Below are 144179 nucleotides of genomic sequence, written 5' to 3' on the forward strand. Positions count from 1 at the left end.
GATGTATTGGTTGCCATCAGGAATTCGTGGCAGAAATTCCAAGATGTCAAACGTGATGCGTTAAAAAAGAAACTCCTACTATTATAAAGTTGAGCTTCCTTCGGCTGCATTTCCCGCAGAGGCATCGCAAGATTGGCACCACTTTTACACATCAGACTTTGCTTTACTCCAGTAAAAGCGCTATCGAACTTTATGTAAAGTTTTCATTATTCTGAAGTTGCCTCTTGTCAAACTGCTGTGTAGTTCTTTAAGGACGTCCAGGATCTTGGAAATCTCAGCTACTGCCGGAAAGTCTTTCCATCATCCGCTTTGAACTCCCGATACAACGCATTCTTTTGAATATGGAGTGAGTGTCAGACAGCCCAGTACTGTTTCGTCGTGGGAGTATAAATCAAAATGTCCTGTCAGGTAGCTTTTCTCTTGAAAAATCCATTAAGTCAATTATGGATTTAATATCAATGTCTTCCAAGCGGTCTTTCCTGACCTCATTGTTGCTCCATGGGCAACTTGTGACTAGGAACGTAGGCTGATCTCCACAAGCAAGCAAACGAACTCCATGGGTCTGGGTCATGCGATGTTGAAGTTGCAACTTTACGTGGGGCCGGCTTAATGAGCTCGCATTTCGCTTCCACGCTGGAACAATATCGGTAATTTTCTGAACAGGGTCTTTTAGAAATGGCATCGGTCTTTCCGAGTGACTATCTTTTCCTATGACGGATAAATATGCCATATTCTTGTGGACTCTGTATCCATCTGTCTATTTGGCCTTCGGGATTCTTGGCATTTCCCAGGTCAACTATGCATGATCTGTGCCTAACAGGAATTTTCTACTGTAGAGGAAATGGTGAAGACGCTCTATGGCTCTAACTATGACATGCTCTAACTATTTTCCTGCTAACACAGTAATTCCTGTCTGATTTAGTTAGGCATTTGCTACAGTATATTACGATACATACTTGACCGTTTATTTCTTTAGACAAAAGACCATTGACACTGTTATTTTACCCGCTAACTTTTGTTTACTCTATGTCAGTTTGGGAAGGGATCTTGCGAGGATAGTCCTTGACATATTTCTTATAGTAGAAGCAAAGCCCCAGGAAATTTCTCAGCCTATAGGCATTTTAGGGGCTTCTCCAATCTGCACTTTTTCTAGGTTTTCACACATCTTTGGCAGAGATGGCATGCCCGAGGTAAGTCCTTTCCTATCTGAACAATTTACATTTGGTAGGACTTTAGATTCATTTTCTCTAATTTCTTAAACACCCTCCTAATGTTTTCCAAATGTTCCTTGAAACTTTTCCAAACAATTATGATGTCATACTAATATATGAAACAGTCTTCGTAGGAAAAAAACCTGTCAGCACGTTCTCTATAAGGTGTTCGAAAGTTGCCAGCACATTACGTAATCCAAATGGCATCCTCTTGAAGAGCCAAAGTTCTTGTCCGGTGGTAGTAACTACCGTCTTTCCTCGGTCATCGAGGTGTTCCTCTACCTACCAATATTCATTTTTTTTTTTAATTAAGAGTGGAAAACCACTTGCTTCCAGAAAGTATGTCCAGAATATCGACAATTGTAGGAAGAGGGTAACTGTCTTTCCTCGATAATGTCGCTTTCCTGCATGTCCTTTAGAATTTTTCCTACCTCTTCCTGTTTAGCAATCGGTAGGTGGATAATGCTTTATTGGTGGATGATACCCCGTATGAATTATATGCTGTGTCAGATTGATTCGACTTGCGTCGGAAAATGAGCGGGAAGAAACTTCCTTAAATTCTTGAATTGACATGTTCTGCAGAACTCCTCTTTCCATCACTTAGTTGTGCATTATGCAATAACTCCGATTAGTCTATTCGAAGACACATAGATTAGCGACTAGTCGTTCGTTTAACACAGGTCACTGGAGTATATTCTGCAACCACTTCGTCTCTTCTATTGACTTTTGCCTTTTCACTTACGTTGACAACTCTCACCGGGATAATGGTCCTCGACAGGACGACGAGTGCTAAGCCTCGTATACTTCTTTTTGGCTATTACAGTTCTTAGGATATTCCATTATGCCTTGCCGGAAATTTCTGTTTTCAACTATGGATCCAGGTAGTAAAACTTCTGCTCTTGCTGGTATTATGATATCGATCTGAGCTATTATTTAGTGAACGAATTTGACTTCTTTATCTCTAATTCCGAACAGGGCTTCGTCTTGAGAAGGAAAATGCAGTTCATTATTTTTAAATCCAAGGAAAAGTTGTATTCCCTTAGAAGGTCTAATATGAGTCTGGAAGAGCCTGCAATATCTGTCACCTATGTCGTGTAGTTGGTAGGCTACTCATTTTTGAGTTATGCGAGATACGTACGTACAGGCGTCACGAAAAAAAATCTCTTCTGAATTCATTTTACAATTTGTTTTGGAAAAAAGAGTCCTTTCAATCCGTACGAACAGATGTCACACAGAAACATCGTTTAAATGAACTGGAGAGCGGTCAAAATGACTATTTGATATTGATACCCAAAATTTTTCACCACTACAATAGTTCCTTTACTTCGCAAAAGGAAATAAAAAGAAAACCCTAAGAAGTAAAATTTTCTTCAACGAAAAAACGAAAAGAATGTAAATTATTTAAATTTGGAAAAACGAAGCACATATACTATTTGCTGAACCACTGTGCCAGTAACTTTTGAACCGCATGAGCAAAAAATAACAATAAATTGGTTTCCAATTAATTTTAAGATGCTCATTCCATTTCTGTAAGACGTATGTATTTTGCGATGTAAGCCTCAATACATTTTTTTCTATTCTTCATTATTTACGATACGTATATTCCAAAACTAGACTGATGTATACAATAGAATCATATAAATAGATGTCTTCAAAATTTGTTTTTAATACCAAGTCGCTCATTAAAACGAACGGCGATATAACTGAGTTACATTAAGAGATTTTGACAGTTATAATCTTGATTTATATTTTGATGGTTTGATGTTAATAGCAAATCTAGATTTAGAATTCGAGGAAAATGTAGGGTTTATATTTATTTTAACTAACATTTATTTTAAGTTTAAACTATCTTTCCTGTCAAGCCTTACTTTCCCCTGGAACTGCCAATGCCAGAATATGTAAATTTGAGTAGAACGCGCAAGCATTCAAATTAGCAGCGGAAGTAGTATGATTTAAATAGAAGGAAACAAGTTCGGTGTGTGAGTTATTCTTACTTAGCGAGCGCGGAGGTAGAAATCGAGAATTGAAGAACCCCGCGTTGCGGCCTATGTGCTTGGCGGGAAGTAGTTGCAATTGTTCCAGTGAGCTTCAAGTCTGCTGAATTAGCTGCGGTATTTGTAAAACGCGGTGAGTTAGTTATTTTAGAGAGCCTCGTAGTTAGAATATTGTCTTGACTTTCTTTTCAGGTTCTTATTTTTATTTGACTGCCTAGTGGGCACAGTCTGTAAGCGTCAAGAGGACGCCATTGTAATTTATTACGTTGAATAAAAAGGGACTTAAACCCTTTATAAGACTCTGTGGTTTATACAAGCTTTCACAGTCACCTCTTGGTTGCGTGCTAGTTAGAGGCGCGCAACGTTATATTGGCGCCCGAACACTTATCGAACTGAAATGGCCGAAAACTGGATGGAAGCCGCTGGACAACACCAAGAAATGACAACGCAGTTAGAAGGATTTGGATACCTGGTCCAGACTTTGAGAGCATCAATCAAGCCAAACGTCTATTTCGACGGAAAAAATTCGGTGTCCGTATTTTTAGAAGGTATAGAAAACCACTTTCAGCTCTATCCTGTGCCTGAAAGACAAAACGTTGCTATTGCCACATCAGCACTAAGAGGACAGGCCGCGCTATGGTGGAAAAATATAGGCAAATTTCTTCTAGGTGAATTTGGAAGCCCGACGTATACATTTGAAAATTTCAAAAAATCGTTAGTAAAGGCCTTCCCCATAGTGAAAGATCGCGCACGGCTGGAAGCCGAGCTATATAGTTTCTATCAACGGGATACAGCACAATTGACGGACTTTATTTTACGAAAAATCAAGCTAACGGATATGCTGTATGGCAAGAAACCCGATGCGGAGATTATTGAAATAATATTACCAAGATTGTTACCCGCTGTTCAAGACTACTTTGAAATTAGAAACCCAACCACATTGCAGGAACTTTTCGAATTGGCGGTGAAATTTCAAAATCGCAGAATAGCGGAAAGAGCGAGAGGGGAAACATATTTTCAAAGTACCAGAAGGAAGGAGGAAACCAGAAATGGAAATCGCTCGTATGGGGGAAAGAACTATCAAGCTAACGCATCGAAACTCGAAGGTCAAGGCCCAAAAAGAAAATTTGAAAATAAGCATCCGCGTACCCAGAAGACACAGATTGAAAGGAAAGCTTTAAACGACTAGAGGGGCCTGTGAAAGGGAGGGTCCAGACCCCGGAAGTTTTAAAAAAACCCTCAAAAAGACATTTAAATACAGTCATCGTAAAAAACTCACAGCTACCAATTATACAAGTCCTGGTTGGCGATGTACCAGTAGAAGCCCTCATCGATACAGGAGCAGAAGGAAATTTCATGAGTGAAAAGTTCTTCAAAAAGAATTTTTATAGGATACGACTCTTTAAAACCAGAAATACGGAAATTATAGCGGCGCAAGGAAAAACATGTCACTGCATCGGGAAAGTATCATTAAACTTACAGATAAAAGAGGAAAATCTCAAAGTATTAATTTTTGTGGTGAAAGACCTCCAACACTCTCTTATTTTAGGTATGGACTTTTTAAGGGCCGCGAGGGCCAAATTAAATTTTCAAGATAGTTCCGTGGTGCTGGAGATGGACCAGAGGGTGGTGAAACCTGTGGAGACACCTGAATTGGACCTTAGCCATTTGAATGACCAGGAAAGTAAAGCAATACAGCAAGTGGTGAGTAATTTTTCTCATTTGTTTTCAGAAAAACAGGGAAACTGTCAGATCGTGACTCACAAGATTCAATTAAATGCCGAAAAACCTTGTAGGACTAAACCGTATCGCTATGATAAACAAAAAGACTTAATCATCGAAGAACATATTCAGGAGATGTTAAAGAACAAAATAATAACGCCCATAAATAGTGAGTACGCGAGTCCAGTCGTACTATGTAGGAAAAAGAACGAGTTTCCTCCTTCGGATAAAAGGGCTTGGAGGTTTGCTATCGATTATAGAAAACTAAATAGCATAACTAAATTTTCAGTTTACCCTTTGCCGGTTATAGACGAGATCATTAGACAGATCAAATCGACGAGATATATGTCTACTTTGGACTTAACGTCTGGCTACTATCAAATAGCTATGAGACCCGAAGATATACACAAAACCGCGTTTATAACAAAATCGGGCACTTATGCATTTTTACGCATGCCTTTTGGGTTTGTGGGGCCCCATCAACATTCCAGAGAGCTATGGACATTGTTCTAAAGCCTGTCCTAGGAAAATCAACTTTAATTTATCTAGATGATATAATTATAACGAGTAGTACGTTGGAACAACACATTAATGACCTCGAACAAGTTTTTAAATTATTAAAAGAGGCCGGTCTTACAATTAACGCCTCAAAATGCAAGTTCGCAACTAAAGAACTTAAATATCTCGGTTATAAAATTTCGCAAAAGGGTATAGAAACGCAAGATTCAAAAATAAAAGCTATTAAGAATTTCCCACCGCCCAACACCGCCAAGAAACTTTCGTCTTTCCTTGGACTATGTTCTTACTATCGATCTTTCATAAAAGATTTCGCTAATATTGTTGAACCACTCTTAGTAATCAAAAGAAAAAAGAGTAAATTTACGTGGACAGCTGAAGCTAACACAGCTTTTGAAAGATTAAAAGAAGCGCTTATTAATGCCCCTGTTTTAAAATTCCCTGAGGGGGACGAAAACCTGGAAATTGCGGCAGATGCATCAGACTATGCGGTGGGTGCGGTTCTTATGCAAAATAACCATCCGCTGGCATTTTTTAGTAAAACATTGAATCAAACACAAAGGAATTATACAGCTACAGAAAGAGAAACATTAGCCGTATTAATGGCTGTACACAAATTTCGAGTTTATTTCGGCAAATCGCCAGTAACAGTCTTTTCGGATCATGCGGCTGTTGGTAGACTTTACTCGGGAAAAAACCTAACGCCCAGGTTAATAAGATGGGCTTTAAAACTCCAAGAATATAATATCACAATAAAATATAAACCGGGTAAGGAAAACAATGTAGCTGACGCACTTTCTCGTATAAAACTGGACGATGAAGGAAATGAACTTAAATGCGCTGTGTTGACTTCAAAAATTTTAGATTCTAGAGATACGGTTATTACTGAACTGAAAGCTGATCCTGAATTTGGAAATATCTATACTTATTTGAAAGACCCCGAAAGCTTTGAGCATACAGATATCGATGTGATAAGAAATAGAGCAAAAAACTATGAAATAATAGATAATTTATTATTCTATACGAAAACAACAAACGAAAATCTTGAGTATAAGCCAGTCATCCCAGCCTCGCTTCGATTAAGCATTTTGAAGGAGTTGCACGAGAAAAAAACAGCGGGCTACCTCGGGGTCAGAAAGACTATAAAAAGGGTACGCGAGGCGGTATATTTCCCGCAATTATACAAAATAGTAACGGCGTATGTCAGGTCCTGCAATCAATGTCAGTTAATAAATGATATTAATTACAGCCCGGCCGGGTACTTAAATAGCATTCGCGCTACATTTCCGAATGAAATTTTAGGCATAGATCTCCTTGGTCCCTTCCCCCAGAGCGAGTTAAATAAAAATCGTTTTCTTTTAGTAATAGTAGATCATTTTTCAAAATGGATAGAAATTGTTCCACTTAAACGCGCGTCAGCCAAAACAGTCGCAGATGCATTCTTACACAGATACATTTTAAAATACGGTGCACCGATAAAAGTCATTAGCGATAACGGAAAACAATTCATTAGTCAAATATTTGAAAACATATGCAATGGACTTGATATACGCCATATCAAAATGGTTCCGTATAGACCACAGGCTAACATAGCAGAAAGAGTTAATAAAAACATTGTAAAAATAATTCGCAGTTACGTTAGCACACATCACAAGCGCTGGGATGGCTACATAAATGAATTAGCTTATGCTTTAAGAACGGCACATCATGATACTACGGGAAAAACTCCAGCAGAATTATTTTTAGGCAGAAAGTTAATTACGCCTTTAGATAAATTATTCTTTGTGCAACAAAGAGAGCAGGAGTTTAAACAAAAGGACGTGCAAAAGCTAATTGATCAGGCGCTTAAAACCTCGGATACGGCAAGAAATAGACAGAAGTTATATTATGATAGAAAACGCCGTGAAGCAGATTTTAAAGTTGGGGAAAAAGTATTGAAACGGAAATTTTCTTTATCAAGTGCCCCAGACAATTTTATGGCAAAGCTAGCTCCAAAGTTTGAAGGCCCCTATGTAATTCAGGAAATCAAAGGAGTAGTCTTATATCTTAAAAACGAGAGAGGGGAAATCTGTAAAGCAAGTCCCGACCAGGTGAAAAAATACTATAATCCAAATGATTTTGAAATCCTTAAAAGTTTCTTGCAGGACTCAAGTCTAAACGAAATAGAAGGGCCAGAGACTGCAACAACTATTCCACCACCCAAGAAACGGAGAACTGAAGAGAGACCTAGCACTTCTACAACCCGGACGTCGGTATCAAAAAGAAAAAAGGATTTTCAAACTCCGGCGTTTAAGAAAAACAAAAATACAGATGAACCGGGTAAAGAAACCGTAGTAAAGACGAAAACACCACCTACAAAAGATGGCAGGAGAAATTACACATCAAGGAGAACGCGCACACGGCCACAGAGTCAGGTGCCAGCAAGGCCGCCGTTCCGGAAACTGAAACGCCAACAGGAGGCACAGAAGTACGAGGAACAGAAGAAATTCAAGAAGGACTCCAGACCGGAGGACGTCAAGACCAGCCGTCCCAGGCAGAAACGCAAAGGCCAACAACCAGACGATTACTCCGTCAAGAGGCCAGCATGTAGAGGACGCAAAAGAAAGAGCAACGGGGACGACACTCGGAGATCAATAAGGAGAAGATTGACATCCATGACACCTCTAACTTGGGATCAATTTTGCCAAAAACGGACGACGAAATTTCAAGCATCGAAAACTCAAAGATAAGTTAAAACCTTCTATAAATATTTTTCTCTTTTGTTCCGAAATGTTATGCATAAGTACGAAGTTCTATGTTTCGACGAAAGTTAATATGTCTCGGTTGAGACTTAGTTTTGTTTTACTTTATTTAGCTAAGGCAAAAGTATTATTTTCTTTAAGTGTAAAAGCTAAAAACAAGCATTTTCTGTTGGTCGAAAGACTAATTCTGTTATGTTAAAGCCAAAATTTGGCCGAAGATAAAAATAACTTCGTATTCTTGTACTAATAAGAATTTTAGTTTCAGTGCCGCCAGCTTGGCGAAGAATGAGTAAAGTAAAAATTTATTTTTTCTTATTCATTTTATGGTAAATTGTAAAAAGCATATGTATTAAACTTTTGTAAATGTATGTAAATACTTGCATGTTATGTAAAAGTAGAATTTAGTCTAGAAGCATAAAATTGTAGATGCTAAAAGTGAATGCTTAAAAGCAATGAAGTCAAAATTTAAGTATTAAACTGTAAAGTCATGCTTTAGAGCGAAAGCCTGCATGTTTAAAGATGAATGAGGGGGAAGTTAGAATGAAAATGTTTTGTACGGTTCTCCACCTACATTTGAATTTTTAAGAATATTAAAGTAGCTCATTGAGTTGTAGAATGTCGAGTAAGGTGTGTCTATTTGGTTGTTGAATTCTAACAAATCATGGTGGTTAGGGGAAGTGTTGTAAGACTAAAACACGAATATTCCCGTTTGACACCACACACGGTGGAGAGCCAGGGTAAAGTTAAATTAATGCTTGAAAAATTGAATGAATGTGAAGTAAGCAATAACTAAGAAAAACGAAACGTTAAAAACAAAAATTTATTGTGTCAAGAAAGTGTAAATTATAATGTATGTAGAAAGATACTGATACTTATTCCTTCCAGATGCTGGAAGAAAAGACCAAGATTGATTGATGAAGTCCAGGAAAAGTTGCTGTAAGAAGAAAGCTTTGTAAAGAGTAACAGAATTTTAATATATAATTGTTACATAAGATTTTTTTTGTGTAAACGAGGCTTTCGCCAGTTAGTTCAGAATTAGATAAACTTACAACAGGTCGTTTGTAGGACCTGCTTCCAAGTTTTCCAAATTCTGGCAGCGGCTAATGTAGGGTTTATATTTATTTTAACTAACATTTATTTTAAGTTTAAACTATCTTTCCTGTCAAGCCTTACTTTCCCCTGGAACTGCCAATGCCAGAATATGTAAATTTGAGTAGAACGCGCAAGCATTCAAATTAGCAGCGGAAGTAGTATGATTTAAATAGAAGGAAACAAGTTCGGTGTGTGAGTTATTCTTACTTAGCGAGCGCGGAGGTAGAAATCGAGAATTGAAGAACCCCGCGTTGCGGCCTATGTGCTTGACGGGAAGTAGTTGCATTTGTTCCAGTGAGCTTCAAGTCTGCTGAATTAGCTGCGGTATTTGTAAAACGCGGTGAGTTAGTTATTTTAGAGAGCCTCGTAGTTAGAATATTGTCTTTACTTTCTTTTCAGGTTCTTATTTTTATTTGACTGCCTAGTGGGCACAGTCTGTAAGCGTCAAGAGGACGCCATTGTAATTTATTACGTTGAATAAAAAGGGACTTAAACCCTTTATAAGACTCTGTGGTTTATACAAGCTTTCACAGTCACCTCTAGGTTGCGTGCTAGTTAGAGGCGCGCAACGTTATAAAGTTAATAACGTCTAAAATGATAAGAATGAAAGTTTTACAATCTTGATTTACACCGTATTCCGTTGTTTCTGATGTTTTGTTCAGAGTTTGATAATGTCTACGAAAGGACATTTTTTTCCCAATAATTCGATTTTGATGACTAAGGTGTCAATGATGTTAAAGACGATGAGACTAAAATAACGTTTAATTAGGCCTATGATAAACAATGAAGAAATAACATAAGCACCATTTGGCAAATTGCTTGTTTTTTGCGTAGAAACTCTAATTTTAATTGCAACAAGTTGTTGGTTTAACTTTTCTAGCTGTATATGGTGTGTTATGTTTTCTTTATTTTACTGTTTTTAATGAAGATGTTTAGGGATTTCATGTATTTTTGCCTTTTGTCTCTAATGACATTCAATGAAATGAGTTTAAATAAAAGGGCATCAAAAATGTATTTAATTTAATAGCAGAATGAGAAAGCCATGTTGTGTCCCCATGACACAGAATTTTTTTTTTTTTTTTTTTAGTCCAAAGGGGCTTTGTCTCTGAGGGACTATTGTTTTCGTTTTGCGATTTTGCTTTAAATCACTATAAATGTCGGTTTCACTTTTCAAACTGTTGCCACCAAATATTAGAGTCCTGTATTGTATTTGAAGAAGTTAAACAACGAAAAATCTGCATAAATGTGTGTATATTTCTCGCATTGTGATTAAACAACGGTACATGGAGCCATCGAATTTTGAATGACGTAATCCTCCTACGAATATGGGCATATGGAAGACCGAATTTGAAATTTGGAATTTGTTTTATTATCGATTTCATATTTTGAAACTTTAACGAATTTTTGATTAACAAACTCAACAATTTAAAAGCGAGCATTAGCAACAATCTACGGGGGAGGGGGGCTTTTTATTTCCAACGCGTCGAACTATGTATGGGATATTCTAAAGATAGGCTCAATTTAAAATTATTTTGCGACATTGCTATTGAACTGAATTTATGGTTTAAGTGCAGAGAACATGATATTTAATAAAGAAAGGTAACACACGAAACGTTAAAAAAATGCCGCTTTAGGCGTAATTTAAAATCTGAAAACTTTCAGATTTTTTTTTTTTTCCTCTTTGTACATACTTTTACTTTATTTTTCATTTGTTTTCCTCTCGTGTTAGGAAGATGTAGTACAAGCACACCCATTACGAGTTTGACTTAAAAAATGTAAAATTGTTGACATTTTACTGTTTTAAGAGACAAACAACTGCACCCTCTTGTAAATTGGATTGATTAAAAAAATTACCTTCATTTGGATATCTTTTTATGAGTACATAGTCATGTAACTTTCCACAAATTTCCAAATAGTTTAAGGGAAATCGGAAACCCTTATACCGATAAATGTTAAATTGGCCATTTTCGATGTATATTTTCTCAAACTCTGGTGTAGATACATAGTATGCACGTTTGAAATGTTTTGTATGTTTAAAGTACACCTATTTAATTGTACTGAAATGAGCTTTTGAAACAGTTTGAGTTTTAGAGTCATTTATAGAATTATTAGGCATAGTAAAATTTAGCACTTTTCTCACAAACAAATTTTTGAATTTTTTTTTTTTTTTTTTTTTCTCAATTTATCACAAAAAGCTTACTTTAGTAAATATCAGGAAACATATTGAATAAGCCATAAAAATTTAAATATCTGTGAGCATTAGTTCCTGAGAAAAGGTATATCGAAAATAAAAAAACACATTTGGAGAAAAACGCATTTTTATGTAAAAATCATCATTTATCAAAGCATTCGAAGGTAAATTAAAACTAGATATTTTACAGTTCTAATTTTCATAGAGATTAAAGTACGGTATTTTTAGAAAGCTAAAAGTGCGGAGAACTTGAAAATGCAAAAATCCCAAATCACCATTTTTTGAAGATTTTGGGCTTCCAGTACCCCTTAAGATTATTTATTTGCTTATATTAATTTTTATCGTTAAATGTTTCACCTTTTAATCACAAATTTGTAAGTTACGATTCAAAAAAAAATGTACATACATATAAAAATTTCCTTTCTTCGACTTCCTCTCGCTCAGGTATTTCCAAGAACTATGGTCTCGTTTCTCAAATAATGATGCCAAAAAACGTTCACATTTCATATCAGAGAAGCCGAAATTGGTAATGAGCATCCTGAGGTACGAAACCTCTATAAAAAGAAATCGAATAAAGAAAGATATTTTTATGGTAGAAGGAGTGGACGGCATCGGAAAAAAAAAATATTGAACCCAACATCTGGTGACTATACAGCAGCTAAAGGCGTTAAAACCCTTACATATGCCCATTCAAAAGCCCAAATAAGTCGACTCAGTAAAATAAATAAAGCGAAATTTCCGTCGTTACGACTCCATTTTGCAACGCTGTCTCTCTTATTCCCACCAGCGAGAAAGCGTTAAACTACAATCAGTCACAAATAACGGGGTGCAGAGAGCGCTGATGACCACCTACACTTAAAGAAGGGGGGGGGGCTATCAGTTTCCGGTAATTCACGGACAATCATTAGACTTCCAAGGGAAAAGATAGCCAGGTAACGTTCGTTTGTTTTTATTCCACGCTTGGTAGCAAAATCCCTAAACGCGTGGAAATATCCCTACCGTTGCAAAAGATGCCCGACGGTTTCAGAAACGTCAGAAGCAATCAATCTTCCGTAGCGCAACCGAGTTGCGGTTGAACGAAATGGATTGAAGAAGTAGAATTAAATTTGGGAATAATTGATCCTTCGGCCCAAGCGATGCTTCTGTGTATTGAAACGGCTTTTATCGCGACCTGATTCAGGTTGAAAATAACGGGTAGGCATGGAATCCCGGTCAGTTATAAAAATGTGTTATTATACAACAGAATGATGACATTTAGTCCGAGATACATTAAAAATGTAACTCGATGATGCACGTAACTTTTAATTATTTCATTTTTATTTCATATTTTGTAGTGCAGGATTTAGCATAAGCTTCACAAGCTATAGCCCCCACTTTCTTGGGGCCACCCACAAAAATTGTACCATATCTCATATGAAAAAAATTGACTTACATCTCTTATAAAGAGCCCCCCCCCATATCTCAAATAGCTTAGCATCTTGTCAAATCTAAATCCGGTCCTGTGTACGGGAATAGTACATGTAGTATAAATTCTTTGCGGTTATTTCTAATTTATCCGACCCCAAAAGAGACCGAGTGGCTAAGACCGCCGAACACTGGTAGTTCGATTTGGGTTTGATCTCATGCGAACGGGCCGACTGTGTAGTACATGGCTTTCTCCATGTGAGAAATGATCAAGAGGCAGTTTCTTATAAAGAGTGCACTACAAAGGCATCTCTTCACTTAGACAAAGCTATTTCGTGCTTTGCCATCATCGAATACCCGAATCCTAATTTATCCTTTCCTTTCTTAGCATGAGAACGAATTGCCTCTTTTCAAGAGCTCTGAATATGACAATAAATATCTATGAAAAACACCTGCTGGTCAATGATATCCTGTACTGCCGATCATGCGGCATACAATCTTGCCGTTCAGGCGAGACTCACTGTCTCGAAAGACTTCGTCACTTCTTCGAAAGGTGTCATTTCTTTGTCGATTGAGATTTGCCCGTTTCCATTCTTCAAGCCATTTATGTTTTCTAAACAATTAAACTGCAAAATAGTGAGGGTTTGCAATTATTAATCCAATACGTTTTGCCTCATTCTGGCCATTAATCCACTGAGAGATATCACTACACATATATAATTTAAATAATGAAAAGGTGCGTAGGAAAAATTATTAATTAAAATGATTGTCTTATCATTTATAACGTATTTTCTCCCTCCTTTCTTCGTAGCTTTGTGGTGTAACTGGAAGCACGCTTGGCACGTATTCAGAAATTCCGGAGTTCGAATCCCAGCGATAGCACTGCTGGTACCTCCATTTATCCTAACATTGAAGAATTCTAAATGACTCTATAAGTGGCATCCGAACTAAAGATAGTGGGCGATAATTCGTCACCACCAGGATGTTAATAATGGGTCCCCTAATCCCCCATGCGCTATTTAAAAGATGGAGTACGCAAGGTATTTTCTTCCTCTTTTCTGCATGCGATCGTGGTGTAACTGGAAGCAAGCTCGATGAGTATTCGGAAAGTCCTAAGTTCGAATCAGGGCAAGGGCATTGCACACTTTACAAGTTCATGTATCGATATATTCTAATGACTCTATACATTTTGCAAAATATATTTCATAAATGACAATTGTTTTAGCCCAAATTGCGTTTCCCCAGAAGGTCTATTAATTTCGTTACGGCATTTTATGTTGATTTATATAAATGTTGGTTCACTTTTTCAAAGTGTTGTCACCCAATATTAGAGCCCTGTATTATACTTAAAGAAATTAAATCATGAAGAATCTGCATAAATGTATGTATATTCTCGCATTGGGATGGAACAACGGTATCTAGAGGCATCCAATTTTGAATAACGTACGTTTCCACCTGAAGGTGGGCATCTGGAAACCCGAATTTGGAATTTTTTTTATTATCGATTTCCTATTTTGTAATACTTTAACGAATTTTTAATTAACAAAATCAACGATTGTAAAGCGAGCCACGGCAGCACTGTATTGCGGAAAAAAAAAAAAAAAAAAAAAAATTATCTCCAGCGCGCGAGACTGTGTATCGGAAATTCTATAAATAGGCTCATTTTAAAATATTTTACGATATTGCGAATTGAATTTTATGATTAAGTGCGAAGAACGTGATATTTAATAAATAAGGGTAACATACAAAACGTTAAAAGTTCCTTTGGACGTAATATAAAATCTGAAAGATTTCATATTTGTAGCTCAAAGGAGCTTTGTCCCTGGAGGACTATTGTTTTGGTTTTGCGATTTTTTGCGTTGAATCCTTATGAATGTCCGTTTCAATTTTCAAACTGTTGCCGCCGAATGTTAGAATCCTGCATTATATTTGAAGAAATTAAATAATGAAAAATCTGCATAAGTGTATTTGCATCATAATCTGCATATTTCTCGCATTCTGATAAAACAACGGTACCCAGAGCCATCGAATTTTGAATGACGTAATCCTCCTACGAATATGGGCATGTGGAAGACCGAATTTAAAATTTTGAATTTGTTTTATTATCGATTTTATATTTGTAAAACTTTAACGAATTTTTGAGTAACAAAACTCAACGATTTAAAAGCGAGCAATGGAGCTCTACTGAGGGAAAAAAAATGTTTTTTATCTCCAGCGCGTTAGACTGTTTATCGGAAATTCTAAGCTCGTTTTAAAATTTTTTGCGATATTGCTCTTGAACTGAATTTCATGGTTTAAGTGCAAAGAACATGATATTTAGTAAATAAAGGTAACAAACAAAACGTTAAAAAAACGCTTCTTTTTACGTAATTTAAAATCTGAAACCTTTCAGATTTGTTTTTTTTTTTTTTTTTTTTTTTTTTTTTTTTTTTTAAGGGGGGGTGGCTTTATTTAATTACAGCAAAGCATGCGAGGCTATCAGTCTAAAGAAGATGCTTTCGTTTACGATTTTTTAAGGAAAACTAGCTCGTATCCATGTTACACATGAGGAAAAACGCGAAAATGACAATGCTGTCAGCCGGCTCATCTGGAATCGAACTCAAGCTGAGCTACCAAGGTTTATCAATTTTATCTCTCTGCTGTTGATGAGAGGTTTTTATCGGTGACAGAAATACATAATTAAATATAAGGAATATTAATCAAAAAATAATTTCCGATTTCCTAATTTAAAATTTGTAAAAGTATAATTAATTTTTGTAATATTATTTACAAAATCTAAATAATCTTAAAAAAATTAATACAATTAAAAAAATCAAAAAGGAACATCAGACACAAGTAGGAATTTCAAGTTAATCAGTTTTTAAACACATCAAGTTTAAGTTTAAGAAAATGCAACAAAACTGGCGAACAAAACTGCCAAATCTTGGCGTTGTACTTGAAATGCGTCTCTCAGGCACACTAATAATGTACTGCACTGAAGATCACACGATTGTAATTCACTGCTAAATTTTATTTTTATGTGATTTAATGCTTCGTTGAATTTGGTATTTAGTCATTTTTTGACCGATAAATATAAAAGAAATACTATTCACCATGGCGAAAAATTTGATTTAAGAAGCGTTGTTCCAAGATAGCAGTGATGATGAATTTAGTGAGGATGAATATGAAAGTGATTCTGACGACAGTGACTTTATTCCATCAGTGAAGAAAGAGAACTATTGCAATATAGTGATTCTAGTGAAAGTGATGAAAACGTGTCAGGAAATTTAGATAGTGTTAGCAAAAACTGCTTTATCTCTTCAACCCAAAAGGCTAGAAGACAAACCGTTTATTTTTGTGAAACTTGCGATTGTTAACCAGGTTTACATCATGCTAATTGTTGTGGACTCTATAAATAGCTCTCGAACTAAAAGGTGGTGCAAGATTACGCTTGTCGTTGGCAACAGCCTTGAGAACCTTGCACGTCCCGGTGCGATTTTAGCTCGGTTCCGCCCCCAATTCTGATGGAGAGCACCTCCGTGGGGGACGTATCCGAGGGTCTTCCACCCCTATTCCCCTATCGCCAACCTTTCGAGAGAACTTTCGGCTCCCCGCATATTTTGAGTACCCCATACCGCATGGAAACTATACTTTTACAAACATCCCTGCCTTCTCCGGGATTCGAACCCTGGCTCTTCGTAAGGCAGTCAGCGACGCTAACCACTATACCGGTTCGCAGTGACTTAGCTAAGGGGGCAAGAGGTTTTATGATGCCCAGGGCGCCTCTCGCAGACGGGCGCCAAATGTTCTTCAAACAAGATTTTCATCATATCACTGGTTTATTTATTTATTTATTTATTTCAGGAGGGGGTGCGCCAAAAAGGTATTTTTCCCCGAGCGCCAGTTGTGCTTGCTACTCCAATGCCGGTTGGGCGGCCTGCTAAACGCTATCATAGACTGGAAAAAAATTTTTTGTAATAGGTTCACGCTATGATAATAATAAAATAACACAAAATATTTCTCGCCTTTTAAATTTTAATATGCAAATTTGTCTTTAAATAAATCACACATTACATAGCCAGAAAGAGCAACAAAAAGTCCGAGCTGCTGAAAGCTTTAGGCGAGAAAAAGTTCGAATATTAGGTGAAAACAATTTGAAAAGCGAACCGACATTTATAGTGAACAGACGCAAAATGCCAAAACGAAATTAATAGCCCTTCTGGGCAAATCACCCCTTTGGGCTAATTATATTAGAATTAAAACTTTGATTTTCCCAAATGAATAAATGACGCACTCATTGCATTAACAGTTTCCTCTAGTTTTTGTTTTAAAATTAAAGCATTGACCGAATGCATTTTATCTCAAAGTAGACAATTGTTCTTGTCATCAAACCTGTGATATGGTTACAAATACTTAGCGAAGCTATTTTGCAGTTGAGAGCTCAAGGCCATTACTATCCGTAAACTTCTCGCATTCCAGTCTCAGTTCGTGAGAGAAACTGTGTTCGGATGCGTAAATGTTTTTTACGATTTTGAATGGATCGATTTTACGGATCATTACTGCCTCGATAAACCATTTGTAAAAGAGAAAATTTATACTACTTGTATTTATTTTGTTTTTCTTCCCAATGCACTTTCCAGTAGGTATTTCCTGCCCTCTTCTAAACATGTACTTACCTTTCTTCTAGCAATCTTGGTTTCAGGTTTCTGCTATAATTGAAAGTATCAGGTAGCATGCAAGATTTTTTTTTCCTTCCCGTTTCCTAATGAAATGTTTTAAGTTTGGCGTATCGTTTCACGTTGTTCTTCCAGGTATATTTCATAAATAAGCTGCGAAAAGTAATCGAAAACAAGCATTAACGGCAGAATAAATCTCTTTAGAATTAAAGAACTCTACAGCGATCATTGTAGGCGGGCTGTTGATGTATAGGTTACCGGTCGAGATCCGGCATTGTATATAATGAATAAAGCTAAACACCGATTTATGAAACGATTCATATTTCGCACATTTCCGCGTCATTTCGACATTAATCCATGTCATATAACTCTCAATCTGGGCAAATCCAATGCAGGGCAGAAAGCAAAAACAGCTACTCACTATCCAGCGTCCTTTCGCGCTTATGATATGCAAAGGTTTTCGAACCACTGCGACATACGCAGCACTAACACTATCCGGCATTCCTCCCCTTTATCACAGAGCCACGCAGGAAGCAGCGACCACCAGGATACTACAACTCAGACAAGATGCCACCTTTAATGGACACACCTTCAGCCCCACCTCCTACGAACACCTAAGGCATCACAGCAGACAACATCCAGGTGACAAAGGAAAAGGAGTCATCATCAGCATCCCAAAAGCTCCCTCTTCAAATATCACAAGCGCTCATCCTGTCTATTATACGGACGGCTCTAAGCAGGACGCAGGAGTCGGCAGCGCTTTCCTTCTTACCCACCATAATGAAGTCATCACAAGCTGGAAGGGCCATCTCCAACCACATAATAGCATCTTCCAAGCTGAGGCACTCGCCATCCTGAAGGCCATAGCACACGCTGCACGCTTCAACTACCGCTCACCCATAATCTGCACTGACAGCCAGTCAACACTACATGCCATAAAAAAAATCACAGACATACATCACCCATCATCAAAGACATTCAAAGTCTACTGCAGCAGCATCGCTCCAACCCAGCAAGACTCATATTGCTGGCAATGAAGCCAACGAGGCAGCCACCAAGCATGAGGCCATAGAAGTGAACCTACCAGCTCCATCCTCCTACCTCAAGTCACAGCTCACACGAGCAACCATTACAGCCTGGCAACGCGACTGGGACAGCTGCGACACGGGGCGTCGCGCTCACATTTTTCTACCAAAAGTCTCAACTAGCCGACTCTGCTCCATACCGCCGCTTACCAGGTTTATAACAGGGCATGGGCCCTTTCCCACGTACCACCACAGACATCTGTATATGCGGACAAGAAGGCAACCCTAACCACTACCTGTTCGCATGCCCTCTTACCTCGGCCATGCACCTTCCAGAGCCTACCACCGATCTCGATGCCTTTCTCCGTTTCACGGTTAAAAACCGTGCAGTGGTGAATAAAATTTGCCAAATGGTTAACTACCTAGCCACACAGGGTCAAGACGTCTGTCACCCGACTTAAAACGTCCATCGCCGTTCTTCACAGAAGTCCTCAACCGCAGTATACTGAGTGCCTGAGCTAACTGAGCTACGCTAACTGTGCTACGCTAATTGTGCTATAATCTGTGCAACAAACGTGCATAACGGACCTAGCGCATCATATGTTAATTTTTTTTTAAGCATGATATATGCCATGCATGTTTATATCCCTGTTTATTACATATGTGCACTATGTATAGTAATTTAAGTGTTGGGGTATAGTGTTTTGTATCTTAAGCGCATGCGTTTTGTTCATCTGTGTATTTTGTTTTCAGCATTGCGTTATATGTGTTTATCACAGCATATTTATTTTATGTGTATGTCCAATGTGTATCGCACTATATGCATCTGTCACTGAATAAGTATTTGCCTCAATGGCAGCACTGAATGTACATTACTATTGCTTCTGTATTGCGCTCGTTATATACTCATGTCTCCGAATTATAACTTATGTGTCACGCATATCGTCTCCTGCATATCTGCATTTTGCTTCTTGTACCTTTTGTATATTTTGCGCATATGAGTACTGCACTACAGTATATGTGTATATGTAATTATTATTGTAAATTGCAAGATTGCAATAATTGCCAGACTGCAATTTGTCGCCAGATTGAAATGTGCGCCTGTGTACGAAATAACCAAACTTTGGAAATTGCCATTTGATTTATAATTATGCTATTGCAACAACACTGTGCGCGGAAAATGTTTATATTTGATTTTAATACGTAATGTGTACATTGTAATGTTTAATTATGTGTAATTATGTTTATTTGGGTGTTTTAATTATGTTGATGTAATGTTTAATTATGAGTATAATGAAATTTGCGTAATGTGTTTTAATGCGCAATGTATGTAACATGTTTATATCTCTGTTACTTATGCGCAATGGGTATAGTATTTTATGTGTCGGTATATAGTGTTTCGTATATTAAGCACACGCGTTTTGCGCATCTGTGTATTGCGATTTGTATCAATTTGTATCAATTGTGCATGAGTCTTGCTTTACATATGCTTATCACAGCATATTGTATTTTATGTATGTCTAATACGTATCGCATCGTATGTATACCCTGTACAAGTACTTGCCTCTATGGCGGCATTGCTCGTACACTACTATTGCTGCTGTACTGCGCGCGTAAATGCTAATGCATTAATTTATTACTTATGCGTCATGCATATCATTTCCTGAGGTTTTGTACCTTTTGTATCTGTTGTGCTTATGAGTATTGCATTACATTTGCTTATTATTGCACTTTATATCATTGTATATTGCATTACTTCTATTGCACATCGTATTACCTCTATGGCTTCACTGATTGTACACTATTATCGCTACTGCACTGTGCGCGTAATATGCTAATATCTCCGATTATTACATATGTGTCCTGCGTAAAGTGTTCTGTGTATTTGTGTATTGCGTTATGTAAATTATATGCATATGAATTCTGCACTATATGTGATTATTACTGTATTACTGTATATTATATTACCTCCGCTGCATATTGCATTGCATCCTGTGTCCTACGTACTGCAATGTCTGTGTGATGAAAAAGACGTAGCATTGTTGATGCATAGACGCAGATAGCTTAGAACGTAGATCCTTACTGAAGAGGAAGAATTTTGATTGAGTAGGATGCTAAAACGTTGAACCCGTAATAACTAAGAAACTTGGTAGCCGTGTAAGAATAAATATTCATTTTTATTTCAATTAACATTATCGCCTCAATCCACTTCGCACTCTAATCGTGCATATTTCCAGAATTTTTTTTATACTTTGCGAGCACAGCGAAATAGCGTCCGGGCAATACAGAGGTAGAAGTGAAGTGCGCAATTATCCAACATGGAGGCTCACCAAGAGAAGGTTTTGGTTTAGATTAGAAAAGTCTCAGTTCTCGAAATGTTGAGTTCAGGTTCCGAATTAGGTGCAAGCCATGCAAGATGGATTAGTGATGCAAGATGGAAAAGTTATTACTATTTTTTAAATAGAGAGGAGAAATTAAGGGGTTACGGCTAGTTTCAATTATAATTTTTATCCATATATTTTTTATCTTACATATTCTTTTCCCCGCATAGGTTCGAATCCTGTCGACGCATTGTAACATGATGATTTAGAAATGTTAATACCTCAAATAATTTGCATTTCACAAAGTTTTTGGATTATGGAATAGGAATATTTCTCTTTGGAATACACGAAAATATATCCTTCAACCCACAGCTCGTTTACACGCGACATTTTGAAAGAAAAATACATTTTCAAACAGTAGGAAATATTTCTCATTTTAAATAATAAGCTGCTGGCAGGAATTTTATTCCAAAAGATTTCCTCTCTTTAAAAAAAAAAAAAAAAAAAAAAAAAAAAAAACATTATAAAAATCTTAAAAATGTGTAAATATCCTGTGTAGTTACAATGTTATAAGAAACACTCGTGTTAATAATATTACAATCTAAGCCTTTGCGATCAAAATAAATATTACATTGCGAAAAAAAAGCTTTATTAAAATATTTATGAAATCCCTCCAAGTCTTCCTTTCCCTTCCTGCTCAACACCTAAGGGAAGAACAGACACCTAACTTTATATCGTCATTAAGAGAATCGCCATTTGCGCTGTGCCCGCTCTCTAATGCAACATTGTTCACCTTCTATTGTTGCTACGGCTTAGTGGTCTTTGTTTTGCTAGAGTGCCTGTTGATGCCGAGAGAGGGGGGACGGTCGAGTACCATTCATTTTAAGCTTTGTGATCAAGAGGTATTTACCGTGTAAGTGCAGTTTCACACCTCTGGAAAGCGAGGGAGGTCTGTTCTTTCGTGGGAATGCCAGAGAATACAGCCTGTGAGTCGAGAGAGTCACTTTTTTATTTTTTTATTTTTATTAGAGGGTCTCCTCTTGATTATACGTTACAGTTTCCTAACGATCGGCGGTTTGGTTTTAGAAGGGCAGAGAAAAAAAGAGTGTTAGAAAACTCTATTTGCTTTGCGCCTCCTCCCACTAAGCCTGTCTGTCTGCCATGAGTTTAGTCGCTCGCGGAGAGTTTATTTTATTTGGTAGAACTTGCTTCTGTTCTTTGTTGGAACACATCCGACAGGTAAACACTGGAAGCACAACTAGAGATGATGCTGGAAATTACTTTTGACTTGATTTGGAAATCAGGTGATCATTTCCAAATGTAGTTTTACCGTCACGTCATGGATTTTGACACGGCCATTTCGAAACAATGAGGCATAAAATCGTGTTTCTGTCGTTATTTCTAATGCCCATCAGTGCACTTTTTATCATTTTTTATACTTGGAATAATTGTCGGTTTACAAATACCTTATTGTTATATAAAATATTAAATATATTTCTGCGTCATTTAATACTCATTGGAATTTCAGTAACTAAGATGAACTGCATGTAGGGCTTGGGTGTTAATTAATTTATTTATTTTCTTTGCAAGGATTGAAAGAACTGAGGGGGCGAAGACTCCTTATTGCTATTAATTTAAGAAGTCTTCTAATTTCTATTAATTTAAAATTACTCATCAGTGTTATACTCCGGAAATGGTAACTTGAAAAATATTTTATAAAATAATCAAATGTTAGACATATATTTTAGTCTTAAAATGAAAATATTTGGATCCTTGCGCAGGTCGAACAAAATTAAAAAGCAGAGAGCGAAATTTTTAAGTTGTAATGCGTCCCATGTGCTTTTGTATTGTAACGGTCAGTATATCCATTCTGTTAACTAAAAAATCTCGTGTTCGATTCAAGGTAATGCCATCGGTTATTTTCAATGATTTCTTGTTTCCAAACTCCCCCTAGCCTACAATTTACATTTAGAGCGAACCCACCAGCGGCCGAGCGGTAAATTCCTGAACACCCGAAGTATTCATCTGGCTTCGATTCCTAGCGAACGGGCTGGCTGCATGGGCGCTGTCGTGGTTTACCCCATGTATAACGTGTATACGACCCAGTTACCCTTAGAAAGTTATTTATGAAGACATCCCTTCCCTTATGCAGATAGCCTTAGTGTGCTTTGCCATTATAAACTAAATTAGAGTTTAATAAACCTTAGAAGTTAATGAAATAACCTCTAACCTTTTAATAAACCTTTAAAAGATAAATTACTTACGATAATGTTTCAATAACCTAAATTTTTTTTTAAATTCGCTATGAATTAATTTCTAGGGCATAAACTAAAACTGGTAGATGATAATTCTTCATCAACTTGGAATGGTCATCTGCGAGTTACGGTTTCCAGACGGAAGGGGTTTAAGGAACGAAATTAACGAAATAAAAAGTATTTCTTTCGTATGTTGTTGTGTCAGTATATCCAGGTTGTTGTGTGGAAGATACCGTGTTCGTCAGCCGTAAACCACACTGTGAAGTTTTCGATATTTCTTGCTTCCAAACTGCCTTCAGGGGTGTAACAAATTAAATTAATTATGGCATGAGATGTAGCTATACGTTCTGTATTTCTCTAATGGTTTAAACCTTTAGAAGTAAACTAGTTACGATAATCCTTCAAAAAGCTTATTTTTTTAAAAATGTCCTATGAATTAATTATAATGTAATATATAATAGGAATTTAAGTAATCGCTGAAATAGAAATAATTTTCAACTTAAATAATAATAAAAAAGTTTGCGATGCTCGTGTTAAACTACCTTTAATAAAAATTGTTCTTAAAATTAAAATAATTCAATTTATAAAGCTCTAAGAGTTTGAGAATGCTATTTGAATTAATAACTTTTATTAAAACTTTAATTTCATTTTCCCGATTTCCTATCAACAATCGTCGTTCAACAGAAGGAGATTTGTAATTATAACGAAAGAAAGTGTACTTACGTATTTGAACTGTATGGGCCGCTGGTGATGCTAAAACAGGAAAATAGAGCCAGAATTCGTAAGAGGCGTGAGTAAGGATTCATTAAAATTTACTTCCTGTAGGGGAAAAAAAGAAAAATAAAAGAAAGGGAATTAGAGTAGTGTCGCAACATTAGAAAGAGGTTATTCTCCGAAGAAGATGCCCTGAATTTCCCATTAATGAAAAGTTCAGGATAATGTCTCATAAGTTATCAATTTACATACCTAATATAGTGTAGGGCCCCCGCGAGCATACAGAAGTGCCGCAACACGACGTGGCATGGACTCGACTAATGTCTGAAGGTGTGCTGGAGTTAATTCCCGCCATGAATCCTGCAGGACATTCCACAAATCCATAGGAGTGTGACGTGATGGAGATCTCTTCTGAACAGCACTTTGCAAGGCATCCCAAATATGATCAATAATGTTCATGTCTGGGCATCTAGGTGGGCAGTGGACGTGTCTAAATTCAGAAAAGCGTTCCTGGAGCCATTTGGTAGCAATTCTCGGCGTGTGGGGTGTCGCATCGTCCTGCTGGAAAAGTCCAAATCCTTCGGAATGCACAATGGGCATGAATAGGTGTAGCTGATCAGAGAGGATGCTTACATGTATGTCACCTGACTTATCGTGTGATTAGACGCATCAGGGATCCCATATCACGTCAAATGCACACGCCCCATACTATAACAGAGCCTCCACCAGCTGTAGCAGTTCCCTGTTGACATGTAAGTTCCATAGATTTATGAGGTTGTCTCGATATCCATACACGGCCATCCGCCCGATACAAATGGAAACGATACTGGTCATACCAGGCAACGTGTTTCCAGTCTTCACGAGGCGTAAAGCTTTGTGTGATGCAGTCAACAACGGTACATGGGGGGGGGCACCAGTTCCGAAAGCCCATATCAATGACAGTCCGTTGAATAGTTCGCACACTGGCAGTTGTTGAGGCCCCAGCATTGAAATCTCCAGTAATTTGAGGAAGGGTTACACGTCTGTCACGTTTAATGATTCTCTTCAGTTCTCTCGTGCGTCGATTATAACACTACATTCAAACTCATTTAAATCTTAATAACCTGCCATCGTAGCAGCAGTAACCGATCTAACAACTTTGTTGTCTCATATAGGCGCTGCCGACCACCGCGCTTTACTGTGATTGGTTCCACACTTCTGTATATATGCCATATATATATATATATATATGTGTGTGTGTGTGCGTGTGTGTGTGTGTGTGTGTGTGTGTGTGTAATGATAGCACAACATATTTGAATGCTCGATGAAACTAATTTTTAGAATGATGAATTTTCCTAAAAATGTAATAAAAGCACAAATTTGGGAGCACTGATTGAAGATATAGAACACTAAGATGTAGATGTGTAGAAATGCTGATTGCGAAGATATTTGATGCTTAGAGCGTCCATCCATTTTGAAGAAGCAGTCGAGCCGGATTAATTTCCTTTTTTTATTTAAATTCACATTTTGTGGCCACAATCACTTGGCACTTCAAACGTGCCTATTTCCAGAACAATTTGGACACTATTGTGATATAAGCGATCATTGCGGATCATAGATGATTGCAGCGAAGCCTCTTAACAGGATGAAAGCATAAGCCAGAAGAGAGAGAGTGTGTCGCAGTACTTGAGAGGAAGAGCGATAGAAAAGCCTTTTTAAGAGAAGAAAACATTAGAGTAGCAAAACATGAGATATATAATTCTGAAACATACAAAACAAAAGATTAGCTTTTGAACCAGTAAAAAATTATAAGTGGTGAAATTTTGAATTCGATGATAATTTTAAGCACTATATTGTTTCAAAAAAATCACACATATTTAAAGTCTTAATTTGAGTCCAATATGTAAAAAGTTCTTGTTTCGGATCATTCACATCACAATTTTGATACTTCAGGGAAGGATTTCCAAACATTTTTACACACTGTATCACAATAATAAAAATTTTATATACCCATTAATTATTACGAATTATCATAAATCTTAAAATTTTATACTAATTTTCACATTTGTAAGTAATACTTTTATCATTTGGAATAGCATTGTTGAAATTATGGTTTTTTTTATTTTACTACTTTTAATACAATTTTCAAGATAAAAAATATTTAAATCAAAATTGTAATTTAAACTAATGGTAAACTCTTTGATTCACCCTCTCTGTTTTAAAAATCGTAATAACTTCTCTGGATTGCGTCATTTCTAGATCATTCCATGGCCTCCGCAGCTCTGATGACGTAATAATTGGAAACCAAAACTGTCCTCTTCCCATGCTTACATATTGTATAACTACAAACTTTAGCTTCTAGGATGTAATTTTGCCGGCCTGCTTTCTATCTCAACAATATCAAAAATCTAAATTTTCTTGAAAAGGCACGACTAGGGTGCCAGGTGAACTGTGGCCACAAATATCAACTGGAAAATAAAAATGGTATTCAAACTGCCTCGATTACCAAGTTTTTTAGATATTACCAAGTCAACATATTAGCATACTACGCAATCAGAAGTCTTCTTTTTCAATATGGATCTAAGTACGCATCAACAGTGTTTCGGCTTTTCTTTGCGTTTATTATGTCACATATACAAAGAGACAGAGAGATTTGTCTTAATTAAAAAATATGAGAACATGCGTTGGGGTTACTGTCTAATAACAACATCAGATCAAGGTCGTGAGTTCGTGAGATTTGACACTTGCAGAGTCAATTCCTCTGTAGTTATTTCTTTAGAATTTGTATTTATTCGTTATGCCTCTAAAATCCACTGTCTGTTAATAAAGTCAATCTGCTTTAAGACAACTCTGGTCAAAAAGTATATGCTCCTACGATAGCTTGCAATTCGTTTAACAGTAACGTCCATGTTAAGGCTTTCTGAAGATCTAGATTCAAGGTTCTTTCAGGAACCTCGAACTTCCATGTCCCTTGTTTTTAGGAGAGAAAATGGATAATGAGAACTGAATTTGGATTAAGAGGCATCCCTAAAACATGAGAACTTTATTCGAGACTCCAGTTTTGCAGACGTCTGTACGTACGTATGTATCTCGCATAACTCAAATACGAATAGCCTCAGAACGTTTGAAATTTTATATATAGGGTTGCTATAACATGTAGTTGTATATCTTCCGTTTTGGTTGCAATCGGCCACACCAGAAGTATACATATATGTATATATATATATATATACCCACTCTGTTACTCGGCTCCGTGAGCTCAGTTTTTAATTCTTATATGTTGGTAAATTGCTTATTTTGTGCTTTAAAAATGATTGAATGATGTTATTCTTCCGGTTAACGTTTTTATACCTTTAGTTAATCTGCATGCAATAATTGTAGAATTATCAGCAATTCAAAAGTTGTTTAAATGCGGCTAAGCCTAATTTTTCTTACTATAGCAGCCATATTTGTTTACATTTGAGAAGAAAGTGAATTAAGTGTTGTTGCACCTTCAGTGTTTTTTGGACGAGTGAGACCAAAAGGAAACTTTCAGTTTTGTGCACCGAAAAATCTGCCTTCTTGCCCGCTGGCCGAATTGATTGTTTTGCGTAGAAACTCTAATTTCAGTTGTCACATTTTTTTAAATTGTTTTAACTGTATCTGGTGTTTATGTTTTTCTATATCTTTCAATTTTTAATGAAGATATTTTGATGTTTTATGTGCTTTTACGTTACCGCGAAGTGAGAATTGGATTAATCTCTAATGAAATTGGAAAAAATAAGTTTAAATGAAAAGCGGACAAAATTGAGTATAATAATTTAATATTCCGTAGAAAGAAGTCATGTGGTGAACACATCAGAATTTTTACATTAAGAAATGCTACCTAAGGATTTAAAGTTTAAAAAATAAACTGCAGTAAAGCTATCCCTCTCTATCATGCAAACATTTGCTTCGAAAATTACTTTTGTATATCAAAACGATCTAGAAAATATTCGAAAATTCTTCCATCGTGACTTCTTTAACTACTGTATATTTTCCATTTCTTACTATTTACGGAGTAATAATAGCTAATTTAAATCTGGTTGTGAACGACGAACAGCGAATCAGACGGAGAAAAAGATGAGAGAAAAAGGCTAAACCGGCATTCTACATTTGTGAAATGTATGCCACACAATGCGTAATATGCATACAATGATACACAAAGGGGAATAGCGATGCGCTGCACCGAAAAGTCGAACTTTTTACTATTTTCTCTTTTTATGTATAACCGCGCTGGCAGAAGAGATAGATTTATTGGTCGTAGCAGTCAGAACTTTATTTCAGATTGTCAAGGAAAGTATTTTTCCTTTTTCTTCTTGATTCTACTTTTCTATTTACTTATTTTCTTGTTTGGAATGAAGAAGTCACATAGCGGAGGTGTTTTTGAAGTTCTTTCTATTCTTTTACAACTTCGATTTCTCGGTACAATTGCATAAGATTTCTTTTTTTTCTTTTTTTTTTTTTCTTTTTTTTTTTTTTTTTCGATCAAAAATGTTGGATGTCATATAAATAGATGGTTCGTTTTAAGAAGTAATTTTCCAATAAATGCCGCTTTTGTGATGGCAACTGTTCAGAGAATTTTAGATAAAATGTGCAGATACTTTTTCTTTCTTGTAGTGTAAAGTACTTATAAAAAGTGTGATTTATATTTTGATTTCAGCAAGTCTTTCTTGTTTTTCAGATAAATCGGATGCTCAGACAATTTCAATTTAGTAAAATTCAGAAATTCAGATAAATTTAATATTTTTTTCCATATTCTTCGTGTAGATTATTTCTGTTTCCGATTCTGATGTGTTATTTTTCTTTTGTACTGTTATTATTTCAGGAGAAATTAGGGGTACTGATCCCAAAACAGATTTAAGGATTAAAGTATCGAAAACTTCTCAGAATCTTTTATTCAAGTCTCAAAAATCTTCAAACACAAATTATAAGGTATTTCTTCCTTCTTCTAGCATGGCTTCGTGGTGTAATGATTAGCACACTCGCTGCGTATTCGAGAGGTCAGGATCGAGTTACCGGCGAGGCTTTGTACATTTTTCATGCCTCCCGCTTCGAAATAACCTAATGTCTCTACAGAGTAAACTTGCGAAAAATCGTAGGAAATTACCAAAACAATTAGTCTAAAAGTCACTATTTTCTATTTGTTTCACCAATCAATTTCATTATTTTATTTATTTTCTTTATGTGGAGATTACCCCTATATAGATAAATGTATTTTATTATTTTCTGTAAGAAAGTAGGCACATCGAGACATTGATTTCCGTTTCATACTGATAGACAATTTACATGAATTAGACATCTTACTTATTCTTATTAAAGAACTTTTAAAACACAATGCAAATTTGCTGAAATTGTTTATAATATAAAATTTTATATTGTTTACGGTAAAGATGTGATAGAGGACAAAATCTTGTATAATTTATTTGAAAGACAGTTTGTTGTCATCTTCTTCAGCATAAATAATATTGTCAAGAAAGACTAATATTTCCATTGAAATCAATGCAACATTTTTTAATCGATGACTAACTTATTTTTATTGTAAATGTTAACAATTTTTCTTAACTTTATTTGTATTTTCTAATACACTGCTGGCCATTAAAATTGCAACACCAGGAAGAAATGATCTGACCAATGTCAAAATCACATGAAAGGAAGAAGACGTTGAGATGTGCAAATGATTAGTATTTCACCCCATTTAGGCGATGCAGGATTTAAACGACGTCTGGAGATCTGCATAAAAGAAAAGTTGTGTAGTAGATTTCTCATTCGGAAACGCTTTGTAAGGCCGGAATTTGCTCAGAATATCGTGTTATGTCTCGAATAATGAGAAGAAAGGCTTACCAGCAAGTGTTGCAATGCAATAGAGGCAGAATCGTTGCCTATCGAGACTGTCGATTATAGTTCCGTGATATCGCCCGATGCAGTGGTCAAAATCCAAACACTGTTATGCGATTATGGAATCAATGGGTTGATGAGGGTCATATTGAACGGCATGCAGGATCTCAGCGCCCTCCTATGACTAAAGCCAGAGAGGACAGACATATCGGAAATGATGATGAACCGAAATCTATGTCATGCCAACCACATTGAGTGTCGAAAAATAATGAGCTTATAATGATGATTTAAAAAAAGTATTTCAAAATGCGAAATTTCTGCTTTATTGTAGTTTTCGATCCTTTTATGAATTAAAACATGAAACTCTGCGGGTAAAAATAATACAAGCTTGTAACGATTTCAAAATGCGTTGAATAAAATGGCTTTTACCTTAGACATTTTATAACTCATTTTGGTTAAAATAGAATTTTTTCTTTTCTTCCTTAAACAACGTGCTGACGCACAGTTTTAGTATTTATTTAAAAACACTAAGAAAAAAATGCTTTTGAGTAGAACATCTATATATCATTCTAGAAATGAGAAGTCTTCATAGGGGCAGGGAATAAATACATTACCTTTAATAAAATTGCTTCAAGAATAATGTTACAAAAGGCTTTCAATCTTATGAAAGCGCACGCACTACTAGCTAGTAAATTTCATAAAATTAAGACTAAAACGGGAATGGTATTAAGAACAAAAAAATGCAGTTTAACAATTGCTTATATTTTTTAGAGAATAAAATGAATTAGCAATTTTCGACTGTTTTCTAGTTATATTCTGGTTCTTTCCCCCTCCTCCCCAAAGAAAATATATAATCTGAAAGCTTTCAAATTTTATTCAGATTCGGGTTGATGTGTCCGCCATAGGAAACAAAAGGTGGGAGAAGGAATTTTTCTTTTTTTAGCGGCGGTTTTCTATTACCAGATGCTCATTAAGCGAAGTCAGTACATTATCAGGCTAGGGATTAAGAGACACACTCGCCAAATCCTGGTGGTGAAGAATCATCGTCCACCACCTTTTTTAGTTCTCGCACCACTGTAGAAACATTAAGATGTTTTCAAGCAGGAGACGTAAAAAATATCCATTGCCTTCGCCGGATCTTGAACCCGGACTGTCGAATACCCTCCGAGTGTCCTAGCCATTACATCACGAAAGCATGCGGAAAGGAGGAAGAAAATACCCCTTTTAAAAGTGACTGGGGATTAAGGGACCCAGTCGCCACATCCTGGTGGGGAAGAATTATCATTCACCACCTTTTCATTTCGGGCGCCACTCTAGAGAACCATTATGAGCAATGCCCTCGTCCGGAATCGAACCTGGACCTCTCAAGTACGCGCCGAGTGTGTTAACCGTTACAACACAAAGCCATGCTGGAAGGAGGGAGAAAATACCTTATAACTGTAACCATAACCTCGAGAGCTCTATTGTTTTAAATCATCGCAATCTCGATCGCATACCTTCAAATAACAAACCTGAAGTTTCATTTCGACTGCTTGAGCGGATAGGCAGCTAGAGGCTCATAGAGCGGGGAAGTTTTGTTATGACTACTCTGTAGTGATCCTCTTAAACACAAATATTTTGGAGATTATTGGGATGATTACTTAAATTTACTTAAAATTAAGTTACAGTCGGAGTTGTTTCATATCTTTCCAAATTTGAGATCTCTAATTGCGTTGGATTTAGCGCTTGGGAATAGTATAAAAGACTTTAATTCTCTTGCTGCTATTGATACTAAAAATAATATTGAATTTAAAAAAAAAATCTGAAAGCTTTCATATTTTATATTAATCCCCAAAAGACTTTTTTTAACGTTTTGTGTGTTGCCTTTATTGATTAAATATCATGTTCTTCGCATTTCAAACGCACAAAGTTCAATTCGACAGCAATATCGCAAAATATTTAAAATGAGCATATCTTTAGAATTTCCGGTACACAGTCTGGCGCGCTGGAAATATTTTTTTTCGCACAATGTTGCCATTGCTGGCTTTGAAATCGTTGAGAATGTTAATAAAAAATTCGTTAAAGTTTTACAAAATATAAAATAGTAATAAAACAAAATTTGGGCTTCCATATGCCCATGTTCTGGGAGAAACGTACCTTATTCAAAACTGGATGGCTCTAGGGACCGTTGTTGCTTCACAATGCGAGAAACATACATACATTCATGCAGATTCTTCATTATTTAGTTTCTTTAAATATAGTACATGGCGATAATATTTGGTGGCAACAGTTTGAAAAGCGTATCTACGCAAAATGCCGTTTTGAAATGAATAGCCCTTCTGGGCTAATGCCCTTTGGGCTAATAAGAAGTTTTCGTTAGTGAGATAATTTAATAAAGATGTTCAGATCATTTTAGTATAATTTTGACATTCATTCAAATACCCGTTCTCACTTCTGGTAACCTTTGTGTGTTAGTCAATCAGCATCAGGATACGAACCTCACTAAATTTAGACTGACTTTCTAATGCTACCGCCGATCCTTTCCTGCGTGAATTTGAAATAAGTATTTCTTATTTCTATTTTCAGACTCTTTTCCTTCCCTTTGTTTTACGCTAAATTACGTATAATTTTATTAATTTTCGAATTAAATCTTTGTAGCTATAGCACTTAATTCATGCCGAATCTTCCTTCACTGCCTAAACACGAGATAATAGGATAGATGAATAATGTTGCTGTAATTGCATACTTACCATCCGTTACATTTATCTCGTAAGTAATCAAAAGAAGAGGAAGGTAAACAGATTCAAAGCGCTTATGTAAGTAATTTCGTTACATGTATTTTGGGATGTTTGTAAAGGAAAGGAGACTACATATTATCGAAGTAATTCAACTATTTTGGTGCATGGAAAAAAGCCAAATAATTAATAGCGTGAAATTAAAACTATTAAATTTGAATAAAATTACATTTCATATCGATGCTGTGGTAATTACATATTATTTCGTGCAATATATTTGAACGAAAATTGGTTCGAGATGCAGTAAATAAAAATAAATTCCATACTCTTTTGTAAAATATGTTGTAAGGTATATTTTAACTTTACAACACCTATTTTGCTTTAGTTTGTAGGGACATTAGGTTTTTTGGAAGCAGGAGAGATGAAAAGTCAGCAATACCCTTCTCAGGACTCTAACCACGGACCTCTGGAATACGCGTCGAGCGTGTTGACCACGAAGGCGTGCTAAGAAAGGAGAAATACCTTATATATACTCCCCCGTTTAAAGGGCGACTGGGGATTAGGGGACCCAATTTTGGGAAGGAGTAAATACCGCAGCAGTAGCTTTCTTTTTAATTAACACTCAAAAATTTAACCACATGATGGTAATTGAATTTAGCATGCATTTAATAATATTATGTTTTAAAATTAAACTTATTTTATTTGCTTTTCCATAAAATTCTAGATTTCTATTTTATTTAGATTTAATCCAAATAAAATAGGTGTTTTTTCCCTTGATTTATTTTTAAAATTTCTGTTTTTATAAATTTTTCGAAGCATTATGAACTAGAATGAATAAAATTTTTACCACCATCTTAAAATAAATATATTTACAGACGACATTCAAACAAAAACCTTTTTTATTCGAAATTTCCTAAGATATACTGAAATTTATATACTGGTGCGTTTTGAACGATGACGTTTTTGTTATAGTGAATAGTAATGTCAAATATGGTTTACGTACTTTGTTACAATCTTCAATGAACTGCAATAGTAATTTTTAACCTTAAATTTCCAAATAATTATTTTCTGAGAATTATTCATATTGAATTTCCTTATTAGAAATTAGAATTATACCTTATTTAGAAAGATTGGTTTGCTAAAATTTTGTTATAAATATGTAATTATTTAAAGCTTCTTCTATATATTAATTATCTACAAGCTAAATTTATGTATTAATTGTTATTAGTCCAAAGGGGCTTTGTCCCTGAAGGACTATTGTTTTCGTTTTGTGATTTTGCGTTGAATCACTATAAATGTCCGTTTCACTTTTCAAACCGTTGCCACCAAATGTTAGAGTCCTGCATTATATTTGAAGAAATTAAATAATGATAAATCTGCTTAAATGTAGGTATATTTCTTGCATTGTGATCAAACAACGGTACCTACAGCCATCGAATTTTGAATGACGTAATCCTCCTACGAATATATGCATGTGGAAGACACAATTTGAAATTTATAATTTGTTTTATGATCAATTTCATATTTTGTAAAACTTTAACGAATTTTTGAGTAACAAACTTAACGATTTCAAAGCGAGCAATGGCAGCACTCCACGGGGGAGGGAAACCTTTTTTATTTTCAGCACGCAGAACTGTGTATCGGAAATTCTAAAGGATACGCTCATTTTAAAATTAATTTGCGACATTGCTATTGAACTGAATTTATGGTTTAAGTGCAAAGAACATGATATTTAATACGTAAAGGTAGCACACAAAACGTTAAAAAAACGCCCCTTTGAACGTAATTTAAAACCTGAAGCCTTTCAGATTTTTTTTTTAGTTTGTTTATTTATTTATTTTTTTTTTTTTTTTAGTTTGTTTATTTTTTTTTTTTTTTTTTTTTGTTTTAATTCATCATTTTATTAGCCACACAAATTCAAGAAGAGCTTGAATCGTCTGTAATTCATTAATTCCTACGTGACTTAAAATAGATATCTTTTACACAGTAGCTCTGGTGGCCGAAGGTTTTAGTTATGCGAGATTAATATCGAATTATGTGTGTATTTTCATCTGATTTGTTTCAACTTAATTCCATTTTTCCACTTTTAAATAAATGCGTTCAATAGAAAAGAAAAATTTGCAGAAACAAAGATTCGTAGCAAATTTCATCGGGACTGGCTTCAAACACATTAGTTTCAAATTCACGCTACCGTCACACCGTAAAAATGCATGCAAGATAGATGCCTCACTCCGTTGCTGTAGTCTGTACGTTGTACACTATTCCATAAGAGAACTAAGCGGATGAAGCATATTGAACAAAATTTAAAAATCTGAGAGCTGAAAAGGTTACTTAATTTTGTAGTGTTTTTATTAGAATTAATTACATAAGAGCAATGGTAAAAACATTTTCAGTTATGGAAATACAGATTTGTTTTTTAAAACATCTCGAAGGAAATTTCTTCCGAGCTGTTTATTGCTTTAATAAGCAGATTTCTTGTCCTGGAAAAATTTATAAAAAATTCGTACCGCTTGAAGGAAAAGCTTGTTGCATGCTTCCCGAGCAACCAGTCCGGTAAATAAAGGCACAGCTAGACCTTGAATAATTAAATCTTTGCGGTAATTCGCAACAAAATGTTATCATAGCAAGTTTTCGATTGTATCATTTGGCATTTTTTCCCCTTGAGATCGTTTTAAATATAGAGTGTTCTATATTCTGAATTTCAGGTGATATATATAATATATTCAGGGTGATTAATTCTTAAACCAGAAAACTGATCATAACTTTCCAACATCAAACTATTTTAAGCAATAAACTCGAAACAGCATATGAACACTAGACTGCGATTTCTTAAATGTTCGTGATTCGCATATTTTTAAAGTTTTTAATTATTTCTAAACTTTGTGAAATTTCAATAGCAAACCCTTAGAGGTGTTAAAGCGCAAACTGATATTCTGAGATCAAAATTTAAAATTTTAAAAACCTGCAAAAGTAATAAAGAAACAAAATAATAATTCTTAATCTGAAAGCATCAGAATTTAACGTTCGCTTCATCTGTATTTCAAGATCAGTAAAGTTTAGTTTATATTTTAATCTGTTTTGAATAATTTATTGAAACGCAAATATTTGTATTGCTTTCGTTATCAACAGATTTTATATTTTTAAAAATATCAATGCAACTCTTAAAATTCAGAGAAGAAATAGCATTCTCTTCTGTAAAACGAAATACAAGATTGTAGTTGATAACAGTGTCATGAAAAGTTTAAATAAATAAATTTGAGGAGTATGGATGAAATTAGCTTTCAAATATATGTAAAATTAAGTGTGAGATGCTTCTAAATAAGAATCTAGTATTTTTGATGCTCTTACGATGCTCTCTCTTTTAGATGCTTATTTATTTAGCGTAGTGTTTGTTTAATATTCAACGAATATTGCATTTATTTATTCTTATTATATGTGTGATCTATAGGAAAGGTATTATTATTATTTGATAGATGACCTCTGCTGCATAGACTCAGATTTCATTGTTGAATCAAAGTGTGCAAGAAACGGTATACGTTTCTCATTATCAATTTATTCTTTAACTGGTTTTTAACTTTGTTTTACACAGCATTTGCTGCAGCTGATGTTTTGGTCTGATTTACAAGTGAATTAAGAATTTAAACAGCATGGCTGTAGCTGATGTTTTGGTCTGATTTATAAGTGAATTAAGAATTTAAACAGCATTGCTGTAGCTAATGTTTTGGTCTGATTTATAAGTGAATTAAGAATTTAAACAGCATTGCTATAGCTGATGTTTTGGTTTGATTTATAAGTGAATTAAGAAATTTACATTTTAAAATGTAGGCAGTTTAAATTAAATTATCTCTAAGTTTTCTTCACGAAATAAAAAAAAAAATTACCTTAATATTATCAGCTAAACTTAAAATTAGTAAGGAAAACTAATTTATTCACACAAGTTCACCGAACAGCAAAAGAAAGAAAAACAATTATTTCAGAATTTAAAGCTTATAAAAAATGACATCTAGCAATAAAATAATAAATTTCTATGCATTTTGGCATTTCTTTTACTGAAAATTTTCTTTGTGCGATCCATTTTATTTTCATTAGGATGTTAGTATAAACGTGAATCGCATCAAACTTTACGAACTAAAAAAAATTGCAATAGGGTTTACTTAATGTAAACGTAGTGCTAAGAAAACGAATCACAACCAAGACGCTGTATAGTAAACAAAACACAACAGTTTCATGAAAAAATTTATTTTGTAGCCGACATCTCAATTTTTCTATGTACAATAGCATGGTGAAACTACATCATGACGTTGTTTGTTATCGGCCGGTTTGACGACGAATATCTTACAAGTGAAGTCTTTTGTTTCACAACATAAATAAATACATTTTACAAAAGGTGGGATTCGTATTTTACATCAGCATAATATGGCATTTTTATACATTGGAATAAATTTATCGAATAATACATTAACATGACATGAGCATGATGTTTACAGAACTATTAAATAAGGGTATCCATTTGAGATTACCTGAAACATTTTAGTTTCAAACCAACTTTATTATCTCAGTCTTAGAAACATGCATTTAAATAAATCCTTAGTTCATTATTCATTAATTCTTGAAACTAATGAAAAACTTATTTGCTATAAATTTATATGTTTTATATGTTATAAGTTCCTTCGAATAACAGAAACATAGTCTTAGCAAAACCATTGAAGATACAAAACTCGGTCTTTTCAGGAATGTGTAGAGACATTAGGATGTTTTGGCGCAAGAGACGTGAAAAATGTGTGATGCTCCCTCCGGGACTAGACCTCTCAAATACGCGCCGAGTGTACTAACCGTTACACCACGAAGGCATGCCTAAAGGAGGGAGAAAGTACCCTTTTTAAAGGGTGACTGGTGATTAATGGAGCCCAATCACCAAATCCTGGTGGGAAAGAATCATCATCCACCACCCTTTTAGTTCGGGCGCCATTACAGAGGCATTAAATTTATTTTAAAGCAGCGAAGGTGAAAAATGAGCAATGCCCTCGCCGAATCTCGAACCTGGACCTCTCGAATACGCGCCAAGTGTGCTACCCTTACACCACGAAGGCATTCAGAAAGGATGGAGAAAATACCTCGACGTATTTCGGTGGTATGCGAAGTGGATTTTGTATGCGAAGTGGATTTATTAATAAAATCCACTTCGCATAACAGCGAAAACTTTAAATAAAATGTTTAGACTAGCTTCGTATTTTTATAAATAAATTCAGAAGAAATAATAGAAAAAAGATTGCAATTTGGAACTATCGGTTTTCGATTAATTGTTATTAAAGTTTACGTGCAGTGAACTCAGAATATTAAATTGAAAAAGGATTAAATCGGAAATTATTTATTTGTGTCTAGGCAACTCGTAAAATTTTATATTCACTTCCAGATGTTCTGTCTCATTTTTCATGATATACTGAAGTGTTATTTAAAAAACTGAGTTTTAATATTAATTAAACGCTTTGGTTCTAATTAAAAAATGAAATTTTAATTTTTGAAGAAGAAAAATGTAAAATGTTTTCAATGAGAAAAACTTACCATAAGAGAAAGATTTATCCCGAAATCCTTATGAATGCATATTAATAATATATTCATTGTGTGCGTAGTATTAAAAAGCATATTTAAATATGAGCTGCAATACTTTATTTGCCGAAAATGATAAATCAAATTTATAAATTCGTTTTAAATTCAATAGATTAATATTTTAGATTATTAGTCCGATTAACTATTTGATATTTTATATTACTAACCTGACGGACTGTAGAAACCATTTAATGTATTTGGCTACAGTTTATTTGTTTTAAATTCGCAATGCTACTACATAATCAGTGAATGCATGAATTAGACCAGAAGATATATATCGATATTTATTTGATTTGCATTATTGATTCATTTCAAACTCATTAATAAATATTTAGAACTCCGTAGGAAAGCTAAAACTAAACCTATTTGCAAAATATAGAGTATTTTTAATTTTTCTGAACATCTTATTTATTCATTTATTGAAACGATTTTAAATTAAGTGTAATTTTATGAAATTTAAAAGAAAAATTAACTGTAATAAGTCATAAAAGTGATTTTAATTCCTTGCTTAGTTATAGCATTTTTATGTTAACTATGAAGAGTTGACCTCTTTGTTGTTGTGACTTATCTCACTTGTGTGATAGTAACATCAGAATAAGCCAACGAAATTCATCGTGGCAAGGGGTGAAAGATTGTGCCTGTCGTTGGCAACAGCCTTGAGCGCCATTCAAATGACAGTACGACTCTGCTCAGTTCCACCCCCAATTTTGGTTGAGACCCCTCCAGGGACGGATCTGAGGTCTCCCACTCCTCTTCCCCTACCACTAACCTCTCGAGAGGACTTCGGCTGGCCGCAAATTTAGAGTGTCCCTATGCCGCGCAGACTCAAGCATCCATCTTCGGGGTTCGAACCCGGGTCTTTCAATACGGCATTTAGGATCACTATTCCGGTTGGGAAGCACCGCTAATTGTAAGAAAGAAATGGTATTAACGATGTTGTCTGTATTGTTTTACATGTAACTCGTTACTAAGAATACATAAAATTTGAGTCATTATTCGTAACCTTTTGTGTGTTAGATTTAAATACCCTGTTGTTATAAATTAAGCAATAGGAAGCTAAAGTACGAAATTTTATATATTAAAAAGTAAAAGCTTGTTTTACAGTCTCGAAACTTTTTGAATTGAAGAGAAAGATGTTTTATCTGTGATAAGTAAAATTAAGAGCACATTTTACTCAATATTCATTGTCTGCAAAGACTCAAAACTTTGCAGTATATTCAAGAAATCGGGACATATCTCTTTTCTAATTTAAATAATATTTGTCAAAATAATCATAAAATTTTTTAACCTTTTTGCAATAAAGAGAAAGCGATATAGAAATATTTATACTTGATTACTGTTAGTGTTTCTAGTTTTCATTTCAAAACATTATCCAACATACGTCAATTTTTCCTGCAAAAATATGTTTCCTTCCTTTAAGAAAGGGCGGTTGTCAAAAACTTTTCGCCTGGTTTATTTTTTCAAATAATAATTTATTACTATACTTTGCAATATCTTCAACGGTTTTCTAAAAGTTTAAATAAGTCTTTCGAAACAAAGTTTCTGAATGCCGAACCACATGCACAATTAATCACAAAATGAAATAAAAAGTATTGCTTGAAAGTATTACGTGCGAAAGAACGAGATGATATTTTCACATTATGAAGGGATGAGTATGCTGTAAAACATTCAAAGTTACATACAATCGAGTTTAAGGAACGTCGTATTTGGCAGTTTTTTAAGTCAAAAAATAAACCGAGATCCAGACTTATAACTTTCGGTATTGCAGCAGGTCTACGTGAGAATCGAGGAACCGGGTTTCTTTTTTCCTTCGTTACGTCCAGCAGCGCTTAAGTATTTTTTAAATATAGTATTTTACAAATCTTCTCAGGAACTAACTCTGGAATCAGAAATTTACAAGTTCGGGAATGGGGCTCACCAACCCAATCCCAGTAGGAATAACACCTTGGAAATGGGTTTCACCTATATGCTGCAGCTATCCTTGATCACGTGTTGTTGACCATCTTTCATCACATTAAATAAATTAGATATTGTTCCTAAGAAGTGGTCCAATTTCAGCAGGGTGGTTCCCTGCTGAAATAAGGAGGTAGTGATGAGTTGGTAGACGTAGACATGGGAGATGTCGGAGAAGTGGCACTAGCCCCTGCCATAGGAGGAACACTGGAGGACGAGAAGTTGACTGGAAGGCCGATGGAGGCGGCCGGAGCTGAAGGGTACATGCGGTAGGCCATTGGCTTCTGGAGAGCCACTGCAGCAGCCTGGCGATAATACATGTCCATGCCAGAAACGCTGCTGAAAGGTAAGTTAGCAGCGTAGTGATTCAGCCAGTAAGGGGTGGTTTGGAGCATTCGTTGCACTGCTGCGTAGTTGCCGGCTTCCGCCAAGAGTTCCAGTCCCACTGCCGTCTGGCGTTTCCATTTTGTTCTACGAAGGAAACAAAAACAGAATAAATTTCAGTAACATAAAAACGAGAAAGAAGCGATCCTGACAGAAGGATCAGTGCAAACATATAAAACAGCTCAACTATCACACAAGAACAATGATATATAATAAAAAAGAACAAACATGTAAAGTAAGAACCAGAACAAATGGACATGCGAACAAAAGTAAAATGTTAAAAACTGAAGCAACAAGGAAAGGAACATTAGAGATGTAGTCTTTACAAGTAGTTCATGAAAGCACTGGCATTCCAGTATAGTTTGCTTAACTCAACCACGTTTCTGAGACTCTTTACCTAGTTCTGGGCGCATAAGAAGATGCTCTGCATTGGTGATGCCCGAACTCCCAATTTGGCATATACTAGATGGAAAGATGCCAATTTTATTAAGATGATGCGTCATGCAATCGTGGTCTGGTGCTTGCTAGGCGTTCAAACCGATCCTCTTTCCAATAGAACAAGAGATATAAAAGAAATGAGACTTTTAGCAGAATTATCCCAGCGGCGTTTACTAATTACACTCAGGTAGAGTAAGTTTCGTTCGGTTTAGTTTAGTTGGATTATGGCTACGCACAAAAGGACTAACTGCCTAAAAGGAAGACTTCTTAACAGAAACTCTCTCGTATTCACGTTACACGTAAGAAAAGCCACAAAATCTCCCTCGCAGTTCGAGTCCTTTCTTTAAGGTCCGAACCCGGGTCGAACTACCAAATTTTAGCTACTGCTCGGCTGGCCATGAGTTAAATAGCGTAAGAGCAATGGTCAGTGGTCACCAATTACATAATTTCTTTTATATTTTTTTAAACTTTTGCTTTTAGGGCAATATTTCGTCAAAAGTAATTATTGAAGGGAGAGAAGATAAAACCAAAGTATATTCACCTAAAAGGAGAGAAACAAAAGCAAAGTAAAAAGGAACAAGAAAAATTCACAATATTTAATTTTTATACCATCGCAAATATGTTTATCGCATTTGCAATAGTATAAAATCAGCAGCTTCAGTCAATAGTATAATCAAACATCAGAAGCTTCAGTGAATAGTATAAATATTTGTGGTCGGTTTTCGATTATTGAAGCAATAAAATTTTCGTTATCAAGTAAGTGAAAGATATTTCTGTGGTTATTTTTATCGGCACCGATTAACAACTTGATCAGACTTTCCCCTCCCTCCTAGAAAAAGGACAACCATTTCAGCAAAGTTGATATAGGAAACTTGTAACTTTTTCGAGCTTGGAATCATAGATGAAGATGGCATTATAATTTATCTTTTAATTTGATGATGAGTTTTACAAATAAATGAAATAATTCCATAATAAAAATTAAATAATAATAGGCAATCTATATTTTTTTTCCTTTTTTTTCTTTATTCAGATTATTTTAAAGAAAGCAAGAGAAGTTGTTAAATAAAATTGTTCAGTAGTAGTTGACAAATCTCATTAATATCACTGAAGCTACTTTATAGATACTTATAGTCCATTTCTGGTTTATTAAACTTTATAAGAGAATTTTTTAATTTTTTCTTATTTTTTATTTTGAAGATTCCTTCTCGCTTATCAAAATTAGCAGGAAATTACAGTACGCAAAGTAGAATTACGTAGGAGAAAAATAAGAATATCAAGAATATCTGAGACATTAAAATCTTCTCTTTGTTGAATAAAACAGTACATTCTTTAATAAATAACTTATTTTAACGATAGTATTTTCGAGCTTCATTTAGTAATAGAGTTCAGATTCGCTACAATTCATTTTTACTGCTTATACAATAGTTTTAGTTTACTAAATTTCTTAATTAAATGCACATAATTCTCTACGAATATAATTTTAACCTTTGCTTATTGCTATACCTCCTTTTCCTCTTAAAGTCTTGACACATTTTTAATGCAATTATCCTGAGTACCGAGATCTAATTTAACATTTTGATGCACGCATAATTTTATTTATTCTTAATTATAACAAATAAGCAGTCGTGTATTGGAAAGGGATTCATATTTTACCTTCTGTTCTGGTACCACGTCTTCACTTGTGTGTCTGTGAGGTTGAGTTTGGCAGCGAGTTCCATCCGATCCTGAACACTCAAATATTTTTGTCTTTCAAAGCTCTTTTCTAAAGTTTGAAGCTGGTGATCGGTGAAAGCTGTTCTCGCTTTTCTCTGCTTTTTAACTTTCAGGTTGTACGGAGGGCTGTTAGAAGGATCTGGACTGTTCGAAGCATCTAACCCGGAATGGTCGTCTGCAAAAAAAAAAAAAAAAAAAAAAAGAGAATGTATCACTTAAGTGTAAGTTAAAAAACAAGATTTCAAAAAGTTAAAATTTTTAATGGCCGATGGAATAACTTTACTTGATTAAAACTGAAACTAAAGTGAATGGATATCTTCAATAACAGCACTTGATAGTACTTTTAAAATATGCGTCTGAGTACGAGTAGCAATATCATTTAAAACTCTCATTCTAAGCCATTTGGAATAAGGATCGAAACAATAATTGAAAAAGTATAAAAAGGAATTGAAAAGTTATTTCATATATGATGCTAAAAACCTTTTTATAAAATTAATTATACTAATGTTAGAAGCATTTTCAAGCAACTTATTTTCGCAAGAAGTTTCTCACGAGCTTATGTTGAATTAAGTTTATTTGTTTCGATTCTTTTATTTGTAGTAATAAAAATACAGGTTTACATGACCTTCAGAAACTTACAACGTAAAGTTCCAGTGGATTATCTTATAATTATCTCGCTCATTTATTTATTTTAATTACTTAATTAGTTTTTACTGCTCTTTACGTATTTATTTAACTTAAGTGTAATACTTATTACTGATACTTTTGAATTTACTGATTGTGAACACTGTACTGTGAATACATCATAAAAACCACGCTCCAAATAAAAAAAATATAAAAATAAAATAAAATAAATAAAATAAAATATCTGAAGGATTTCATATTTTATATTACGCCCAAACGTTTTATATGTTTGTCACCTTTATTTATTAAATATCATGATCATCTATCTCTCTATACAGTGTTGCAATTGCTCGCTTTGAAATCGTTGAGTATGTTAATCAAAAATTCTTTAATATTTGACAGAATAGGAAATAGATAATAAAACAGATTCCAAATCTGGGCTTCCAGATGCCCGTATTCGAATGAACGACTACGTTATTCAAAATTGGATATCTCTAGGTACCGTTGTTTTTTCACAGTGCGAGAAAAATACATATATTTATGCAGATTCTTCATTCTTTAATTTCTTTAAATATAATACAGGGCTCTAATATTGGTTGGCAACAACCTGAAAAGTGAAATGACTTTTATAGTGAACCGACGCAAAATGCCAAAATGAAATTAATAGCCCATTTGGGCAAATTGCCCCTTTGAATTAAAAAGATAAATGAAAATCGGAAAAGATAAAATCAACTTCATACAATGCGTGAATTGCCAAAGCGATGCTTATTCATTACTCGCTTAGCCTTAACGTCAAAAATAATCAGATATATCTTCATAACAGCGTTTCTAACATCAAAATGGAACTTTTTTACGATTGGGAAGACACTATGTACGTTAAGAAAGTAATATTGTTATTATTTTTAATCAAGTTTCTTGTTTATTAGTTAACACATGTTAATCTAAATGATTTGAAATGCTATCAGACTTTCATCTACTTAATGTTTGTTCTAATTATTTATCCTAATTGTGTATTATTTTTCTTCTACTAAGTATGTGTATTAAGGTATATTTTACTATTTGAAAATTCCTTATTTACTTAATCCTTTAATATTTTTCTTTAATTTTTCATTTGTAAAGTGAATGTGAACTAATGTTTCCGTAAATGTTCTCTAATGAGAACCTACCTTCTAAGGGATATAACCTTTAAATGTTCTATTATGAAAAGTAACTAAGTTTAACATTCATTTTTTTTTTTTTTCTAACAGCATGTAAACTAGGCACATAATGTTCTATTCGAACGAAATGTGCCTCAAACGATCTTTCTCACCCAATTTTTAGACGTTACCAGGAATTAAAATTTACTATCATAACAAATCTTATATGCTGTAACTCTTTTGGGGTTAGAAACAGAAAACAATATCTCTTTTTAAACATGAAGATTTTCCTCTAGATAAGTAACTAAATAAGCACTTAATTTTGGAAGGAAAATTATATCATTTCCCCGAAACTTAGTATCGCTTTCCCTTTGAAAATAATGAGAGAAACAAGAAAACTAATCATTTTTATCACTGTACAACATTAAAAGAAATGAACAAATGAAAAACACTGTAATTTAATATCAGGAAAAAGCAATGTTTCCCACGATTTTCAGAAGTAATATAATAACTTCTAAACAAGTTTCGAAGGATTATGAATCCTGTTAAACTAAAAAAAAATAGGTCGCTTTAAAGTATTAGGGTTAACTGAACAACCGGCTGGTGTGAAAAAGCAGTAACAAAGTGTTGGAAAATTTCCCACTTTTGCTATTACACGCTTTTTTTTACGTGGCCATTTTGAATAACTGCAGAAAAAACGTTTTATAATTCTAAAAGCATCTAGAAAAACATGACTCTAATTTGTCTCCTTACGGATAATATTCGTGCGAATTTTACCCCTTATTTGTAAACAAGGAAATATCAACGTGCAAGAGTTTATATTTGGAATAAAGAATCCTCGCCGTCCCCCCTCCCAAAAAAAGTATTCTGATAATATTTTGGAGGAATTAAAACATCTGCTATGAAATTTAGCATTTCCAATTTTGAATTCCTTTTATTATTCCTTCCTTAAATGAGTTTTAAATATTGCCAGACTTATTTGTCATATAGCATTTCTTTTTAACCCTTTGTTGCATACAAATAATCTAGAGAAGTTAAACGAAAATGTTTGTAGTTTTTCTACTTAAAATAACCTTGGTAATAATAAAAAAAATTAATTTTATTCAAATATTTTTTTAAATAATGGCTACAGTTTGTTCACTGTAGTGGACAGCATGCATATACGTACATGCATACAAATCTCTTCCCAACGATTTCCAGTCATTGCACTTGAAATCATTTCCTGCCTTGTTTGCAGTGATCATTACCATCTTCTAAATGGTAAATCTACAACTGAAATGTACTTACAGATCCCCTCAAATACCTTCATTTCGTCGATTGTGATTGAATTCATTTTGCTACGATTTTGTAACCTGTACCTATTGGATTCAAATGTCAAATGTTCTAGAAATTCCTTGCCGAACATAAACATTTCCAGTGGTGTTTTGATTTGATAAGCAGTCCATTTGGGTTTCAATTCACTCTATCTACTTTTTCTATTTTTCTAGATCTTTATCTACCCACTCCAAAATTTTCTCAAACTGGCATTTAAAATAAAATGTCTAATATGACTAATTACGAATAAAACATGGCAGTATAAGAAAATGTAAGCAATATTATATAATGTTCACTATGAGAAATGGTACTAACTTGGAAACAGAAGTAGCAACCATTTTCCAAATAGCAATGCTTTATTTAGTGATGCTATATAGCCATCTATGATCGAGAGTTGAAAGTTCTAATAATATAGAATGAATAAACACAGGAATGGAATCTGTTAAGGCATTTACAGAAGAATAAACAAATTTAAACTTTTGTCTACTAGAGTGGACGTGATGCAACAAAGTGTTAATTTCCTGTGGTAATGTGGAAAAAGTGTAAATTAAGCATTATATGATGTGTAGATTGATGAGAGTGTGTTTACTAATAACTAATTAATGTAAAGCTTAATTTGTTAACAAATTATTAGTCTTTTTTAATTTAAAGTACGCTTGTATTGTCGGATCACCAGAATATGCGTCATCAAAGACCAAATTAACATGAGGACATATCAACGTAAAATTTTATTGTCCTTTGAATTGACCTTTACGACTGAGGAAAGAGATCGGCACTGCATTTAGTAAAAAGTCCAGAACTTTCGAAACTGTTAAAATAACTTATAATTATAATAAAATAATAATAAAAGTAAATCATAACATGTACAATAATTATACATGTACATGTACAATAAATACTTTAATAAATAAATTTTTATGCTTATAACTTCAGTAAAGTAATCGTTATATATATATAGAGAGAGAGAGAGAAAGAGAGAGAGAGAGAAACACGAAGGAAAGCTTCAAATTAATGAATTTTATATAGAAATTTATTCAGTAAGACTAAAACGTAAAATCCTGTGCTATTGCTGCAAAGATAATGTTTAATAAAGTAATAGAGAATAAAAAGGTTATTTTCTTCTGTGAAATTTAGAAAGCAAATGAGCACTAGTATAGTCATAAATAATTGGCAATTTAAGAATCAACTGTGTATTTAGAATTTACAAATACCAATTAATTATTCCAAATACTATAATACACGTTTGCTTTCTAAATTGCCAATTATTTGCCACAACAGTAGTGTACATTTGCTTTCTAAATTGTCAATTATTTGCTTCCACAGTAGTGCATATTTGCTTTCTGAATAGCCAATTATTTTTTATCAGAATAGAGCCCATTTGCTATCTAAATTTCACAGGAGATAATTTCCTTTATATTCTCTATTAATTTATGTATGTAATATATATATAGATATAGATAGATAGATAGATAGATATAGATCGTACTTTATAAAGTTTAAACTGCATATGAAAAAAAACTATTTTCATTAGAACAATTCTTAAATTTTTTGCTTTGTTTTTCATGATTTGTGAAAATTTGATGTCTACTAGCAGCAATAAGTCTTCCCCCCCCCCATAATCGATAAAGAATTTTAAATAGAACTATGGCCTCTTGTAACTTTGATTTCTTTCATTGTGACCTCCACAGCAATAAGTCTTCCCCCCCCCATAATCGATAAAGAATTTTAAATAGAACTATGGCCTCTTGTAACTTTGATTTCTTTCATTGTGACCTCCACAGCGTTTGCTCAATGGTGCAGACAAATAGATACGAAACAGCTTCGGTTTGGGTGGGCCCGAAAGTCTTTTCTTCTTTTCTCAATTTCTCTCTGCCTGTCTCTGCTTTTGAATTGTACCTTCGGGTTCTTCTCTGTCCGCCTACTATCGCATATGTAATCCTCATCTCGCTAAAGTGCAAATAATAATAACACGTACTGAAAAAATAAAACGGGAATAAATCACGAAAACGAGAAGAAAAAAAGTAAGGTGAAACGAAAAGAAAGACAGGGGGATAGGAAATGTTATTCCTAACCGTAATCGTCGTAGAGGCTGTCATATGGCAGAGGGAGTTTAGTGGAAATAATTGGAGTTAGCGGTGAGAAAAACGATTTTCAGTCACTGCTAATAACGGTAGTGACTTGATTTGCTTATTTTTTTTTTTCATTCTTTCTAATGCAGTCACACTCGAAATCCACTGTAAGAGTGTAAATGCTGTTCTGCTTCTATTCCCAAACTTTTCCAGGAGAGGAAAAAAAAAAAAAAAAAAAAAAAGACAGAATCACCTTTTATTTAAGAAAAACGTTCTCTAGAAATAGAGAGAGGAGGCAGAGAAGAAATCCTCGGTGAAGGGATATTGTCTGGGAATACGAAAATATATGGTCTGCAAATGAAGGAAATTTGGTAAAAGTAATCGAAGGCTAAAAAGCCCCCCCCACCACCACCACCACATTCGCCTTCTGCGCCTTCCCTACTGCAGTGGCATTGTGTAAAATTACCGCTATCTTTTATCGCTAAGCATAAAACGTTATAAGTGTGCGACGGAGTGTAGCATCACGGTTGAAAACTATTCCAGTTCGATTTATTTATGCTCTTTTTTCATACGCTAATGTGGATGATTCGATTTGGTAACGTTTTCCTTCTCTCATTCTTCTATTAAATGATTGGTCTACGAACTTACCTTTCAAATGCCCCACAAATTATTTAGCTTAGAGCAGAGATTCTCAACCGGTGGTACGCAAAGAAACAAAGTAAGTGAAAAAGCATTTTTAACGATTAAATTCAAAAATCTCGTAAAGAAAAAGAACAATTGATAGAAATTTTCGAATAGAGGACTACGTTATTCAAAATTAGATGTCTTCAGGTACCGTTGTTTTTTCAAAGTGCTAGAAACATACGTACATTCATGCAGGATCTTCATTATTTAATTTCTTAAAATATAATGCAGGGCGATAATATTGGATGGCAACAGTTTGAAAAGTGAACCGACGCAAAATGCCAAAATGAAATTTATAACCCTTCTGGGCAAATTGCCCCTCTGGGCTGATAATCTGTAAATGCATGTTGGAAACTTTATTTATTAGAAATCAAGAAGTATTATTCTTGTAAAATGCAATTTCCTTTCTAAACATTAAGAGCATGGAACTAAATGTATAAGGTATTTTCTCCCTCCTTTCCGCATGCCTTTGTGGTATAACAGGAAGCAAGATCGACGCGTATTCGTTAGCTCGAAGTTTGAATTCCGGCGAGGGCGCTGGGCATTTCTTAAGTTTACCGACCAGAATGTAAATTGTGAATGAGAGTGTGTTTTGAGGTTTTGGGATTGTAAGACGGAGCATGTTTCTGCTTCTCGAGGCCACGTTACTTTAGTTCTATCATCGCCGACGAGTTTGAAATTATTCGGTTGCGCTTGTTGCTGACGATTTATAAATTGTTACTCCGGTTAGAGTTCTTGAGCCGACTCTTAAACTTAAACATAATTATGTAGGCTTTGACAATTAAACTCGTTTCGACTTTTAATTCGTCTGTTAGTTTCATCAACATAAATGGTGGCTGTTTTTGGTTGTTGTTGTTGTCGTCTTGCCATATTACTCATATTACGTGGAACAAATGGTTCCCAGAGCCTACTCCGAAGAGAGGTTGGATTTCTATTTTTCACCCCCCCCCCAATTTTGAGGGAGAGCTACCCGAGACGGAATCCGGGGACTGATTTTGTTAAGCACAAAAAGTGCACTCATGTTCAAGTTCTGTTTTAATAAAAGAGTTCTTTTAAATTTTTTCAAGTCTCTGCAGTTACTCGACACACAGCCATAATTCGCTGCACGTTTTTTAAGAGTTTGGAAATAAATTACGCTTCCAAAGAAAGTCAAATCCCGTAAATGTTAAAAAACATAGGGATTTAAGTTACCTTTTTAAATAATTGCAAAAACTGGTATTCTTTACAAATGAAATTTCATTGTATTTTGTTTATTATAATTAGGTTTTCTCAGAAACAGAAAACTTTTCAGATTACCTTTAGAATTTCATAGCAGATTTTGAGAGGGTATTTCAAGCCAAGCGCTGAAAACTTGCAAATACCATATTTCTCAAAAAGGTTTCTTAGACTCATCGCGGGAAAAACTTCCTCCACCCTCAAAGCTCAGTACCGAACTGAACGGGAAGGTGTACCAGGGGACAATAGAATTGGCTGAGAGAGGGAGGGTGATAAGTAGGCTGTTGATGAAGAACGAGCAAACAAAACGAGATTCGCCCGTGCATCAGCAATATAATAAGCTCCATCGCTAATATTACAGTAGGGAAAAAATATTAAAAGTGGGGAAAAAAGAAAGGGAAGGAGAAGTCCCCGTAATTGAACACTGTCAGTTTGAGATGCACCGACTAGGTGTGTAATTTCCGCCGGCGCCAAGGTAGAGTCTTCGGTAGCCCGGTTGTCACGACCAGCCCTATAATCAGCCGCTTACGCCACCTCAATCTATGGACCCACTGCCCATTGGCCATTGTCTTCTTCACTAAACCCTCACTTCACTTCTTTTCTATTCAACATTTCCTTTTTTATGGGTAATTTTTCTCTTTCTTTTACAAATTTCATGTGGTATGTAGCAGAAAAACTGGTATAAATCCCCTTAATTTTAATGCGCAGATACGAGCTGTTCTGTAATATTTACTTCAGATGGAATGGTTTTAAGAAAATGTAACGTTTTCAAAGTATGGGTGTAATTAGCTTTACAACTCGGCAAATAAAATTACATCGCTTTTGCATAAATGCCGTAAATTTGCCTAAACTATTTTAATTTTTATTTTAACAAGAAATGAAAATATTTTGATAAAATAATACCAGTTTGGTAACTATAAAACTTATATAATAATCTCGAAATATTAATTAAGGAATCTAACTCGCGATAGTCATTCTGTTTTAATCACCATTCAATGACACATTTATAAAATAATGTGTGTAAAGTCTTACATCTATACAAAAAGATATATAATTTAAGAATTGCATTTTGTTATAAACCTGCAGTGTCTATGATTAACTGTGCTTGGAAAGGACAGGGTTTTAAAAATTAAAAATTGAAGATTTAATTGAAATCTGATTAAAAATTTAAGGCTGAGTGCGAAATGCAGCTTAACATTATTTCAGAATATAGAAAACAATTAATTAAAGTAAAGTAAAAGTAAGAATGGCTTCTTTGAGCAGGAATACAAAGGAATCTGTTTTTCATTTGCAATGAATGTGAAAAAAATTAGGAAATTTCAGTGCAGAGAACTCTTTTTCTTTTAAGTAAAACATGAGACAAGTTACCAGCTTTCAGCGATTTGATTCGTTTAGCCATTTTATGAAAGGAGAAAAAATAGATCAGCAATTGTTTTAGAACAATTAAACAGTAACAACATTGCAAGTTAAATAGATAATATTAGTTAATTTTATTAAAATATATGCCTATTAAAGTCTGATACCCGTCCTTCTTATGGGGATATTTGTGTCAAGCATGATCTCTTATTCGTTTAAAATTACTTCGATCCTTTGAAGTTAATTAAAGTTAATTTCAGCTTCTGAAATAAAGTGAATATGAAATGATAAAAAGGGGGTGGGAGATAAAAGTTATTATATTGGTATTTTAATTCAATAACTTCGGATAAAATAGCACTTTGTCATCCATCAAAATCAGAAAAAAATTCGGCTTCGTTTATTAATATATTATAAATTTAACTTGCGAAATAACCCTATGATTTTTAATAACAGAGTATGTTTCATTTCCGAAATGCTAAAGAAAATTTCGAAAGCTCGTGCTTTTGTCGCCAGAACGGTGTTTTATAACCGCGATACCTCGTTTCAAAACTTGTCGAACACTTTTTACAGTTTCAACTTCGGCAACTCTGTTGCATTTATATACGAAATTAGAAACAATTCGGTTTTGTTTATTGATGAATTCTAAATTTAACTTGCGAATTAAGTTTTGTAAAAGAATACGTTTCATTTCCGATATGCCAAAGAAAATTTTGAAAAATTCGTGGTTTTATCACCAGAACAATGTTTTATAACTGCGATATCTCGTTTCAAAAGTGTGAACATTTTTACTGTTTTAACTTCTATGTCTCTGTTACATTTATGAGAATAACTTATCAGTTTCTCAGAAAAAAATAGTTGAATGCTGACTTCTTTACACTTATATATATATATATATAATTTGGCCACAGTTCTCTTGCAAAATAGTGTTTATGTTTAATTTCGAATACAGAATTATGTCGCAATACCGGACATTCAGCTGCAAAAACAAATTACTTGAAACTGAGTTGTGATATTACAGCATTAAAAATGAGAGAAAGCTTTCGGAGACCATCACAATCCATATAAAGTCTCGCATACACAATCAAGCTTTGTTTTTGCGCCTTGATGCAGCAATTCCTATTAAGGATTCCATTGCAAAAGTAATCATCTTCCGCTGGAAAAGCTGTGGGGACTTGCGCCACGCCGGCTGTTCGGGACACATGAGCTGGTATCACGAGATCTCTCTAAATGCAATCGCATGCCTCACTTACCGAAATTCGACAGAGGGAGGAAGGAAGTCAGAATTCAAGACCAATATAGGAGATAAACGCAGCACGCAAGCGTTTAAGATAGAGTTGAAAATCACGGACAGTCAAGGCGCGGGCAGACTTGGTCATTCCCACGGTGCCACGCTTCCGGTGCAACTCTGGAGGAGGAGAACGGGGAGGAGGGGGATTCGAGACCGTCGGACGGACTATCGGTCGGTAAACTCAAGTCGAACCCATTATCATGATCAGGTAAAGAGCGGTTAGGGACGTCCTTCTGGTACGAGGGGTCCGGTCTTGCTTTGGTGACCACCAAGACCACTCAAGGATGAAAACAGTCCTTGGAGCGTGGGAAGACTGCGGGGAGGTTCTTCGGATTTGCATCGGAAATTAAAGGCTGCACCGACATTTTGTCCGCTTTTTATGTCTGTCTGTCCCCCCCCCCGTATTCAGATGTGACGGGCTTCAGGTAGAAGTTCACGATTCCCTAAGTGCAAATTACAGTTAGAACGAATGGTAGGTGTCGACTGAGAATCAGCGAAATTGCGCACCGTGACTTCACCCCTGCTACTTAGGAGGTTAATAGGCCACCTACTCAGTAAAAGTCAAGCTATTCTAACGTAAGTTACTGTTAAGAAACGTAAGTTACTGTTAAGAAACGTAAGTTACTGTTAAGGCTCAATAACCATTTCTAGGTCATGCAAATTTTGCTTCTGTTAAGCCGTATTAGCTTTCACGTATCTATATGTAACAGATTGAAGAAAGAATTTATTTAAAACAATGTAAAACTTCTAAATCTACCGAAAATGTTGTTAGCTCAAGATAAAGAAGGACTCAGATGATACCGAGAGAACGTGTTTATACATGTATATACATACATATGTATATTTTTAATGTACATAAATTATTTAGCTGAATTCAGAAAAACATTTACAATTCGGGCTTCTAAGTGTCCATGTTTCGGGAGGAGGCCGAAGTATATTAAAAATAGACAGCTTAGGTAATGTCGTTTTTCTACAATGCGAGGAACATAATACGAGCATACAGATTCCACATTGTTTATTTATTTTTAGAAATAAGACATGGCGATAACATTTAGCGGCAACAGTTTGAAAAGTGATTCGGATAGAAAAGTGACGCGGATGAAAAGTGAGTTTCGAAATTAATAGAACACCTGCTGCTAAAAAAGAATGAAAGCCGTACATGGGGTGGTTTACATAAAAACTGAAAAGTATTATCTTACATTCACAAACATCTACGAAGAATTCAAATATCATTCCTTCATATATCAAAGCTGGGGTTAGAATTTTTCTGGGGTTAGGATTCATTCACGCAATTCAACTATCACCTTTTACACTGATTTCAGAGAAGAAGTTCTTACTTTATTAAAATAAAATATTATAAAGAATTTATTAGACACATTTTATTAAAAACATTTCACCCAGGCGCAGCTCGAAAGTGAAGTTAAATAATTATATTAATTAAAAATTTGGTAATCAAATTAACAACAAATGTCATTTAAGTAACCTATAGTATTAAAAATAAAACTCCTTAGTTTTAAAGAATTCCTTTTAACATATTCATTATAAAAAAGCACTGCTTTTTCTTTTAGTAGTCTACATTTGTTTACAAGCTAAAGAAAAATTTTATGAAAAAAAGTTATAAGCTAAAATTTTAAAAGCTAAGCCTTATTTTTACAAGCTAAAGCTTAGTTAATTTAGTACCTTGGTTAATTTTGAGTGCACAGAAGTAAAATGAGATTCTGCTGGGGAAGAGGTATTGACACTCAATGGTTGCACACCTCTTGAAAATGAATAGAAAAAAAAATAAAATAAGAAAGTGATAATACAGCTTTTCCGCATGCATTTTTATTTCCACTTCATGTGTTCTTTTATTAAAAGTTTGTTTTGCCATTTTGAATTTTCTAATTTTAATTTTAACAAAAGCAATTTTTTTTTATAATTTTAAGAATTGCAGTATCATTATTTCATATATTTTTTTCTAAATTCTTTTGCTTGCTTATTTAGAATTATTTTTACTTTAAGTTAACCTTAAAATTTAATCTTACGCTGAATTCCGTCTTTGCAGCAGTTTGTGCAGGATGAAATTTAAAGTTCGTTTTACATTATTAAAATTATATATAGTAATAATAATATATATATATATATATATATATATTATATATGTAAGAAAAATAACAATATGTAAAAGATAAATTATACTTTAAATTAGCGACATAAATTAATCTCCCTTCTCTATTCTAAAAATAGTAATCTCTCTTTACACTGCGCCATTTCGAGACTAATCTACGTCATGTCACTTTTACATAATTCTGATAATGTAAATGGAACCGAAACTCAAACAGCCAATAATAAATTTACAGCGGTATTAATTATCCAATCAAAATGCTTTGAAAACCAAAAATAACTCAGTCTAAATTAAGATTTCACCCTGAATATAAAGCACTCGCTTGCTGCACTTCAGCCTAGCTGGACCACTGTGTGCTGCTTCCTTGTTACTTTAAAGTTATCAAAAATGCAAACATTTTGAAATAGGCACAAATAATGAGCCAAGTTGTTTGTGGCCGCAATAAGTTTACTGTAATAAAAAAGACGTTACAATATTGCTGGTGTATCCGTAATGAAGAGCATGAATTTGATGGTGTGGAATGCTGAAATGCCAATTCGCAGTAAATAGGAAACTGGCAGTCGAGGCACATTAAATCTTCATTTTATTTTAGTAAACATGTTGCGATCACAAACAACTTGACACATTATTTGTGCTTATTTCAAAATGTTTGCATTTTTGATAACTTTGCAGTAAGGAGGAAGCAGCAGTCCAGCTACGCCGAAGTGCAAGCAAGTACGTTATGTTCAGGGCGAAACCTTAAATACTGAGTTAGTTTTGATTCTCAGTGCCTTTTGATTGAATAATTAATACCGCTGTAAAATTATTATTAAATGTTTGAGTTTTAGTTCCATTTACATCATCACAATTACGCAAAAGTCTCGAAATGACGAAGTGACAAGAGAGATTACTATTTTTAGCATAGAAAAGGGAAATTAATTTACGCTGCTAACTTAAATTATAATTTTTATCTTTTACGTATTCTTTATTTTTCTTACTTTCCTGTTTCTCTATATTCGCTGTCTTTGTATGAACGATATACGTTGCAATAAGAAAAAATATCCCCCAAAATAAGCACTTCGACTACATCGATGCATTATATTATGCATTGCATTATTATGGCATCAGTCATATGCATTATATAATTATGCCATTGATCATCGATTGATGAAGCGCTGCAAGTTAATAATATTTAGCTCGGAAAATCTTAACATTCGATTCTAATTGCGCGTTAGCAATTGAAGCCAGCAAAAAGGGTACAAGAATTAATTTAAGTTTTGGTTAATAGTACTCGTATTAAAAATATGCATCTTAAATGTACGACTACGTATGTGCATAACAAATGTCTAAAACTTGCACAATTATAAATAAACAAAATGAAGAAATTATAGCTAAATTTTAACAAAGCAAATATTCTTTAAACGGCGCCCAGACGGTTAGTAGTTAGGTGAGCCTGACTGCGAAACCGTAAAGACCGTGTTCGAATCACCGAGAAGGCATGGATGTAAAATTGTTTGTCCCTTCATAGAAGATAACGCTGACCGCCTATTAGGTGCCTCCACAATAAAACGGCTGCACGCGTTCCAATGGAACATTTATTCTCCTTCTATATTCATGTATGAACGCTCGCCATTCTTAGCATAAGCTGCTATTATTTGTCTCTCGGTGTAAAAGTAAAGATTTAGAGTCTTCACTGTTATCTAGAAGATCTAATGGGAAAGATGTTTGCCGCGATGTCACAAGGTTTAGAGTTCAAGTCGAGACGGAGACAGAAATTTTATGCTTTTGTTTTTCTTTTTTTCAACCAGTCATCTTAAACATATGGCGTGCACTCCAGTTCATAATTGCTAATTGCAAATGATAATTTAGAACAAAACATATTATTTAGATTACATGTCCTACGAATATGATTAATAGCCCAGTCATCAAAGCATCTCGAATTTAATTCATTTAAGACAGGAAGCATTCACAACAACGTGCGTTGTGGGCACCTTTACTTGCCAAGTGCCCTAACAGAGCATTTAATCGAAAGAACAAAACGAGCGTTATCGCGTGGTGTTGGCTAGAGGAAGTGCCTTTTTACAATCTATTCTCATTGTTCTAACTCAATGACCACTGCAGAGATATCGCGGTTAATTGCCAGGGGAGTGCAATGGGTCATTTGTTATGCCTTTTGTTGAGCATGGACAGGAACTTCGGCAATAAGTTCGGAAGTGAAGTGACATGCAAGACGAGACGCTAATCAAATGACATTTTGTAACTCATTATCCGGTTTAATATTTCCTCCGGTTAAGATTATGACACTTAAACGATGACAACGTGCGCTGATAGCCGAACAAAGCTCTTATGTGTTTACTTATTAAGTTTAAAAATAATGGTTAAAAGCATAGTAACGAGATCGAAAAGAGATAAGAAAAGGGCAGGCAAGCAAATAAAAACAACAGCAAACTGTGAAGTGTTATTTATATTGTGAATCTTCAATATTAATCCCTTTTGATTGTCCCGCCATAGTGATAATGTGGATAATTCCACCCCCATTTCTGCTTCTAGTCATCAATTTTAAATACACAATGCCTTACTTTACAGCAGGGGTTCTCAAACATTTCTAATTTTGTACAACATAAATATGAAACAAAAATATATGTACCACCATAAAAGCATTTTGTCATTAAAAATCAATGCATTCTAAATGGAGTGTATGTAATCAAAGAATAAAATCCCTTTAAATTTATATTATTTAATTATATTCGTAAATGAAACTTTTACATTACAATAAAATACAAATAAGTATACTACGAGTATATATAATATATATATATATATATATATATATAACAATTGTGGTAAATAGTGAGTGATAATACATATGTTAAGCAAATAATATAGTTGTACAAAGCAGAGAAGACGCCTGAGTCACAGGGCCAGCACTGACAAGATGCGCTTAAAAATATGCATACGTTCTGTCTTTTTGACATTTTAGCTATTATAAGGTTTCAAAAAATGGTGAATGTTGTGAATGTTTTTTACCACCAATTATTTGAGAGGACTTTCTGAGATAACTGACTTCTGGTATTAATAGTGTACACGAATCATACCGAGAAAAGACTGTCCTGGAAAAGTTCAACAACTGATGCTTCCAAAAGTCTAAATGCATGAACAAATGTCCTTTCTAAGGCAGAAGGTGTAATAAGCAAGTCTTTGGAGCTCCCGTCCATCAGCATTGCGTAGAAAAATGAAATTGTTGGAACATTAAAATAAAAAAATATATTTTAGTAATTTATGGAGAAGAATAAGCATTAGATATGACAAATATCCAGTCCGAGTCTTTGGATATGTATAAGAACGTCTCTGATTTTGGCCCTAAGGTGTCTGTTTTTTATTGCGTATTTCTTAAATGGTATTAGATTGTTGTTAGGCTTAATCAGATGTTTACCATCTGTTAGATTACAGTCAAAAATGTAATGATCAGGGTCAACCCTTTCGCCACGTGTGCAGAGATCCGTGGGGCACATGCCTATGTCATGGAAGTAGTCATTTCGACATTAGAGCCGTAAAAGTCCAAAAACTTGAAAATATATGTGTTTCTGAATAATAAGGATTAAAACAAAACGTTAAAAGAGTTGCAATTTTATATTCATTTTGAACATCATTTAATTTTTTCCTGTAAAAATTGTACCATTAAAAATATTGGATAATTTTTCATTAAGACTTTTTTTATACTTTTTAGATATCTGAATCATAAAGTGTAAAGCCATTACGTTATTTCGAAACAGGAGATGTGAAAAATGAGCAATGCCCTCGACAGGACTCGAACCTCGGCCCTCTCGAGTACGCGCCGAGCATGCTGGCCATTACACCACGAAGGCATAGTGAGAAGGCGGGAGAAATACCTTATAAAAGTTAAAAATATCATTTCTTAGGCACGCTTTAAAAACATTGAAAGGTTATGCATAAAAATAAAGGATTAGATATATCAAAATGAATTCTGCTTAATTTTCAAGCTACTTTTTTTACATTTATTACAAGATATTTCATTTGACATCACAAAAATTAAAATTATGTTACACTTTAAAAATTAGGTAACGTTCGATCTTAGAGTGATATTGGATTTCCAGGAAAGATCTGAGCATTTGTAGGGTGTCCGACACATTTTCATTTTTTCAACCATTCTTTCGAAGAACGCTTAATGCAAGAAATAAAAGCGAGCAGAAATTTGCATTTTCAGTTTTCGAGTCAGACTTTGAAACTTAATTGGACTAATATACATGAATTATTCAACGTAGCAACGCTTAACTCGTGTAAGTTTGGCAAGTTCATAAATATTTTTCATTCATATGAGTATAACTCTCATTTGATATATTCGATTTCCTTCGTTAATTTGCAATTATTAACAAACAGTAGTTACTAAGAAATCGATTTTTAAGATTTAAGTCTAAAAATAGCACAAGTTTACACAGGTAGCCTTCACGAACATTGCTATAATCAATGAATCCAATGTTGTTTGAATTGCGAAGTCTTATTTTTGCAGGTGTTGCATTCAATTTCGCTTTAATCGCTGGAAAAATTAAACGATACGTTCTCCTTATCAATTCCCGAAACCATCTTTCCAGAGTTAACATTATTTTCAATTCAGTTAGTTCCGCCATCCCCACGCAAGCAGAAACAGAAATAGTCGACAAACCCCATATTTACTTGTAGTTGATATCTCCGAAGTCAAAAATCAAAGCGCACGCTTATGAAAACTTCGCCACGTGGCCCCTATTGTGTTTGAAACAAGAGGGGCGAAACCCCCCACTAAATACACGCTACAGTTCTCGCACGAGGACACCCCCTCGAGAAAGGGCACATGCTTCCCTTATTAAATCCGTGTAGAATGCCACGTGCGACAGTTGTTATAGCAACACGCGAGCCTGTGTCCCACTGTCCGGTACGTGTCATAAACGCCGTGTTTCTGCTTCTACTCGGCGTTGGCCAATGGTCGATACCCACTTTGACCCGTTCGTTCTGTTATTACCATCATTATCGAGAGTGTACTCGTTGTTGCTGTTGGTGTTCTGATTCACCGATTGATTCGAGTGAATTATTCAGTAAATATTGCCATTTCCGACTTTCATTAGGACTCGTATAAACACACATTCGGAGTGTTTATTTGGAAAATTCGGCCGGGTGTGACGAGAGAATGTAAAAGGTGGTCGCTGCTAATTGGGTGTTGTGTGACATACCCGGACTTTGAGAACTGACAGACAAAGGGCGAGCAGGATGTCTGAGGCAGGGATTGTCACAAAGTGAAACACTGGAACAATTATATGAATTGGAATATAAGTGAATGCAGTGAAAAGGTAGAAATCAAAGCTCTCTTTTTCAAAGCGCTTTGCACAAAACCGTTGCAACATCAGATATCCCTTAGCTGTCTGTTTCAACTTTTAACATCTGTCTGTGCAATCAATAGTCAGAAGTGTCATTCGGAAAAACGTTAATTATTCCTTTTTAGACACTCATTTCGGATTACGTAAGAGACTGCATTCGCTTGTACATGTGTTTATTATTGATCTGTTATTCTCGTTCAAATAATGTTCTCTTCCTTTTTAATCTTGTTCTAATTAGAAAGGTCGAAATTAAATGAAAATTGCTTTTCACTGACAATTTCTTGCAAAATTTTTCGTCGTTAACTTTCCTAAATTGCTTTTAAACAGCAAATTACAATGAAAGCAATTCTGAAGTTGAGACAACAGCAAAACCTTATTTTAATTCATTTGAAACTTCTTACCAAAGAATTCAATAATAATAATAATAATAATAATATGTAGTCCCTTAGATAATGTAAAATCTGAAAGCTTTCAGATTAAGCCCAAAGGGACTTTTATTTTTAACGTTTTGTGTGTTACCTTTATTTATTAAATATCATGTTCTTAGCACGGCAATATCGCAAAATAATTTAAAAGGCATGTCTTTAGAATTTCCGATACACAGTCTCGCGAGCTAGAGATAATTTTTTTTTTTTTTTTCTTCTTCTTCCGTATAGTGCTGCCATTGCTCACTTTGAAATCGTTGAGTTTCTTACTCAAAAATTCTTTAATGTTTGACAAAGCATGAAATAGATAATAAAACAAATTCCAAATGTCCATATTTCGGGTGGAGACGTACGTTATTCAAAATTGGATGGCTCTAGGTACTGTCGTTTTATCACAATGCGAGAGACATACATACATTTATACAAATTCTTCATTATTTAATTCCTTTAAATATAATGCAAGGCAATAATATTTGGTGGCAATAATTTTAAAAGTGAAACTCCACAAAATGCCAAAGCGAAATTAATAGCCCTTCAGGGCTAATTATTGTATCCTATAAATAATCATTATCAGTTTCAGACTTTTTTTTTTTTTTTTTTTTTTTTTTTTTGTGATATTGTCAACGTATTTTCTTTTGGACACGGAGGAATTTTCTGATTGTGCGGCAGAAATTCACTCGGAATATGTTACGTGATACTTTACTGACATCCCATATTTTCATTGTTGGTGGTAACTTAACAACTTTCAGCGAGCTCTTTCAATAAAAGGCCAGGTTTATACTGATGCGGTTCCTCAATGAGATTTGATTGAATTTTTTTTTTTTCCCTGAACAGAAATTTATTTCACAGCTGAATACGTTTTGCGTATTATAACATCGAGTTTGCTTATTTTTATTACAAAATGTAAAAAGGTGATTAAAGAAATATTTCAGATGTCTGATTTTTGGATTCAATGTTACTTTACCAGGCTTTCGCGGTTTAGAAAATTTTCTATTAAAAGTTCGGTTACTCCAATTTTACTGAATATGCTGAAGAATGTTACTACGGCATCTGATTTATCGGTGGTCGAAGGTTTAAAATGCAGAAAACCTACAAGCGCGAGACAGCATTAGCTGATTGTCTAAGATCATTAGAGCAAACATAAGAAATCGTCTTTTTTCGATAAATCGTTACACACCACTACTAAGAAGAACGCTTACTGTAATTATCCGTTGTCTTCAAAGCAGCATCAAGCGATTAAAGCTGTGGTAAATTATATCAGGGATTAGCTGCTATTATAACGTAATGCTCTTAGCCTCGTTAGATTGCTATCGCTGATCGAGAGTCTTCTCACTGGCTCGTTTATTTTACCTAGTATACATATCAGAAGATTATCATCTAATAATCGTAATTTAAGAAACTGTTAAGAGACGTAAATCCCTTTTAATAACAACACGCGATGATCTGACGTTGACTATAAGTTGGTAAGTGTAGCTAAAATAAAAGATGTCGTCGAATACAATTCTTGACTATTATTTTTTTCTCTTGTATATTACTTCATTATCGCTTACACAATGCACATTCACTTCAACCGCAACTGTTGCTAGTTATACTACAACTACTGTTGTATTCCTGCTCCTATTAATAGCGATTTCACAGCGCTATTCATAATACTTATTACCAACTGAACCAAATTGAAATAAGAAAGCTTTTTATTAAAAAAAAATATAGAAAATCTGATGTGGAAGCCACATGACTTCCTTGTACAAAATATTGTATATATAATTATGTACATATTTTGCTGCATTTCATTTAAACTCATTTCCTCGAATTTCATTAGACATATTTCTCATTTATTGAATTCAGTTCTCACTTCGCGGCAAGGCAAAAATACATAAAACTTCAAAATACCGTTACTAAAAATTGAAAAATGTAGAAAAATCTAAAACACCAAATACAGTTAAAACGATTTGAGTTTCTACGCAAAAGCAAGAAATCAGCCAGGGGGCAAGAAGGCGGATTTTTTGGTGCACAAAACTGAAAGTTTACTTTTCGTTCCACTCGACAAAAAAGACACTGAAGGTCCAGAAATTGACTTAATTTACTATTCTGCAAAGTTTAAATGTAAACAAATATGGCTGCTGTGGTAAAAAAAAGAAAAAAGTTTAGCCGCACGTAACATTTATCTGTATCTAAAACTACGATAGGAAATACCATCTTCAAGAAAGGACAAAAATGTCAAAGTTTGGCTTCATGAGGAAAAGTCCGAAAAGGTCTCGTTTTCTATTTCTGATACTGAAGGGGTTGATTTGCATTAAGCTTTTCCCAGTATCTTTCATCTGTTACTTAGAAACCAGCTAATTTCCTTTTAGAAAGTCTTTCAGAAAGTATCTCTTCTCGTAGGCAAATATTAGAAAGTCCTCTACGAAGGCATCCCTCCCCTTTAGGCAGATAGCCCTAGTGTGCTTTGCCATAATTAAATACACCACACCACCTCGTAGGCAGATAACTCTCCTTTCAAAATTGATATCAAACCTAATTTATAATTATGCTTTTAATTTTAGTTAAATAGAAGTAAAGAAACAAAACAAATGCGTTTAAAAATTCAATATGTAACTCTATTATAGTGAGATTTACCGGGGAGAGGGGGGGAAGGAACACGAAAGACTAGGTTAAGACCTTCCAGAAACCCTAAAATTTAATCAAATGCCATGTGCGCTAATCGTTTGGTCATGTTTTTCCAGTTTTACAAAATGGCAGCATCGGAGAAGATGCATTTCTTCCTTTTAAAAACCCTAATTTTTGGTAGTTTTTTCCAAATGGGAATTATTAACCGATATGAAAAAACAAGCAGCATTTTAATATTTCCCAAGGCATTTTTTTATGATTTAAACATTTTAATATTTCCAAAGTAGTTATTATTATTTGTTATTTTGTAAGGTATTTTATGGCATTTCATTTCCATCAGTATATTATTAGCAGTTTTTTCTTATTGTAAATGGTAAATTAATTACAATTGTAAATGGAAATTTCCACTGAAACTACGTTAGAAAAGATATTACCAGCTTCAGCATCTTGGTGATACAAACGATAAATATCAGACAACTTGTACATTCATAACTTCACGTTTATTCATTTTTAATATTCGTAAGTGTTTCAAGGGGGGGGGTTAAATCTTAATATAACTGTGCAAAAGTAAGTTTCACTTTATTTGAAATAATACTAGCTTGTTCAGAACATATACTGTTATTACAGAATAACATACATTTTACGTTAGTAAAGCTTAGCTTTGAACCATATAGAAACAAACAATCTACAAAATAATATTTTAGAATTATGGAATGTTAAACACAAGATACCTGCGCATACCTAAGATAGAACATAATTTTGAATATTAATAATGATCATGAGTAATAAGCTATATTTGAAGTAACTTTGAATTAACAGTATTATTATTAGAATGAATAGTTAGATCTATTATATATTCTAACTAGCCTTCGTCTATCACTCCTATTATCTTCATGCCTTATGTTTCTTTCTCTTGCCCTTGCTATTGCCCTTGCTGCTGTTCTAAAAGTCCTATCCCTCTCTTGCCTCGTTTCTTCGAATGTTTCATTTGCCCAGGATGATTCTCCCCGTTCTCTATCCTTTGATCGTCTTGCACAAAAGCATTTCTTTTTTTCTTGGTGGCTGAGGCATACTTTCAAGAATGTTCTAGAAAAAGAATTCTTTCAAGAATCTTCTAGGAAAATATTCTGAAAACGTAAATATAAATTGATGCAATTTGATCATTTTTCTCTCGACAAACGTCCAGTATTTAAGAGAAGCATTAAATTTAAAAACTGCACAGAATTATCGCCCTCATTTTTCGGAGTGGCAACAGTGATGATGTCAGCAGCATTGGCTGCGTGCCATTGTGGCTGATATAATGAGAGAGAATTATCGATTTGATGCAATTTCATCAAAAACCATAAAATTTTAAAAAAAAATCTTTGGAATTTTGAAAGAATCACTTCAAGGTGCACTGACTCTTGTCTAAATGCACCTATGTACCAAATTTCGTAGCCCTGGGCTTATTAGCTTATGCGCAGCACGAACGAAAGACACACACACACAGAGACAGGCAGAGTCTTCCTTTGATTATATATAGAGATAGCATATTAATAATAATTATATATTCTAACTGATTATATGTTCTAATAATATATTGATTTTAATAATATACGCTATTAATGTATTGAATATTATTAGAATAATCTCGAATGAATAGTATTAGAATATTTGCAGTAGATTTGAATACCTTTTCCACTAAGAACTGTTGCGTAAAAGGAAGGAACTGTTAAGAAAAATAAAAACTCGAAATAAAGTGTTCTTGAGGACCTTTAAGCATAACCTTATAATTTTCTCTATATTCAGGAAATCTTGTTTCATTTGGCAGAAACAGAAATTTTCTTTTGATACTTTCTTAGCTATTTCTTCTTTTCGCTTGCTTTCTAGAGTCTATAAAAACAGCGAAGCGAAGAAAAGAAATAAAAATAGAGCTGCATCTTCATTATTTGATTCAGTGGTGGATGTAACACTAAGGTTTAAATTGCAAACCTTCTCCAATTCACCGCCTTTCAAATCGAAGCCAATGATTAAAAAGTTTTTCTCCAGACACTTTTTCAACTTAGAATGTATGGGAGCCGAATTTAGTAGCAGAAGGCTTATTTAAATACATATTATATTTATGCCATAAGGTTGTTTATCCCTTTCTAATAAATTTCAATTTCTAATGCAAGATATGTGGTACTTTCGGTAACGTATATTGATTCCTACGTAAGATTTCCAATAATAGTCCCGTTGAATATTCTTATTGCGACACATATCAGGCCATTGTTGTCAATTGCATCTGCATAGTATTCAACAGCTTGAGTTACGGTCCTCTTTTCTGTGTCTAATAACATAAATAAAATTGCATAACTCCTCATAAATTATTAAATTATCTATCATTCCATTACTAACTTGGCTGCGTTCTCAAAGGGATTTTTTCAGATACAAATTTCTAAACAAAATTCATCATTCTTAGCATTATGTTTTAGAAGTTGAAACTAAAAAGATCGCATTAAAAAATTAAATCTTTTTCAATAACTAACCTTTTTCGTCAAAGTTTTAGTAAATTGCTTTGCGTGATATCATTAACTATAATTATCTGTATTTGAACTACACAGGCAGTTTTATTCCTATATTTTCAATTTATTTTCTATATTTTTAACTTTATAACTAGTAACTTTCAACTCTACCAAAACTTATTTTAGCACTTTCACAGAAATAAGTGTGAAATGTGTACTTTATTTTTACTGATGTAAAATATAACGTTGTATAGGGAGAGATTTGATTTTTGGATTCTGGAAATGTGAAAAATCGACTGTTCCTTCATGGAATTCGATCCACGGATCTTCCAGTTACTAGCTGCATGCGATAACCCCTCGCCGGAGAGGCTACAGGTAAGGATTCGATCGTTCTTTATCAGTTTTTCAAGAAAATTATGTTATTTACGATATTTTCAATCGATAAATTAAAGCGGTGTGTGAACTTATTCATTCTTATGCTACGTGTTTCACGGTGCAGCCATTTTTCTTTCCTTAAAATTAGAGAATGTCTTCAGTATTTTAATACGAAACCTCTTTGTACAGAGAGATTATAAGCAAATGATTAGAAGGAAAGATCGTGCTGCAGCAAGGAAGTTTGATATTGGTAAAAGTTCCATACGTCAATGGTAGAAAATTATATCACAATAATTAATATGCCAAATAATGAATATAATTTGCCGAAAAGGTTAATGAAATGGCCTAGCCTAATAGAAAGTGTTGCCAATTGATTCCTAGAAAATCACCAAAATCGCTAGTAATAATAATTAGGTACACGTAGAAATCAATTTTTTTATGCTCATCTTTTCCTTATTTTAAAACCTATAATTTTTATAATAATAAAATAAACTTGAAATGAGTTTTCTTAATATAAATTTTCAATCACATTTAATTTAGTATTGCGAAGTGTTTTATTGTATTATGATTTTTGGTCTCTCATTTATCAGGTAACAAGCAGCTCTTTTGATTTCGTGTATTACGTACAACTCGCGGTAATTTAAACTATCTTTATGTTTTGCTAGCATAGTAATTTTACTAACAATAACTTCACCTGTCATTTCACATTTAAGCATTAAACCAGGCTAAAGCATTATATAAACGCACTCTTGATAGTATTTCACTCTTGATAGTGATTCATTATTTCCAGATTCATTTATTATGTGAAGCTGAATTTATTCTCTAAACATGAAAAAAAAATTAAATAGATATATTTCGGTAGGAAATGCAACTCACCAATCCCGCAGATAATTGAAATAAGATTGTCAAAGACAAGTATACTTACACCCGCAAAACACCACCCATTGAAAGAGAGTTTTGTATTCACACTTATATAAATATAGGTCATAAGCATGACTGATCATGCTTGGAATTTGATAACTTTCACTGTTTTTCCAACAACATTTTCCCACGTTTTTTTATTTCCATTCATTCATTCATTCTTCAGTATTACGAGCACTTGCCAAAAATAAAAAAAACATAAAAAAAGAGGATAATTTACTTATTTTAAATCTGTTCCCCTTGTGTCAAGGGTAAGTAACTGTAACAGCATTTGTGCTCTATTTAGTGTTTGTTGTGTACCTGTGATGACGATGTTTGGACGGCAAACAGTTGTCAACAAACCAAATTTCTCAACGTTTTCTACATTAATGAGCCTTGCTGCTGCAAAATTGGCTACAACTAACGGTACTTTAACCAGCTTAAGTTCCCACTTATTCGTTAGTCGAGTGTACGAAATCTTTTTGAATGTTGGGAACTTAACAATACCATTGAAATAAATTGGCCGCACGGGTATTTATCGTAGCTATTCTTATCCATAATATGAACACAAGTCAAGTTTTTCTAGTATTTTTCCCTTATTTCTCCACAAGTAGATGGAGTATCATTTTGTCACAGCTCGTGAAATCGACTCAGATGTCTGATTTGAGATTGGAATTTGAGATTTGCATTATTTACTTGTCGATATTTGATTATTTGTAGCAGATACGTTTGTCAGCGGTCGTCTTGGATAAGCCGTACATAAAAACTATGGGAAATAGCTGATTATTCATAGAAAATTAGGTTTTTTAATTACTGAAAAACTATTTCTTTCTACGCCCGTTCTCCATAAAACGTAAATTGCAGCGTTTTGTAAGCATAATTAATGCTTACAAAACGCTGCAATTTACGTTGCAATGCTATCCAGATGTGAATATTAAAAAAAAAAAATTAAATCTTACGGCAAAGATTCTGCCTTTTTAACAGTGAGCTGAGTATAGTTAATGATTTAAATATCCAGTTCTATAGATAAAACCATAAATATAAAGCGATGCTGCGTATGAATCAGTTTGTAAGGTATATTTTAATTTTATAACAGTTATTTTAATTTCGAAAACCTTTCCTATCAATTCTTGTTTCCTTTTACAACTCCCTGCCAGAATGAGTTTTTAGAATCGCGTTGAATGCGAACGAGTTAGAAGAAGTATTTAAGAAAGGTTCAACTTACTTCGATAGAGTCCTCAGTGGCGCGTGTTTGCCTTCTGGCTAAGTCATTCTTGAAGTTGTTACGCACGCTCGGCCGTATATTACGTGCCTTTTGATATTCGTCGGTTAGTTTAATTTAAGGGCCAAACAACGTTAGATAATTGTGTTTAGCTTCGGCTAAGTCTCGTTGATTTAATTATAGTTTAGTTTCTTATTTTCTTGTTCTGAGTTAAAGCCCGAGTAGAGGCTTTCCTGTAAGCCCGAAAAGGGGGCCGACTGTTCTTATTTGAGTGAATAAAAGGGTGATCTAACCCCTCTCGAGTCTATGTGTTACTAGTTCTGAACTCAGCGATAAGTCGCTGCATAGTTTACTATGTTCCTCGATGTTCATCTTAGACAAGGACTTCATTAAATTTAGAATGGTTATAGAATTTTGAAGAAGTTCTTGTATTTAAATATTTCCAAATTTATATTATGGTCATTTGAAATCATTGAATCTATCCAAAATTGATATGAATGAATATAAGTTACAAATATCATTAAATCCAACTCATATGTAGTCAAGCCATATGACAAACTATTCTAACCCATGTGCTGGACATGCATTTTTATTTGGGGAATGGAAAATTTTTGGATGAAACAATCTTTCTCAGCTATTTTAACTAAGATTTAATACTATTTTAACTAAGATTATCTGTGACTGAAAATAAATTTCTAGCTGTAATACAGTAATTTTATTCTTTCAAGACTGTAATATGGTTGCAGGTGCTCGTGTCTCAGAATAATTTTCTTTAGAATCAGAAATAATTTCGGAATAATCCTTTTTTTTTTTTTTTTTTCTTTTTTTTTCTTTTTTCCTTAACAGGAGTTGTTCTGAGCTTACAAGAGTGATGTCAAAATATACTTAATCGTAGATAGCCCAAAATATATTTCTAATAACAAATATTCTATTTGCTCTTGTGCTCTGATGACTATTATTAAAAGAAACTGTTTAGAATCTTTGGCAGTCATGTTTTCTTACGTGAAGTTTGTACGGTCACAAGTGGCTTTTAGTGGGTGAGTACCTAGTCAAGAGATAATGTTTCGTAAAGTATTAAATGGAATTTTTAATTTTTCAAACAAAATTGGGGCCAAAAAGACTTACAATTTACATTGCTACATCAGTATCAGTTATTGATTACACTTTTCATTCTTTTGCAGGTTCGTTTGAAGGTTTAGCAAAAAAAAAAAAAAAAAAAGTATAAAGGTTATTTATAAACTATTTTGCATTTAATATTGATCATACAGCCATTGAATTTTGGTTACCTTAATTCTTCAGCCTCGTATTCAAGTACGACAATTATAAGCAATACTTAGAATTTTCCTTAGACGAAAAATAGGCCTGTTCTATAAGGAAATACATTAAAAGTATATATATTTCCTCATTAGATAAATACAATAGATCTTATGTGCCGCCCAACAGTGATCGTGGTTAGTGACTCTGACTGACATACCAAAGGGCTCGGATTCGAATCCCGGAGAAGATACAGATGTTTGTAACTGTACAGTATCTGTGCGGCATAAGGGCACATTAAATATGCGCTCGAAAGGTTGTTGGTAGGATAAAAGGGGTGGGAGACACTTTTTCCCTACCAACAACAACCTACATCGGATCCGCACCCCCAGGTACTGCTCACCATCAAAATTGGGGGGGGGGGCAGAACTTAAACAAAATCGAAGTGCCAGCTGTATGGTGCTTTTAAGTCTGTTGTCAACGACAGGCACAATCTTGCAACGGTGAATTTCGTCGGCTAGTTCTGATATCGGACAGGCGAGATTAGTCACAAAAACAACAACAACAGAGCGAATGTAAATGCACCAAATATCGTAATGCAGATTTCAAAAATTTATTATTACATTTCCCTTTAAAAGGTATATCCTAATTTTATAACAGTTATTTTAAGTTTATACGACTTTCCTATCTCTTCTAGCTTCAGCTTACAATTTCTTTCCAGAAAGAGTTTTTAGAATCGCGTTTAATGCAAAGGAGAAGGAGTAGTATTTAAGTCGAAGTTCCACTGACTTCGAGAGAGAGTTAAGATTCCCGAATAACGCGCGTTTGCCTTTTGGGTACGTCTCTCTAAGCTGTTGCTACGCTCGGCCATATTACGTGCCAACTAGCTTAGAAATTGTGTTTTTTAGCTTAGTAAGTAGCTTAGAAATTTACATTCGCTCTGTGTTAGCTTCGGCTAAATCTCTTTAGTTAGTCATTAGTTAAGTTCTTATTTCTTACATTTTTGAGTCTGAGTCCAAATGGAGGCTTTGTTGTAAGTCACGAGAAAGGGGCCATCTGTGAATCTTTATTTTGAGCAATAAAGGGTAATTAACCCTTCTTGAGTTTACACTTCTGTTTTGGGGCTGAGTATTCACTAGGTTCCTCAACACTTAGTTTAGTAGAATAAAAGGGAGGATCCCTGCAACTTTCAGCTTATAGAAATTCGATCGAGGTGTATATATGGTTCGCACATTCTCCTAAATAAAAAATCTAAATAAAATGTATAGTAGAATCGCGTCAAAAAGAGCGATAAATTGCCAAGTATGGCATCCATTTTATTGTTCGTGCAGCTTAACTGTAATTAAGAACTAAACGCCGTAGTTGAATAGTCGGGAGCAAGGGGCGTACCGCTCCCTACGCCCAAAAAGCTACCGCAAACCCCTACGTGGTGCTGAATGATTTCCTCGGGAACCGCTAGTCATCTGTTATTCCGTGTTTTCTTCCCCCTTTCTTCTTCGGGGAAAACCCCCGAGGGTGCTGAGAAACCGTACAATGACCGGACGTAGGAATCATGAATGAAAAGGAATTGTTACGGTTTCAAATGAGTTTTTTCATTTCGTTTATTCCGTTTTCTTTTTTCCCAGAACTATTAAAAATGAAATGAAACAAACGAACACAGATGTTCCTTATCCTCCCATCTTAAAAAGTTAATATTCCGATGTAATCTAAATCTAAATTACAAAGAACAATTTTTTTTTAAAATTATGACCATTTAATATGTCACCAAAAACCAGATTTGTAACAATGAAAGAACAAAAAATTTATTCGCGAAAATATTGTATTTTTTCGCGAAAAAGTAACGAAAGCGTTGCATTTGTTGTAAATCAAACTACTTAGTACAGTAATTTAAATGTTAATGAGACCGTTACTAAGGAATTTACAAATGCTTTTTATTTTATGCTAGTCGTTTTCGTAAAGAATATTTTCAGGCATTAGATAGGAAAGGTCACAAAATCGTCTAGTTATGGCTACCTAGAAGATGAATTAAATGTTAAGTTTGGGATTATGAATCTCTTATTAATATAATTGAAGCTTGCGCCACATAAAATTCGATTCAACACTAAAATTACAAAATATTTATAGAATAATACAAATAAAACAATTACAAAATAATTTAGAATTTCCGATAGACTGTCTTATGCGCTGGAAATAAAATTATTTTATTCCCTTCAATGTTGATACTGCTCCTTTGAAATCGTTGAGTTTGTTAGTCAGAAATTCATAATTTTTCTAAAATATGAAATAGATAATGAAACAAATTCGAAATTTAAAATTCGAGCTTCCAGGTGCCTATGTTCGGGTAGAGGATTACGTAATTGAAAATTTGATGGCTGTAGGTACCGTCGCGTTTTGACAACGCGAGAAACATACATATATACATTCATGCAGATTCTTCGTTATTTAGTTCCTTTAAATATAATACAGGGCGATAATATTGGGCGGCAACAATTTAAAAAATGATTCGCTTTTTGTAGTGAAACGCTACAAAATGCCTTTTTGAGACTAATAACCTTTTCGGGCTACCGTCCTTTTGGATTAAAATTTCGAAATTCAAATTCATGAGGCTTCCAGGTGGACATGTTCCGGTGGGTGGACTATGTTATTCAAAATTGGATACCTCTGGGTACCGTTGTTTTTTTACAATGCCAGAAATGTGCATACATTCATCCATATTCTACATTATTTCCTTAAATATAATACAAGGCGATAATATTTAGTGACAACAGTTTGAAAAGTGATACGCCGTTTATAGTGATTCAACGCAAAATGCCATTTCGAAACTAATACCCCATTCTGGACTAACGTTCCCTTTGGGACTAAAATAACAATTTATTGCAGTGGAAAGGATCGTAAACAGGTGGTAAAGAAGTTTACACCGAAATCGTAAACAGCAACGTGGCAAAGTTTGGAATCAAATGTTGCTAAATTAAAGCAATTTGTATGATCAAGTTTATACGCTTCAAGTAGTGATTGCCCAGGGATGTTTTTTTAATACCAACTGTTCAAAGTGAAACGAAGCAACGAGCAAAATATAATACCACAGCGATAAGAATTCCATCACCCTGTCATAGAATACAAAAATTTGAGCGTCCATAAACAAGGCGAGAATGCAGAAAATTGCTCCCATTGTGGTTTCGTACGTACCCAAGGAACTAAGTTCTTACGCATTCACTGCTGTTGTATAATGTGCCGCTTGATCAGTCATACGCGTAACAGCCGAAAATGTGGTTTGCATTGTGTTTTCGCTGAAGTGCAGAATTGTCGCTGAAATATAATAATGTGGTTAGACTTTTTCAAACGAACCGAAGTATTTTTGAACTGCAAGGATTCAGAAGTGGACTGTAGTTTGAATGCTTTATATATTCGTTATTTGGAACGGAATAAATTAGTTTATTATTCACCAAATGTCACTAAAACAATGATGCAATAAAATTGCTTTATAAATGCCAAATGACCCGTATAAATTTATTTTGAAAATATTTATGCGGTGGGAGGTTATTTACCTGTGTGTGCAAAGACAAACACTAATACGTTTGGGTGATTATTTTTCTTTTACTGAAATTTATAACGTAATCAATTTTTTATTTAGTTTATTCAGAGTTTTATAGTTTTATTCAGAGATTACTGGACGACAGGAGTTCTCTACCTTTCCCTGTAACAGTGGATAAGGTTTTGTAATTGAGTTATCATCTACTAATGCATTAAATAAGGGCCAAATTAAATCTTCAGTACCCCGTTTTAAATCACTAAACTTCTCCTGAAATACTTCGCATCCTCGCTCTAAGACTCGCCTTGTTGCAGTTTATAGACTCTTCATTCAGCATGACTGGCTAGACACCTCTTTAAAACTAGCGTCTTTCCGAATTTCCTTTGCATCATTATGAATGAACACCCTATTTTTTACTGCAAAGCCCTCGGTGGAGCGGTACAGAGAGGCATGAAGTCGAATGAGACACTGACCTTTCTTTTTCGTATAGCATTATTTGTTTGTGCTTATTTGTTACTCATTTTCTGAAGTTCTGTGACGTTCGAGAAAAGAAAAAAAGTCTGGAAGTTTTCAGATTTTATATTATGCCCAAAGAGGCTTTTTTTTAACGTTATTTTGTGTTACCTTTATTTATTATACATCATGTTCTTCCCAACCATAAAATTCAATTTAACAGCAATATCGCATAATAATTTAAAAAGATCATATCTTTAGAATTTCCGATACACAGTATCGCGCGCTGGAGATAAAAATATTTTTCTTTTTCTTTCTTTTTCCGTTCAGTGTTGCCATTGCTCGCTTTGAAATCGTTGAGTTTTATAATTAAAAAGTCATAAATGCTTTACAAAATATGAAATAGATCATAAAACAGACTCCAAATTTGATCTTCCAGATGCCCACATTCGGCGAAAAATTACATTATTCAAAACTGGATGACTTGGATGGGTGCCATTGTTTTATAATGCAAGAAACAAGCATACATTTATGCAGGTTCTTCATTATTTAATTTCTTTAAATATAATACAGGGCGATAATATTGGGTGACAGCAATTTGAAAAGTGATTCGGACTTTTAAAAGTTTTCGACGCAAAATGCCAAAACTAAATGAATAGCCCTTCTGGGCTAACGCTCTTTGGGCTAATAAAGTAATGAAAAATACATTATACAGGAAACTCACGCCTAATAGTAATTTTTGTGATTATTCTGAATTTCTAACGCACGGATTCTAAATTCGAAATTTGCTGCGAAAAATAATTCTGCTTACCAATGCATAAAATATTAAAGATATGTTGAAAGAAAAAAAAAATCTTTGCATTTTCCTCTCTGTTTTCAATTAGAAATATCAGCAAGTCTGCTAAGAAAAGGAAAGAAAAAATGTTAATCCATTGCCAAGTGAACAGGAATTTTCTTGCATCTGGCTATCATAACCGATTTCGGAATAATGATGGTAGCTCTCGAGGCTTTGCCGTAATCACGTAAGCCAAACCAACCGAATAATGATGGATACCGCTGGAAAGCCATTTTTGATTTGATTTACTTCCCTCAAATAATTTCAAAACATGTTAGAATTAATTTTATTCGGTCTTTTTCTGGTTCAACGTAACTACTTCGCTACACCTAATTGATCTGCAGCTGTATAAAAATCCGTTAAACTATTTTACTTAAATCGGAAAAGAGATTTCAATATCATTATTATTAAGGATTTAAAACTATAAAACCTATTATTACTCAGGATAGTCCGTGACTCAGGATTTAAAACTATGAATCCCACACTTTTATAATATTTTGCAACGAGAACCCAACCAGCATTTTATTACTTAAAATGTTACTAACTTAATTATGAACCATGATTTCCAAAAGTAACCTTTCAAATTTGGGTGGAATGTAGCGAAAACAGTAAATTGTTAATCTAACTTTCAAAAGTGATAAAGGGTAAGCGTATTTTTTTCCCTTTCAATGATGTATTAATTAAAAAATTTAAAAATCTTGTTGCTGTAATGGGAGAGAAGCTATATTATTTTATGTAAACTCTATTTGTACCTATAAAATGAAATCGTTGCCAGGAATCTTACATTTTACGTGAATAGTTAATGACTCATGTTTATTTTAAGACTAATATTTATGCCATTTTGATCAGCAAGAAGGAGAGTCAGTTTGGCTGCCATACCTCTAGAACCTATATTTGAATCCCGTCGAAGGCATGGAGGATTGTAAACGAATAAAATCTCGTTTGGCATGAGAAAACTGAAAAAATGTCGAGTTCCCCAACAGGTTGGTGATAGGGATACGAGGTTCATGGGTTACGTTTCCTAGGGTTGTTTTCTTGATCAAAAATGAGATGGAACTTGTCAAAAATTCGTTTTGGTATTTATAAATGACCAACGGTTTGGCCAACGACATCCTCCTGGCTTAGATGAACTCATGAGCCTGATCTGAGTCATATCTCAAGATTAATAGGATAAATAACAACCGTAACTTATATTTATTACTTTTCGGTGTAAGATTGGCTTTCCGAATACCGAGTGACTTTAGGCCATTTATTCCTAAAAATATTTTCATATTCGAAAAAATTACCAAAGATTTATTTATACAAATATACAAATACCAGACATTTGGGCACTAAGCCATTAGTCTTGATCTTGCTTCCTGATACTTAAGAACAATAGAATTAAAAGATAACAGCGCAGTGCATTCGTCAATAGGTTCCTTATCCATGGACTGTCCACCGTTTCAAAGAGTCCTTAAATCGAATTTTTTAAAAGATAGGCATTCAAACAATCGTGCCCAGTCAAAAGAAGAAAAAACGCCACGGTTATATAACCAAAGATAGCAAAAACAACTAAGTTTTTAGAATGCTGGTGTAATGAGAGCTTAGCTGCTTTGCAAAGGCTTCCATTTAAAAAATGATAATAATAATAATTACAATTAATGCATTATATACAAACTCGATTTCATGAAAGACTTATCAGATAAAACTGGAATCATGTTTGTATACTTCTATTAACAAACATGCGTTTCAATTTGGGTGGGGGGCCCCAAAAAGAGTGTTAGAATCATGATTACATTTATAGCGAAAAGAATTTTCAATAGAGTCTGATTCTTGCCTAAGGAATGCCGTACTTTTGAATTACAAACACAATGTTTCAAAGCAAAATGACTTGTTGATTCGCTAGGGAAAAGCACTCGAAGGCTACGTGCCTGAAGGAAGAGATACCTTGAGGGAGGAATTTATGAAGAAACAGATATATAATTACATTATATGGGAAGAGAATCAAGAGAATGCCTATGTCATGAAAAGTTCTCTCATCAGCCGTGATTCCAATACAGTGCGCAATAATCAGTGCTCCGTAGCTTTACATCCTCTCTTAGCGATCATCTTTGAACCAAACAATGCTGGTATTTTATAACAGATTGAAAAAAAAAAAAGGATTAAGTGCAGAATCGTCCACTTATTTGATTGGCGTTTGTTTTGCGCTTTTTACAAGAGTAAAAAGTGCTCAATGTCATTTTTGTGCAGTTCTAGGATTTTTTTTTTTTAAGTGAAAATAGGTCGATATGTACATGGATACCGAGTATGAGTAATTCTTAAAAACGCTCCAAGCAGTGGTGGATTCTGCACTTCCCCCCCAAAAAAAAATGTATCTTATGGGATACACTTACGTGCATTTCGTACAATATATAGGTGTTAATTTTTTTAAAGTTCCAAGTGTTATTTATTTAGTGTAAATAATAAATGCTTTGATATTTTGGAGCATAACTTTTCGAGATTAAGCAAGAAAATTGTCTTTTAAAGATTACTAAATAGAAGCTTTTTTAGCGAAAGTTATTTTGTGCGTTTTAAAGAGGCGTGTGTGTGTGATTATAGCAAAGCCTTGAGGGCTATTTGCCTAAGGGGAGGGATGCTTTCGTGGAGGACTTTCTAAGGGAAATTGGCTCGTATACACGTTACACATTGGGAAAACCACGAAAACGCCCATGCAGCCAGCCCGTTCGCGGGATTCGAACCTCGGACCGAACTACCCGTGTTCAGCGACTTTACCGCTCGGCCGCTGGTATGCCTATAAAGAGGCAGTTGAATATGTATTTACTCGATGAAAAATATCCGAATATTACGAAAATGTCATATTAACCTTGAATTTTTCGCAATCAGATATTACTTCTAAATGATATTACTTCAATTATATAACTTCATTAATCATATTATTATATTACTACTTACATCATACCTATTACTTACTTACATCATATATACTTATATTATTTACATCATATTACTTATATTACTTACATAATATTAATATATTACTACTTAATTACTTATTTACTCCAATTATATTACTTCTATATGATATTACTTGAATGATATTACTTCTAAATGATATTACTTCTAATGATATTACTATAATGAAAACTACTTACATTTGCTAAATGTAAGTAGTTTTCATTTTCATATATTTTTGGCTATTCTCTTTGGTATGTAGAAATTTATTTCCACATTGTCGTGCATTTACAAGAATGTTTAATTTCTGATATCCTTAAAAGAATTAAATTCAGTTAATTTGAATAAATATGAAAACTTAATTTTAAAAATGCATAGAGGGAATTTAAATGACCATTAAAAGATCATAAAATAAAAAGAAAATATTTGTCATGGATTTTTTTCATTTATTTTCAATCGATACGCACATTACTTTCCTTTTTCACTTCCCTGTGCGAAGTACAAGAAGTATTATCATTGCGAAAATTTTCGGTTATCATATTTCAACGAAAATACCTAATTTAACAATTCCCGAATTCATTATGAGTTTTTTTTTTTTTTTTTTTTTTTTTGCTTGCTGTCGGTACGTTAAAGGACTCTTTTTTCCAAAACTTATTGTAAGATTAATTTAAACTGGAGTTTTTTGAGACATCTATACGTACGTACGTATGTATCTAGCATGTCTCAAAAACGGTTAACCGTAGGACGTTGAAATTTTGCGTATGGGATTGCTGTGACACCTAGTTGTGCACTTACCTCTTCTATTGTAATCGACAGCACCCAAATTGTATACATGTTACTGTCTTCCGTAATACTTATATTTGTGAATGTTTTATATTTGTTATGAAAAAATAAAATTATGACAAGTTTGACTGTGCACGATAAAAATTTACCGGGATATTGAATTTCAGTTTGCAATTTTCGATTCATTTTCGACTTGCCGCGAGGAATCTGTTAATCAAGTTAGAATAATTGCGTGAAATACGTTTAAATGAAGTGTAGCAAAAAATGTATATAAATTTATAATCCCTTTAAGGAAGTCATGTGGTATCCGCATCAGATTTTTTTTAACAAAAGATATACGACCCAATATGTAAATCAGGTACAATTTATTGGATTTTAAAGTGGAAAATACGATTTGACTTGAGCTTGTAGAGTCATTAGGCCATTTTGAAGCAGGTGAAGTGAAAAATGAGCAGTGCCCTCGCAGGGATTCGAACCTGGACCTCTCGAATACGCGCCGAGTGTGTTAACCGTTACACCACGAAGGTATGCAGAAAAGTGGGAGAAAATGATACGCCCTTTTAAAAGGCAAATGGGGGTTAGGGGACTCAATCGCCAAACCTGTTAGTGAAAAATCATCATCTACCGCCTTTTAGTTCGGGCGCCATTGTAGAGCATTAGGTTATTTTGGATGTTAGAAACGTAAAAAGTTAGCACTGCCCTCGCAGGGGCTCGAACCTGGACCTCTCGATTACGCGCCGAGTGTGCTAACCGTTACACCACGAAGGCATGCAGAAAGGAGGGAAAAGTACCTTGTAAGCTATTAGAAACATGGTTAGACGACTCTATGTTTTCAAGAACATTATATTTTTCAAAGGAAAATATAGGAGCAAGAGGAATTTTATAACTTTTGCTATTTAAAATTGTTTTATGTATTTTTATTTCTGATACATTTACTTATTTTTTTTTAATTAAAAAAATTTTTTTTATTTATTTAAAAACTTTCAGATTGACATCCTGTACAAACAAGTACAAAAATTCTGGCAATTCGCTCAACACGATATCTACTCTTTTATCTACTTGCAAATTAAAATTGCTAATGAGACACGTAAAAAAAAAAAAAAAAAAAAAAGACGGAACAGAACACAAATATTTTAAAAAGACGCTCATACAAATTGGGAATAAAAAGAAGAGGGCATTCATTTACCGGCAGGAAAATTAAAAATAAATAAAAAAGATAAACCCCCAGAACATACCACATAACTGTGTCACTTACTTTATGGATCGCAAGATCGGATTTCCCACATTGACTGATACGTTTTCTTTTCCCCCTCCTTCGAGTATCGCTCCCCCTTATGGAAGCAGCCAATCGCGTCCACGAGAGATAAAATTCAATCGCTGCAGTTAACAACAACAACACGAGATGAATTTAATACCTGTTCTTAATGACGTATAACAGGTGCACGTGCCTTTCTTTTGCCAGCTTCATCAGCGCAGTCAGAGCGTTAATAAAAGACCCTGGCGTTTGAAACAAAAAAAGATAGAGAAGAGAGGGTAAGGTATAGTATTCCATCCTCCGCTTGTGTCATGTTACGTCTGCCTGTAAAAGTAAAGTGTACAATCAATATACTTTAGATCATGGAAACTGAACATCTAAATGTCCTTCTGGCGATGTTTGGTAACCTGAGCCGTTGTATTGTCAAGTTGTTACCGAAGAACGACGTCTCTCTTTCAGTTAGCACATTTTTTAGCAATATGAAGCAGGGACACAGCTTCAATGGCTGTGCTAATATACCTGTCACGAAATTAAGCGGGATAAAAAATGAAATGGATTCGGCAGTGTCGAAAATGGTATAAGTCATTCTCTCAGGTTTTGCGTTGATACATTAATTTATCTTAAAATACTAATTTATCTTTTTATAACTACATTCTTTACGGATGTAAAAAGCGATATTTGAGTAATATTTTGAGGGTGCTTTCGGCTGTGTTCGGAAACCTGATAAAATTCGCGAAAATTATTCTCGCCGCTGTGTGGAATGCTCACAAACTGGCTGATGAGATGCCATTTAGAATAAATAGGAATAATATACAAATGTTTTGCTTCGCAAATTAATTCGTAACATTATTATTATTAGCCCAGAAAGGCTACTAATTTCGTTATGTCGTTTTGTGGCGTTTCACTATGAACGGCATTTCACTTTTCAAATTGTTGCTACCCAATATTATCGCCCTGTGTTATATTTAAAGATATTAAATAGTGAAGAATGTGCATGAACGTATGTTTCTCGCATTGTGATAAAACAAAGGTACCTAGAGATATCCTATTTTTAATAACGTAGTCCTCCATTCGAATGTGGACATCTGGAAACCCAGATTTGGAGTTTGTTTTATTATCTATTTCATATTTTGTCAAACGTTAAAGAATTTTTTGATTAAAAAATTCAACGATCTCAAAGCGAGCGATGACCACGCTGTACGGGGGGGGGGAATTATCTCTAGCGCACGAGACTGTGTATCAGAAATTCTAAAGCTATGCTCTTTTAAATATTTTCCCATTTTGCTTTGGTAGTTCGGTCCGAGGTTCGAATCCCGCGAACGGGCTGGCTGCATGGGCGTTTTCGTGGTTTTCCTTATGTGTAACGTGTATACGAGCCAGTTTCCCTTAGAAAGTCCTCCACGATAGGCATCCCTCCCCTTAGGCAGATAGCCCTAGTGTGCTTTGCCATAATTAAATACACCACACATCACCCATTTTGCTTTTAATTGAATTTTTTGGTTTAAGCGCAAAGAACACGATATCTAATAAGTAAAGTATAAAACGTTAAAAAACACAAAACGTTAAATTACGCTTTAGGTGTAATATAAAATCTGAGATATTTCAGGATTTTTCTTTAATCGCCTTTTATTATCGTGAGTACTAAAAATAAATTAAAAATAGGATTATTTTGATGGCACAAAATCTAGGATTTCCGGCTGAAATCTTTTCAAGTCTTATGGCCGATATCCTGGGAAAATAGCACATTACAAAGACACTTTAAATATTAAAAAAAAAAAAAAAAAAAAAAAAAAAAAAATCTGAAAGCTTTCAGATTTTACATTATGTTTAGAGCGTGTTTTTTTTTTTTTTTTTATGTTTTTTGTGTTACCTTTATTTATTAAATATCGTGCTCTTTGCACTTAAACCATAAAATTTAATTCAACAGCGATTTTAAAATGAGCCTATCTTTAGAATTTCCTATCCTCAGTCTCGCGCGCTAGAGATAAAAGTTTTTTTTTTTTTTTTTTTTTTTTTTTCCCTCCGTAGAGTGTTGCCATTCCTCGCTTTAAAATCGTCGAGTTTCTTAATCAAAAATTCATTAAAGTATTACAAAATATGAAATCAATAATAAAGCAAATTCCAAATTAGGGCTTCCAGATGCCTATATTCGGTGGACGATTACGTTATTCAAAATTGGATGGCTTTAGATACCATTGTTTTATCACAATGCGAGAAACAATGCTGATATGTAGTCTTTTACAAATTAAGAAACTAAAACTAATTCCGGAAGCTGGAAATTTATTCCAGCTTTATTGATTCTAAATACGTATGGAATTTTATTGTCAGTTTTGCTTGGATTGATAGATTTTACGATTTCTTTCTGTTACAGAAGTTTAGATATGTCACAGTATCTCTTTCATTTATTTAATTATTCGTTGTGTAAATCCTAAGCTTGCTTTATTTTAGAGTAACCGCTAATGTTAATATACTGTGTTAATTTTATCTTGTAGTCAAAGTGAATAATGTCAATCTAGAATTGCGTGCTCGAAGCAGGCTATTTTCAATCTAAGATGAAACGGAAGCTGGCTGAGCTTGACTGATCATTTCTCTGTCCTTCCAACTTTGTGACGCCACCAATAACAATAAATTCGATGCCAGCAAGGCGTATAAAAAGTCGTAATCTACCGACAAAATGTTCCGAAGCGGCATTCTAGGACACTGAGCATAAAAAATAGAAGTAAAAAAAGAGAAAATTTTCATAACAATAATTCGGATGAATCGTTTACACGGCATAGCCACCGCCATGCTTCGGCAACGGTGCATAGCTCTAGCTTTACTTCTTTAGTTAACTTATTTTTATTAGCGACTGCCTCACAGTCTCTCCGTTGTGTCCAAGCCTTGAAGACGGTACTCGCTTTCTTCGGAAATCGAAAAAGGAAATGAACGCAAGGTCGGGTCCCCACCGCTCTTTTCACATTTTTTAAGCATAACGCATCTGCAATACATAACTCTTAAGAACATGCAATATGGGTGTCTACAAAGCCCTTACTAGTACTTTTGTTGGAAGGGAAGATGCCATCGAAGTTTTCAAATCAATATCCGATATCGATAATATAATTAACCATTTTTCTTCACGCAAACGTATAATGAATAAAAAAAGTTAAGAAGTAAAAAAAAAATAAATAAATAAATAAATAAAAATAAAAATAAAAATCTGAAGGTTGGAACCAATCTAAAAATCTGGAAACAATATTAGGTGATATGAAAGAAATAACTTGAAATAAATACAAATGAAAAGAAATCTGAAAGTTTTCAGTTATGCCCTTTGTGTGTTACCTATATTTATTAAACATCATGTTTTTCGCGCTTAAACCATAAAATTCATCAGAAATATCGCAAAATGATTTAAAAAGAGCATATCTTTAGAATTTCAAATTCACATTCTCGCGCGCTGGGGTTAAAAATGACTTTTTTTGCCTTTCAGTGTTGCCATTGCTTGCTTGAATTTCTTAATCAAAAACTCATAAATGCTTTATGAAATATGAAGTAGAGAAGAAAACAAATTCCAAATTTGGGCTTCCAGTTGTTTTATCACAATGCAAGAAACATACATACATTTATGCAGATTCTTCATTATTTAATGTCTTTAATTATACTGCAGGGATCTAATACTTGGTGGCAACAATTTGAAAAGTTATTCAGACTTTTAAAGTTTTTGACGCAAAATGTCAAAACGATATTAATAGCCCTTTTGATAAAGGAAATTTTTTTTTAATTGAATATAGGAAATATTAAATTTTTACACAGTTTCTGATTTTAATATCTTTTATTCGAGGAACCCTATGAAATTTTTTTACACAAAGATTGTGGGTCATGCTTGGTAAGAAATGGAACGCGTTAATACGGAATAAATTACCAGTTTTTACCGAGCCTCCGAATACTTTTATTATTCGGAAATTTTATTCAATAGGTCTTTAATTTTGCATAAGTGCTAGATCAAAATACCAGAATTTTAATGTAATTTCTGTATTGTTAATGTATATGCTTTCATAAAAATCTGAAGTACGTTCTGCTTTTAAACGGAGCAACGTAAACGCCCATGCAGCCAGCCTGTTCGCCGGGATGCGAATCCCCGAACCGAACTACCAGTGTTCGGTGACTTTACCGCTCGACCGATAATGAGCCTGAAATTCTGTGGAATGACACGTTAAGATCATTATTTAAATACTTTGTGGAGTTTTTCATGATTTGCCTTCATACACTTTTAAATTTTATTATTAGCCTTATATTTATTTATAGTTAAGAAATAAAAGTGGATCGAAAATCGAAGCTCTTCAACAGTTTTCTATTCAATATAAGACAGATTTCTTGTTTCTTTGTTCTGCCTATTTTAAGTAAAACTGTAAGAATATATATATATATATATATATATATATATTTAAATGATATAAGATATTACCCATATCGAGCTTGAGGAAAGTGTACAAACTGAGGTAATAAAATAATCCCGATGGCATCTGGCCTGACACTTTGGGGAGGAAATCCACCGACACTAATGTATCTGAGAGAGAAAAATCACCTTTTGAATCTGAAAAACGAGGGCGTGGAAAAATATCGGTCGCTACCCAAACATGCAATGGCTACGTTACTGAATGCGCAGTTCTTGTCTTGACCTCTTACGTAATGCACTATTATTGATACTTGTTGCGTAAAGTAACACACCCAGGCTGAATTGTATGCGTTTATAGAAACGAGTAGTACCCGCAAGGAAAATTAATGGAACTCTAGAAGGGTTACATGATCATGTTTTAATAAGGACTGTGAGAATAGAAGCAAAAAAATGCTGTTATACCAACAGGGAGTTATGAAGTTTGGTGGCATGGGTAATAAAAACTGTTGCAAAGATTTGCAAAGGATTTAATATATATATTTCCTTCCACTTGCTCAGATCCTGGAATTAATGTAATTTGAATGAAACCTTTATGATAGTTAAAACTGCAAGAAATAGCAGGTACAAAAGAAAATACAGTCCACAGAACTCTAAGTATATCTTCTAAAAGCAGGAACACGAATTGAAAAAGCTGAAATTTAATGTGTTGAAATAAATATGAAAATTTCTGAATCCGCGTACGGGTAGGCGTATTGCATCTTTCCGATCTGCCCCGCGGACCTTCTTTTCTTGTTAGCGTTCAAAAGGGTGGTAAATAAAAGCCTATTTCGCTCGGACGGAATAGTGGTAAAGGGAGCCTATTATGGTACCGAAGGGCCCGGACTCGAATCCCGGTGCAGCATGGCGGCACTCGAAATATGCATCGAGCAGAAAGTCCTCTCGTATGGATTGGTGGAAGGGGAGTGGGGTGGGAGTCCCCGAATCACCTCTCCCCCCCGGAGTGTTCTTCAAAATTGCGGACAGAAAATACAGGTCGAATCTCTCTTCGGAGTAGGCTTTGGTAACCATTGTTCCATGTAATATGATCAAGACAACAACAATAAAAGCTTGTGGTATCAGTTCCTTTCTTCTTAGGAGCGACCGAGTGGTTAAGGTAGCTGAATGCAGAGAATTAGTCCCAGGCTCGATTCCAAGCTGGATTTCCCCATCTGTAACTTGAATATGAACCAGCTTCTCTCGGAAGTCCTTCACCAAGACATTTTTTTCCCTTAGGCTGATAGCTCTCGTTTGCTTTGCCATTTTCAAATATAACTAGTCTACCTCTTGGGACAGGATAATACATGTCTTGCATACACGAAAGAGTGATATACACCTAGGAGTACGTGAGTTCTCTTCGTCGTTTGAATGCAGTTTTCGCTACTAGGAGGGTAATTCCGTATTATAATTACCTGAGAATATGTCTTAATTACTGCCAATAATGTTTTACATTATTATTAGTAAAATAATGTGCTTTCATGTTCAGCTATGTTAAGCTTACTTTCGGTCTTAGCTAATATCCTTCAGGTCAGATTTCTGAAGTAGTGCCCCCCCCCCGCCCCAATGGAAGAAAACTAGAGGTTTCCTCTTATTATTACTTTCATAGACCAAATAAACAATTTTAGTTTTCTTTACGAAAATTAGAAAATAAAGGAGAAAGCGAATATGGGGATAAGTCAATTTTCGTTTTTTAATTATTATTCAGATCCTTTTGTGCCGAAAGAAAAAAATATATTGACATACACCTAAAATCATTATTGCAAAACTCTCATAGTACTTTTCTCTATTTCTTTTACAAAATTTAATCAAAAACAAGCAGCTCAATCATTCAAAACCTTTTCGATACTTTACTTACGGATGATGATAGGAGTTAAAATCATTCATTAAAAATATATGCCATTACGAATCAAGTACAATAAAAATAAGCAGATCATAAACAACTCGGGGATAATTTTTTCAAATGGGTATCATAGAGTAACCATAGAGTACCCATTAACAGATAATGCAATTTCTTTAAGAGGGTGTCGAAATTGGCAATGGGAAATATTTCAGCTACCGTAATACGCTTTCTCACAAACACAGCTACTTATTATTTACTTTAAAACCGACGGAGATCCAACATGGAACCTAATTCCGAAACAACCCGAAACATTATTCTTTTCCCTAAGCGAGTGATCTAAAGGGAACAATGGCAGCCCAAGGCTCAATATCGTTACCTTTAATGGCGTATTATTATCAGCTGTCATTTGAACATATCACGTTTTTGCTGTTCGTTTTTATAATGTTTCTACTTTTTCTTCCCTCTTCTGGCCCTGCCTCTCGACTGAACTGGTATATAGTGGCCTGTCTTTACCAGGTGTGAAATTGACAACCGGACCGATTGTCGGTACCGAATTTGCGATGATGGTTGCTTGATTTGTGACAGCCTGCTATTTGATGGGTGGGAAGTGATATTCAGATGGTAGTTTTTAATGGTTCGGTTTAGTCTGGATGTCGGACTACCGTTGACCAAACCCATCATTTTTTATGGATATCGCATTCCTGGTGTAACAGGACTAATAACCATTTAACTTTTTTTTCATCTCTAAAAATACGATTCGTTCAATTTGCAATTCAATTCCGTTGCAATTAGGATGCGATTATTGAACCAAACGGGTCGCTGTTATTTTTTCCAAGCTTCATTACGTAATGAAACTAGTTTTGGGTTGTAGTTGATAATGAAATAATTATCTTAAACAGGTTTATTAATGCATGACTTCCTCGACAACATTTTCTACCAGAGTTTTCATTGATATGGTATAACAGAGCGAAGAATAAAATTTCTCTTCTCCCTTCCAAAGTGAATTAATTCAGTTTGCTGTTCATTGTTGATCTATCGTTTCGTATTTCCCATTTAATAAATATTTAATTTATATTTCATATTACACTCTTCGGTGTTGAGTTTTTGATCGCTTACAGTATGAGGTATTTCTCCCGCCTAGCGTGCCTTCGTGGTGGAGTGGTGTGCACACTAGGCGTGCATTCCAGAGGTCCACAGTTTGATTCCCGGCGAAGGCGTTGCTCATTTTTCATTTTGCCTGCTTCCAAAAATACCTAATGTCTCTACAACAGTAACATCCGAGAATGTTGCTATTTCCAAATAAAGAGTAAATTAAGAGTTTGTTGCGTCGCTTAAACAGACATAAATTTTCTAATTTCCTGTTTTTTTTTAATTAATTAAGAATTATTTTCTTTCAATGAAAATTAATTTTCCCTTTAATGAAAATGTAACATTAAAAAAATTATATTACGCCTAAAGGGACGTTTTGTGCATTACCATTATTTAATAAATGTCCTGTTCTCACTTAAACCATAAAATTCCATTCCACAGCAATATCCCAAATAATTTAAAAAGGGCATGTCTTTAGAATTTCCAATAGAGTCTCGCGCGCTGGAGATAAAAATGTTTTTTCCTCGCGCACGGTGTTCCCATCGCTCGCTTTGAAATCGTTGAGTTTGTTAATGAAACATTCATTAAAGTTTTACAAAATATGAAATAGATAATAAAACAAATTCCAAATTTGGGCTTCCGGATGCCCATATTCGGTGGAAGATTACGTTATTCGAAACTGGATGGCTCTAGGTACCGTTTATTACAATGCATGAAACATACATACATTTATGCAGATTCTTCGTTATTTAATTTCTTTAAATATATTACAGGGCGATGATATTGGGTGGCAACAGTTTGAAAAGTGATTCAGACTTTTAAAATTTTCCACGCAAAATGCCAAAACGAAATTAATAACTTTTCTGGGCTAACGACCTTTGGGCTAATAATAGTAGCCAGAATGGATGAATTAGCTTTTAATGGTTAACGATCAGAAGAACGAACAATGTATAAAGAAAAATGTATACAGTCTGGTGGGATTTTTTCACTAGTCTTTCGATGTTACAATTAAACTAGAATTTGTTTGCTTTATTTTGTTTCTTTCGGCCTGCTTTATTTTTCAGTAAAGTATAGTAACATGCACCCTTCTTTTTGTTTTATTATTGGAAATAAGTGCGAAGTTAAAACTAAACTACGCTACCTGGAATTAAACGTCTTCTTAATTTTTGATTATTAATTCTGTTTGATGCCACATGTATTCAGAAGCTAAAGAATTAACATTCCATTATTTTATCCTGAACTTGAAATATACTTTGCTTCATCTCTTAGATAATGTAACTTAGGTGCCACTTTCACGAAAATAATTACAGCTGTGGAAAAATACATTTCATTAATTAATCTAAAAAGCAAGCACACGGAGAAGCTAATTATTAATACACACATACTATACGCATCCACTCCACTCGATGTAAATGACTCCTGGCCCACTCGCAATTTTCTCTAAAGATTGCTTGAGGCATGAAAACTTTTCAGTTAGGTAAACAAGGTTTCAGTAAAAGCTTAATGCATATTTAATTCCTTTCAAACGAACTAAAAATTAAGTGGAATTGTTTAAAATGCCTTTTTAATGCGCGTTCATTTTTCTTTCTTAATTCATTTACAGAGTGAAGGATTTATGGATGAATGTTTTGTAGCTGAATATACAAGTCGCTAAGAATGAATTTTTTCTATGATACAAGTATCTTATAAGACACAAATTAATTTTAATTAACCTTCGAATCGAAGAAATCGAATTATGAACGATTTTTAACAAATGCAGTGAACACCAATAGAAGAATTCCTTTTAAGAGTAGAAGAGTAGCAAAAATTAAAGAAAACCTAATTAATGTACATTATAAATTGACTTCTAGTGTGGACATTTGTGAAATCCCGAAATTTATGCATAACCTGTATTTCTTGACAAATTTTAAATGTGGTACTCAAAATTATTTAAATTTATAATATTGGAACTTTAAATGGAGTAAGTACATTCATTATGCACATCTACCCTACTCGAAGTAAATGACTGAGTGTATAAAGCATAGTATTTAACCCGATATAGGCAGGCCTTTAAAATAAATTTAAATATGCTCTTTATATTTCTACAGACGGGTGTCTACAATATGCCTTCATTAATTAAGGTAAAATAACACGCCGAACAAATATTAATTTAGAACTCAAGCAACAAAAAATCAGCGTTGTATTTGCAAATTTTCGCAGGACTTGTTTCGATGATTTTACCGAACCATTCCTCAGCTGCCAAAGTGCGAATGGACTTCCTGCCTCAGCTGCAAATGTCATTTGCACTTTGGCAGCTGAGGAATGGTTCGGTAAAACCATCGAAACTAGTCCTGTGAAAATTTTCAAATATAATGCTGATTTTTGTTGTTTGACTTCTAAATTAATGCCTTCATTATTTCAGCCGTAGTCTCTCTATTTTTTTTTTTTTTTTTTTTTTTTTTACTATCTAAGGTCGGCTTGTCAAGCAGGTAAGTCACTCTCTAGTATCGAAAAAATAAAAATTGAAGAATTTTTGGCCTAAACCAGGTTGAAAGTTCAAAATTTTAATCATCATTAAATAACGTCAGTCAATTTCTAACATTGTAACTGCAGGACATAACGTTCCATATAAAATATTAATAGTTATTGGCTGATTTTAATGATCACAGTCCCGTGCTTTCTAGTTCTTGAGGGTAATCAAGTCTTGATGAAGATTTAAAATGAGAATTCCGGTAATTTTACAAAAAGGAAGCCAGCATTCTCTTTCAGCAAATACAAGTAAATAACTTTTTGCTGAAGCGTGTGATATGGAGCTACCAAATTAATTAATTTTACGTAATAAATTGACCTTCATTTAATAGCCTACAAAATGAAAATCTAAATACATGTAGAAGAGCACTGCTTGAAAATGACAAGGCAAAATGCAAAAGAAAGCAATATGGCAAAGTAAAGAACTCATTCAAAAAGCTGTTTCAAAGCATTCAAAAGTTTGCTGATATTTCAAAAAGGCTCTCGTTCGATTGTCACATCAAGAGGGAGAGCAACTAATTTTATCAAAATATTCAAGAACAATCTGTTTTCAAATGCTCAAAAATAATAAATAAATAAATGAAAATAAAAGTTGGCTATTATTTACCTTGCAATGAGGAATTTTAAGAAAATATTCATACAGGAAACCAGTTCAGCGAACGAATTCCTAATGAAACTACTAGTATACATACGTCTTATCCCTTCATCCATTTATATTCTCAAAAGAAAAAATCTACATATCATCGACTGACGACAAAAATGAAGAAGCTCAAAATTTTGGTTGTCTGCTGAGAGTTTTAAAACTAAAGTTAATAAACTAAAAAAGAAAAAGAGAAGAAAATCTGAAAGCTTTCAGATCTTACATTATGTCCGAAGGGGCGTTTTTTTAACGTTTTTATGTTACCTTTATTGATTATCATGTTATGAACATGATTTATCATGTTTTTCGCACTTAAACCACAAAATTCAATTCAACAGCAATATCGCAAAATAATTTTAAAATGAGCATATCTTTAGAATTTCGATGCACACTCTCGTACGCTGGAGATCATTCTTTTTTTTTTTTTTTTTTTAGTCCAAAGGGATTTCAGTCCCGAAGGACTATTGCTTTCGTTTTGGCATTTTGCGTCGGACTCATAAACGTCGGTTCACTTTTCAAACTGTTGCCACAAAATGTTAGAGTCCTGCATTATATTTGAAGAAATTAAATAATGAAAAATCTGCATAAATGATTGTCTATTTCTCGCATTGTGATAAAACAATGGTACATAGAGCCATCGAATTTTGAATGACGAAATCCTACTGCGAATATGGGCATCTGAAATCCCAAATTTGGAATTTGTTTTATTATAGATTTTATATTTTGTAAAACTTTAACGAATTTTTGATTTACAAACTCAGTGCTTTAAAAGCGAGAAATGGCAACGTTATATAGAAAAAAAATACTTTTATCTCCAGCTCGCGAGACTGTGTATATCGGAAATTCTAAAGATATGCTTAATTTAACACTATTTTGCGATATTGCTCTTGAACTGAATTTTATGGTTTAAGTGCAAAGAACATGATATTTAATAAATAAAGGTAACACTCAAAACGTTAAAAAAACGCCCCTTTGGACGTAATTTAAAAACTGAAAAATTTCAGATTTTTTTTTTTTTTTTTTTTTTTTCCGTATAGTGTTGCCATGGCTCGCTTTGAAATCGTTGAGTTTGTTAATCAAAAATTCGTTAGTGTGTTGCAAAATATTAAATGGGTAATAAAACAAATTCCAAATTTGGGATTCCAGATGCCCATATTCAGGTGGAGACGTGCGTTATTCAAAATTGGATGGCTCTAGGTACTGTTGTTTTATCCCAATGCTAGAAACATACATTCTTTATTTAATTTCTTTAAATATAATACATGGCGGTAATATTTGGTGGCAATAATTTGAAAAGTGAAACGCCCTTTATAGTGAATCAACGCAAAATGCCAAAATGAAATTAATATCTCTTCTCAGCTTGGGCTAAAAAAAAAAAAAAAAAAAGAAAAGAAAAGAAAAAGAAGAAGAAGAAGAAGAAAAGGAAAAAAAAAAATCCTTAGTACAGACCATATGAAAAACCTTAATGATCAAAGATGAAGCGTAAAATCATCGACCGAAATGTAAAAATGTAAATGAAGAAAATAATAGAGTTTAGGCTTAATTATGAGAGGGGAAAAGTAAAAACAAAATAAGGAAACTTAATTCATATTTTACATCATTCCTTGACATTGAAGCAAAAGGCGGAAATTATTTTGAAATCAATCAATCATTTTTATTATTATTTGAATCTGTAGCACTCGAAGGACAAAAATTTTAGAATTTTTTTGACAAGGAAAGTCCTGTTCTATTAGTTCTGATAATTCAAATTATCGGCTATAAATTGTGATGATCCGTATTTAAACTTGCCAATCATCATTTGCAACACGGAACTACTTCGGACCTTCATGGAAAATTTGTTTGCGCCTTATTTGGTTTAAATATTTGCAAACTATAAAAGAAATGTAATTTCAAAATGAATTTCCTTGTGTTTTCGTCTGAAAGGAACGTTATACTCTTCTTATTTTGAAAATTCCTTTATAAATACAATTATTTTACATGATATTAAGTGTCCACGTATTTCACATATCTCTTTTTCTGTATATTCTCATAATATTAATTATTATGTACTGTTAAACTCACTTTTAAATGAAAATATTGTCACAATGACGTCATAATAAGAAGTAATGAATAGTGTAATAACATACATAAAACGCTTATCTTGATAAGAAATAACATTTGTATAAACATTTATACTGACATTAGTATTGATATTTTATACTAAAAGTAAGTTTCGAAATCAAGTGAATGAGATCAAGCACTAGTAGAAAAAAACATTAATATGATAATGATGTGTTCATACTAGAACTTGTTAAATTGCTAAAACTTATATTTATTGAATTAATTAAATTCTAAAATTTTCTTGGTTGCATATTTATTGATGAATATCTTAATAGTTAATTATCCAAAGATATTTAAATGGAATAAACCTACGCATAAACACTTACAAAATCTTTAGGAATTACAATTAGCGAAATTCAACCACTCTCTGAACTTTGATTTGAAATGTAGGGCAATAAATACTCTTTTTCTGTTAAAATTAACACTACCTTTTTTTCTTCAAGAAAATACCTTCTATCAGTTTATCTGAAATGACTCGAAATTAAAGTCGAACTTTTTATTTATTAATGCTCATTATGCATGTACTTCTTCAGAGCTGAACGAGCATTTCTCTCCCCCCCCCTTTGCAAAATACATATACAAAAATACTCGAAAACTACATATATAAATTTCAATTCAGATTATGTTCTAATGTCTTTTACAAATTAAAGAAGAAAAAGTGTACAAAATGTTGATAAATACCCAAACTTGAATAAAAATAGTTTTTCATGTTCATAAACCCTTAATAGGTAAATAAAAGACTTGGCTGTATTAGCCCATGAAACTACAAAATTCCTCCTATTCACGCCTGGTTGAAAACTCTTGGTCTAGATCAGGGTTTCTTAAACTTTTTTCAGTCGCGACCCCTTTTTATCACTGAGATTTTTTTCGCGACCCCCAACCATAATATTTACGAACATTTTGTGGGACCCCATAAGCATCGCGCAAATCCAACACACGCGCGTGTGAAACTGTCAGTTTTTTCACTTATACTGTTATATATTATTGCAGTTTTAGGTCATTAACTTTCATTCCTAATTTTAAGACATAGAACAATATGAAAATTTTAAATAAGTAACAGAGGAAATGACAGCGTCACTTGCAAAGAAAGTAAAATGAACATTTTTATTATAAAAAGAAAGGGTTGAAATGCTTTCCGTTTTTCTTTGTCTGTATTGTCTTATCTATTTTCAGATACATTGTTAGTAATACCATACCCACTTCTCAAGATTATTCAAATACATTGTGTAAAAATATTTGGTAATTGTAAAATTATTATAATAAGAAATAGCAAAACTGCTAAATTTTTTGGCGACCCTTGCTGCAGTTCCCGCGACCCACAGTTCAAGAAACGCTGGTCTAGATCATAAAGCCCTTTCCTAGGGCTTCACAATTTCTAGCGCTCCAATATCAGCCTATAATTTCGCATAATCTCCTTTTACCTTTATAAAAACAAAGAAAGTATATCTTAGGGGTCCTTAGAAAAACTTTGTGACTAAGACCCTGGATGTCTTAATCGGGCTTGTATTTGCGTTTTAAATTCGTTTGCACAAGAAATTGTAATGCTTTTATCATTGAATAATAATTACTATTGTTCAATTTGTTCAACAAATTATTAATTAGAAGTATTACAATAATTGCTACTAATTAATAAGTTATTAAACATATGACTATAAATTATTATTTTTGTAAACATAATTAAAACTTATTAGATTATTTTCAGTTTCCTGTGCTAATGCTTTCAATACAAAATCTGTTTACTTATTTAAAAAAAAATAAAGTCTACATTCGATTAGAATACTTTCTATTTTATGAATTAAACTGTTGTTGAAAAAGATATTAATGTATTTTTGCGGGGGGGGGGAATTCCGTTTACAATTTTACGTTTTCCCTTCACATTTAATTCTAAATTTAGAAGCCTCTTTAATTCGTTAAACTCGCCTTTTCTTAACATGGTTATGAAAATATCTATTTGGAATTCAATAGTTGTAAGAAAAATCCGTGAGTTCATCAGTATATTTTGTTTTATTCTAATTAATTTACTTATAACACATTTTCAATGAATACTTAGAAATCTCTGTAATCTCATTCGTATAATAACTGAAGAAGACATTGCCACTTCTTCGAAAGATAAGTATGTTTGAACTCATTTAATTGACATTCGCTTTTATTTCATTGACTCATGCATTGAAAAGTCAACCTACTTAATCGATATTTTTTGCAGTTATAAAAACATCATTTTAATTGCTTTGAATTCATGAATTAAATCGTTTTTATCCAAAAACAAGTAGCAGAACTGGCCTGATTAGTTGAGACATTTGAATAGACCGGAAGAGGGGAGGGCGGTTGGTAATACCTATTAAATTGTTTCCAAAGTATAGCACGTAAATAAAATATAAATATAAAAATCTGGAGCTCGAAGTCACCTGATATTGTAATTACATACTACCTTCCCTTCCGATTTGAAATGTAATTAGCCTTTTTAATGAAGCGGTTCCATTAAACTTAATTAAGTAATCACCCCAATGTAAGTGAAATGCAATTATACAAATATAATGAATTTATGATTGTTTAATTTAACATAACAAAGTACAATTTGATTAAAATCTGTAGTAGCAAAAGATGCCATTTGCCATTTTTATAGTACATTACATAGTTATATGGAGGAAAACGTTATATGATGTGTTCTTAAAACAGCTGCATTGTAATAAAATGAAATAAATTACAAAATCACAAAAGCGTTTTAAGAATATTATTAGGATAAGCTAAAAGAATAAATTAAAAATTCCTTTCTTTTTGCAAATAAAAAAATGTGAATGAAAAATTGTATTTCATTGTTTTTTTACAGCCTTAAAAAAAGACAAATTGTCAGTTACTGTATTACAAATAAACAGCTTTTATTTTCGAATAGCTGCAGATCAAGCTTTGTATTGAAAATCATTATAGTTTCTTGCTGTGTACAACTTTTAATTTTTATTATTTGAAAGCGCAGTATGAAATTTTCAAAATTTTCCCAACAGTTTTTAGAGATGTTTCGTTTACATTTATTGATCGATGAAAATTTTATTCTTTGCTTATGTTTTTAATGAACGATGAGAGAGAAATACCTTAAAATATTAAAATATTTTTGAAAAATACTTAATTTAACTATTTTAAACTTAAATTTATACTTAATTTAAATTTATACCTGAACTATTTTTTTTTAAGTATTTTTATAAACTTTTTACTTAAAAAGGATTATATTATCTATAATGTTAAAATGCATAAAAGTTAAAGATTTTCAAATTTTTTCAAATAACAGCTATCAGCTATTAGATTTAAACATTTTAGATTTCTACCCTTGAGTTAATTTAAAAAAAAAAAAAAAAAAAAAAAAAAAAAAAAAAAAAAAACTTTACTTTTCAAACATTTCTGAGGTGAAAATATATGTTTATTATTCTGAATATTAAGTTCTTATTCTTTCAAAACTTGACACAGAAAATATCGTGATTATTTAATCGGAATTTGATACTGCAAGATGTTCAGAATTAAATAATATTGCCCTTGCTATACTGGCATCACATATTTCTGTCATTTTTAGTACACCAAGCACGTACACATAATTTTATCATTATTAGGGCAAGTGCAGCATGATATATTTCTCAAAACAATACGAAATGCAATTACTTTTACTCTTAGTAACAATTACATAGTAGAGCAATTACATTTTCTTAGTAAAGCAGAACAAAAAAATTTTTTCTCACAGCGTCAACATGTTCTAATGATTAGCAAATAAAGCAAATAAATGCAAATAAAGCAAGAAAAAGTGGCATCGGTGTTAGACATGAAACTGCATCATTCTAAACATTACATTTAAAATAAACTTAAGTTCTCAACAAGCATTCACTAAATTTTCGGTAGCCAACTGTTTTTGGCTGTGGGTCAAAATCAACTAAAATGTGTGTGTTAAGGAGATGTTTCGCTTCAGTCGTATTTTCATTTCATAAACAGTTCTTTCTTGGTTCGTCTTGCAAGAAACACACCAAAGTGTTTTTCGGATTTTTGAAAAGAACTGAAACGCAACATTTTACTTGCCCCTCCGCCAAACATTGGCCTGAAGTTTTGCAACAAAGTTTATTCCGTCAGCGTGGCCATTTAGCCGATGTAATAGCTGCCTCAGTGGATAGCCGTCGGTAGAAAAGAAAGAAGTTCTTTCTTGGTGAATAATAGGATACATTTTATTGAGAAAATAGTTACAATACGCTTTAAACTTTAAACATAAAAATTAAAATCGTAAGCCTAATTATTATAAAAATAAGCATAACTGAATTCCCTTCGGTATGAATGGCTTTGCTTGTAGTCGAACTCGTGCCATCAGTTTAGTCAAATCTGGCTTATACGTAAGTTAGTCATTTTAAGACCAATACAAGCATCTGAAATTTCGATAGTTAAGCTGCTCTTGTTCTTTTTTAAAATAAATTTCATACGTGAAAATATTTTCTCGCATTTATAAGTTGAATCGAATACAGACAAAACAGTACACTATTTTTTTTTTTTTTTTTTTTTTTTTTTAATTGTGAGTTACGGATCGGTATTGCCAAACTTATCGATTTCTTCTTCAAATAATGTTAAAATTTTGGGTATTTTTTTAATGTATTCTTTAGGTATTCATTTCATACTTATGTCTTATATTTAATTTTTATATATTATATTTTATTTTCGGAACTCATGTGGGTTACTTGAAATGTCGAGGCCTGTATTAGAAACTAATTCCAAAAAATCAACTAATACATATTTCATAATGTAATAAGATTGATTTTAGTACAGAAATCGATGAATTTCTGTTTGTTACAGAATTTCTTCATATTAGATTATTACGTTATATTACACATTAGATTTATGGATCACGTATTTCATTCAGGTTTAATATTTCTCTCTCCTTATATCATAACAACTACTTTTTCTTAGTAAATACCATCTCTGCAGACATCGAATACTGAAAAGTTCAAGCGAATTTATTTATAATTCTTAATCTTCAGTTAACTAAACATAACATGCAAGAAATATTGTGAAACTAAATTATAGTTTTTCAGTTTTTCTTTAAATGTATATTGGATAAAAATCTCACAGTGCGTTATTAAATATTCTCTCATTTAAAATGACTGCTTTATACAAATATATTCTAAGCATAATTATAATGCAAAATGTTGAGCATTATCTACGTTCATAAAGAAGAGCACATGAACCAGTGTAACGAATGTTTCAGTAGATTAACAATTCACTCACAACTTAATTTAATCTCATAAAAATATTACATCTTTGCTAGGAAGAAGAATAAATGGCCTCCACAGTAAAATTTACTACATGGCTCGTCAAACGAGATATTAATGTGAAACAAATATTACTATTACTGAAACATTAAAAAAATTATAACCCGGAGATGAACTGCGATTTGATTCTAGAATTTAAGATAATACAGAAAATAATAAATCACTATCTGAAATAATAGTGTAGGCTTAGTAATCATTCCTTCTAAAATATTTGGAAAAATGAACTCACCGTTTCCGACGTCTCTGGACCCTTCTTCATCAGAAGATGCACCACCGTCTTCCGCTTCGTCCTCTAGAGGAGGTGAGAAGTGGCTTACCCCATTCGGCCTGCGAATGTCCAAGGGCCTGAAGAAGGGAGGGGGTTGCAAAGGATGGTGAGGGTGGTGTAGAACGCTAAGAGGGTGCGGAGGTGCTCCACTCATCGGAGGACTCGACCCCACAGGTGGACTGAATCCTCTTTGACCGGACTTCTGGTCGGCCGACCCGCTCAAAATATCTCGAATGAGGAAAGATGACGGGGCCGACGAGTTGGGAGACGGGACCCCGGGTCTGGGCCGCATGGTAGCCGGCATTTGAGAGAGAGTTTTGCCGCTGGTTTTATCCTCGGCCGAGGGGTCCTCGCTGCTCGCGTGACGGTCCGGCGGCATCAGTTTCTGCGGCAGATCGACAGTCATGGCCTGCTGGCCGTAGTAGAAAGGTGATCCCGTAATGATCGGAAAAGAATCGAATGGCAAAAACTCGCGAATGAGTCCCGCCGACTTGCTGCGAACCAAAACAAACGGATTTTGAGAGAGCTCCTCTCACTCTGTGCCTGCTCGTCGAAGAGTTCCGACCGGTTCTGCGACGGGCCTCCGGACCCACGACCACTCGCTACCGCCTTCAGCTACCGTCGGTCGGGAACGCCCATCCAATCGGAAAGCTAGTTTCGTGACGTCAGAAGACGATGAGCGGAATGGGCCAATTAAGGACGTGAGCGAACTCTCGGTACGGCCCATTGAAGGCGTTGAACGATATCTTGGAGGTCGTCGGCTAATTTCTATTTGTTTATTTGCATTATTTACTCTTATATTTTATTGTTATTGATATCACCCGGACTCGGCGCCGGATGACGAAAGAGATGGCCCTCTGGGGTAAATAGAATTTATTACCCACGTTTCTTATGTTCGAAATTTATTTGATTGGAATCTGTAAATGTGTTTGAGCTTTCATCGATTGCTTCCTTCCTCTTCATCAGAGTAAAAAAAAAAAAAAAAAAAAAAAAAAGTGTTCCCCTCCCCCTCCTATTTTGAAGAATGAATGCATTATCTGCGTTCTTCTCTTCTTACTCTCCCTGTCTAACTTTCTTTCGAAATCCTCCCCCCCCCCCCGTTTTTTTTTTAACTTTTCAAAATTTGTTATAATTTACATTTTGTGGATTAAATTGATATTCATCAAAGCCAAACTAGCACTGAATGAATTAGATTTATAAATGGAGCTTTGTATACTTTTAGGACTTTCAACTGATAGGTAAATTATTATAAACACTAATATTGTTATTATTGTTATATATTTTGTTATTGTTATTATCGCTCTTAGGGAGAATTGTCGGAACCGCCTATACCGACAATGTTAAATTGGCCATTTTCGATGTACCTTTTCTCGAAATCTGCTCTAGATACACGTTTGAAATTTTTTCTGTAGTTAAAGTACACCTGTCTGATTATACTGAAATGCTTTCGAAGCATTTTCAGTTTTGGAGTAATTAATAGAATATTGTATTAGGCATAGTAAAATTTAGCACTTTTCTTCCCTTTCAAAAAAAAAAAAAAAATTGTGAATTTTTTTTTCTTAGTTTATCACATAATTAAAGTAAATATTAGGTAAATATTAGGAAATATAACAAACAAGCCATAAAAAATTTAAATACCTGTTCCTGAGAGTATAAAAAATGAAATTTGGAGAAAAATGCATTTTTATGTCAAAATCCTCATATATGAAAGCATTTGATGTCTAATTAAAACTAGAATTTTACAGTTCTAATTTTCAGAGAGATTAAAGTATGGTATTTTTAGAAAGCTAAAAGTGTAGATAATTTGAAAATACAAAAGTCCCAAATCAGCATTTTTCGAAGAATTGTGGCTTCGAACACCCACTAATGTCCTAAAAAAAATTTTAATTTTCTTAAAATAGGCAAAACTAAGTTTCTGAAATCATACGTTTCACGAATGCTTGCAACTATTTTATAATTAATTAATGTTATCAATCCAGCGCAAGTGTTCTATAACAATATTCTATTTTTGCAAAATAAAATGAAGTAAATTTTGGCGAAATTATATTTTTTTTAGTCCAAAGGGGCAATTTGCCCTGAAGGACTATTAATTTTGTTTTGGCATTTTGCGTTTAAAATTATAATCACTTTTCCAATTGTACCCACGAAATATTATAGCCCTGTATAATGAAGAATTTGCATGAATGTATGTATGTTTCTCGCATTGTGATAAAACAACGGTACCTAGAGCCGTCAAAATCTGAATAACGTTATCTTCCGTGAAAGCCCTAATTTGGAATTTTAAATTTGCTTTATTATCTATTTCATATTTTGTAACCTTTTAACGAATTTTTGATTAACAAACTCCACGATTTCAAAGCGAGCACTCGCAACACTCGGAAATTCTAAATATAATCCTCATTTTAAAATTATTTTGCGATATTGCTGTTGAATTGAATTTTATGGTTTAAGTAAGTAGAACATGATATTTGATAAACAAATGTAACACAAAAAAGTTAAAAAAACGCCCCTTTGGACGTCATTTAAAATCTGAGAGCCTTCAGACTTTTTTTACTTAATTTTACTTTTAACTGAAAGGTGTGCCCGCATTTCTAGAAATATATAAGAGATTTATCTTCTGCAGAAGCAAATTTTTTCTCCTATTAAACGTTTCCTTAGGTTCTGTTTATTTCTGTTGAGTTCGAAGCTCATGCAATATATTGAACTTTAATTGAAGTCTGAAGAGTTAGTTAATAATATATTTTAGGGTAAATATTTAGCAACAGGTTGCTTACCTGTGAAAATTTTTTAAAAAGGACAGTAATCAAACTACGCCAAATTCAATTTTCAAGACAGTGCTCATAAATTATTACGGTATAATTAAACTTAAACTATAAAATGAAAATTTTATAGTTTTAGATTTTCAATGCCTTTGAATTTTCAAGCTTGTACTGAATTAAATAAGTGGTTATGACAAAAATTATAGATGATCCTTACAGGTAATTTCCCTCTAAATAAATAATATATATAATGAGGAGCTATTAATCGATGAACTTTCACAGTGGATTTGCATGTGCTCCATCTGAGTTATTTTTATCGTAATTATCAATTCTGCTAGGTACGGAAAGTAGTTAAAAGTAAAATGAATTTTAAAATGAAGCAAAATTAAGCAAGGAAGGGAATAAAGAATATCCGATGTGAAGTATTGTATTTCACTTCCCGCTTTAGTTTTAATCTCATTTGAAATATATTTCAGTGTAATCTTTGGAATATTTCTGTAAAAACGTAATGTGTGAAAAATTGCATTAAATTAGCTAATCATTTGAAATTGTGTAAATTAGTGAGTGTTTTGTAACATATACTTTGCTTAACAGGGTAACAGATATCTTTTTCTGACGTTAGCTGTTGAAAATAATTACTTTAGATTAATAAAAAAAAAATAAATATATTCTTCGGAGATGGTATATAATTTTTTTTCTAGTAAATTACTATAGACTACTATATTAAAAAATGTAGATACTATAATATATTAAAAAATAAATAATACACTACTATATTAAATAGAATAAATACTATAAAATATAGTAACATAGTAATAAAATATATTAAAAAATATGTTTCGTGGAGATGGTATAAAAAATTTCTAATAAATTATTCGTTTATATATATAATATATATAAACCAATATATATATATATATATATATGCATATGATGTGCGTGTGTGTATAAATGTTTTGACTCTACTAATTTGAATAAGTAACTATACAATGAAAAGCAATCTTTCTGTCACATCAGTTTTAGAAGTAGAATATTAAATACCATTTGCTACCGGTTTCTTTTACCATGTTTAGCATGTAAATGCTAATTATAAAGTCACAGACTGACATGTGAAGATCTCCGCTCGTATTAGTACAGTATTTTACTCTTGATTATATCTTGTCATGAAGAGGACCTATATAGAAAAATTATATAGCTTTCGGTTAGATACTCGAAAATAAATTCGGATTTAATTTCTATGTTACCTGCAAATTTTGATCCGGCATTCTATACAATGCCTAGGCATTGTGTAGAATGCCGGATTTCATTGCATAGGATTTCATTGCAGAATGCCAAATTTTTTTGCATAGGCACAATGCCTAAACATTGTATAGAATGCCTGAAACTAGCAAGCAGTGTGTGAAACGTTTCATATCTAGGTATTCTATAGAATGCCAAATGACAAAACTGCAAAGTGTGAAATACATTTCCGATTCGTTTCGAAGAACCTAAACTACTTACCAGAAGTTAATAAATGACGTATGATGTAAAAAACGCGAAAATGATTACTGTGAAGGAACCACGGGACTTGGCTGCCGAATCGCTAGTATGTGATGTTTGTGGAAAACAAAAGTACATTTATATATGCTGTTAAAGAAAGCGTCAGTACTATACAGTATTACGTCACGGACGCGAGTTATTTCCTGTACTTCATGAAACCTCATTTGAGTACTGCGGGGCCCACCAACGGCCTAGCGTAAAGTCGCTGAACGCTGGTAGTTCGGTCTGAGGTTCGAATCCCGCGTACGTGTTGGCTGTATGGGCGTTTTCGTGGTTTTCCCCATGTGTAACGTGTATACGAGCCAACCAGTTTCCCTTAGAAAGTCTTCCACGAAGGCATCCCTCAGGCAGATAGCCCTCGAGGCTTTGCCGTAACTAAAACAAATCATACCAAACCAAAACCATTTGAGTACTGCACACGGACGATGTGACAGAATGTTGAAAGAACTGTCACCCAAATACAAAAATGTTACACGTAATGATATTGAACTGTACAACGTGAGTTCTGTCAGGGAAAAAAAAAAAGTGATCATTATTATGAAAATTATGATTGTTTCTGAATTTAATTTCAGGTAAATCTTACCGATTCCTGATCTTGGTCAGATAGAAAATATAAATTTATTATGTTGTATCAAGATCATCTCACTATCTTTTTCTTTTACATATTTCGAATAAAAGTTTTTTAATGGCAGTCTGATTAATTTTTCAAAATAACATTTGTATTTTTGAGGAATGAACGTCTTTTAAACAATAATCTTATCATAACCTTTCTTTTATAATTTGCTTAAAGAGCATTTGTCTATAGAATGCCTAGGTATTATATACAATGCCTAGGGAAAGTATGTAATAATTCTCTTATTTCATAATTTTACCTGAAAACGTCTGGCATTACATACAATGCTCAGGCATTCTATAGAATACCCGCGTTTCATATTTTGCCCTTAACATCTATGTTACAAGCAAAAGCCTTTCTTTCCATTTTAATCCAATAATATCAATATCAGTAATCCAGTCTGATGCCATAACGACATTCGTATGCTCTTCTTCGATATTTTGCGACATTTATGCGTTTGTTCTTCAAGCTAATTCAAGTCTTCTCGAGGTGGTTCTTTAATTTGTATTTTTCTGTCGAGAAAAAGATAAATTAAGGCGTTCTTGTATACATTCATGAATTTCAACGAAAGAAGACGCAACTCTTCGTGCTCCACAGAAAGGACATCAGCTACTTTTCCCGACTGTCGTAGGAGTCGACTTTAGACAGTAGAGTGAAAAGGGGTGGTCGAATGCCTACAAATTGTCACTGCCTGCTATTATAGTTAATGCGGGGAATGAGTACCTGGGGAATCACGAGGTGGTCTCTAATAGCTGAAATTAGGCACATCCATCAAACGGCGCAAGAAGACTTTGGTACGTAGCTTTGTGTTTGCATGAGAATATCCGTCACACTTCAGCAGTGGGGTCTTAGAAGTGGATAATAGAAAGTAATGTCCCAAGGGTAAAATATATCTGACAAATTAGATGATTCGGGAACAATACTCTTTAAAATCTTAAAGAAAAGCTATTGAAAAAGGAAAATTCTCTAATCTTAAAGTGTCATGATCTCGTGCTAAACTTCGTTTTGCTTTTAGAAGTAATAATAGATAACTTCCTTTTCCCATGAAAACTGAGTTACTGTAAGATTTATTCAGCTTTAGTTAGGTCCATTTTAATGCTTTTTAAATTACTTGTTCTTTCTCGTTATCGTCGTTGCAAGTTTTAATCCTACTCTGATCTAATTTTCAGACTTTCGCAGATGAAGCTAATCGTTAGATATTATAAGTTTCGGAGTAATTTGCGCCTTTATTTGACTTGTACTTTAATTATTAATACCTTTTTTGTATTATCGTTAATTTTTAGTATCTTAGTGTTATCGTTAAATGACTGCTGTTCAGTATCTTCAAATACATTTCCCACGAGACTGGTTTGTATCAATTACGAAGCTATTGGGTTCATTTCTGACGAACATCATACAAGAATTTTGACAAATCTCATCAAAACGTGTCATAAAAGGCTGAAGTTTTTCCTTCGATGGGCTTCGCAACAGACCTATTGCATGGTAATAAAGTTTTGTAAGAGTTTTCTTGTTCTTAATATTTATTGGAAGAGTAAAATTAAAGTTAAGGAAATATCAGTTTATGTATGATAATTTTATGTCACCGTATAATCTCACTCTTATATCTTACCCTTACTCTTTTGCTAATGTAAAAGATTATTACATTCCATGATATTACCTTACATTTCAATGGTGATGTTTACGAGCCATCGTGCAATAAAGAAAGTAGACATTTTCTTTTACTTAATCTTTTCTATCCAGAATCAAAAGAAAAAGAACAAAAAGAATCTGAACGCTTTCAAGTTTTGTATTATGCCCAAAGGGGCTTTTTCTTTGTGTGTTACCTTTATTTATTAAATATCATGTTCTTTGCACTTAAACCATAAAATTCAGTTGAATATCAATGTCGCAAAATAATTTTGAAATGAGCATATCTTTAGAATTTCCGATACAGAGTCTCGACGTTGGAGATAAAAAGTCCCCTCGTAGTGTTGCCATGGCTCGCTTTTAAATCGTTGAGTTTGTTAATCAAAAATTCGTTAAAGTTTTACAAAATATGAAATAGATAATAAAACAAATTCCAAATTTGGCTTCCTAATGCCCATATTCGGGTGGGGACATACGTTATTCAGAAATGGACGGCTCATGCTACCATTGTTTTAGCACAATGCGAGAAACATACATGTATTTATGCAGGTTCTTCATTATTTAATTTCTTTAACTATAATACAGGGCGATAATAATGGGTGGCAACAATTTCAAAAGTGATTCAGGCGTTTAAAGTTTTCAACGCCAAATGCCAAAACGAAATTAATAGCCCTTTGGGTTTATAATGGTTAACATAGGATAAAAGCGCAAAAGGTAGTGGTTTTGAAATTCTATAACAGTGATAAATACGTATTAAAAATTATATGAAACAAAGATCCAGATAAATATTAAAGAATTATCTTATGCTATCTGGAAGCCAAAAAGCTTAACGAAGGGTCAAATGTGTAAGAACAGAAATTAAACAGTAACATACAAAAACGAAAAACAGTTAGAGGTATACCATACCCATGTTAATTTGCCATTTATCATGTTTCTGGATTTTTACTTTTTGCTTCTGCACTGTTTTGTAGAACAAAATACGCATAAAATATTTTATTAAATATAATTTCTAACAAAAAGTTTTGTTATGGAAATTATTGTATAAAATAAAATTCAGAAAAGTAGCAAATACAGCATGAATATATATCCCTCCGCGCTAGAACGACGACGCATGCTCAGTTTCATTTTCTGCTGCATAGTGTTGCTTTCCGGTTAAACATTTTGACACGCTGATGGTGAATTCAAATTCTACAATAACGTGCATTTCATTTAATCGGTGGTATTTTAATTATTTTGCTGTTATACTACCAGGACCGCAGCCTGTCCTGAAATTGGGACAATGACCATTTGTCAAGAGAGAGTTTTTTCAAAATGGATCCGAACTCCAATGTCACCTTGAACATATTTCAAATGTTGTCATTCTCTCGAATTCTTAAACTGCTCTTTTAGCGATTTCTTCTTTGGAATCAGTAGTGTCTGTTGATGTTTCAAAATTTCAGCAGTTGCTGAAGAAGGGCAAAGAATTTGCCATGTTCTGTATACCATCACACTGTGGCCTTCATGGAAATAATAAAGCGAATTTGTTGGCAAAGAAAGCGGCCAGTATTCTCTAAATAAGTGACAACCACATCCCTTTTTAAGTAGTGGTTAAAGAGTAAAAAAAAAAAAAAAATTCTATGGAGAAGCTTTTTGGAAAGACGTTACCGAAAGGAATAGTTTGATATCCTTTTTGGTCCAGAAAGAAATCTGTTGCTATCTTTCATCATCTTACGCCGCATATTTCGTTAGTGCACATCAGTACAGCCACCAAGGGAGTGGCTTCTAGAATGGATCAACGGACTTCCAGTGATATTTCTGGCATTTTACATGACATTTGCCGTGCTTTAAGCGAGGTTGTTGAAAATGGTTTGCCACACAATTTCCTGTACAAAATAATTAATGCATTTCGGATTTCTTGTGAAAATTTTCAGTGTGAAGTTAGCTCAAATATAAGCATAATTATACATGTACATAATAAAAGTCTTAGCAATTTTTATTACAGTCTGTATGAAAAATAGGTTCTATAATAATAGACAATGCAAAGTTTTATTCAAAACGAATTTTCCTAATTTGCATTCCTTCATACTTAAAGTGTTAAATTTCACATAACTGTTCACTTTTAAATGAATAGAAATACGCAAGAAATATTATTCAAACAGAATGGATGTATTTTATTCAAAAAAAAAATTAACATTTCTTTTAATTTTAAACTTAAATTGACTAGTTTTAATTAATTTTTTTTTTAATTTTGCGTTTTAATGCACTGAAATGTAAGACTAATTATGAATTCATCTCGTTTTATATTTTTATCCCAGAAGGAATTCCGTTTTGGCATTTTGTCGAATTTTACTTTTCAAGTTGTTGCGATCAAATCTTATAGCCCTGTATTATATTTAAAGAAATTAAATAACGAAGAATATGTATGAATGTATGTAGGTTTCTCGCATTTTGATAAAACAACGGTACCTAGAGCCATCTGGAAGCCCAAATTTAGAATTTGTTTTATTACCTATTTCATATTTTCTAAAACTTTAACAATGTTTGATTAACAAACTCAACGATATTAAAGCGAGCAATGACAACACTCTACGGAAAAAAAAAAAAAAAATCTCCAATGTGCGAGACTGTGTATCGGAAAATCTAAAGATAGGCTCATTTTAAAATTATTTTGGGATATTGATGTTGAACGTTATGGCTTAAGTGCGCAAAACATGGTATTTAATAAATAAAGGTAACACAGAAAACGTTAGAAAACGCCTCTTTTGAACGTTGTGAAAAAAATCTGGTTAGGTTCTTTTGACTATTTAAATTAGGTGTTTTTGATGCTGGAGACTTGGAAAAATGAGCAATGCTCTCGCCGGAACTCGAACCACGGACCTCTAGAATACGGATCGAGCGTGCTGACCACTACACCACGATGCTAAGAAGGCGGGAGGTATGCCTTATAAGCTTCCAGATTATTATTGGTTTTTTTTTTTTTTTTTTTAAATTTTCTTCCTTTACTTCGGGGGGAAAAAAATAAAACTTGCAATTTCACAAAATGAACAATCAGAATGGAGTCGTCATCATGTTGAAAAAAAGTCAAGTAAGTGTCTTATTACTTTAAAAAGTCTTATTACTTTAGTATTAGTCTTATGACAAGTCTTATTACTTTAAAATTTATAATAAGAAGGCTGAAGTTCCATATGATTTTAGATCCTAGACGTTTATGAACAGAGAATTAGAGCTTCACAGTTTAGGAGGATTTTAGGAGCGTGATTCTATCAGGCTCTCGTTGGAATGATGATCCAAACTCTATAGTGCTTGTTGAAGGAAGAGTTTTAACAAATAAAATTAAATAATAAGATTTAGTTTGTATCTTGATAGAAATCGGAATAATTAATAGAAGATTAGAATTAATTAGAATCAGCTAATAGTAAATTATTCTAAACTAACGCAACTGATAATTATTTCTTTAATTAATTAGTAACAGAACGTTTTTGTTTGCAAGTGTGCGATATGTGTAGCTGAAACACGATGCATACATTTAAAATTAGACAGAAGAACAACTGTACACATATATGTTGTTCAAGAAGAAAATCCAGGAAACTGACCCAGGCAGGCATTCCAATCATCGAGAATGGAAGACTTAGGTGCAATTCGTCACTTGATTCAGGCTCCTGGGCAATAGCCGCATCCTGTATAGAACATCGTAGCGCTCGCATAATTTTTGGTGGCACAACATGAAATTGTTCATGACTAAGAATGAAATTCTCAGGAGATGCGTGAAAAAGTCTTCGTATATGAAAGTTACTCCGGTAACAATGTCGGTGAAATAATGGCATATCTGCTTCTGTTAAGCAGTTATTGGCATAGATGGAAAAAGCGTGCATGCTGCTAAGCATCGGAAGACCAAAATGGTCACCCTCCTATGTAATGACCGCTCCCAACGCTGCTTAACTTCGGTGATCCGAGAATAGATCTGAAGACTGTCAAAGTTTGCTTCTTGGGTGGGTTCTGGATCTGTTTCCTTAACGTGCACTAAATGTGGACATTGCATAAACCAGCCATTTAACGGCACAAAAACTTTATTAACAGACGAACAAAATAAGAACAAACGATTAACACAAAAATAGAACCACGGCTATCATTACGCTGGTATACAGCGGGGTACTTTCATTACTTCGCTACTAAGAGTCTCTTCTCTTCTCTTCTCTAGTACGAGTCGTAAGTCACATCAGCCCAAGAGAGAGGCGTCGCAGGCCGTTCGGCTAAACTGCGCATGCGTGGTCATTACGTCATGACAAAGACAAACTACCATCGTTTCACGTCTTAGTCGTTCAACTACTGGTCAGCCTAAGGAAGAGAGACCCGAGTCCCGTCTGCATACATCATTTCTACAAGATTAATACTAATATGTGGTTGTAATTTACTAACTTTTTTATGGATGAATTTAGGTTTTTAGGTTTAATTTGCAGATTCTAAAGATATGCTGATTTTAAAATTAATTTGTCATATTGCTGTTGAATTGAATTTAATGGTTTAAGTCCGAAGAACATGATATATATATATATATATATATATATATATATATTTTTATTAAAGGAGAGATCTTTACATACTTTTCGTATTCCAAGATTAGAAGTTTCTAAGCTTTAATTTAAATTTATAACATATAAAGACATTAGTATTTTTTTGGAAGCAGACAAGATGATTGAAAAATGAGCAACGCTTTCGCCAGGAATCGAACCACGCACCTCTGCAATATGTGCCAGCGTGCAGACCATCACACCACGAACGCATGGTAAGAAGGCAGGAGAAATACCTTATAACTTCCCCTTTTAAAGGGCGACTGGGTTTTAGGAGACCCAATCGCCAAATCCTGGGTGTGGAGAATCATCATACACCGCCCTTTTAGTTAGGGCTCCACTGTAGAGACATTAGTTATTTTTTGGAAGCAGGAGTCATGAAAAATGAGCAACGCCCTTGCCGGGAATCAAACAGGGACCTCTAGAATACGCGCCCAGCGTGCAGACCACCACACCACAAGGCCACGCTAAGAAGGCGGGAGAAATTATCTTATAAACACATGTTGCTGTTGTTGTTACTTGTGCCCACTCTTCTGATAGTACCATCAGCCCAAGCCCACGAAATTCCTCGTGGCAAGGAGCGCAAGATTACGGCTGTTGTTGGCAACATACGTGAGCACCTTACAGGTGACAGAGCGATTTAGCTCATTTCCGCCCACTTTATTTTGATGGAGAGCACTCCGAGGGGACGGGTCCGAGGGTCTTCCACCCCTCTCTCATCCCGCTAAAGCACACGAGAGGCTCGCCGCATATTTAGATTGCCGCCATGCCGCACCGACACTATACATTAACAAACATACATGCCTTCTCCGGGATTCGAACCCGGGTCCTTCGGCACGGAAGTCAGCGACGCTAACCACTATATCGGTTGGGCGGCAAAATTGTAACAAATAATTATACTGAACTATAATCTGAAATATTTGAATAACAAATCTTTATTTTTTAGAGATGCCTCTGCCTTTGCCAATGAGTTAAAATCTCTGGGCTTTCCGCATCGGGTGATATATTGAATTACTTTCACCACTACATGATGAATGTTTTCTTAACGTTTTAATATTGCCCTTCTGAGATATCATATACGCGTAGAGGGAGAGTATATTTACCAGTGCTATATTTTCGCCTTCGAAACCAAATGTATTACCAATTCGCCTCCTGTAATATATGATCCAATTTCTCCATCGGAAAGGCATCGGCTTTTAGAGTTTCCTTTACATCAATGTATATATTTATATATATTATTTTGCCTTTTATGCAATGGAGCGCCGAAAGAGTTCGGATGCTTCCCTTTCAAAGAAATAAAAAAAAGGCGTTTGGGGTAGGAGAAGGGGGAGGTGTTGACGGGGATGAATGGTGCGACAGATCATTGAATCAAACAGAGATTGCGATGACTTATTTAGAAACTCTTTTTCGTCAGCCACTTTAGATGTCATATAAATGTAGAACCAGACATATATATAAGCTGCTTTCTTAGCAACTTTCTTTGATGCTCACTTATTTATTCGATATTACTTTCCCTAGTTTTTACGTGGTGTCAGATTTATTTTTATTTATTTTGCTTCTCTCTCTCTTCCTTTATTTGCTGGCTGTTATAAGTTTTTATTTATTTATCTCCGGGATGAGGGTTGGCGCTTACATTTCTCTGTCGTCGCTTCTGATATACTTGGTGCAGTGACCCGCATGATTGGGACTACTGATGGCGAAATTTAAAGAAATACTTTTAAACACCATAAATACCCCCAGAAGAATGAAGAGCTTGCTAATGATTCCTCGAACTTTTATCACTTCGTGCGCGTCGTTTTATAAAATATGATAATCCCGCTTTAATTCTGAAATTACGGAGGGCGTTTCAGAAACAAACACACAGAGTTAAAAAATCTGATGTGTACACCACATGACTTCCTTGAAGGGAATATTAAATTATACGCACTTTTTGGTGCATTTCATTTAAACTAATTTCCTCGAATTTCATTAGATTTCTCATTCAATTAATTCTATTCTCAGTTCGCAACAAGCCTAAAACACTTAAAACCTCAAAATACCTTCACTGAAAAGTGAAAAATGTAGAAAAAATAAATAAATTAATAAATAAAATAAAATAAAACATCAAATACAATTACATACCATCAAAAAAATTTACAATTAAAATTATTGTTCTCAAAAATAAGCAATTCGGCGAGCAGGTAACAAGGCAAATTTTTTGGTGCACAAAAATGAAAGTTTCCTTTTGGTCCCACCCGGCAAAAAGACGTTGAAGGTGGAGAAACTGAATTCACTATTCTGCTGAATTTTTAATGTAAACAAACATGGCTGCTATGGTAAACAAAAATTAGGCTTAGCCGCACTTAAACAACTTTAAATTGTTGATAATTCTATAACAATTGCATGCACATTGACTAAAGGCATAAAAACCTTAACCGGAAGATAAGAACAATATATTTCAATCATTTTTAAAGCAAAAAATGCGCAATTTACTAACATATAAGAAAAAGAAAAACTCACTCGAGACGAGTTATAGATTGGGTACATTCATACATACAATGCAGGCTTGTATACGTTTGGTGTAGTGGATTGCAACCAAAAAGGGCATGCACAACTACATGTTATAGCAATCCTATATACAAAATTTTAACATTCTGAGGCTACTCATTCTTGAGTTATGCGAGACACATGCATACATACGTACATACGTACAAGACGCCACGGGAAAATATCTTCTAAATCCATTTTAAAGCAGTTTATAATTCGTTTTAGAAAAAAGAGTCCTTTATTCTGTCCTTACGTGCAGATGTCACGCAAAAACATCGTTAAATTGCATTCGACAGCGATCAAAAAGAATATTTTCTTTGAAATATAAAACTGGAATTTTTCATGATTACAATACTTCCTTTACTTCGTACTAGGAAGTAAAAATGTACGGAGAAAACACCATTATTTTCTTTCCAAGCATTTCCTTCTACGAATCTCCAGTCATATATTTTGATTTAAATTTTATCGAAACATTATAACGGATTTGATTTAAATTTCACAACGAAGAATAAGTTTATTAGACACTTTCACCCTCCTTTCCGCATGCCTTCGTGGTGTAACTGGAAGCACGTTTGACGCGTATTCGTTAAGTTCGGAGCTCGAATCCCGGTGAGAGTGTAAAGTATCATTTAAGTTTCTAACTGGTTGTTTTATGTTAAAATCCCTTCCTATCATTCTCTTTTTCTATTTCCCTGCCGGAATGTACATTTCCTACTCGCGCGATTTTCAAATGAAGTAGAAAGTAGAGAGTATTACAGGAAGGTTTTAGAAGGTGAAATGAGAGTGTGTTCTGCCTGCTTGAAGGCCACGTTGCTAAATTCGATTCTCCAGCAATTGGTATTCTGCGGCTTTGAGTTGATCTTGTCATTAGGCTTGTTTACGCCAACTTAGGTCAGAGCCGGCGTTCACGTTATTGGAATCGTGAAGCCGTTAAGCTATACTTAATTTCATATGTTTTAGTTCATCCATTATCTTTAATTTAAGCCACAATTATTCGCTTCTGTAAACATGAGTTGGTGCCGGCAATTAAACCTTATTTGAATTAATAAAAAAGTCCTTTACAACAATTTCCCTGTCTCTGACCGTTCCCTCACAAGACGCAGTGAAAATTCACAGATTGTCTTTTAGAGTTTGGATCTAATTTTAGACGTAAGAAGACACAAACCCTACAAGAGCATTACGGATTTCTTCAGTTTTCTAACATCGAAAAATTCTAAATCACTCTACAAGTGGGGGCCCGAACTAAAATCTGGTGGATGATAATTCGTCACCCCTAGGATTTGGCAATTGCGTCCCCTCAGCGTAATGGCAAACCGCACATCGAGTTGACCAATGTTAAATGAATTTCGCCTACTGCGCATGCTCAGAAGAGAATTTGGCGAAATGACGACTTTAGCGCAATTTTAAAAGAAGATAAATACAGTATGTGGTTGATATTGTGTTTATGTGCGCGTGAACAGTTCGGGGTTTTAAAACGTGTTAGGTTGTAACATGTAGGTATCAATTGTAAACTACGCAAATTTTCGTTTAAGCGGAATTCCAAAGCAGGAAACATTACAAGATATATTAGCTGAATGTTTGTTGATTATATTTCTGAGGAATAAAAGCAATATAGTATTTACCATACGCTGCATTCTTGTATAATTTAACAAATGAAGGGTTTAAATTATTGAATTAAAGTCAGAGACATTATTATAAATAACTGATATTAAATGTAACGTTTATGAATAAAATGAAATGCAATAAGCACGCAACAAAGTACTGCAATTGTAAACAGTCGATAAGACCTACATGACTAACAGACTTGTGCAGGGTTGCTTATGCGTAGTCGAAAGGATTTTCTCTCTCGCCATCGCTAACCGCTGAGCGCGAGCAGTAAGCGAAATTCGTTAACATTGATCAACTGAATGTGCAGTTTACCATTACGTGTCCTCTCATTCCCAGTTGCAATTGAAAAGGAGGCGTATTTAAGGTTTTTTTTCTCCTTCCTTTCCGCATTCCTTCGTGGTATAATTAGAATCGACGATTATTCGGGAGGTCCGAAGCTGAAATCCCGGCGAGGACAGTGCGAATGTCTTTAGTTCCCTGACATCGATATAACCTAATGACAAGTTTTTGCTAAATGTTTGTTAGCAATTTTTGATAACGGCATTATTTAAAAAGAGATTTAGTAAGAAGAAATCGGTAGAAGGTTAAGCAGAAATAGGTTTGTATAATGGAATTTAATGCTGAGCCAAACTTGCGAAATGATAGAGATACTGGCAAAACATGATGCAACAACAGTATGCGTGATATGCGTAACAATATTAAATCTGACAGGCGAGTAATTCTATCTATGCCAGCACGCAGGAACTAACACGTAGCGTACAAGCGAAGTTAGAAATACGCTGTCTCTTTTAAAATCAAATACCCGCAGTTTTAATACTGGCTACCTCATTTGTATTCTGGTGGGGGATACGGTAAGGAGAAGTTAAAGTACAAATCCGAATAATAATATTAACTTGTTAATTTAAAAATAATAACCTTACAATATCAATATCTTAAACTCCATGAATACAGTATATTGCAATACAAATCAATTTCTATTTCCGATCAAAAACACGCGAGCAAATGAATAAAGATACTTTTAAATAAAAGCTCTTAATAGCGACAGAAGCAAGATGGAAAGCTCGGTGTGTCAGTAGCAAAACACGGCTCTTTTTTTAAATTGCGGGGTATCTGCAGTTGGGTGTTTCCTCCAACCTCGGTAAGAATGGTCACGAGGAACTGTCCGAGGTCAGAGAAAGGTTATCCTCTACCCCCGTAAGTGTTTATCCTCTCTCTTTCTTTCACACTTTGGCCCAAAAGGTGGAGCGCGGCGCCTGCGATGACTTCGGAAACCGCTTATTTCGCAAAGTGCCCTTAACCACCGTAATCAGCGGTAGTATAAATGCAGTGCGTTGTGACAGCGGAGAAAATATTAGTGTCTATCTTTGGGTAAGGTTGAAAGGGGAAAGTTCAAAAAAGTGATTTTTCTTTTCCTAAATCAGGTTGCGAACGTAACGATGAAGTTGGACTCCTTGCCCCTTCCCCCCTTTCCTCAGCCTAAAAAGAGCGGAATTTCTTATATTCAAATCTTCATTTGCATAAAAAAAAAAAAAAAAAAAAAAAAAAAAAGAAGGTAAGTGATATAAAGTAGATAAAAATAAAAATTGGAGGTTCCCTTCTTTCTTCTCATAACTGACCCATTAATGATTCAAACTTGTGAAAGACGTATACAGCTAGAATTAGGAGCTTGCTTGTACAAATAGGCTATGTCTTTAAGGTCGCAGTTTGGAGGTTTATCTTAATCCTTATTTAATGTCGTACAATCTTACTTGTTTTGGTAACATACACTAAGTAAAGACCCGATGTAGATCTAAGCGACTTATACCTAAGCAAAAAGGGCGTAAAAGATCCATTTTATTAAGCTTCCGAAGTTTGCTGGCTGCCTTATGAGTCCATACAGATCTCTGAAACAGTTGAATAACGATATTGCTCGATATTTTCGCAAAAGAAACATTTTTGAATAGGTTAGTGATGACGTGTAGTACAACTCTCAAATTACCATAACAAATGAAACAAAATTTTCTCGATAAGAAATTATTTATTTTATATTTAAAGAAATTAAATAATAAAGAATCTGTATAAATTTATGTATCTTTCTCGCATTGGGCTAAAAAAACGGTACCTATATGTTTCTCGCATTGTAAAGCAACGATATATAGAGCCATCCAATTTTAATTAACGTAATCCTCCACCGACTATGGGCATCTGGAAGCCCTAATTTGGATTTGGAAATTATTTTATTATCGATTTCATATTTTGTAACACTTTAACGAATTTTTGATCAACAAACTCAACGATTTCAAAACCAGCCATGGCAACACTGTACGAAAAAAAAAAAAAAAAAAAATGTTTTATTTCCAGCACGCGAGATTGTGTATCGGAATTTCTAAAGATATGCTCATTGTAAAATTATTTTGCAATATTGCTGTAGAATTGAATTTTATGGTTTATGTGTGAAGAACACGATACTTAAAAAAATAAAGGTAACACACAAAACGTTAAAAAAACGCCCCTTTGAGAGTAATGTAAAATCTGAAAACTTTCAGATTTTTTATTCTTTTGAATTTTATTTAATTTTTATTATTCGTTGTTTATTATCTTACTTACTTTTTTCTGATGGCCTTCTACAGGATTTCGGCGCTTCTAGTTTTAGAAATTATTCCCTGTCTAAAATAATTTTACTGACAAACTCAGATTTCCCTGAGACTGTCTAACTCTGACAAAAAGAAAAAAATGGTGGGGAGATGACAGAAAGACTTTTTTTTTGACACAAAAAAGGGAAAGAGTTTGTTCTTTGAAAAAAAAAAAAAAAAAAAAATCCTATCGTTTGTAAGGTACCTTTTTCTATAATTTAATGAAAGATGGAATTGGAAAAACTCATCTATGGGTAAAGCGTTCTACATCCTTTTAACAAACTATGTCAATTTCATAAAATCTAACGGATTAGAATAAAAATAATTGATTTTTGAAACTTCAAATCATTAAAAGTTTATATTAATGACTTGAGAAAACACTGCGTACTTAAACAGTAATATTAAGCAGAACCGCTAGCGCGACAAAACGACCCTATAAATGAGACACGAATGAGAATTAAAAAAAAAATTCTTTGTTTCTAAATATAGCATAAAATAAGAAAAATATAAAATTACCTGATATGTAGGCTTTTAAGATCTCGCAGTTACATCTCTTATTGCAGCGTGATACATTTGCTTGAAAATTCCTTTATCTGAAAATAAATGCACTGAAATTAAAACGAATGCTATTTGTCTTTCTAAGGCAACAAGAAGTTACACATTTTTTTAATGATAACCTATAATTTTTTAAATGACAGCCTAGATTTTTTAAAACCACCATTATGTTTGCATTCATAGTAAAAATACCTCTGCAAAAATGTATGCTTTTCGATTTCAGCGCATTTCCAGCAATATTAAGCTTAAATTATCATACATCAACCCGAAAGTTGATTGACATAATTCAACCGTGGCAAAAGCAAATTAAGTGTAGAATCGAAACTTGGAGATAATATATGTGCATGCTTAGACCAGGATTTGATTATTTTTTCTTCAATAATAAGCAGAGGATCGCCACCTTCAATCAAACATAATTCGTGCAATAATTAATGGATTAAAGCGATCCAGGCACTAAGAATGGATGCAATCGCTGATCAGTTACTTCAAATATACGTTTCATATATTTACAGCGTAACTGTAGTCTGAGATAAAAAAATCTGATATGGACACCACATAGAAAGACAGATTTTTCGGTGCACAAAAGGATTCGTCCCACGCTACAAAAAGACGCCGAAGCTAGTGCAGAAACTGAGTTTATCCACTATACTACTAAGTTTCAAATGTAAACAAATGGCGGCGTCGTTAGGCTTAGTGGAACTTAAACAAATTTTAAATAGTTGATAATTCTACAACTATTGCATGCAGATTAACTAAAGGCACAAAAACCTTAACGGAAACATAAGAACAGTACAATTCAATCACTTTGGAAGCAAAAAATGCAGAATTTACCAACATATAAGAATAAGAGAACTTAACTCATCGAGCCGGGTAACACAGTAGTTACATATATACATGTCATAATAAAAGCAAAGGAAAAGACGGAACACTGTAGATGCACTCGCACTTTAGATTAGACCCATATTGAAGAAGATTTTGATTGCGTAGTATGCTAGTAATGCTAACTTGGTAATATCTAAAGAACTTGGCAGTCGAGGCAGGTTTAATTCCATTTTTATTTGCAACTGATATTTGTGGCCACAATCACTTGGCACTCTAGTCGTGCCTTTCCACAGAAGATTTACATGTTTGATATTGTTGAGATAGGAAACAAGCCAGCGAAATTACATCTTAACACAGTAGAGAGCAAAGCCGAAGTGCGTAGTTATGCAGGATGGAAACACGCGAAGAGAAAAGTTTTGGTTTGTAATTGGGTGATTGGTCAAGAGGCATCTGCATTAAGTAAGATCGCATGATTCATTTGAATGACGCAGTTTAGACTTACAGCGCTATTTTTAGGACAGATAGATGATGTTCCCAAATGAAATAGAAAATAAAAGAGGTTATAGTGAATTACATTTAGAAGTTTTTGCTTTCATATTTTTTATCTTGCATATATATATATATGTATATATATATATGTCTAAATATCCGAAGTAACGTCACATTAGTGACCTTATCCTCTTTTTCTAATTGGGTAGCAAGTTATATAAATTTTACACATACTGAGCAGTCAGAACCAGAATCTCAGTTTCTGATACAAATGGTGAGTCTGAGCACGAATGTATTCGAAAGAAGATTTGTTAGTAGATAGGCAGCTTTTTATTTGTCGGTATATATTGCATATTACAAAATCTATCCGCCAATAATTTTCTCTTGAAAATGATTTATTCTCCACGATAGTAAAGAAAAGAAATGAAAAAGCTTCAAATAATATATATATAATATAATGATAATAGTTATAGGTTTAATAAAAAATAACAATAGCTTAATAGTTCCACTTTTGGACTAAACAGCTCAGCAATATTTGTGTTTCGTTCCTTGCACTAATTATCGCATTCCTAACAGCGGGTTCTTGTAGGGTAAGTAAGCTGTTGGCACATCCGTCTAGCAAGTGGAAGATCCGTGGTTCAAATGCGGGTGAAATCACAACTGATTTTTCCTGTTCCGAAAATCCTGATAATCTTCTCTATATGTAATGTAAACTCAAAAAACTGAATTATTTAGCTTGCTCCTTTATTTTTCCATATACCATATTTCCTGCTCTAATAAATTACAAATATGTTGGTAGTATATCAAAATTGCAGAAGAAACTGTCTAGCTGTATTTATAAATTCTAGTCCACATGCATATATTTTTATTTAATGGTACATGAAGAACTAGTTTCCTACCGATGGGTAAAACTCTAAAAGTTGCGAAATCTCTAATCGTATCTGTCGTAAGAGTCCGATGTACTATGAGACTTAAAAAGTGTTTAGGAGGATCGGGAACATCTTTAGATGGTTTAAATCGGCATAACTTTGGTTCGTTTTAATCCGTAGTAAAACGTTCCGATTTTCAACCATTTATTACAGTTCTTTATGGTCCTTTCACCACTTTTTTTTACCCTTTTGTTATAATGACTTCTTTAAAAGTGTCTCACGAGAACAAAAACCTTCAAATGTATGCATATGTATTGCATGTATGCTAAATAATTCTAGAAATGGCGTCGAATAAAAGTCCCAGAAAGTATTTTTCAAACCATAAGACAAGTTTTGAATATTTTATGTTCGTTGGTTACAAGTAAAGAGGGAAAACTTCGAGTGAATTTTTGATTGAAGCATTTTTATCTCTCCCAAGATCTGTGCCTGCTTTCTTGCAGAATCTAGAAATGAAGTATTTATGAAAATGATGGTTTGGAAACTCTTCCGAAGGAAATTTCTATTCAAAAACTGAAACGCGAAAGTTTGTTTTATTCTTGCATGAGGCATATTGACTTCCTTTATCTCTATTTACGCATACGCTATCTTATAATATAAGCGGTGTCTCAGATCTCGATAGTACCATATGTGCGAAAACTTTTCGGAAACCTGATGGAAAATTATCGAAACAGATTATTACAGCCCATTCGTTAAAATAACCGCCTTTCTTTTATATATCTTATTTTTATATGGATTATGTGAGTAGCAGTTTCCTGTTCCTTTAATATTTTGATGATGCCAAAGAAGCTTCTAGCCCAAAAGGGCTATTAATTTCAAAACTGCATTTTGCATCCATTCACTTTTCAAACTGTTGCCACCAAATATTATCGCTGCGTATTATATTTAAAGAAACTAAATAATGAAACATTTTCATGAATGCATGAATGTTTCTCGCATTGTTAAGAAACAATTGCATCTACAGCTATCCAATTTTGAATAACGTAGTCCGTCGAACGAACATGGGCACTTGGAAGCCCGAATTTCGAATTTGTTTTATTAATCCATTTCATATTTTTTAAAACTTTAACGAATTTTTGATCAAGAAACTCAACGATTTCAGAACCAGCCATGGCAACACTGTACGGACAAAAACATTTTTATCTCCGACGCGCGAGACTGTGTATCGGAAATTCTAAAGATGTGCCGATTTGCTGCTTTTAAATATTTTGTGATATAGCTGTTGAATTGAATTTTATGTGTTTAAGTGCGAAGAATATGATATTTAATCAATAAAGGTAACACAAATAACGTTAAAAAAACGCCATTATGGGCGTAATATAAAATCTGTAAGCTTTCAGATTTTTTTTTTTTATTTTGATTGCATTTTTTTTTTTTTTTTAATTTTAAAAGAATAAAATGTTAAATATTAAGCAGGGAATTGAAAGAAGTGAAAAACAAATTGCAAGAAGCTGATCATATTTCCTTTTCCCTTTTATTCAACAAAACTTAATTATCCAGCTATAGATAATTGATTAGATTTTAAATCGCTTCTTGTTTTACAATAATTGATGTTTTTTTTTACCCATGGGTAGGTGTCACAGGAAACATAACATTTCAACTCACTTCTCTTTTCTCATATTAATCTTTCCCGAGATGAAATGCGAGAGTACAGAAAAGCTTTCAACACATAATGTTACATAATAATAAAAAGCGAACAAAAATAATGTCACCTTGTTAGAGAATACATAGCACAACTGCATCGAAAAACATTCCACTTATTTCCTCTTCCTCTAACAATAACACAAGCATTTCGTGATGCGCTTATTTCTGAGTGGAGAGTCTTCACAGCCCGTAACTTCCGCTCACGCAATTCTGGTAATTTTCCGAGCATTTCGATCGTCTCTGAACGTGGGGAGGGTTTGTAAAAGTTGGCGGGGAAGAGAAAACTAAATTCCTATTAATTGCAATTACGTAGTCGTAAACGAAAATTGTCAACTTTGTTGCGAGCATTTCTCGCAAACCCAGTCTCAAAATTAAATGTCGTCGCGCTAAAAGTTTATTAGTTCCACTCCGGTTCCTGCACGTGACAAAACTGTTTAAGAGACCCCTCAAGCGATCCGTGAGAAAAGTTTAATTTAGATTAAAAGTCGCTTTCCATTTAGCGCTTTCAAAAAACGCATGACCAGATTTCTCGCATTCTCGTGCGGCTGCTGGGCGTGTCCACACATCGAGGTTTAAAATTCAACTTCGCTTTTTGTTGTTCTTTCGACGTAATCTCTTAGCATCAGAGATTTTTAGAACCACTTGGATTGGCAGGAATGTTTCACGAGTGTGCCATTTGAATAAATGAAGAACAATCAGATCTGCAAATGCCTATTGTTCACATAATTGAACCTAAATATGTGGTTAGCAGGCTAGATATACTATTTCCACACGAATAATTCACGCTTATTGCAGAAATGAATAGTTTTGTAAGCCTATTGCCGAGTTAGGAATGAGACTCACCAGCGGCCGAGCAGTAAAGTCGCCGGTCCGAGGTTCGAATCCTGCAAATGGGCTGGCTGCATGTGCGTTTTCGCGGTTTTCCTCATGTGTAACGTGTCTACGAGCCAGTTTCCCTTAGAAAGTCCTCCACTAAAGTATCCCCTCTCCTTAGGCAGAGAGCTCTCGAGGTTTTGCCATAACCGCACGAAACAACCTAGTTAGGAATGAGGAAACACGAACGAAAGTAAAAGGAAGACTTCGGCTGCTGAGTAGGTGGAATTCTTATCACCAGCAAACCCAAGTATCCCAAGTTAAAATTTAGAAAAATAAAGATTTTGCTGTATATTTGAACAAATGTTAATTTAAGAATGTGAGATTAAGAGTGGGAATAATAATGTGGCAATAAGAGTTGTCTTTTGGGACTCTGAGTTCTTTGGACTAAGAGTCGTCTTAACACGTCAGACTTTCCGTTTAGACCGCATTAGTCATCTGTGGCTGATAGAAGACTTTCCTTTTAGGCCGCGTCGACCGCCGTTGGCTGAGCGTGTAACATGATATATAACTATAAAATATAGCTGTTTTATGGAATTACAGAAAATTTATTTAAAATTTGCTTAATTTTGATTCATTGCAGTACTAATGGATTTCATTGAAACACGGTAAATATAAAAACGGTTCTCCATTACAGCTATTACAAAATGTGTCAAGTCTCTTAGTCTTTTTCTGACCATTACTCCTGGCTCTACAATACAAGCGCTTTTAAGCGACGCGCGGGCCTGAACGGGATTGCCTAAAAAATACGCTTGGTGCTCAACGTGTTAAATTAATTCGAACATGCATTGATCCAAATGAATGGAAGTTAAAGCTATAAGGCATGAAACGCAAGAAGAATATCCAACTAAGTGAGAGTGCACTTCAAAGGTATTATAAATTTATTTTGGGAAATCACACCAAAACATAAATTCACTCTATTTCAGTCAGCATTGCTAAAAACGGACTTTTAATTTCCTTCTTTCTGTCGGATGAAGCGTTGACTTTATCAATGGGTCCCAAATGGATCTTTATTAAAAAATTGTTCAAACCATAGACATAAAACGAAGAGTTTTAATAAAAGCATCACGATTGAGTGCCATATAAAACTTTAATGAAAAATCTTCATGATTATTATCACCACAAAGGTAAAGAATTTACAAGTAGCTAAATGTCAAATGTTTATCACAGCTTTGCGTTTCAACTGAAAAATAGTGTACAAAATAATATTAGTTTCACTGTTTAAGATGAAATTTCGCAGCAAGCCAGATCTCTTTAACCGCTAACAAAAATCCAACTGGTCAACAGATGTAGATATCTGGAATTTCCTTGCATAAACTTAGTTTCCGCTTATCTCTCTAGACGGGATCTCAGCAATTACATGCCCAACCATTATATTTGCTGCTAATGGAATATATACTGAATATCCAAAACATTGTGACCGTCTACTCAGTAACGCGTTGCTCAAGCTTTGGCCTGAAAAACAGCTGCACCTTGACACGCCTGCCACAGGGTAGGTAACTGAAGACTGATTGCACCAAATGTCTACGCAGAGGTCACAAAAGTCGACATACTCCGATATGGTGTTGTTTGAGATCTGGGCTGCCGTTGCACTACATCCCAAATGTGTTCTATCGGGTTAAGATCCAACAAGTTAGGTAGCCAGGAAATTAACTGTAATTCCTCTTTATGCTCCTGGAACCACTCCAGCTCAGTTCGAGCTTTGTGACAAGAAGCGTTCTTCTGCTGGAAGATTCCATTTCCAGTTAAGAAGACAGATGCCATGCAAGGGTGCAACTGATCCGCAGTTGTATTCAGATAGTCCGTAGCGTTCATGGTCTCTTCTGCCACAAATATGGGTCCCAGAGTCACCCACGAGAACGTTCCCCAAAGCCTAATACCGCCACTACCAGCCTGTGCATGACCTGCTGTACAGGGGGAGCAACAGTTCGTCTGTAAGACAGCGTACCCTGACTCGGCTATCAATAAAATTAATGAGAAATCTTGATTCATCCGACCAAGCAATTGTCTTCCAGTTATCCATGGTTCAGTCTCGATGTTCCCGAACCCACTTAACAAAGCAGTTAATCCATTTGGAAATGGTGTTTAACAGCCTGCTTAAGCCCTACCAGTGATTTTAACTTTGTTCGCTGATATACCGTTACCTTAAAAAATATGCATATTATGCATTTTTCAAGTTTATTGCATTTCATTTTACTGCCCTTAGCTATAGCAGGTTGCCATCTATTTAGTCAGTGGATTGGAGGTTCCAAGCGCTATTTCAGTGCATTTCTGGATACGTCTGAGCGCGTGTGTTTTGCAGTAGATGTTATTTGCCCACATGTTTGTTTTCAGCTGATGGAATTCGGAGATGATAAGCACTTGTTTCTAGAAAGTCAAAAATATAATGGCCCGTTAAGAACTGTGTCAGCTCATAAGTACTATTGCTTAACATATCTCTGATCTTGGAAAAGTAAGTGTATACTCTCCTGCCAGTGTTGTCGTTATCCCAGGAACTTTACCACTATTCCACCAAAAGAGATCTAGTAGTTGTTTTCAAGTGCGACTTCGGTCATGGTATGTACAGTGTCCGCGTACATTTGTAAGGATCTTAAGTTTTACTAACGTTTATTTTATTTTAAATCTTTACTATCACTTCTTATTTTCTACTTCCGGCCAGAATTATAAGCGTTAAAGTATTTATGCAAAGTTTGTCTGGCGAACGCCAAGTATTTAAGTTGTGGCTTTTTGCCAAGCGAGAGAGAGGAAGCAGTTAGTCGAAGCAGGCCGCTTACCTTAGAAGTTTACTCAGTTGCTGGTTGCCTTCCAGGCTAGAGGTTTTAATCCTCTTGATAATTTTTAAACGTATCGTAGTGTTCACAGTTCTCTGTACTACATACGGCTTCCTGTTAATATAAGGCCAATCTTCCACGTTTATTATTTTAAAGTTAAATTAGAGTTTAGTTTTATTTTTATACTTTTACGTTTTGACCCCAAGTAGCGGGTCTGCGTATTTCCGAAGTACGGAAGTTATTGTAAATAGAGAAAAATAATGGGTTTTGTATACCCTTCTTGTGTATCCTGTCTACTTCCCACAATTGTTGAACATAGCTTTAGTAAGCTCTCTGTTCCGAGTCAGGTCCTTGCATGTTCCCGAAGAAGGTTAGACGGAACTATCAGGTTCAATGTTCCTTCTAACCTTCTTCGGGAACATACAAGGACCTGACTAGGAACAGAGAGCTTACTAAAGCTATGTTCACTAATTGTAGTAAGTAGACAGGATACAGACGAAGGGTATACAAAACCCTTTATTTTTCTCTATATACAATAACTTCCGTACTTCGGAATACACTGACCCTCCACTCGGGGTCTAACGTAAAAAAGGTATAAAAATAAAACTAAACTCTAATTTAACTTTAGAATAATACACGTGGAAGATTGGCCTTATAATAACAGGAAGCGTATGTAGCACAGAGACTGTGAACACTACAATACGTTTAATTTATCAAGAGGATTAAAACCTCTGGCCTGGATGGCGAACAGCAACTGCGTAACTTCTAAGGTAAGCGGCCTGCTTCGAACTCACTGCTTCCTCTCTTTTTTGCTTGGCAAAAAGCCACAACTTAAGTACTTGGCGTTCGCCAGACAAACTTTGCATAAAAACCTTCACGCTTATAATTCTGGCCGGAAGTAGAAAATAAGAAGTGATAGTAAAGATTTAAAATAAAATAAACGTTAGTAAAACTTAAGATCCTTACAGAACATTGAACCTGATACATTCTTCCGTGGCTGCCAATTTGGCAATTTCGTCTGTTTTTTCCTTTCCGTGTACTTCCGTGTAATCCGTGTGGGCACGGACACATCGGAGCTTTGGTTTGATGTATGTCGTCAAGTAGAGTAGCAATCTCTGAATCTTCTTGACTAAGGTGTTTCGACTCAATCTCGTACAGAGTGGAGACTTGATGCTAAATCAGAATACACTCGCTTGGTTAGTTCGTGACCTAGTAAAATACTGTAGTGAATTGCTGCTCTAAGTGCTGCAAGCTCAGCTTAGAACACTATATTGGCAGAATTTAGTTTTCGTGCCCTGGTAAATACACTACTGTTACCTCGTATCACACAGAAACCGCAGCCTGTACCTTGATCACCCTTTGACCCATCACTCGCATATGCCTCGAAAGTTGATGGAGCATCTAGTTTCATATCAAGATCAAATTCTTCTGGGTGGCAGGGCACTGTTAGGCTATTGCGCTCATAGTCAGTGCTGATGAATTCTCTGTCCCACAGTGATTATTATTGTGGAGTCTAAGTAAGCGGAATATGGCATTTCCCTTCTTACAATGAGATGATGGGGAGAAGGCCAGCTAGGAAGTTTAGCGCACTAGTAGGCGATAGGAGGCCCACTCATGGGTCCACTTTAGACATTGTTAAGAATAACGCTTTGTCAACAGGGGCACACTAGTGGGACGTCTCATGCGCAGTCCCATGTCCAACAGCGTTCGCTTCAGTCCAATGTTTCACTTTGGGCTTTCACCACTGTTTGAAGCCGAATTTACTGTACCAAGCGGGACAGTCTTCGACGTACTTTTTCTTCGATTACGCTTGGACGTCCAGCACATTGGTGTCTAATACTGGTTTCACCGTCATTTACTCACTTTGCATAAATACTAAAAACGACAGATAGTGAAAATTCTACCAGTCGTACAGTTTAAGAGCTACTCGTTCCGATACTTCGGGCCATTATAATCTGCCCTCTATTAAATTCGCTTATATCAGCAGCCTTTTCCATCACTCGCAAAAGTAAGTGCAAGAATGGCTCCTTACCTTCTCCAACAGCAGTTAAATACCATTTCCACTTAATCGAGATGAGTTCCACCGCTTCATCGAGATGAGTTCATTGAAAATGTGGGGATAGTCACAATGTTTTGGCTGATGTGTATATAATAAATAAGCACGTTGTTGTCAATAATAGACTATGAGCAACTTCACTTGAGTTGACTATGAGCAACTTCACTTGATGAGGATCACTCAGTTAAGAACAAATTATTTTTCGTGATTGAGTAGTAACGCGGGTTAAATTTAAGATAACAGAATTTATTGCTCCTGTCACATAATTAACATTTTCATGGAATGAAAAATAATGTTATTTTAATGAAATATTCAAAATACTCTCCTGCATTACATATAAAGGATTGTAAACTCTAGTTTATCTCAGCAGCATATTGCTGTAACAGGAAATGATTAATAATTTCTAAGCATGGCCCATTTTCAAATTTTGCTTACATATGCTGTCCCAGAAGAAAAGAAAGAAAATTCAAGATAAATTAATATTTAAAGTTTAATTTGAGGAATGCATTGCATAAAAATGACTGTAGATATATTTCTAAAATTTAAAATAAAAAAATCATTTGAAATTTTTTAGACATAAATCTTACAAAATGAGATTGTCCTTTTCAAGTTTTATGTTATTCAACCCCTTTATTTTGTAACCTAATTAATTTTTTAAGTAAAGAAGTTTAATTATTTTAAATATGAGCTATTAGTGTGTTATATTCATGATAAAAATTAGTTGTAGAAGTTTCATTCTTTAGCAAATCAACAAAAAATATTTGTCTTCCACTTCATCCCAAGTCCATTACCCTAAGATTAGTTTACCAACAATTAGCTTGTAAATCTGCCTAAAAGGGGCAATACATATTCAGTGACATAGATAAACTAGTCAAGTTAAGTTTGACTACTTTGAATACGTACTGTCCCCCTTTAGGCAGATTTACAAACTAATTGGGGTAAAATAATCTCAAGGTAACGGACTTGACATGAAGTGGCAGACAAATTATTTTTATTGGTTTGGTAAATTTATGTTTAAAAATTTTTAATTGATTTTTTTATATCTTAATTTGTAGAAATATTTATAGTGAACTTATAAGGTATTTTTCCTGCTTTCCTAGCGTGCCTTCGTGGTGTAGTGGCCAGTACACTAAGCCGGTATTTCAGAGGTCCGTGGTTCGATTTCCGGCAAAGGGGGGAATTTTTCATCTCTGAGGCTTTCAAAAAAATCCTAATGTCTCTACAATCTTTATGCAATGCATTGCTCAAATTTAAACTTTAAATATTAATTTATCTTGAATTTTCTTTCATTTCTTCTGGGACAGCACATGTAAGCAAAATTTGAAAATGGGCCGTATATAAGTTAATTAATAACTTATCATGCATAGTAGGTAAAGAACAATAGATTGGATTTATTACCGATGATAGAAAATGAACATATATACTGAATCGTTAATTTCCTAATTATTCTAAAAAATTACATCTTCTTTCCGATTTTATCTTTTGTCTCATTTCAAAACAAAAATACTATTTGCCGTAGCATCTATCTATTGCTTTGCTTCTTCATTAAAAGAGGGGTTGCCTTTTTCGAGGAGTCTGACCATTACTGTACTTACTCACTAGAAAGTAGTTGTTAAAAGACTACATCGACTGTGGTTCCTTATTGACCCGCTATGCAGCTGTTGTTCGAAATAAATCGGATACGAAAGTCTGTGTTTTAAATTGCTCTACAAAGAAAGCCGAAAGTACCATTTATCCCCCCTTTTTTTAACACTTTCTTTGCTTTATTCAATAAATGATCCAGTCTAATTTATTTAACGCTTCGTTAGAAATTTAACAACTAGAACAGTTGAATATCATTGAAGTGATAAAATCGAAACCTTTCTAAAATTTGAATGAAATTTCATGCGCTCATTTTTTTAATCCCTTTAAAAGGTTTTTCTCCATCCTTGTAATGTAATTAGGAAACACGTTCGGCTACTAATCGGAAAGTCCTGAGTTAATCTCGGCTAAGGAAATACACATTTTTCATGTTTCCTGTTCCAAAAAATCTTAATGAGTCTATAAGTAGAGCCCAAACTAAGAAGTGGCGATGACAATTCTTTACCTCCTTAAGTATGAAAAAATTCGAAGGTTGCTTCAGTTTTTTGTATTTTGACAATGTAACACAAAGGCTACCGCCGCCCAGTCGGTATAGTGGTCAGGGAAGCTCACTGCGATGCCGAAGGGCCTGGGTTTGAATCCCGGAGAAGGCATGGTTGTAACTGTCCGTCCCTTCATAGGAAAGGCGATGGTGGCCCACCTATTAGGTGCCTCCATAATAAAGGGACCACCACATCCGGCCTTGTATAGATTAATGGAGTGGGTTACATTTGTAATTGTTCACAATCTGCCATTGGGAAAAAAAAAATACAAAGGCTACCTGCCTAGGGAGAAGGAAGACATTTTAAGCGAAAGGGATCGTATTCAGGTTTACGCATGAGGAAAAACAATATAACTTTCAAGCAGCCAGCACTTTCTCCGGTATTTGAATTCAAGTCGAACTACAGAATTTAAGCGAGCTTACGGCTAGGCCGCTAGTGGACAAGAAAGAAAAAAAACATCAAGTACTCAAGTCATTTTTGAGAGTGTTATTTATAGCTTATAAAAGTACTTAGTTATCTATGTTAGCAGAATATCAAAAGTAGTAATAAAAAAATGTTTTAAGGTTTTGAAACTAGACCTTATTATTTATAAACGAATGACAATTTTCTTTTCTTTTTTCTTTTTTTATTTTTTTTAGCCCAAAGGTCGTTAACCTAGAAGCGCTGTTAATTTCGGTTTGGCATTTTGCGCCGAAAACGTTAAAAGTATGAATCACTTTTTAAATTGTTGCCAACAAATCTTATCGTCCCGTATTATATTTAAAGAAATTAAATAATGACGAACCTGCAGAAATGTACGTATGTTTCTCGCATGGTGATAAAACAATGGTACCTAGAGCCATCCAATTTTGAATAACGTACGTCTCCACCCGAAATGGGCATCTCGAAGCTCAAATTTGGAATTTGTTTTATTATATATTTCATAGTTTGTAAAGCATTTATGAGTTTTTGATTGAGAAACTGAATGATTTCAAAGCGAGCAGCACTGTACGAAAAAAAAAATTTTTTTTATCTCCAGTGCGCGAGACTGTGTATCGGAAATTCTAAAGATAGGCTCATTTTCAAATTATTTTGCGATATTGCTGTTGAATTGAATTTTATGTGTTTTAAGGGCGAATAACATGATATTTAATAAATAAAGGTAACACGCAAAACGTTAAAAAAAAAAAAAAACGCGTAATACAAAAATGCGAAATATAAAAACGCGTAATATAAAAGGCGTAATATAAATCTAAAAAACGCGTAATATAAAATCTGAAGGCTTTCAGTTTTTTTCTTCTTTCATTTTTATTCGAGCTGTTTGAACGGCGGAATTATTTTCTTTCTCGTTACTTTTATTGCTAACTAATAAGGAACCTAAAGCAGAACTGCTAGCAGTTCTGTTTTAATAGATGCTAGTGTAAACTGCTAGTATAAATAGCATATAACTGCTAGTATAAATAGCACATACGTGTTATTTATACTATGTAGGGGTTTGTCCTATTTGAATCTGAATTAATCCTTTGCAGCACTTTGTCCGGTCTGGACACACCTAAAAATGTCCTTCTGTACGCACAGAAAAATTGAATGAAAAAGGATTTATAGGTTACTCTGAACCTTCTTTATTTATAGTAGATGGCAGCTCAACACAAACTAGTCAATATATTTTAGCCATGTTTAGTTTTTTAAGACCCTCATTTTTCAAAGGAATCTTCCAGATTTTTTAGGGTATAAAAGGAATTGTTTGAAAATAAATTTCTATGTTGTTTTTTTTGGCTGTAGGCTAATCTCCTTATTCTATATTAGTTTTAAATTTGTACCTTGAAATCTTGCCTAAAATCAAACGGCGAACCCTAGGTGTTCCCAGACCGGGCTCACCGATCATCTAGGACAACCGAGAGTCTGTATTCTTTGTTTCTCCGCATCTGGTCGGTCAGTTGATTGACAACAATGCTCGTTTCCGCACTCTTTTCGAAGCTCTATTGAATCAGTGGGCCCACTTTGGACACACAAAGGGTAGCGTGCCGGAAAGGGTTAAAAGCTCGTTATATTCTAATAGACTAGCGAGCGGTAAAGTGCTTGAACACTGGTAGTTCAGTTCGGGATTCGAATCCCGGACAAGGGGGTGGCTGCATCGGTATTTCCGTGGTTTTCTCCAAGTGTAACGTGTATACGAGCCAGTTTTCCCTAGAAGGGCCTCCATGAAGGCATCCTTCCTCTTAGGGAAATAACTCTCGAGTGCTTTGTCATAACTAAATAAACCGAAACCAAACCAAAGCCTAGTAGCCTGCCAAGCGTGTCTTTTAAACGTTCTATGGTAGTTTTAATACAGTCTTTTGATTTTAAACCCTACTCTGGCACAACTTGTGCGTACAAATCAAACTTCGCGCCTTTTGAGTGTTAAATAATCAGCAATTGAAAATGCACATTGAAATGGGCTTGTAAGCAGAGACTAGAATAATTTGCCATTAGCATTGTCTCAAACTTCTAATGGCAGGATTTAACTTCAGCTAGCAAAATGGCTAATGCTGCAATACTAACTTAGTAGAGCCTGATGAGGTCAAGTACAGAATGCGAGAATCGCTACCAAAAGCCCCATATCTAAAACGTACAAAATCTTCGACAAAACTGTCGTACCTCATTTGCATTCTGATGAGGGTCAACGAAAGCAGAAATTAAAGTAGAGATCCAAATCATAAAATGGGATAATTAATTTAAACTCTATAAGTGGAGATTAAAAATTGGTTCTAAATATATTACTTATTCTAGTAGTAATTTAATTATCAAAATAGTTATAGTAAAATAGTTACTCATAGTTAACCCTGAGTTCGATTACATGTAATTTTCTTCTGATGCTTGAATGAAATATAACAGCAGGTTTTGATAATCGATTCAGATATCGTATCTAATTAATTAGAATAAGGTAGAATATGTATACAGCATAAGATTATATCCCCTAAATGATTGCTACATTGAGGACAGATACATCAGTACTGCTCTTCTATCATTTAAACTGCTATTTAAGTCTTAACACATTTTAATGTACACTTAATTTTATTTTGACTCATGAGGATTCATACGAACTTTGTTAAAATTTTAATCAAACTCTCTCTGATCCTTACTCCTCATCTTCAAATCTTTTATGCGCCAAACTTAATCGGGGCAGAATAAATAGGACCGAAAATTCCTATTAATTATTTAAATTATTTTGAATTGATTTAGTAGTTTAGGCGTTCCTCTCATTATCTTCAATTGCTACTTGTACGCTTGAGGTACTGTAGTACACATCCCTTTGCCCAGCTTCTGAAGTAGCAAGAGGGCCAGTGCCTCCCATCACAGAGGACCGGATGACATGTGCGGGCGAGAGGAAGGGCGGTGGCCGCATCACCGCTCAGCCATGAGCTCAGACAAAAGGTGACGTGCCCATTTCCCGCGATAAACACCTAATTGGCATTTAGAGAGTCACTCGGCGACACGCCACACATCTTGTCTCCATTCCCAGCACGGAGGACCTTCTTTGTCCGAGATCCATCCTTTGTATCCCCCTATTACAGTAACCCATATCTCGTTTCAGCCACCTAAATTTGTATAACTTCTCATAATGAAGCATAAAAGTAAATGCTCCTTGCATATCTTTCCGAATGCGAGATAAACCATTGTGGAAGATTGTATAAATGAGGCTTTTCAACGCACTGTTGGTGCCGGTAATGCGCATTAATAACGAAGCTCGAGTCTTAAAGGCGTGGAAGGAGAGTTTAAAAGCATAATTCAAGATTTTGGATGAATGTGGAATAAAAATTTAATGTGCAACGATAAAGTTAGGTGATGCGTTATAACTCCAGAATATTTTATTTGGCTAAATGATTATAAAGATAAGGTATTCCTAATTAAGAAAAAAGCAATGCTGGTTTCAATAAGTTTTAGCAATTGAGTCCAATTCGTATATGTCAGGACACATCGAAAGGAACACATTGCCTTTACGAACTATAGTTTTAAGTAATAATTTTAATAATTGGAACATTTTTTTGAATTAATAATTGAATTCTCTTTCTGTTAGATAACAGAAAGAGAAGGTCTTCTGATCAAATGATGTTTTAAGGTGAAACAAGTTCCAGTGTTTAAAACTTGTTAATTTTAACTTTTAAACATCTTTTATATGTAATTATTTACGCCTACTTATGTATAACAGGAATTTTATAAGCTAGTAGTATGTAGAGCTGTCAATTCCTTTCGCTTCAAATGCCTAGTTGATAAACAATAGACGGTTATTTAGAGTATTCTAAGCCAGTGTTTCTCAACCGCCGCTCCGCAAGAAATCCAAAGTCCAAAGATCCAGAGTATATTTCCAGAGTCTGGATATTTCTGGATCCAGAGTCTGGATATTTTATCTGTCCAAAATCCAAAGTGTCATCGGCCGACAACCGATATTACAATAGCATCTACATTACAACAACAATAGTTTACTAGTATAGAAAATAACATGATCGATGATGAAAACTATAACAAACTGCCAACTATCTACCCAATCGCCTTTCATAAATAGCAGCGCTGTACACTTAGTACACTAGTTAGTGTGCCCCTGTATGCCTTGATTATCGCTGATTACTTGAACGCTGAATATCTATCGTAGTGTTTCAGGCGTCTTAGGTTTCGCTTTTTATCTTGCTTACATTCTTCTGCACGTTTGGACCACTGAAAACTATTTATCAGCGTTTTGGGGTCTAATTAACTACTAGACACCCATTTAGAAAAATAAACTCTTTTAATAAATCAAAATATATACGTAGCGTTAGGATAACATTAATCTCAGGGATGAATACAGTGGCAAAACAGAAGACAAAAGTTATCTTTTTGCAGTCACGCAGAGATGAGATTCTTATCGCGCATGCGCAAGGAGGAGAATTCGAGGCGCTGAAGAAATGTGGGGAGGGGGGGGAAGGTAGCCACACAACATAAGTTTTTAATAACTTCTGAATTTAATACTGTGCTATAACTACTATTTCTGTAACTTTAGGTAGATTAAAAATCAATAACCAGGATGAATAAGAAGGAAACGAAAGGCACATTACTAAATTTCGTGCAAAGAAAGGATTCTCCAAAACCAAGTGCGTTGTCCGCCCCTTCGAATACAGATGAAAGGGAATATAGTCCACAATCTGCCAAAAAAGAAAAAGCTTTGTAAGGAACTACATCGTAGACTATTTGAAATATGGTTTTGTCCTTTGGTCACAATCAGAAGAAAATTGTCCCAAACCTGAATGTGTTGTTTGTAAAGATGTTCTTTCCAACGAAAGCATGGAAAATCTCAAAATTTCGCGGCCTTTACAAACAAAGCACCCACACCTGGAAAGCAAACCCATGTACTTTTTCCAGAGAAAAAGTCTGGAGAGGAAAATTCAAAAGGATGCTTTTAAAAAATGTTCCTTGGTTGACAAATCGCTTTTAAAATCATCGTATTTAGTTGCTCTGTATATTGCCAAATCTAAGAAGCCATACTCAGTTGCTGAAGAACTCGTCAAACCTGTCTGTTTTAAATCAAAAGGGATTATTAGTGAGAACACATTTTCAGAACAAAGAATGGGTAGCCTTGCTTTAATACCTATTAGACATATTTTCACTGATAAACGAACTAAATTTAAGTCTTCAAGGTAAAAATAATACCGTTTTCAACTTCTACATTAAAATTCGAGCTTTCAAGAAAAAACTGAAACTCTGGTACAAAGGTGCGGGAGAAAACACTTTTAATATGTCTGCTTCTTTCTTTGATTACATTAATGCTAATGACATGGATCAGAAGAGCGTTACCAGCGTCATTTTGGAGCATTTAAATGAACTTTCTATGGGTTTTGATTAGTATTATCCCCCCAGAAGAAGATGTGCGTTTAGGTAATCTGGGGATAATCAATCCATTTATTGATAATTACAATAACAATCTTACCACAGTTGAGAAAACGAACTTATTGAACTATCTTCAGATCTAGAACTTAAATCACAGTTCAATTCAGTAAATATATATCAGTTCTGGATAAAGACTGCAACAGAATACCCCAATCTTCGTGCAAAGGCGTTGAAGATTTTATTGCCTTTTTCCTCAACTTATTTGTGTGAAACTGCATTTTCGGCTATGACTGTTATTAAGACGAAACATCGAAATCGACTTGCTCTTGCGCCTGCTTTACGTACTGCTGTAACTGGTTTAACGCCTAGGATTAACACTTAGTCAGCAACAGAGACCAGCAGCAATCTCATTGGTTTTAGTTTTTATTTCCTTTAATAGGGTAAATTATTTTTTGCTTATTTTGTATCTACCTACGCTGTTTGCATTTCAATTCATTGTTGTTTTTGCTAATATATTAATAAATATATCATTCATATTGGAATTTTCTTGTAGTTAACTTTTGATAGTTTTATTCTCGATGCAATATTTTAAGTAAGTTGAATGTATATATGTAAATTATAACAAATAAAATCCTTTAAAAATTATTTTTGTCTTCATGATTTATTTATGTGAAAAAAATTATGCCAGTGGGTCGAATTACTAAATTGACTGGTCCGCGTGAACGTACCGAAATATTTTACCGGTCCTTGGAGTAAATATAATCAAGAAACACTGTTCTAGGCAGAGTGAGGCTAGGCTTTAGTACACTGTGGTGATATACGACACCAGAGGAGGGGACTCCTAGACCTGGTAGCTAGAGGCCACCTTACACGGTTTATTAGTGCCCCAAACTCTAGTGGCTATCCGAGAGGGCGCCACTCCTCTCGGCCAACTCAGGAGGACATAACAAATAAAGCATCGTCCGTCCCCAAGTGTTCACCGAGGGGCGCCATTCCCGTACAACTAACGATATCCAACCATGTAACGTCCCCACATCCAGACGGACAGTGGGCAGACGAAACAGTACCAGTACGTCCCTGCCAAGCCTGAACCTACCACCGAATAAAGGATGGCTCTAGTCCTGTGAAGACTGATTATTTGCCTCAGAGGTCGAGGCTGTCTAGACATTGGTCTAGCCAGTTTGCTGGAGAGAACCCCGGGTCTCCTCCCATAAAATGGTAGGGTTACGAAAATTTCAATTCAGTCGAACCCCAAGGATGATATCCGACATAATTAGCTCAGCTGAACCTGGTTACCAGCGGGAGCCACGAGGAGGCCTATGTCGGACGGGAACAGGAGAGAATATAAGGTAGCGCGTCATTGTCCTGGCAGTTGCGCCCACTCTCAGAAGGTCCAGATTATGCCTTTTGAAGATGAGGTAAAACCGCAGGTTTCAGTTCCTCAGTAATGTAGTATTGGCTTTTCAAAATCAAGTTGATACTTACAAGGCGCGGTTGATGATGAAATCCAGTGTTCCATAGGGTATAAGACCTAACTAATCTACCTAATGTTGTACCATGTACGTCGTTCCAAGCCTTATCCTCCTAGTGCCATATTCATCTTGATGCTGCATACAGAAGGGGGATTTGTACGAAAAGACAAAGCTATATCAATCAATCGTCCATGTGCAACATTTTTCCATTATAATCTCAATCAAAGTTAATGATAACCGAAGCAATGAGCTGCCAGAAAAAATGTCTCGATTCTGTAGCCACATTTTAAAGTGCGTTTCAACAAAGCAACGTATTTCTTTTTGTATAATAGAATTTAGCTCTGCAATTAAGGTAAGAAAAATGATCAGCTAATCATTTATGACCACGCGCAACAGTATTTGTTTTCCCTTTCGTTTTCATGTTACCATTCTTTATTGTCTGTAGATTTGTTCTTTCTCAACCCATTGAAAACAGGACTATCATCATTGTTGCTTTTTTCTATGGAAACACATGAACACCGCTCTCTCGGTTGGAAAATCCTCATTCCCTTAATACCATAATTTCCTTCTCGATCAGAACTAAATCTCGACTCTCTCTCTCTCTACGAGACATATTAAATCCTTCTTCCAAGACAACATAATTGCAACTTAGCACAATTAGATAAAAATGTGAGTCATATATATATATATATAGAGAGAGAGAGAGAGAGAGAGCACATCCATTCCGTTTTATTGCGGGATGCCATTCATCTCTCTTGTAGCAAAATTTCAGTTTTCCTCGTTTTGTGTGTACCTTTTTGTTCGCACTTAAATATTGTAAAATTAAATTCAACAGCAGTATCGAAAAATAATTTTAAAATGACGCATATCTTTAGAACTTCCGATACACAGTCTTGCGCGTTGCATATATATATATGCAACCAGCAATGGAAACATAGAAACATAGGAACATAGGAAAAGCAATGGAAACATTCCATAGCCAGCAATGGAAACAGTGTACAATATATATATATATATATATATATATATATATATATATATATATATATATATTGTACACTGTTTCCATTGCTGGCTTTTAAATCGTTGAGTTTATTAATCAAAAATTCGTTCAAGTTTTACAAAATATGGAATAGATAATAAAACAAATTCCAAATTTGGGCTTCCAGATACGCATTTTCGAGTGGAGGACTTCCTATATTTATATAATATATATTTATATATACATATATAAATCTTATATTTATCAAAATTTGATGTCTCTAGGTACCGTTGTTTTTTTCAGTGCGAGAAACAGACATACGTTCTTACATATTCATTATTTAATTTCTTTATAATACAGGGATCTAATATTTGGTGCCAATAATCTGAAAAGTGAAACGCCACAAAATGCCAAAGCGAAATTAATAGCCCCTTTTGGGCTAACGCCCTTTGGGTTAAACATCTTTACATATGGATCTGTAGCCGTAAATTTTATCTTATTTGCTAATTGTGGTGCAGTTTTCATGTTTCACTTTTCTCACCGCGAAATACTTTTCATGGTTTCTGCAATTTTAGTATAACTTCAATAAGTTCGGTATTTTTGTGCTAGGAAACCTTTTTACAAAATATTTTCATACTGTTTATTTGATGAAATTAGTACCATCTTAGTGTTTTTTTTTAAACCATCTTAGTTTTATATATATATATATATATATATATATATATAGTGGCGAACTGCTTTACTGCATTGTGGATTTCTAGTAAAGTAATATTTCACTTAATTTTAGCAAGGGTGTTAGCCCAGACGGGCTATTAATTTCGTTTCGGCATTTTCTGACGTTTCAATATAAACAGCTTTTGGTTTTTCAGATTATTGCCACCAAACATTAGAGCCCTGTATTTATATTTAAAGAAATTAAATATTGAGGAATCTGCACGAATGCATGTATGTGTTCTCGCATTGTGATAAAACAACGGTACCTAGAGCCATCAAAATTCGAATAACGTACGTTTCCAACCGAAAATGGGCATCTGGAAGCCCAAATTTGGAATTTTTTTTTATTATCTATTTCTTATTTTGTGAAGCATTTGTAGGGATTATATTTTAAATAACCAATTTTATTAAATTTGTTATTCTTTCCTATAAGCTTTCATTCCCTTAACTGTCAGGGCCAGAATATTTAAATTTGGTAGCGCGCGTGAAAGATTGCAAATTCGACGCTGAAGAAAGAGTTTAAAAACCGATGTTCAGTAGGAAAGAGAGAGAGTTAGGCTATTGCCGTCACCTCTGTAGCTTAAGCGTTTGCTTCGAGAGTTAGTGCTGGTTCGCGTGGCTTAACTGCATTTGCTTGCTGTCACTAGTTTTCGTCGGGGGGGGGGGTTAATATACCGGAATTATTCTGAGCCCTGTAGTTTAGTCGGACGACTTGTACATATCTTAAATCTTTAGTTAATTCATTCTGATTTCAGTTACCTCTCAAGCAGAGGCATAGTTTGTTAGCGTCGAGTTGGTGCATTGAAAATTCTAAAGAGTTAATAAAGGGTACTTTTGACCCTTCTTCTGTGAAGTTACTACTTTTACAGTTCTGACACAGGCGTTATCCTATTGGACTCTACATATTTATTAAATAAATGTAACACACAAAAAGTTAGAAAAAAGCTCCTTCGGGCGTAGTATAAAATCTGAAAACTTTCAATTTTTTTCTCTAAAATTCTTTCTTTATTTTTTTATTTTGAGGTTTTTATCAGTATCTTTCTTCAGTTTTGTCTCACTCGCAATTTCTTTCCTAGCAAAAAAAAAAAAAAAAAAAAAAAAAAAAAAAAAAAAATATATATATATATATATATATATATATATATATATATACATATATATATGGGTTCTTTAGTTTCCAAATCACAATTCATATTCAAACAAAACACATTTAATAAAATATTAATACATCTATAAGATCGTTCATCTATTAATACTATATCTATAGCATCTTACATCTATAAAACAACATCTTACATCTCCTCTCATAAAACAAAGTGGCGAGAGTTCTATAAATTTCACTCGTGCTAACAGCTAAAATTTAGACAGCGCGCGAGGAAAAATATTAAGGATTTAAAATTATGGATTTAAAATCCCACATTCGGCTTTCCTGCTATGCGTCGACCTCGACGACATTATTCTACTCTTGACATTATAAATCATTGGTCATCTTACATCATCGTTGTCTTCGGTAAAAGAACCATCATCGTGAATAAGCCGAAACCTGAAAAGAAATACGAAGGGAGAGGGAAAGATTGTGTGCTAAGGACAAAATTGAAAGGAAACATCTTAATTGTCCTTCATCTTTGACACAATAACATCGTCAACAGTCCCTTCTATTTTTCAGAAAATTTCATCTGAATCAAAAAGTATCTTCAATCTTTAACATTTTCGAAAACTTCATTTCATCTTAAAAATAGCATTAACTAAAATAAAAGCCATTATTAGGTGAAAAATCATAGTTCGGTTATCAGTCGTATCACCTCCAGGTTTAAATGTCATAATCAGTATTATTTTATACATCTTCTTCTGCTTGGGTCCATTGTTTTACGTATTCAGCGCATGTAGTTGTTTTAATGGGTCCTTCATGATCTTCTTTTACAACATCATAAGTGTCATTATTCTTTAATTTGATAATCTTATACGGGCCTAAATACTTCGATTCTAACTTAACCTTTGATCCAAATTGCGGTGTTTTGATTGTTACTAAATCTTTAATTTCGTAACATTTTGAAGAACGTCTTCGAAAGTTGCATGTTTTCTTGTTTTCTTTCTGTACCTTAAATATTTGTTTCTTGACATCTTTCCGAAGTTCTGGGTAAGTTTCAAAATTATTCTGAAATTCTGCGTCAATTATTTCTTTAGTGTTTTCTTTTCCAGAAGTATAATCTGTATCTGCTTGAAATTTAGAAACATTCTGTTTGCTTACACCAGATATAAAATTAACACCTGATATTGCTTTAGGAAATCTTCTTTTTGGAACAGAAGGTTCTTCAAGGACAGATTTACGCCTCTTATATGACGTTGTCTTATGTTTAGTTGATTTGTAAGTTGATGTTGAAGTCGCGCTAGATGGTGCTGGAACAGCATCAGCACCACATAGGTCTCCATAATGTTCCCAATCATCAGCATTAAGAATTTCTCGCAGCTGATGAAATTCTTCATGAGTGATACACATTTTTCTTTCCAATTCTGCTTGTTTAGCAAATAATCTCTTCTCCATAATTTTTCTCATGCGATTCTTTTCAAAAGGTAGCTTTTCTTGCATTTTCAATTTAACATGTTGAACTTCTTTTTCTTGCTCAGACAGGATTTTATTTTTGGTGATCATTTGAAACTTTGCAGCTTCTACTTCATTCTTGGCATCTAATAGATGTTTCTGTAACATTTATGCAGTCTGTTCTGATACAGAAAGTTTTCTTTCCAATGATCTAACTTGTTGTTCAGTAGCATCCAAATCCATTTGTAAAATAGATTTTTCTTGTTTTAATTGTTCTTTACCTATAATTGGTAAACGTCTGGGTCTCAAAGAAATAGGTTGGTCATCTTTTAAAATAAAATCCATTTCAATATTAGTAGATTTTCCTTTGTTTTGTCTTCTTTTAAGTTTTTCAGACATACTAGGATCTAGTTCTTCAGCTGGAAGTCTCTCTTGCTGTTTACTCTTTTTTATTGTTGATATTTCTGTTTCACTATTATTATCTTCAACCAATTTCTCAGATTTTGAATTCTTTCTATTTCTAGAACTTCTTGGCTCTGAAGTGGGTTTTTGGGAATCATTAATTTTTCTATTACTCTCTTTGATTTCCTGAACTTTCTTAGGTGAATTTTTTCTTTTTCCTTTAGAAATGGAATTCTTTCTTTCCTCTACATTTTGCAATTTACCTTTTCCATGTTTAACATCATTTTTTTCTTCCTGAGATTCCTCTACCTTTAATTCATCTTCAACTACATGTGTTCCTTCTATAGGGTTTTCAGTATTATTAGGAATATGGTTTTCAATTAAGTGTTTTACTTTGGACATACGTGCTTTGTTAATATCCGAACAATTATCTAATCTATTTTCTTGATCAACACTTATATACATTAAATTCGATTCATTTTCGTCTTCCTTTTCATCTTCTGCTACTTTCATAGATATGCCGTTCTCGTTTATAATAATTTCCATTTGCGAAAGCAATTCATTTCCAATAACAGCATTTTCTTTCATTGTTCCCTGAGGCACAACATAAATATTTGATTTAATTTCACAATCATCAATTCGTATGGAACTTTTAAAATAACCAATAGGCTTTACTTTATTATTACCAGAGCCTACTAGAATCAAATCCGAAGAATTAATACTAGGTGAACCAATTACTTTATAAATATTTTCCAATACTATATTTATATCACTTCCTGTATCAATCAGAGATTTTACTTCTACATTATCTATCGATACAGTTTTATGCATATCATTCAACTGCTTCTTTACAAATATATGATTCACTCTGGCAAGATCTTTTACACTCGTCTTATTTTTTGTGCATTCTGCGGCAACGTGTCCAAATAAATTACAACGAAAGCATTTTTTTCCCTTGCTCTTATTTTTGCAAAAATTCTCCGCGTGACCAAGATTTCCGCAGTTATAGCAACGAATATTTGTTTTTATTTTACTTTCAAAATGGTCGCTTCTGGTTTTAGAATTAGGATTGATGGATTTGTTTTTATCATTATCTAATTTAATTTTTTCATATATCTTAAGTTTTTCCTGAAATTCTGCCAACGTTTTACAACCATAAAGAATAGCTTTATTAAATGTAGAATCATTTATACCATTAATAACATATTCAAATAAAGTGGCGTTTTCAATATTACCTTTAGAACACATAGTTTTAATTACCAAAAAATATTCATATAGCGAATCCTTTCCCGCATTTTACGTTTTGATAATAATTCGTGTAATTGAGCAGAATTATACTGAACACCATATTCATTTACTAAAAAAGCCTTAACTGCATTCCAAGAATTAATTTTCGTTTCACTTTCAATAAATAATTTTGCTTTACCAGTTAAAGATCTTTTGGCGAATATCAGTTTATGTAATTCATTTAGTTTTAACAAATTAGATACATCCTCAAAGTTTTCAATAAATTTGTCAACCGAATTATACGGATTACCGTCAAATTTAGAAATCAAGCTTTCAATATCATTAAAATTTATATACGCATTTGAAATCTGTAAAAATGGAAATTGAACTAATGACTTACTAATATTTTGATTTAGCTCATGATCTTCATCAAAAACAGCGAAAGACGACTCGTTGAAAATTCGAGCAGTTGATGCATCGATTTCACTATTAGCAGAAATATTCCTTCTGTCATCCAATATTGCTTCATATTCCTCTATTTGTTGCTTGTAATTTGATTCCGATTCTGACACCAATTTTGTGGGTTCTTTAGTTTCCAAATCACAATTCATATTCAAACAAAACACATTTAATAAAATATTAATACATCTATAAGATCGTTCATCTATTAATACTATTTCTATAGCATCTTACATCTATAAAACAACATCTTATATCTATAAAACAACATCTTATATCTATAAAACAACATCTTATATCTATAAAACAACATTTTATATCTATATCTCCTCTCATAAAACAAAGTGGCGAGAGTTCTATCAATTTCACTCGTGCTAAAAGCTAAAATTTAGACAGCGTGAGAGGAAAAATATTAAGGATTTAAAATCCCACATATATATATATACATTTCGATTGAAAATTGCTGGTGATCGTGTCTATATATCGTAATGCCAAGAATAATTTTCGAAGCAATGTGTTCAAATGCAAGGAGATTGGCTAATATAATGAAAATCACTAGTTCTCTACCTGCACAATACAAGTTTAATCTGTATGTTAGTATACGAATTATAAGTTTATTACAAAATTACGATTTTGTTTGCCAGTAATTGTACATTTTTACTTTGATTAATGCAAGAATGCTTATTTCCCCTTTAATATTTGCGAAGCAGAATATGTGTATATTTTAAGTCACTGTAGTTGTTTTCAGCGGTTTAGTACTCATGATATATTGCAACAAGAATATTCATGTACATAAATCAAAGAGCGAATATTGCCAGTTGTTAAGATTAATAATAATGTTCACCTGTGATGCCTCAGAAATATGTAATCGCATTTCAGATTTCCTACGATTTGAAAGCAGAACGTAGTAAAATCTTTTATCAGATTTCATGTAAATATAGAGAACTGAATATAGAGAAAATAATTTATAATGTTATAAATGGAATCTAGTAAATGGAATCTGCCAGGAGCCCTAAATGGGGATCGACATTCGAGCAGCCCTCAACAAAAAATAAAATTCACATTCACAATAAATAGTTAGTAAATATATTATAAAACCATTAGAGAATACCGGAGTTGGAAATGACGTACATAATAATATGACATACCGCGTTACGAAAAGTTTGAAATCTTGAAACTCACAAAAATTTTACTTCTTTTCCCAAATAATACCTTCCAGCTCACTCGTTTAACAACTAACTACTCTACAACTCATGCGAAAGCTCGAGAAAGGTTTAAACGACAATGAAAAAAACTAACCATTGTTGTCAACCTAATTAAAGTTACCAACTTTCCGCTACTAAAACAAATCTCGAAATGGGAATCATGGCAGTTAATAAGGGTCAGAAAGAAGAAGCATTTAGCACCAATTGAAACGCAATCGATATTTATTAGAGTAAAAATGATATAACTTGCTTTTGATGTATGCTTTCTTATCACTTCGATTAAGTTAATGGACCTCTTATAGTGCAGAAAAACCTCCCATTTGCGTGCACAGACAAATTTCCTTTCCCAAGCCATTTGGCAACTGGACCACTTACCTGTTCCGTTTCCAGATATCATTACCGTTGCATCGTTCAAAGTGTATCTCCCAAATTTTACTCTCCTTCCCATTTCATGGGGTGCCTTCTCTCTCAGGAAATTGAGGGACGCTCTCAGCGTGCTTTTTTTAACCGGGAATACCCCCCATGTATCGGCTTCCGTTGTTTTTTCGATTGATTCCCCGTGGACATTCATAATAAAAAGTTACACCCCCTATGAATGGACTTGTCTTCATTTGTTTCGTATTCCTGTTAATCTAATTCGAAGGGGTAGGAAAGTGATGCCCTCTCCATTGATCGCAAATTTGAGAGGGGGCTGGACTTCTTTGTTTTCTCCGTTCATTCTAACATTTTGTGCGTGAGAATTTCCTGTATTTATTTTTGCCCGTTCGAGTATTCGCTTATAAATATCCATTTACATTGTTTATTAGTCTAAACTCGAAATTTTTGAATAAAATATTGTGGGAACATTTTACTCTGCCTTTTATCTTCACCTTTTCTTTTCCAGAAGATTTCTCTTGCAAAAAAACTAATTTCAATATTTTCTATCTTATTCTGGTCCGTCAGATCTACAAGTAAATTTTGGACAAGGATTTTCATTTTGTTTCTTTATATTAATCTCAGCATTAACCGAGTCGTTTTATGCTTTTAAAATATCATATGATTTTTTGTGCCGTATTATTATTATTATTATTATTACTTAATTAATTATGCTAAATACATTAATCAACGACTTGAAAAATCGAATGGAAACTTATCCTAAGTTTCTAAACACCGTAATATGGATTATTGAGATGAAAACGGTTATATTAATAAAAGGCAACCTTTCTTAAAATGAATAAAATATCTTGTGTAAAAAAACTAATGATTTTATTTTTTTTAAATATAAAAAAATTCAGATTTTAATGTCGTTCAAAAGGTCTTTCGCTTTTTTTTTTTTTTTTTTTTTTTTTTTTTTTTTTTTTTTTAAGGAGACATGAAAGTGAGAATACTCTCGCCGGGACTCGAACCCGGACTTCTCTAATACGCGCCGAGTGTGCTACCGTTACACCACGAAGGCTTACTGGAGGAGGAAGAAAATACCTTATAAACATAAAGTAACTGATTAAAGAACTAAACGAGATCTTGCAAACTATTGAAAAGCTAGTCAGTACTTGAAAGATAATTAATAATTATTAGAATATCTATATGACTATTTCCTTTGCTGTCCATTATACATTTCTGAGATTTATTGGAAAGATGGAAGATTTAAATTAGTCTGAAAAATCATTAAATTAGTCGACCATCCATGATACTGTCTAGTAACTTTATTTTGTAAGCATCTCAAATTACATATCATTATGAACATAGCTGCATTCGGGAGAGCTAATCAACAAAACTTGAATTTGGAAATTGCAAAGAAACAACATAGATTTTGCTCTTAGTTATTCATCTTCATTTCGTTGGTGTCGATTTTCCTTGCGAATAGAAATAGGAAAGTCAGTTGTTTAAACAAAAGTTAAGAGACCTTCAACTTGAAATGATTTCAAGCGTTACCTGCGGTTTCCACCTGTTTTGTGTCTGCTCTTTTTTTGTCCTCATCTAAACAGAAAAGTATTCTAAGTAACTTGATCATTACTCGCTGGACGGGTCATTTAATCGAAATTGCAACAACGAAGGGAGCCTCCTAATTTGTAGACACTGGCTCAATTTACACCTGGCCTTTCTTTGTGTCCAGCGTGAATCTGTTACAGTAAATTAAACCCGCACAAAAAACGGACCTCACACCATTAATGGCGACCTTTTCGAAGTCACACGACCTCGCCTTTGCTGCTTCCTTTGTGCAGTCACCGCTATCAGCAGCCGAAAGGGATGTGTGAAAGAGAACTTTCTGGGTTGAAATTGATATTTAAAGGAACTACAAGGGTCTGCTTTGTTTCTTTTCAAACCACAATACTTCTTCTGCTTTAAATATATTTCCTATGTACATTATAAAACGACTACTGTAGGTAATTTAAGTCAAGAATAAAGTTCCAGAAAAGCTGCAGGGAATTTTTAACAGTTATTTTTAAGTTATTTTTAAGTTTCTTTCCTATCTCTTTCTAG

At 34.1% G+C, this 144179-nt stretch overlaps 1 protein-coding gene across 1 annotated transcript; it reads right to left on the reverse strand.

The window, feature by feature from the left end:
• Window positions 1-36613: 36613 nt before the first annotated feature.
• Window positions 36614-97398, reverse strand: LOC118185388 (uncharacterized). The gene is made up of 3 exons (XM_035355232.2): window positions 96775-97398; window positions 42426-42660; window positions 36614-40421 (listed from the first exon to the last, which is right to left on the reverse strand). Exons 1-3 carry the CDS (start codon window positions 97217-97219, stop codon window positions 40052-40054), a joined length of 1050 nt encoding a protein of 349 aa, XP_035211123.1. The 5' UTR covers window positions 97220-97398; the 3' UTR covers window positions 36614-40051.
• Window positions 97399-144179: the final 46781 nt, after the last annotated feature.

Source organism: Stegodyphus dumicola, chromosome 9, assembly GCF_044657685.1.
Source record: "Stegodyphus dumicola isolate Sdum_Otavi_A_Nest chromosome 9, ASM4465768v1".
In the NCBI taxonomy this organism is placed as follows: domain Eukaryota; kingdom Metazoa; phylum Arthropoda; class Arachnida; order Araneae; family Eresidae; genus Stegodyphus; species Stegodyphus dumicola.

Coding starts and splice junctions, on each gene's coding strand:
- LOC118185388 (XM_035355232.2), bottom strand. CDS start 97,219: ATGACTGTCGATCTGCCGCAGAAACTGATGCCGCCGGACCGTCACGCG. Junction 42,661..96,774: donor GTCCAGAGACGTCGGAAACG/GTGAGTTCATTT, acceptor TTTTTTTTGCAG/ACGACCATTCCGGGTTAGAT. Junction 40,422..42,425: donor ACGTGGTACCAGAACAGAAG/GTAAAATATGAA, acceptor TTTCCTTCGTAG/AACAAAATGGAAACGCCAGA.